Source organism: Seriola dumerili, unplaced genomic scaffold (assembly GCF_002260705.1).
Source record: "Seriola dumerili isolate Sdu_G_001 unplaced genomic scaffold, Sdu_1.0 BDQW01000454.1, whole genome shotgun sequence".
Classification (NCBI taxonomy): Eukaryota; Metazoa; Chordata; class Actinopteri; order Carangiformes; family Carangidae; genus Seriola; species Seriola dumerili.
In genome coordinates, this window is record NW_019174709.1 from 491091 (window position 1) to 635269 (window position 144179).

At 41.8% G+C, this 144179-nt stretch overlaps 5 protein-coding genes across 7 annotated transcripts; 4 read left to right on the top strand and 1 right to left on the bottom strand.

Moving 5' to 3' along the window:
- Positions 1-3838: 3838 nt before the first annotated feature.
- On the top strand, positions 3839-22256 carry pard6b (par-6 family cell polarity regulator beta). The gene is made up of 3 exons (XM_022762929.1): positions 3839-4045; positions 5641-5863; positions 20783-22256. Exons 1-3 carry the CDS (start codon positions 3983-3985, stop codon positions 21712-21714), a joined length of 1218 nt encoding a protein of 405 aa, XP_022618650.1. The 5' UTR covers positions 3839-3982; the 3' UTR covers positions 21715-22256.
- Positions 22257-25481: 3225 nt separating this feature from the next.
- Positions 25482-51193, top strand: arfgef2 (ADP ribosylation factor guanine nucleotide exchange factor 2). Its single transcript, XM_022762912.1, has 39 exons — positions 25482-25868; positions 27774-27804; positions 28324-28445; positions 29839-29987; positions 31703-31882; positions 32614-32923; positions 33045-33197; positions 33321-33448; positions 34913-35046; positions 35658-35892; positions 36053-36152; positions 36848-36987; positions 37172-37280; positions 37373-37562; positions 37716-37827; positions 37922-38127; positions 38225-38309; positions 39483-39657; positions 39755-39903; positions 40001-40129; positions 40259-40417; positions 40750-40897; positions 41029-41125; positions 41252-41292; positions 41391-41560; positions 42253-42404; positions 42583-42755; positions 42940-43100; positions 43252-43382; positions 44135-44264; positions 44430-44565; positions 45138-45276; positions 45502-45559; positions 45745-45853; positions 45965-46104; positions 46207-46384; positions 47145-47283; positions 48423-48540; positions 49421-51193. The coding sequence occupies exons 1-39, from the start codon at positions 25673-25675 to the stop codon at positions 49583-49585; spliced, it is 5577 nt and encodes a 1858-aa protein (XP_022618633.1). The 5' UTR covers positions 25482-25672; the 3' UTR covers positions 49586-51193.
- Positions 51194-52111: 918 nt separating this feature from the next.
- bcl2l1 (BCL2 like 1) lies at positions 52112-82992 on the top strand. Of its 3 annotated transcripts, XM_022762897.1 has the most exons (4): positions 52466-52544; positions 53367-53486; positions 55912-56672; positions 78779-82992. In XM_022762897.1, exons 3-4 carry the CDS (start codon positions 56118-56120, stop codon positions 78920-78922), a joined length of 699 nt encoding a protein of 232 aa, XP_022618618.1. In that variant the 5' UTR covers positions 52466-52544; positions 53367-53486; positions 55912-56117; the 3' UTR covers positions 78923-82992. The 3 variants fall into 3 exon arrangements, with proteins under 3 accessions (XP_022618617.1, XP_022618619.1, XP_022618618.1); XM_022762896.1 differs by lacking the exons at positions 52466-52544; positions 53367-53486 and adding an exon at positions 52112-52193; XM_022762898.1 differs by lacking the exons at positions 52466-52544; positions 53367-53486 and adding an exon at positions 52147-52206.
- Positions 82993-83279: 287 nt separating this feature from the next.
- On the bottom strand, positions 83280-87638 carry LOC111234724. The gene is made up of 5 exons (XM_022762900.1): positions 87477-87638; positions 85565-85664; positions 84520-84684; positions 84059-84190; positions 83280-83726 (listed from the first exon to the last, which is right to left on the bottom strand). Exons 2-5 carry the CDS (start codon positions 85662-85664, stop codon positions 83593-83595), a joined length of 531 nt encoding a protein of 176 aa, XP_022618621.1. The 5' UTR covers positions 87477-87638; the 3' UTR covers positions 83280-83592.
- A 31870-nt stretch (positions 87639-119508) lies between these two features.
- LOC111234722 (protein FAM110A-like) lies at positions 119509-130700 on the top strand. Its single transcript, XM_022762895.1, has 3 exons — positions 119509-119625; positions 128097-128521; positions 128901-130700. Exon 3 carries the CDS (start codon positions 128911-128913, stop codon positions 130324-130326), a length of 1416 nt encoding a protein of 471 aa, XP_022618616.1. The 5' UTR covers positions 119509-119625; positions 128097-128521; positions 128901-128910; the 3' UTR covers positions 130327-130700.
- The last annotated feature ends 13479 nt before the right edge of the window (positions 130701-144179 follow it).

The following is a 144179-nucleotide window of genomic DNA, read 5'->3' on the forward strand; positions in this document are numbered from 1 at the left end:
CAGTTAGCGTATGTTGGCTAATGTTAAGAAACTTTAGATACATGATGCGTAACTCATATTAAAGCAGCTATAATCAGTATTTTCATATTATCAATGACTATTTGTTTGCAAAAGGAGGCGCTCATAATGATGCAATGAGGATTATCATAAAATCTCTGGTTCTGCTCAACCCCTCTGAATTTTAGTGCGTCCTTCAGCTCATTGTTTTGGTTTTACTGTTTCGGTTCAGTCTGATTGTTTTCGGCTGCAGCATTTCAGCTTAGCACCAAAACATAAGAGAAGAAAAGTTGGCAACCAGCTAAGAATATAGGGGAGCATTTAGCAGCAAAAGAGTCAGATCATTTTCTCAGGAGTTGCTTGAAACCAAAACATACAGTGGGGTCCAAAAGTCTGAGGCCACTTTGTTTTGGACCCCACTGTAGCTAAAAAGAGCTAATGTTGCTGCATGTATTTTGAATGTCTAAATGAGTGATTGTTTGCTGATTGTTTGTTCTGTTGTGTTTCCACTGCCCCCAAGAGTCCAGAAAATCAGTTATTGAAGGTTGAATATATATGTCTGCTGACTTTATGACTCTTCTATTCTCGTGGTCCTGTTAAACTACATATTATCATGTCACAGATAAACATGATGATGTCTCTAAAGCAGCTGACTCAAGAAAAGCTTGTGAAATTGAGGCCAAATTCAGCGTATTCAGCAAAAGTTACAGTGACACTCGTTTTGATGGAGATTGAATTTTTCAATATTTCTATGGTAGTGCTAATGCAACATTGTTTTGTGGTAGCACGCTTCATTAGCTTATATTCCTGAAGTCTGGGTTGGATTAAGTTTTTGGAGAATCATATGACCCTGGAAACCACATTCCTCATTCTGCTCTTTCTATGGGAAAACCATAATCCACTCTAATACTCTTCCTGAGTCCTAAATTGATATGATTAAATATGTATTACTTGGTTTTATAATAAGAGTACATGCTTGGCTTGTCATTGCCTTAATAGAAGTCATTACAGTGGCAAGAAAAAAGTAAGTGAACCCTTTGGAATTAGCTGCATTTATGTATAATTTGTCTTAAAATATGGTCAGATCTTCATCTAATTTACAATTATGAACAAACACAAAACTGTTTTAACTAATAACACACAAATCATTGTTTAGTTCTTGCTCATACTGAAAACATCATTCAAAGATTCACATTGTAGGCAGATGGGCGGTATGGCTTAGAGCTGACTCTAACTTTGACAGAAGACTTAGACTTATCAAGAATCGTTGATTTAAATAAAGCTGGAAGGGAAAAGGTTACAGAGTCATGTCAAAGAGTTGAGATATTCATCAGTCTACAGTCAGACAAGCTGTCTATAAATGGAGATGATTTAGTTCTGTGGCTAGTGGGCGTCAGTAAGGTAACAGAGAACCTCAGAGTAACAGCTAAAGGCTAAAAGAAATAAGAAGAAGAATTGGAGCTGGTTAACATCAGCTTCATGAGTCTGCCATACATAGATCACGGTGTATGGAGGAAGTTGCTGCCTGGAGTTTGCAAAAGAGCACCATGACACTCTAGATTGCTTCTGGGAAAATGTTTTGAGGACTGATGAAACTCTGGTTGAATTGTTTGGGAAGGACATGCATGCTAACGGCCTGAATGAAGAATACAATCCAGTCGTGTTTCAGTGATGAAATGATGTTGCATTTGGAAGTATTTTTATGAATGGCTGCATGCCTGGAGTCTACAGTGTACACCTGGATCCATTATTAGATTACATAGGTCCTTCCTGCTATTAAATTCTTATGTACACATGTTCTGTCTCAGCTGTTTAACTGTGGTATCTAATTGTTGGAATCCCACATTTTCCTGTGGTGAACTAGTTTCCACTAGTTTCTTGTACTAATGCTGGATGCACATTGATTGTCATGTATTTGATTGCCTTGCCGGGTGCAATACTAATTATCTTGAGGGAAGTCACTGTGTATTTGTTATTTAAAAGGCAGCTACACTCCACGACTGTGACACTGATGAAAGCCGCACAGCTGATAACATTTTGACTTTGTATATAAAGTGATGTCTTGTCAGTGAGTGCGTCTAAATACATGGAATTCAGTCATTATTAATTTAAGTGTATGATTCACCCTTTGTTCTTTTTTCCTCACATCTTCCATCATAAACTTCAAGGAGTTTATTTATTTACTTTGATATCATGTATGCATGTATAACAGTGGAATATTTTAGAGACCCTACAACATCCTCACAGGTGATTCCAGTTATTCTGGATGGGTGGAGTTTTGCTCAGGTTAAAACATGAGAGAGCCATGCTGGGAAGCTGTTGCCCAAACTCCATGTACTTGATTAAAAAATAATAAAGGTGAAACATTTTTCAGTTTAAGATAAACTGACTAAAGAAAGAAAGTGATGGTTTTTTTTTTTTTTTAGGTTTTTAGGTTATTAATTTGTCACTATTTAATTAAAAGCTTGATGAACTTTGAAGATCTGGCATGTTTGACTGGCTGCCATAAAAGTAATTCATTATAAACTATGAGATAAAACACTGATCTAAAATGTTATTTTCTTCAAGGAGAAATTAACATGAATCACTATCACTATATAATGTGGACGTACTGTACTTATAACTATGCAGCGTATACATATGAAAGTACATGCATACACTGGGTAAGCAGCCTGCAGCAGTAGGCCTATATGCCTTTTGGCCAAAAGATGTCACTATACAGTAAGAAACCAGCTGCAGTCATCCATAACATTTTACATTTATTACCCACATAAATTTTTATGTAGCGCTATATGGGACATTGTAACGACTCCTTTAATATACTTGGTATTTACTATAAATAGTAACCCTATCAAATATGCTGATGATACACACACATTGTAAAATATAATGGCAAATGTATTTCTAGTTAAAATCTAATTGATTCTTCATATCCTTATTACAAAGTAGTATAGTAGCATATATGTATGTGTATATGTATAGATACTTACTGATATTAGTTATTTATAGGTTAGACGGTAATAATTTCAATGGTATAGTAATAGTTCCTAAAGGGGATGTTGAAAGGGCTTTGGATGTTTAATGTTAAAATTCAGACTTACATATTGTTCATCATCTTTGTTTATTCAAATTACAGTTTTGATTGGTGAACATTAGGACATTTATATTTTTTCACTGATTCTTCTACTTCTTCTTTTTTGAAGTAGTCTTTCTGTCACTTGTTGTTTTTGTTTAGTATAATTCTGTTTGTTTTGCCTTGAGTTTCTAGAGGAGGTCTTTGTATAAACTTTTAGCTCCTTGTGTGTGTTTGTGTATACAGCATGAGAGCGTGTGTGTGTGTGTGTGCGCGCGCGTGTGTGTGTGTGTATACATATCATACATTTTTATAGTAATTTTATGTTTTACCCTGCAGACAAACAAACAAACAAACAAACAAATAAATAAATAAATGTCATCACGTCATAATGATTTCAGTTACAGTGACATTATGTGTGAATATTAAGGTGATCACATTCTGTCTAATGGGAGCTGGGAGGTAGAGGGCTTTTATTTTGAAGTCAAGGGTTAGCGAAAGACAGAGGCTGCGTCTTTTACTTTGAAGTCTGTTGTCGCCAGCTCTCTAGGCACAGGGAGAGAGGGAGAGAGGGAGAGAGACACAGACAGAGGTAGAGTCATAGGCAGAGGTAAAACAGAGGCACAGTACGTAGTAGTTGTGTTGTAGCAGCGCTGGCATCAGCAACTATGAGAGGAGATAAGTACACGGGGCTGAGCTAGGCTGGCTGGCTGGCTGGCAGCCGTTGTCACATTCTTGGAGAGACAACACAACACAACACGTCGGACGTCGAGAAGTCGCGGGACACTCCGTGTTACTGAAGAAATAACTGGTTCACACATACGGATTTTGGATACACAGCGGCGGCGGCGGCGGCAGGATCAGGGCGAGTGTGTGAGTGGGTTTTGGCGGCGGTCCCGCTGCTAGCGAAACATGAACAAAAACCACCGAGTGCCGAGCAACCGTTCTCTGAGTGCCGTGGAGGTGAAGAGCAAGGTGCATATGGAGACTTATTTGTCAGTTTACCGTGCTGTATTTGTAAATCTCAACTCTGCTTGCGGTTATTATTCAGGCTAAAATTAGCCTGCTAAGTGGCTTGATAGCAAGTTATGATATCGTACAAATTACATAGATACGAGCTAAAGCTTAACTAGCCAACACCGGTTCTGTTACTCTGACTAGCTCGCTGGTAGCTCGCCATATTTAAAACTTTGATGTAAAGCGTGGCGTAGCTCGATTATAAGTCGATCCGATAAGTTTGGTAGCTAGCTAGTAAGTTTGTAGGTGTAGGTGGAGGTTATTGTCAGCTGACGCCACAGTGAGACACTGTCACCTGTCACAGCCTCCTCCACACCCCCCCCCCACTCCTGCTCTCTTACCAAATACTGACTCAAAGTGTGGATGAAGTTTTCCTCTTGGCATAATCCAGTGGGACATTCACACAATTTTCACTACGTTTGTGTCAAATTAACCTGGTTTGATGTGTTAGAAGCTGCTTGTCATGTCATATTCCTGTGCGTACAGGTGTCATACGGCCTGCGACAGGCTCATGGCTCCTTCCGCCACAGGCTGTCTGCCTCCTGCCTGTGGCACGATTACACACGTATGCTGAGGAATGGGCCCTGAGGCGCTGTTTGCTGCTCAAAACTAGTTTTTAAGAACTAGTTACATGTGTTGACACAAACTCTGGCCTGGTTTTTTTTTTGTGGCTCTACCTCTTAAGTTAGCAGTTGCAATATAGGTTGTAACTGCTAACGTCACATAAAGTAACCATGTACTTATTATTTGCGTCCCAAACTGAGCAGTCCAGGGTCATTTAAAAAGTTTTGTCTTCTCATGCTTTAATGCAAGTACTTACCAGAAACAGCCCTGGGACCATTATTTTCCCTAACCTGTAATTAATATGATCCTGTTTTGCACTAATGCATTAGATGACCAGTGTTCAGGCTGGCAGTGAATTGTAGATCATCATTTGTCAGCGCTGGGCAACAGTAACCACAACACTTGGTACTTGTCATCAACACCACCAATGGGACACTGTGCCCAAAATCAGGCATTTGCAGCCATTGATCCAGCCAGGCTGATTATGATGTTACTCAGAAGCCAGTGACGTGTTTTGTGGGAATACATGTGTGCTGTATTGTCTTTCTTACAACACCTGCATACCAATCGTTCTGTCAGGCAGCTTCATTAGACGGCACTGCTCGGTCTTAAACATGCTACATCTACAAACACAGAAAGATAGAGATGCACACGTCACAAAGTCTACATTAATAATTCACTACATGTGGTGTGTTTGAGCTTGTCCACATGGAGGACAGCTCTCTTACACACAGCCTACAGTGGTTTTGAAATCATGAAAGCTACCAGTGCAGCTTAGTGTGTGCTTATCAGTCACATCCTCAAATCTCAGACTCTTTGAAGAGATGTTCATTAATATTTCGTGCATATATTGTATGTATGCATTAGTGTTTTACTACATCTCAGGCTGTTTTGCTTTGGCTCTTAAATTAGACTCTTTTTCTTCATAACTATGTGTATATTTGTTTGTGCGATTGTGCTCACATGTTTACCTGTGTGTCCCGTCCCAGTTTGGTGCAGAGTTTCGTCGGTTCTCTCTGGATCGGTCAAAGCCGGGCCGATTTGACGAGTTCTATGGCCTCCTGCAGCACGTGCATCGCATCCCCAACGTGGAGTTGTTGGTGGGCTACGCAGACGTGCACGGTGACCTGCTGCCCATCAACAATGATGACAACTACCACAAGGCCATCTCCACTGCCAGCCCTCTCCTCAGGCTGTTCCTACAGAGGAAAGGTAAGCACAGAGGAAGTGTTTGAACAAAGAGTTGAAATGTTTGTTAGGTCAGATCTGCTTTCATAGGAAAATGCAAACTAAGGTCTTTGAACAGAACAGTTTAGAAAGATGGGATAGGCTATGTTAGGCTTTGTGTATTTTGTCTAGATAATTAAAAAAGATAAAATTACAGTCCACATTGAGCTGTCATTGCAAACAAACTACTAAATCCCTTTAGTGTCCTTTTGGTGTCCCACTTCTGAACCACATAGCTAAAGGTCTGCGACCTTACTGAGAAGCTGTGTTTACTTACAGATAAAATTTCACTGCAAAGGCTGAACAAAACTAAAAAAAAAAAAAGCTAATGTAAAGAGCAGCGAAGACTAAATGAATACTTGCAGGGTTTTTTTTTTCCCTTTTAAAATTCTCTCTGATCACCATTTACCAATCTGCCCAGGGGGTACTCATCTAATTAAGAAGTTGTGTAATTTAGCACAGCAGTCACACAGGAGGCATATCTTTACTGTGTGACTGCTGACAGACAGTTTTAGGAAATCAGGGTTTCAAGTTCAACACATACACTTTCTGTATACAACTTATTACCAATGATTACAATACTGATTGTCCTGCTATTATAGTACATGGTATCATAGCAGCATAGCATAATTTACAGCAACCACAACTTCTTCTGCCAGCCTCTGAAAAGATTAATGAATTGCTTACAGTGGGGTCCAAAAGTCAGTCCCATCCAAAAGTGAATGGGAAAGTGGTCTCAGACTCGGGCTGGGCGAAGAAGTTTTGTTTGCTGTAATTTATGGTTTGCTAGTCATTGTTTGCACATGCGTAGGGGTTGCATCAACTTCGACTACAAATCTAAAACTTTACCTTTTTTTCTTTTTTTCTTTTTTTTTTAAAACTTTTTTTTGATTCCTGAAGTGCATCCTAACTAATGAGTTGCTGGGTGCGACCTGTTGAATGCAGGAGGGCTCCAGGGTCTGTCGGCTGTGGCAGGTCGAGCCGCACGCTCTGTTGTGTTTAAGCTGCCTCGCTGTGCCATATGACCCTATACAAGCTAAGCCACTTTGTCAGGAGGAGATTAGTGGGGTCACTGTGTAGCGCTGCATGGGACCATGTTTCAATTACATGCTCCAGACACTAGCCCCATGCTGGGCTCACTGCTGCTCACACGCACACACACACACACACACACACACACACACAATAAAACATGAAAACACAGTCATGCAGGCATCACACATCAGTCATGCACTCACACATACACTGCCTTGTAACAACAAAAAAAAAAAGCTAGAACAAAGCCAGGAGACATACACTAACACTAATGCAGCCACAACCCCCTGCAGACCCCATTCCCCTCAGACCCTGGTTTCCCTCCTTATTTATCCCCCTCTCTCCCCCTGCTTCACCTTACTGCTAAGTAACAGTTGGTCCCAAGCTTAAAAGGCTCTGCAGTGTGCAGATGCAGCAAATTGGCAGCTTATAAATCATTTATTATATATCTGCAGACACCGGTTATTATCTGTAGCGATGGCTCTATTGTGAGTTAATGGCTTGTCTATGTTGGGGCCAAGTGAGGTATGTCAGGCCTACTCAGAACATTTTTAACGCTGAACACGAAGCTCTGTTTGTTTATCAGGAAACTTTTTCCACATCTTTAAATCCTGTTCTCTTGGGGAACATAATGATTTTGTGTTGGAGAACTTGTTTTTGTGATAATTAGCTCTTCAGGCCCATGTTTGTTGTTATAGTGGTATCTGCACAAATGACCACCCAAAACCAAAAGGAGATTGTGTTTAATTAAGCAAGACAACTTCAAACTTGTTCATGTTATCAGCAGCATAGGAGGAATGTCATAGTGAAGGGACATGGGGTCATCGAGGGAGGGTCACACCTATGCAGCCCTCCCACAGTTTTCAGCTCTTGACTGCTGAGTAATCCCACTAAACCAGTTTGTGTTTACTACACCACAGTCCAGAGTTTCAGTCTTACAGTCACAGGCTTGATTATAATGCCATCAGACTACCACTCTGTCCTCCGAGACAGTAAATGATCGATTATGTAAATGTATTAGATGGTCAGTAGTCAGATGTGATGAGTTTGGTCATTATTGCATAAGAGCCGGACTTCAGACAAGGCAGCAGTGTGGGCCAACGTTTGTTCCAACTTGGCCTTCATGGAATAGTACAGAGAAGTCTTATTACACTGATATCTGGGAAATGTGTTTGGAGCTGATAAAAAAACGAGGATTTCAGACAGACTGTCTCAGTTGATATGATGACACTTCGGTCCGTACGTGACTGACTCTAGGTTATGTATATCCCATGATAGGTGCTCTGTGGGTTTTGTTCATTCATTGGTGCGCAGCTGGTTTAATGGATGGATCGAGGGATGGATGTTAGGCTGTGAGTGTCTGTTGTTGTATTGTTGTGGTCTGGTTCTTGAATAATGGCCGCTTTGTTGTTGTTTCTGCATCAACGCTACATCACTGACCAGCCACTACTGTCGTATTGTTTACTGCTGAAAAATGGGCTAAGTGTTTGAGTCCGTGTGGACGAGTCATTTTTTTAAAAATTGCTTCAGCACACACCAGCAGAAGTCAGCAGCGCTGGGTATCCCCTACGCCCCGCCCTCCACCCGTGAACAATATGTTGATGACTACCGAGCTGGCAGCGAGGTGTCCACTGTTTACCGGTTGCCATGGCAAGCAATGAAGAGGCCCGTTCATAGGTGCATTAACAGTGCTGGAGTCTCTGTAAGGCTGATGAGAGATGCAAAGCATGCTGGGAGCAGTATTGCTAGCATTCAAACCTGAAAACACAAATTGTCTGTGGTCTGTCTAAACTTCATCAGTGTGTTTGATGTTCTCGTGCAGCTGTGAGTTGTGTGTGTGTGTGTGTGTGTGTGTGTGTGTGTCAGACACACTCCACCAACTATTTCTGTCCATAAACAGCACAACAATCAATGAGATCTGAATCATTCCAAGCTCAGGCAGCACGTTATGATCCCTGATAGCTGGGAGCTGTTAAGAGCTATTTCCTGGTTCACACTGTTTTTGCTAAGCTCAGTGTAAGTGGAGAACATGGTGGCCATTAGTCAGTGTCTGTCACTGTCGAAGACAAAACTGTCCACTGAGTAGTGTTGATGTTGGTTTCTCTTTGCAATGATGTATATTTTTGTCGTGTGATGTCAGTGACTTCTGTTTTTAAATGCTGACAAAGAGCAGCTTTAGTCAGCTGCTTGGAGACACTGTAGGGTATTATCAATGATGTTGTCTGTTTCGTGTTGTTTTTGCTATTGACTGTTTTAATTCCATTACACATGTAAAACCCCAACTAGCGACAGGAGTCGAGAATTAGCAATAGCTATAAACTCACATTAGATTCATACCCTGCTTTAAAACGATGTTGAATTGCATTGTCCCGGTCTGAATAAATAAATGAATTAAACTAAACAAAACTAAACATGGCTGTTTCACATCTGGCCTTTTGCTACCCAGAGTCAGTCAGTCATTGTGTCAGTTGTTGTTTATCCTAACTCCTTATTTTCCATGCATCTTTGGATTGGAGTATTGTGATAATGTGATACTTAGCTTGAAATTATTATAAATTAGAAATGAAAACCATACACAAAATGATCTTTACAACAAAAATAATCTATCATAACAGCCCAACGGATACTGGATGTTTGAGGCCAGTACTGATGATCAGTATATGGAGGTTTAGAAATTCTGATTGTGATATATCAACATAAAACAACAGTCTTGATATGGCTCCCTTAGATTTGATTTACATTGGAAAAATGAACTTGTCCGTGATCTCTGGTGGAAAAATGATACAACGCCGACACACTATTAGATTACCTCAGGCACAGTTTGGTATTTCTTTACTGCATTGTGAAGAGGATCCTTATTAGCTTCTGCTGACACAGTTGCTTGTCTTCCTGCCGTATAGGAAATATATACGGGACAAGATCTTTATATTAACAGTTATTAAAGAACAAAGGTTACAAGAGGAAATAAAATAAAACATACATTTTAAAATGGATAACACAGTCAGTGTAAAATAAGGCGGAAACTAACACATAAATGTCTTTACATAACACCATAATAACTATATTATATATTTGACTTGTGGTTTGAAACTCTTTGGATTAGAGATTTGTTTAAGGTAGATCGGTAAAAGGTTCCAGTCTGAGGAAACTCTGTGTACATCTTTCAAATAATCTGTTTTAGGTCTTGGAAGACATAACTGACTCTTCTTCTTCAGTGTTCATGTTTTTGATTGGTATATTTAAGCTGAGCTCAAAAGAATTCATGTTTGCCAGAGAAAATTGCGTTCCTGGTTAACAACAGGATACTTGGATGAAGTCTGGTTTTTGACAGGCAGCCAGGATAAAGTAGAATACATTAAGTCAATACTGGTGTGGTATGTACAGTGCAGAGCTGGTCTAGCACCTCTGTTTTAATATCAGTCGATATAGTGGCCTGGCTGATTTTAGCGGTCTAGCTCTTGCTGACGTGTTTTACCGCCCCAAATATCCCAAGATTGATGTGATTGTGTGAGCCATGTGCTTCACATATCCTCTTGTGTATTAGCACATACAGTAGATTGCAAAAAAAAGTTTGAGTAGAATCACATTGTTGCTCGTGAAAATGATGTGATATTGTCATGTAGGCCTGAAATGTTGAGCGTTGCATTTCAGGTAAAGTCTCTGATGGAAACTGTGAGACACACCCAAGTTTATGTTTGACGGGCTGTGAAGAGATTTTCCTGGGTTGACATCGTGTTTGCCTCTGTCTGTCATCCAGAACATCCAACAGCAGAGTTTCCAGACTGTCGTCCATGTGTAGGAATCAGCTTTTCAAGCAGTTTCTCCCAGGGTGTTGGTTTTGTTTGGTGACGTTGCTCATCGCTCTCACAGTTTCAGTCCTGAATGGCTCGCAACTCTTCACCAGTAAGGTAGAGGGGAAAGGTATGGAAAGGAACAGGAATGCTTGTATTTGCATATCCCAGCAGGGACTGCCTTAGTAAATAGTCACCAGTTCATGAGTCATTCAACCACAGAAAAGGAAACGTACAGTGTGAAAGTGCAACGCAGATAAAGTGTACCCAGCCTGCAAATCAAGCAGCAGAGCAGGATACCAGTGTACAATGTACTGAGTCTGTTAAGTAATGAAAGGGAGCATGCTGTAGGTGCACAGTGATGGAGATGGGGGGGGGGGGTCACAGAGAGCCAGATGAATCCAGCAAGAAAAAGATTTGGATGAAAGAGACAAAGCATAAAACAAATCAGAATGAGCAACACAACATGTAAGGAAGGAGAGATTTATACAGCAGGCTTGAGATGAAAGGATTAAAGCATGCGAGACAAAGTGCTGGCAGGTGTAATGGATGACATTTTCCCCACGGAGCACAGGAGAGAAGTTTAGGAGCGTGATCTGTGAAAATAGTAAAAAATCATCCTTCCCTGTTTTGGATCTCAAGTTTCCCACAGAGCACGAATTATCCCCCTAGGATGCTGTATGCAATGAGCGAGGGAACGATGGATTCATAGCACTGGAGGAGGAATGCGTGGAGGAGGAACATGTCTTAGGCCCAGTAAGAGAGATGGAAGGATGAAAAGGGAGAGAGAGTAAACAGTATTAAAGAGGGAGTAATGTATAAGGCATTGTTTAGGCAAGGCATGTAATTAGAGATGTGGGGAAAGGAGAGGGAGTAGTGTAAGTGTGATAGGAATGCACCAAGAGAGAGAGAGAGAGAGAGAGAGAGAGGAGGAGGAAAGTGGGAATAGTATTAGTGAGGGAGGAATGCAGAGTGAGGCCCAAGCTGGGGAGGGTGGGAGAGAGAGAAAGAAAGAAATAAAAAGAGAGATGGAGGAAGAAGGGGGTGGGGGGGCATTTTGGGTGGAATGTGGCCAGGCTCTGATCACGTCTGCTGGCTAGATTAGACAGGACAGCAGGCCGGACTAGACCCTGAGCCGCAGAGCTGGGCTCAAATCTGCAAGGGGGTGTAGATGGACCGAGAAAGACAAGGGTGAACAGTCGAGAACGCGTGAAAGAAAGAGGAGAGCCAGAGAACATTTAAGACCAGAGAGAGCACACAGCCAGGCAAGCTAAAACCTTACGCTCTACCCTTTGAAACATGGCTGAATAAGACTTAACGCAGGCTGCAGCAACATGGAGGGAGGGTGGCGAAGATGGAAGACGGGGGTGTGTGGGGGGGGGACAGTGGTAGTCCAGGCTCTCTGTTATAAAGAGTCAGAATTTCTCAGCTTAGAGCTGGTTAGGGAAGATGAATGGATAGAGGGAGGGAAGGAAATGGACTTTGGAAATGAACTTTGCCTGCTTGGGACGCAAACGCCTGTCATAAATGCTAGCTGATATGTTGCCAGTTGTTGGAGAAAACTTAAGACTGTCTCAATGAGCGGAAACAAAGACCCTGCTGTACAAGCCCAAGGGTGGTAGACTTCTCTCAGCGAGGAGACCGACGTAAAGTCATTTATTTGTATTTAAAAATAAAAATCATGGATGTAAACTGAAAGATGTTTGAAGAAATGAAAAATCACCTAAGATGGCAGTTGGTTTCCACCCAAAAAATATCAAAGAAGAAAATCACTGATGGCAGTAACAGAGTTTTATGATACTTTAGATTGTGATCATGTGTGGTATCTTGTTTATTTTGGCTCATGAGCACTATTTCATGCTGATTTTTAATTAAAAAGCATTCTTTCTGTCCCTTGTGCCGCAGTGATACTGATATGAAGCATGATAAATTATATGCTTATCTGTGAGTTTCTGTCAGCGCTCCATTCCAGCATATTTACCCTGGCTAGCCACGCACCAGTCAGCAGGCTCTGACATGTTACTCCTACTCCAAACACCGTTGCCTAACTACTGCCACTGTTTTTATTTTATTTGCTCCTCATCCATCCTACATACAGAGTTAAAACAACACTCACATGCCCATGTGTACATTGAAAGGGTTATTGGTTGCTGTAATAGCTTCCTGTCCATGTGGGCTGTAATGATTCTAATGGAAGTGATTACCAAGTAAGTAATTATCAAGGACAAATTCTAAGTTATGAATTTGAATCTTTGAACGACACGGCATTACAAGATTTATCTGGCATATTTAAGCTAAGATCAGGATATGTTGACACTTAACGCTGGCCTTTAAAATGTGCACTGATAGGTGCTTTTCTCACTGCAGACAGTTTGACTTGTCATAGTGAGAAAAGGTGATACTTATAACATTAATGGTGGCTGCCTTGTTTTTAAGTGTCCTAAGCCATAACAGTCCGACAGTGCACAATACCAAGACTAAAAAATCTGTCCCACGCATTGAACTTGAATGCAGTGGTGTATTTTCTTAAAGTTTTTCCATCGCTGACACTACTGTGCAGTCACCTTGGCAACGGGAAAACTCGCCTCATTGGCCAGATCTAACCACAGGTGGCTGTGTTGTCTTCCAGGGTCAGATGGTGAAGGCAGGACAGGGCCAGAAGTACAGAGTCCCCCAACTCGCACCCCCGCTCAAGTAAAGTCTCTATTCAGACGCATGAGTGACAGGCTTGTGAGGCTAGACCCGGGCTCCCCCAGCCCACGTGTCTGCTCCTCCCTCCCTTCCTCTCCTCCGTCCTCCCCGACGTCTAGTCATTCCTCCCCCTTCTCCTCATGGAGGCTACATGTAGCAGGGCTGCGTAGAAGGCTCGGTTTTTCAGACCCAGATCTGGCGGCCATACCCAAGACTCCGCCTCCTTCATGTAACCCGATACTGATATCTACACCCCGAAATGACCTGCCCCTGTCCCCTACCTTGCCTTGTCCCAAGCTCAAATCCAGCCTCAGCCCCAGACGCGTCCCTGCTCCTAGCTACCCTGAGTCCAAGCTCCAGCTATAGTCCCTCCATTACCAGTCTGTGTGCCTGATGCTGATTCCTGGCAGCGTGTCCCGGTCATCGAGTCACAAGACAAACCTTTGTTTCCAAACCAGATGCTACAGCTACGGGCCCAGTGCTGGCCTCAGAGGACCACTGAGTCCTGTGCTCGATTGACCAGTGGTAGCAGCTTTAAAAAAAAAACACAGCATCGAGAGGACAGAGAGAGAGAGAGAGAGAGAGAACAGATCAAGGAAAGTGAAGGATAAAGGAGGCAGAAAGAGGAGAATCTGCAAGACCAAGAGGGACAAACAGAGGTGGAGATGCAGAAAAGGCTCCTGCAGAGAGACTGAAGGACAGATTGAGTAAAAGTGGTGGGGGGGGGGGGATTGAAGGGTGAGGTGGAGAGGAGGTATTGCAGGAAGAAGAGAGGTGTCTATGTCAGCACAAAAGAAATTGATGGAATTGCTTCATACCGCAGTGACGAGATGCAAACATGCACCTAGAAAAGTGCTGTATATGGGTGTCGACTGGCAGATAAAATGTGTCCGCTCTGACCTGTAGAAAGCAGTGCTAATTGTTCATTACATACTACTACATTAAAGCTGGGTTTCCCCCTACAGTATAGATTTTAGTTTCAGTGTTTTTTGATAAATGGCTCATGTCAGGACAGAGTAATAAAGCGGGACTGATGAGTATAACAGAGAATTCATGAGTGAGATTATATGAGGAGGCCTAGAGACAGGCTAATGTTCACGCCTGGCCTTTTCAATTATGGATTTAATAAGTAATTCTTCAAATTGGCAGCTCAGCTACATATCAAGGCTTTGTCTTTGCCTTAGCTTGCCTCTGCAGGTCTCTACAGCATCTCCCTTTCCCAGACACCTCACTCCCATCGGCACACTGTATAAGTCTGTTTTCTTGCTGTCCCTATTACGTCCTTTCCTCTCAGCACTCTCCCTTTGACCCAACTCCTTCCAATTCTTTCTCCCTCTCTTATCAGCAGCATTAAGGCACTTTTATCTGGGCTGTGCCAGGGAGTTATGCTCACCACACCAGGAATAGTAACCCTCCGGGAATTTACTCCTTTGAAAGTTTTTTTATCACCTCCTCTCTTTTCCTTTCTTCTCTCTCTCTCTCTCCTCTGTGTGTATTTGCTGTGTATTTCTGTCTCTCCTGCCTCTTTCACATCTTTTGTTTTACTCCACCCCTGGTTTTTCCTCAGCTGCACAAGTTCACACACACACACACACACACACACACACACTCCCCCTCCTCCCCTCTCTTGTATCGTTCTGTGTCAGGAACACCGTGGCACCGGCTGTGCAGTGAACGTCCAGGCTTGTCATCAACAAACCTGACTGTTTCCAGAACACCACAACCTTCAACTAACTGTCTTTGTCTCAGAGTTTTTCTTACTCTGACATTGAGACGTGTTTTATGTTCGGATACTGAAGACTGGTTTCACTGAAGTGGTCTTTTGCTTTTAGCACTTTGTCTCTGTAGATTAATACTATGTTCTGTGACCTTGTTCATAATGTTTCATCTGTCACTGTATATCTATATTATATAAACCTAGTGGTAGCTACATTAGTGGTGAATTGTTGTATCACACAATAAAGATTTTACTTTTGCATCCTATCACTTTTAGAGCAGCCTCATAAAGAGGCAGTAGTATAACTTAAAGTACTAGTGGTAGTGATAGTGGTAGTGCTATGACTGTCACATGGCTCCTTCCTGACTGCGTAGTTTCACCTGGACACAGTATCAGGTTTTCCCTCACACAGCCGCTGGGACAAGTACCAGGAAATAATGGATCGTTGGTGTCATCGTTGTCGTCAGGAGTCATTACATTACAAGGAAGTCCAAAGCCTTGTCATCCTGTACCATCATAATTGTAACACCGTGTAACCAGAGGTGTAGTGGTTACTGGACAAGTGGGTGTAATGAGAGTGTGGGAGCATGTGCAAGCACCAAAAGGCTGCAGCTCTTCAGAAGTACACTCATCTAATACTAGTTGTGTATATATATTTTCAATTTTTAGACCATACAAAAATATGTTTCTGGTCAAGATAAATGGTTAGTGTCCCGGAGAAGATATAATGGTGTCAGTGGCTGTGGCGAGTTATGAATGCCTGCACATTCCACTTATTCTGAGCCATTAACATTGGCTCTTTTAAAGACAGAGTCCAGAGTTGGAGCGTGATGCATCCAGAGTGTGTGGAGAATAGAGCACTGAGGGAGATGATGTGTTCAACCAATCCACGCCAGCTCACACAAGTGGTTTCCTTAGGCACAGTTGTCTTAGTCTCTTCAATGTCACGATGGAGATGCATTAGTTGTTTGCCCCGTGTGTGCTTACGTGTAATGTGTGTGTGTTAGCTACATAGTACAGAGAAGAAACTGAGCAACTCCCTGTGTGTCCTCACTTGTGACGATGTGTTGCTGGGTTGTCATTTTCTCCTCCGCTGCTTCGCTTCCTTTGCTCCTCACTGACTCCATTCACAGTGTGGGAAATCAAAGCAGCCATTGCATAGCTGGAATACCTAACCTGTGCAGAGCCATGGCAAGTGCATGGTTGAAGATTATGTTTTCTATTCAGGGTTTGTGAATAATGCCTGAAGTATGAGCTCTGATTCTGATGCACTGCAGGTGCATCTTGGTTTTTGAAGAGAAGAGCAGCTTTAGCAAAGGCAACCGACAGAGCTAGTTTGCAGGTAAACACTGGATCCTACATTTTCCATAACGCAACCAATAGCATCTTCTCGTTCAACCCTACCTTCCTGGTAAACACTGACTTCCTTCAAATGCACGTTTGTAACATCAGTTTATGGAAAAATCACAACCCCAAGCTGACATTACCCTAATGATATCATTATAACATAATTAGGGGTTAGTTTTTTCTTCATTCTCGATAAAACTCCTCCACAGTCACAGGATACATTAAACAGCTGTTTTTCACAGGCTGTGTCAAACTATCCACGTCTAGTTAATTGACAGTTTGCTAAACCCCTACTGTAGTAAGAGTGTTTGTTAGTCTGTATATAAAGGGCTTTGGGAGGATGCTTTTTTTTCTTCTTCTTTTTTTATCCCTCTCCAAATCCAAAAATAGAGTGTAAAGCTGTCCTCATAAAAAAAAAATGACATGAAAAATTAATGACCTGTATAATCGTTTGGTTGGAGGACTTCTCTCACTAAACATAATGAGTGCTCTCATGTAAGCTACAAACATTAGCATGTCTGGCTAACTATCTTACTACCTTCAGTAGTAACTTAATGCTAACTTTGTGCCGGGGACATGTGGCTTTAGCCTCAGTCTTTCAGCCATTAAGTTTTATTTTATACTTTTTTTTTATAACTTTTACTTTTTTTTGCCATTAAGTTTAAATTTAAGACATTTTTTTTTTTTACAGCTGTGGTGGCAACCCTAGCTACTAGCCAGGAAATTGACAGTTCTTCACCAGAAGCGAGACGCCTTTACATAACAAAGAAATTTTCAGTAGTAAATCTGCTAAAGTGATTATAATCTACATACGTGGCATCCAAGGACAGAAAGCTGGACAGGTGTTAGCAACAGTAACGAGGGTGAGGCTTAGCAAACGGTCACTTGACCTGTGTGTTGGTGGGGTACCCCTTTAACTGGACATGTGTGAGTAATCAGTCAGGTCATTTTAGTGGAAGAATTGCATTCATTTTACTTAGAAGAGGTGGGACTTTGGCGGAGTACACTGACACAAGTTCTCTATTCTTGAGAAAGCAGCCTTGTGATAAATATCCTCTTAAAATCTGGGCATTTTACAACTTTTCTATTTCCTTCTGTCATAGTTGACCTGTGACTGTTTTCATTAATCATTAGCCGAGCCAGCTGCATACCTGTACACTCTGTGGCTGCTGCATACCTTAGTCATGCTTCATGTGTTTACTGAGCACTGAGGGGAGTAAAAGTGGTGTTGTATATGTACTACATGTTCAAACCCACACAACAGCAGAGACAAAACAAAAAAACGGAATAGCTTAAATAAAGTGATGGACAATTTAGACTTATAATAATCATAAGACTCAGTCATCTTGTCGTTTTAGCCACGTAGCTTCTTCAGTGGCTCTTGTTGAGATGTCTCGGTCCTGTTTCCATGCTGAGGTCAGATTGTCTGGTTAGAAGTGTTGTCTTTCCTGACCTAATAGATAGACATTAACAACCAACCCCATTGTTTCAAAGCCTGGTAGCAGGTTGTTGGCCATTCACTATAATGGACCACAAACGGTCTCCATTCTGCTCTAGCCGGTTGTTATTATTGCACTGTTGGTTTAATGGATAGACCACTGATAGTGATATTCCCATAATGCAACAGAGGTCGAACCTTTGGTGTACATGCACATCTGTCAGGTACCTCTATCACACAGTGAGTTATAAGTGGCTCTAACTGACCAGAATAAATTGATAATAGGCAGTCTGATTAAAAACCTGGGCAGATTTTAGAATGACTTAAAATGAAATGTTTGCAACCACTTGACAGGATGAAGGGATTGAGAGGATGGATGTGAATGGGCAGATACATGTATCATAAACATAGTGTTGGTTGTTTTGGGGATTTTTGTCATTAAAAGGGTTGTTTGTGGTGTTTCTATGTAAAGTAACAGCCATTTACAGGCCTTTTAGTTACCTGTTTTAGCTAAAGCACAGAGGAGTGTTGTGAATATTTTATATGTCAGTATCACTGGGACAGTGGGGTGGTATTATTCTCGAGTCTTGTGTTTAAATTAAACAAATGGAAACAAAAGAAGGTCATTTGTACTTTCAAACAAGGAACAGTGTGTGTGTGTGTGTGTGTGTGTGTGTGTGTGTGTTTATGTTGAGAGTTGCCTGTAGGCCTTTGTAGCCAATTAGACTGAGAGCTTTGCTTGTGTGCTCTAATGAGCTATAATGCAGCTATGGTTTTTCGGGGTATTGGGTTTCTCTGCGCTGCTCTTCATTAGAGCTCGGGCATCATCACTAACCACAGATAAACCGTATAGACACCCATGTACTCTCTGTTTGTGTGTGTGTTTAACTGAACTCCTGCGCTTGCATATGTTTGCATATGTTGTGTGTAGAGTTACACATGCTGTAATCAAGATACATGCTTATATCATTTGACACCAGAACAGCATCTCTTCGCTGTGTGTGTGTATGTGTGTGTGTATTTTTGTGAGTGGCCCCGAGGGTCCGTCACGTTCTTTTTTTTTTTTTCCTGAACTATAACTCTATTGTCAGGTCTGACTATTCACATGCTGGAGATGGAGGGATGGTTTAGATAGAAAGAAAAAAAAGGCTAGAAAGAGTGAAATGAGATGTGGAGGGTTGCCTCCTCCTATGCATGATTGCACTGCAAGAGCAACCCTTGTGTCAGTGATGGAGGGAGGCGTGTGTGTGTGTGTGTGTGTGTGTGTGTGTCCTCTCTGCTCCTTTTTATGGCCCTGTTTATGAATGTGGCAAGACAAACTGGTTAAGCATTTCGACCTCACACACTCTTGTGACGATATTGTTGCTATGTGTGGTTGGCCCGTAAGGTCAGGGCTGGCAAAGATATAGCAAATGTTATACACTAGACTCGTGCCTCATGGGAACTGAAATGCGAGACTGCTGCTCTTTCTTGGGACAATTGATCCTTTGTTTTGGTTTTAGGGATGGAGAGGGGAGTGGTGAGGTGCTTACCTGTCAGAACCTGAGAGCTGGAATCTTTATCAGCCACCTGAGTGGATGTTTTCCCAGATTACTCACACACACTCAGAGGGAGAGTCAAACAGGAAGGGGAGAAGTATTCAGTGTAAGATTGCCAGAGCTTTATTTATAGAGCACTTTCATCTAAAAACAGAGATTTCAAAGTGCTGCTAAAAACAGCAAGAAGTGAAAAGTTTAGGCCATTTTCAGATGAAAGATGTTAAAAATAAAACCAGAACGTGACAAAAAAAAAATAGCAAAAAAAGAAATTGAAAGTCAAGTTAATGTTTAGCAACTTATATTATGCTGGTTAACTATTACAGAACCAAGGTCCAGGTTTTCCCTCCCTCACCTGGCCAGCCCTTGGCTAGCGTTAATGTGAACCACCGGGGGTTGAAGTCTATAGTAGCTTGACAGTGTACACACTTCCACCTCAAAATGTACATAACAAAGGACACAGTTCTGTGGTATCCCAGTGACTCATGCAGCTAAAATGCGACCATAATATTCTCGGTTCAAATGTGACCTTTCTGGCCTGTCAGAACTACTCTGTCTCTCATCTGCGAGTGGTGATGCCAAAAAATCTTTAAAGGAGTAGTTCAGCATTTGGGGAAAATAGTCTCATCTCGCTTTTTTTTGCTGAGAGTTAGACGCGAGGATTGATTCCACTCCCATATCTGTGTTAAACATGAAGTTACAGCCAGGAGACGGTTCAGTTTAAAGTAAACTAGGATAAGATATGGGACCTTTTTAATGGACAATTATTATCATCATCTAACTAGTCCTTTTAAAAGTTGTTGCTCGTGACTTTTTGTCCTTTTATTTAGCAGTAATGTCATGTGTATCCAAGAATGAGGGTAGACGACTCACATAGACAATCTATGACACCAACCATATGCTCATTAAATCTATAATACAGCATCCCTGTGCACCATATGTAGGCTGATTTGTGGGTGGCAGCATGTCAAAGAGTGCTGATGAAGGACTGTGAGTGGGACTGGGCGCCCGTTTGGCTGCTATGGCATTTTGCATCAGTTTGACCTGAGGGGAGTTCTGGGGATCGGTTTTCTTGTCTGTGTTCAGCACAGACCACCTGCAGCGATACCTGAGGCTCAGAGCTGCTCTATTACAAAGCATTATTCATTCTTCTGAAACTACATGATGCAACAGACTGTCAGCCTGAATAACCACTTGATGTGTAATGAGCTCACAATGATATTAATGGAAAATTAACCAGCTTTTGTCAACATCCTCTTTGTTTCTCTCTTCCTCTTCTTTCTGCCACCGTTTCCCCTTTTTGTCTTCTTCTTCTCTTTCTCTGCTTCCTCCATCTTTTTTATTTTGCAGAGGAAGCTGATTACACAACGTTTGGCACCGACTCGCTGACCAGGAAGAAAAACACAGTGCTTTCTGCGGTTCTTCTGCGGCCTGACACCAACAGGAAAAAACCTCCGGTCATTATCAGCCTCCCTAAGGACTTTCGCCCCGTCTCCTCCATCATCGATGTGGACATCCTCCCTGAGACGCACCGACGTGTTCGCCTGTACAAGCACGGCCAGGAAAAACCACTGGGCTTCTACATCCGCGATGGCTCCAGCGTGCGGGTCACTCCGCAGGGCCTGGAGAAGGTCCCGGGGATATTCATCTCTCGCATGGTGCCTGGCGGGCTGGCGGAGAGCACCGGCCTGCTAGCAGTCAACGACGAGGTGCTGGAGGTGAATGGCATCGAGGTGGCTGGGAAGTCTCTGGACCAGGTGACGGACATGATGATCGCCAACAGCCACAACCTCATCATCACCGTCAAGCCTGCCAACCAGCGGAACAATGTTGTTCGCAGTGGAGGAGGCGGTGCGGCGTCTGGCAGCTCGGGACGCTCGTCAGACAGCGGTGCCAGCTTCTATGGCTACTCATCACAAGGTGGGGTCGGTGCCGCGGCCTCCATGCCATCGCACATCATCCAGAACTTCCCCGTCGGGGAACTGGAGAGCGACGAGGAAGATGAGGACCTGGTGATCGAGGCAGGAGGCGAGGCCGAGCCGATCAGACGCACCCCTTCCAACTACAGCATGCCCTCGCTGCCTCGGTACGAGCCGCACCTCAACCTCCGCACTACCACCACCTCCGCCTCCGCCCATTCCATCAACGCCAATGGGACGCTCCCAGCCAGCGGCAGCAGTGGATCACTAAGCTACGCCAATGCCACTTCGTCCACGCCATCGCCAGACAGAGCAATGGAGAGGCGGAGTCTGGAGGAAGATGGCACTGTTATAACTCTATAGACTGGGCATTCACGCATTAAACACTGGAAACCAGACAGAAACAGACACTCAAATACTTCCACACACACACTCGGGGAGTCATGGACCGGCTAATCCAACACAGGGACAGTGACGGCACCTGAGAAGCACAATGACGTGTGTACATATTAAATCTTAACATGACGCTGACACCTAAATGTTTGTACATGCTAACATTTCTACATCAAACACTGCACCCCATACCTTGCTCCTCTTCATGCCAATTACCATGCATGTGTGCCATAGTGGTGACCCCTCCCCCCCCTGAGTTCTGCAGGCACTAAATTTCCACTAGAGGGCAGAAATGAGACGCTCTATCCTCCCCCATTCCTTCTCATCAGTCCCATTAATAGATGAAGGTAGACGTCCTGTGAACAAGTCACACCCCATTAGAAACACACAGTGAAGCAGAGTTTTAGCTCAAGCAAGTGTTGACAATCTGTGCTGTTTTTTTGTTTTTTTTTTGCCTTGTCACCCCACAAACCCTCACCCCTGCACCACAGTACGACCACCTGCCTTCCACACTCCCCCCCCCCCCCCCCCCCCCCCCCCCCCCCCCCCCCCCCCCCCCCCCCCCCCCCCCCCCCCCCCCCCAGGTGACCACAGCATGCGATTGGTAACAGTTGCGGTACTTCCCTCAGAATTCAGTACCACAGCGTTCGACCAGATGCTGAGATCTGCAATAAAACTGTAGTTTTTATTCGAGGACAAACCACTTTAAAAACAAGTCTGGGCTCTTTGTGTTGGCTCAGATGCTTTTAACCACTGTTTTTTAGCTGTGTTTCCTCTCTTTACCTGCTGTGTTAATGACTGACTGAAAGGTTGATGATTTTTAATAATTCTTGGGAGCAACTTCTATTTTGAAAATCCCTTTACCATTAGGCCTGATATTATTTTAGTTTCTTTTATATACAATTCTTGTATCTCACAGGTGACTCCACGACCATGTCTGACCAAGTTGCAAGTCACTTCCATAATATTGCTCCTACCTGGGAATGGGACATCTTTTCAAATTAATATCCTTCATATTGCACTCCCTCTCCTTTCCATGACAAGGGCTATTTCCCCTGCTGCATGTGTACAAATGAGAAAATGTGAATGTGATTTAATTTTTGTTGTTTGTTTGTTCCCTCCCTCCCTCTTCGTTCTTCCTGGACCACAACTCAATATATCTAATCACAGTGCTGTACAGTACACTCATCTCTTTTGTTTTCTCGGCCAGGCCGTGAGTTCACTTGGATGTGTCCTGAGACATTCACATATGAAAAGTGTTCTCTCCAGTATTTCTGCACCATTTCCTTTTTTTTTTTCAGTTAATGAAACACTATTAGAAAATGTAACTGAATTCAGAATATGTTCTAACTATTGACTTTGGGCCTAAATGGCACATCAATAGCTGGACTGTAACACTATTAGCAAATACAACCACTGGGATGAGTTGAAATGAGGGGCACATACAGTGACAACAGAGAAACTGCCTGTATCTCAAAATAAACCCCAGTCAGGTTGAGTCATATCGAAACAAACCCACATGCAGGTGCACTGGGTGCAACTGATTCACTCTCTGTATTTGTTAAAGGTGAGGCAGGTCTGCCCTTATGTACAGCATGTCTTGGTGCTGAGCTGCATTTAGCATTTCAATTGGAGCTGTTGCTTACATGAAAAGTTCCTAACAAGACCGTAATGAACTTCCTCTGAAAGATTCAACTAAAGTTTAAAAAATCTTCATAATTCATTGTTGTTTATTTTTCCTTCACAGCTGCAGTTGGAAACAATTTTAAACGCTACCTACCTACCAAGTTAATCTGAACTCACCAACAAATTCTCATTGTGCAGCTTTAAATTGTATTTGTGGGATTTAATTTTTTTTGGCACTTAACTCCAATTGATTTGCTGATGAAATCACTCGGAAATGCGTGTTCCACAGAAGGAAGTAATCCTGGCTCAGTTTTAGTTCCTGTTCTTGAAGTGGACCCATAGATAGCACTTATTGGAAGTAAAATATCCATTACCGTTACATACTGCTGTTAACTGCCTCTCTGAAGTGAGAGCAGATGGTCTATTATTTCTCTTATTGATTTTTAGCATTTGCTTTCCTGTTAAAAGTGATAACATTGACCTAAGCTTGGTTTTTTTTTTCTTGCTCACTAAAACATCATGGACACACACACACACACACACACAGAGACTCACACAGACTCTTTCAATAATGTTTATTGGTTTCATCTGAGCCAATGTGCACTTGTACATTCATACAGATCGGCATCACACTAATATTTATCATGTTTTAGTTCTGTTTGTTGTTGAGTATCTGATGAGCAGCATGATCAGGCAGTGAATATCCATGACTGGAAACCAACACACATCTTGTGTCTATTGTATTTCAAACTAACATGTACAACGTACTGTTTATTTTTGGCCTTTTATATTACAGCAGGTGATGGTGGGCTTCTGTCTTCTTTCATTTCCCAACATTAAACACAATGACGAGTGGTACTCTGAATGGAAGATTTTTTAGAAATCAATGTTAATTTATTTTCTTTATCTCTTAACTTTACTACAGGACACTGGGATTGTAACCACGGCGACATTTTTATTTATTCTCTAATCATATGTCTGTCTTTCTTTGTACACATTTTATGACTTTATTTTTATAACTGATATGTTTTTGTGTATTCATGATTGTTGTTTTGGTCATAAATCTCATGGTACAGTAGATGTTATTGCCCATCAGTAGGTGACAGGAAAATCTGTACAAGACGTGACACTATAATTATTTTTTTCCATACTGTGAATATCATCGTTTCGTGGGAGAAAAACAGTTGTATTAGCACAACCTCAGAACAGGCTACATGTTTTGAGTCCGATTTTCTTTTTTTTTTTTTCCTTTTTAAGTGATTGAGCAATGATTTTTGCTTGCCAGATAAATCCTATGGTATAGATTTGTAATGAAGATTGTCAGTATTTTCATATCGATGCTATATATGATGTACATTTTTATCACATTTAATGAAAAATGTTTTAAGATTCAACTGGAGATGTATGAATAAATAGATGTACACCTGTAATTTCTGATTGAAGGAGCTGGATAAAATAAACTAATATGTAGCAATCCTCACTGTTTTTGGTGTGTGTCAGTGAGTGGAGACAGGTGTGGTATTACTGTACCTGTCCTTAGTTAGCACATGAAGTATATGAACTGTAGAGGGGGTTCCCAGCAAAAAGGGAGATCATTTATTTTCACTATAATATCTTCCATAAATAACACAATGACAGAATGAATGACTATTTCAGTCATGGGTTTCAAACACTTTCTGTAATAAAACAACCGTTTCTGAAGGTTTCATTCACTTTGTGTGTCGTGGCTGTCTTGAAAGGTTTTTATAAATAAAATCTACTATTATTATTATTATTATTATTATTAGTTAAAATCTTATTAGATTGGGGACCCTGGTTCATTCATGGTGATGTTTTGGCGCCACCTGCAGGACATTTCAGAAACAGCGTTCCTGTTTTTTTTTGTTTTTTTTTGTAGGAGCGCTTGTTTTGCTGTAGCGGTGAAACGACGAACTGTTGCTCAACTCGTGTAACGTTGTCACGGTTGAAACGGTCAAAGCTCCTCTCTGGGACATTTAACCGGACAAGTTTTTACAACGTCGGAAGCTACACGATGAACCGGTTACCGTGATTTAACTCTGGTGTCTGTTTAACCCCATTCCGGAGGTTACCTGCTCCTCAAGAGTGCCGTGGTCAAAACCCAGACAGCTGAGAATCACGTGACATGACGTGTAACCAGCATGGCGGCGCTGAGCTGAGATAGCAACTCCACTGGACTGACACCGATAGCCTGGCTTTCGTTAGCTTTTCCTTGTCACCTGCTCGTTCGCAGGGCCAGGCCGAAGATGACGGCCTGAGAGAGGAGCGGTAACAAGACTGAGAGATGCAGCAACAACAACAACAGCGGCCACCGCAGCAGCAGCAGCAGCAGCAGCAGCAGCACTACTCGCAGTCGAAGGCAGAAAACAGTAAAACCAAGAGCATGTTTCTGTCCAGGGCGCTGGAGAAAATCCTCTCGGATAAGGAGGTGAAGAGGAGCCAGCACAGCCAGCTGCGCAAAGCCTGTCAGGTGGCGCTCGGTAAGTGGGTTTGTTTTGAATGCTGGTTTGCGGAGCCCCGTTGTTTTATGCGGCGCTTCACTGACACATTTCGGGTCGTGTCTGGCTTGTTGGAGAGACAGGGGAGAGCTACCCAGTTAGCTAACGATAGCGTTAGCATCTAAATGGCCTCCATCGTCTTTTCAGCTGTCCGTTTTGACGTTCACAGGTAGCGTTAGCGAAATGTGTTTTGGCACCACTCACACCGTTAATGTTTATTACGAAATGCTAACATCCTGCCTCCACAACAACATCATCACTGCCAACGGCGGCAGGTACACAAGCTAATTAAGTAGCTGTCGTTAGCTAGTCAGGTTAGTGCTAGGTTAGCTAGCTAAACAGACCAATCCCTGTGTTGTACGTAGCACTGTCACCCAGCCAGACAGCCCGGTCCTGCTCTGCACCCACACACACACACACACACACACAGGGTATCTAACTCCAGGATACTCTGACGTCCTTGCTTTTCCATTCAACACAGTCCCGGATAGTGTTACACACACCAGGCTCTCCACTTCATTGTGGTATTGCTGTTTATATTTCAGCTCAGACTGCCCTGCCCATTTGTGTGCACCCACCTCCTTGTCATAGTGCTGTGGTGGATGCTATAAGCTATAAGAGTGACAGCTGTCAGTAGCCTGTATTGTTGTTCTGCTGTCTTTTAAAAACACTTGTCAAATAGTGGTCTGATAACCTGTTCAGGTGAATTTAGTAGTTGGTGCTTCGGTGTGATATTTTTGCACAGTGCCTCTCTCTCACTTTTAATGCAGGTGATTGAGAAATTGACAAACAAGAGGTTGTGGCTTGCTAAAGTATTAAGGCACAGTTAAGCTGTTGAACCACAGGACCAACTGCAAAGAAATAACTGTCACTGAGAGGTGGGCAAACAGGTTGGTGTGTTTGATCTGCTCTGTATGCTCTTTGTCCCTGTCTGCCAGTGACACTCTCTCATTATTCATGATACCTCTACAACACAACACTCATTTTCCAATCCTCACACGACTAATGTGGACTACTTTGTGCTTATCTCATTGTCATACTCACTGGCTGTCTGGTATTTTGGTAAAGTCTGTGCAGGCTTCAGGAATATCTAATTTCCCCCACTGCCACTAACTTGTTGTGGTAGATAGTTGGATAGCCGTGGATTGCAGGCCTTTTCACGATTGGTTAGGCATGCAGTAGAAAGAGTTTTTTTCAGTGAATACCTTTCTATATTTAGGTCTGGTGCTGATTTATACACCATGGAGAAAAGAATTAGGTTCACATTTTTATTACATTAAATCTCTGGTCATAAATTTTCTGATGGTTACTTAAAGTCTATCATCACTATAACAGTGATCATGACATTTCTGTGAATATTGCATAAGCTAATTTCCTCTTTGTTGCGTGTGATAGTGGGAGTTTATGAAAGTGGAGTCTAGTAGTTTTCGCTCCCATATTGTGTGTGAATCCGATTGATTTGGTTGGTCACATCTGGCTCAATGCACACCATTACTCACTGTGTAGCCAAGGTGTGTAGCTAGGAAGTGTATGTATAGATCGATGTGAGATGAAAAATTATGGAGAAAGGGGAATTGATTTAGGAGAATAGTTTTAGATGGCATAACAGATGGGAAAGGTAGAGGAGATCTGATCCGAAGGAGGCTGCTCAGTTGAACCAAATTTGATTAGCAATAAAACACAGGGGCATGCTCAGTACACAACAGGATAGTTTGACTAGAGAAACAATTGTCTAACAACTAAAACAACATGTCTAACTGTTGTCAGATTTGTGATTGGCCCATTAACTCCCAGATTTAGAGTCAAATCGTGTTACACTGCTGCGAGCTGCAAGGGTGCAAAGTTCAAACTTCAATAACCTATAATCTCCTGTGTTTCCCTTCATAGATGAAATCAAGGCAGAGCTTGAAAAACAAAAGTAAGTATTGTCATGCGCACACCCTTTGAATGAATGAATGAATGCATAGCATTAGATTCAAGCTTTTTTGTCCCCTCTCTTGTGACGTGCGGCAAGAAGCTGAGGTAAAATTTGCCCTGAAGCAGTCTGCAGTAAACTCCGGCTGCTCTCTGAGATTTGCGAATAAGGTGATTTGCTGCTTTTATAACTGCTACTTTGGAGTATATCAGCAGCTCTTCAAACAGCCTGCAGGTAATATGTCTGCTGCTATAGGCAGGCTGTCATCTTAACAATATGCCATTATGCTTTTCTGAGGTTTCAAAGTAAAACTTCAGTGCTCTGTAAAATTCTACACCATGAAAGTAAAAATGTAAAATGAAATATTTCACACAGCACTTGATTTATTAACATCCTCCATTAGATTTGCCATTAAGTTTCAATAGGAGCTTCTGTGTTTTTTTTTTTCCCCAGTGTTTTATAGAAAGCTGCTCTCATTGTAGTTTTTCCAATTCACTCAGCTGTTTGCTCTCGTCCCTGCAGGGATGGATCAGTGGTCCCACCCAGAGCCAACTACATCGAGGCTGACAAATATGTGCTGCCCTTCGAGTTGGCCTGTCAGTCAAAGTCCCCCCGGATAGTGAGCACCTCTTTGGACTGTCTTCACTACCCCACAAACACACACACACACACACACACACACACACATGCTTTCTGTTAAATACACTCAACAGCTTCTGTTTTCTCTGTGACTATTGCACTTTCTCACAGCAGGTTTATTTTTGGTTGTATTACCCACCTGGAGGTGAAGGGGGGCGGGGTGAGAAATCTTGCTACACCTGCTTCACACGTCAGACATCACCCTAGAACAATGGCTTTACATTCCAAACATACACACACACACACACACACACACACACACACACACACACACCACGTACACAAACGCAAACAGACACCATCCTTTATATGTTTTAATAGCCTATTGTAGCAGCTACACTTGTAAGGTCACATTGGTTACAGGTGCATTCAGTCTGCTATTGATGGAAAGAAAACTGAATCTCGGGGAAACACACACAAACATTAACAAACTGTCTTTTTGTTTTTACATCTCATCTGTTGTTTGTGTTATTTTTTGAACTCTTAATTGCCTCATTTTACTTACTGCTACAATTTGTAGTCTTGNAACTATCTCGGGGGAACACACACACACACACACACACACACACACACACACACACACACACACAAACATTAACAAACTGTCTTTTTGTTTTTACATCTCATCCGTTGTTTGTGTTATTTCATTTTTTGAACTCTTAATTGCCTCATTTTACTTACTGCTACAATTTGTAGTCTTGTAATGTTTTAATCATGATTTAAAATATCTTGTAAATGTGTTAAGAAAGTTGCCGTGTAAATATAGCTTATTATTTTATTATTAGTATATTATTAATAGAGTACTCCACCATCATAGAGTACTACTACGAGCCCATGAAAACAGTATCGTGTGTTTTGTGAGCTTAACCCTGATTTTTGCTCAGGATTGGAGAATGTACTTTATTTATTAGAAAGTCTGTGTTATAAACTGGGGGCAGGGGTTTTACAGTATCAGGTGGGAAGGGTTTAAAATGAATTGTATTATGAGTTTGAGTTGCATCATGGGAAATGTAGGATCCAGTGTTTTGGGGGTTGGATCTATACTTGAGACTAAAAATGAGGATATCCCAGGGTCTGTGTTTTTCGAATTTGACAATTCTTTTTTTGAATCCGTCTCAGTTCCTCTTCTGTGGCATAAAAGTGCAAAACAATGTTTCTGCCTGTTCATACGCTCAGTTTTAATCTAATGAAACCTAAGTAACTCCTGTAGACATATAACAATTAAACATGACTTTCTTCTTTTCTTACATTCTCACGTTTTCAAAGCCGCGGCTCAAACAAACCCTGAACTCACACACACACACACACACACACACACACACACACACACCTCAAAACAGACAGAATCAAACACGCACAGTGAAGTCTGCTCTAACCTGTGCGCTGTTTCTCTACTGTAGAAGCTGATTGCGTACGGCCACATCACAGGCAATGCCCCTGACAGCAGAACCCCGGGAAAAAGGCTGATCGACCGGCTGGTGGAAACCATCTGCAACTGCTTCCAGGGCCCGCAGACTGACGAGGGAGTCCAGCTACAGATCATCAAGGTATGCCCAGTGGCTCTCTGTACATCTGGCAGCCTTCACACCCTCCAGCTGTTAGTGGCGTTGTTTATTTGAGACCCAGTTAGGTCGGACGCCTAATCCAATCCCAACGCCCCCCCCCCTAAAGCCCTGAGCCCTCACAGACTTAATTGACGTCTGGTAAGTAATTGAGTGTGAAGGGCTGCAAGGGCTCAATATGGTATAAAGAGGAATTGGAGAGCATTTTATGACATATTGTGTTACCTTGACGACGCATGTTGCGTACAGTTGTGGGTTTGGGGCTTTAGATTTGACTTTTTTTCCCTCCCGTCGCTCCCTGTTTATAAACAAAAAAATACTGTTCGATCAGATCTGATGAAAGTACATTTGGAATTTATCATCATGCCATCATAGAAGAGATAACTGCACACAGTTCTGGATCATCAGTGACCTATGTATTTATACTGACTTATAAACTTCTTTTTTGTTCCCTTCATGCTTGATTATTAACCGTTCTTCTTTCTTTATTCTTTTTTTCCGTTTCATGGCGGTTCTTTACCATTTTTTTTAAAAACTTTTTTTTTGCACTTCTGGGCATCGCCTGGTAACCGCCTTTACCCTGTGTTAAACATCACAACACTATGAACTGTGGGTAATTCCTTCAGGCAAAGTCTGCAGAAATTGGGACTTATAGAAAGCGTGCATAAAGGGCCCTAAATGTCTGCGAGAGAGCCCTCATGCACTTGTTGATTTCACAGTGGAACAGCCCGCTGAGCCCTCATGCACTTACCGGGAACGTGAGTCTGTCAGGGTGGACATTGGGATTGGGCCCAAGGGGCAGGACTGGGACACTTTAGTCCTCCCTAGTTTCAGTCATGGTTGACCGTCGTGGAGAAAAGCAGTGTCTTAGTTTTATCTGTTCTTAAGTGAGGAGTTTAGATAAATTATAATTTTGAATATGTAAATAAAACTACATACATTTTCGCCTTCGCCCATGACTTTGTGTGTCTTAATCACATTGTCAGCAACTTAAGTTCGTCATTTAATATTTGATTCCTACGATCACATAACATTTATGTCTTTAAATTAAAGTAGATTCTGTGAGGAAGCCATGTTTGCTTCCCAACCAACATTTCTGTGATTGTGTCCAGACTCATGCAACCAGTGAATTTCTTCTTGCTGACATCCTTCACTTAGTGAATCTAGAAAAGCTTCAGGGGGTTAATTTCACACCTCCTCACAGCTGCTGCATATTGAAGTTTCTTCATAGTTAATGAAATACACATCCTGGTTGTGCTGTTAAGGGCAAAGTCTTGCCTGCAGGAAGCACACAGTATTATCACTGTTGACAGAAGATTTATAGGACGGATTATAAACATCAGGTTGGCTTACATTCACCACTGAAGGACGCGTGAATGTCAGTGCAGTTGATTTACACTGACTAATACAAATGAGTTTTGAACACAAAGTGATATTTAAATGAGTCTGCCTTGCAGGTATTATTATAATCACTTTGTTTTCTTTCATTTGAAAATGCTAATTATCTTTTTCACTGACATTAAAATGAGTTTAATTGTGCACCATACATGCGGTAACAGAGTTACAAATATATGTCTGCGGCTTGAACGTGCCCCAGAAGTAGGGAAGTCAAGTGGTGATTCAGCAGGTGCAGCGGCTGCATCTTCTTCACAAGAACATCCTGTGTGATAACTCTTGACTTCCTATTTCTCTGCGTCCAGGCGCTGCTGACTGCAGTGACCTCCCCGCACATAGAGATCCACGAGGGCACGGTGCTGCTCACCGTCAGGACCTGCTACAACATCTACCTGGCCAGCCGCAACCTCATCAACCAGACGACGGCCAAGGCCACACTCACACAGATGCTCAACGTCATCTTCACACGCATGGAGAACCAGGCTGTTAGTTTAGCTTTTTATTCTTTGCTGCAGCAGAATAGGACTAATATAGATTTGAAGTTTTGATGCAAGTGATCACAAAAAATACATTTTCTGTTAAGCAATATAGTTGAAAAGAGATGTTATTTACTGCACAACAACATGAGGAAAAGGCGAAGCTCTGACTATGACTAAATGCTTTATGCTGTGTATGTGAATGTCACTGGCTCTTTAAACCACCTACGATAGTAATGTTTGCCAGGAAAACATTGTAAAGCCAGGACACTTCCAGGATTTGAACCACTTGTACAACGTCTGCATGTAGTTGGTGACACACATATTAAACACTTAGCCTTAGGCAGCAGCCAGTCACAGTCATTAGCCTGTGTTCATCATTTAATATCAGCTGCAGAGACGAAGACTTGCAGCCAAAAACCTTCTGTGACTATGATGCATTTTCAGCCACAACCTCAGCACAACATTATGACTAATGCTATGATACATGAGTGTCATTTTCAACCTACAGTGGAAAACTGACTAACCTTGCTATTTTTAGCAAAATGAATAAAATGCATGCTAACACATTACTCACTAGGTAGCTAGCTATAAACATTAAATAACGTCAAGCTTTAGGTTTACATGGCTGCTAAAGTAAGTTCTACCTGACTGGTCTGAGGAAGAGCCAAACAGTTGATTTCCCTTGTGTAAAACAATCCCTCTTCATGACTCCTCTTCTTCTCCTCCTGCCTCCACAGGCTCTGGAGGCTCAGGAGCAGGAGAAGGACCGGCTGCGACTGCCCCAACAGAACCCGTCTCCAGTCCCAGGTAATCGGAGGTCCGGCTCCCCCTGGTCTGACAGGACGCCCACCCCGGATCCCCAGAGCTCCCCGTCCCCGGCAGCCAGTACTCCAGACCTCACCACCACCAACACCAGCTCCACACCCCCACCGCCAGCTCCTGACGTGGACCAGGACCAACCGCCAGACACAACATCAATCAATGGAGAACCTGAGGGCGGCAACGCTCCGATGAATGGAGGAGAAGAGCCGGTCACACCATCAAGTGGTATGTTCAAGCTTTCAGTTTAAATGTCAGGTTCCGACTCTTTGTATTTGTTTTGTGTGTGGAGGTGTAACTGCGGATTGAGCAGCTTTGATGTTTAATCTTCATCCCTCTTCATATTCAGTTTTTGAAGATGAGGGTGCAGAGACGCCTCCTACAGCGTCACAGCTCGCTGAGGAGGGGAGCAAACCAGAGAGCAATCAAAACCCAGCAGAGTCAGCGACGACTGAAGGAGAGGAGGCAGAGCAGCAGCCGACACAGACACACAGTGCAACAGGTCAGAACTCAGCTGTTTTAGTTAGCTTCTCTTTGTTCTGCTATATGTCAACACACTTGTCAACGACAGTGTTTTTCTTTCGTGGTTGTGACCTGAAAATGTCCGTTCTGGCCTCTGCTGCAGCAGGTGAGCATCCAGCCCACCCTGGCACTGAGCACACAGAGGTGGCTCCCCCCAGAGTGGCAACAGAGGGCCAGCAGATGAACGGCATCATTGAGGACCGCTCCTCTGTTTCCTCCACAGATATGCTGGTGAGCAGTGTTGATAACATTAGCTTTTTAAACAGTAGCGTGCTGAGAAAAAGTATTTATTTACATCTTAGTTTTAAAGACGCAAACTGAGAGTCATGTAGAGAGATTGTTTTATACAAGGGAATTCAAGTGTTTGACTCTTCCTCAGACAAATCAGGTAGAACTTACTTTAACGTATAAACGCATGTGTTGTGCAATAAGTTTAAGCCTGGCATCCACACTACTCCAGAGACTTTTGGTCACTGCACATGACCAGGTTACGTGACTGGTCAGGTGATATTCCTTTTCAGGCATGTTAATGTGGATTATCTCTGATACGGAGCTAAAAGGCTTGCCTGGATGGAGATCGTTTTCATTTTAAAACAGCGTTTTAAATAGTATTAGTGTGAATGTAGCCTTAATGTGGGGAGCTGCTAAACAGGAGTAATAATAATTGGTGGCAAAGTAATAATATAGAGAAGAATATTACATATCCAAAACATCAATTGAAAAATGACCTTCTGTCCGTCCACAGGAACATTAATATAATATTTACACTGGTCTGTGTTCTGTGTGCAGACTGTTCACCTATAAACCCTGGGTTTTGCTTATATTGTTGAAAATAAATCTTGGTGTTGCGACCACAAAATGAAAAATAACTCACTCTCTACATGGGAACAGAAGAGGTGATGAAAACAAATGCTCTGCTTAGAGAAAGCTGCTGATTATATGGGGCAGTCACACGAAACAGGATGGGCATCTGACATTATTTGAAACATAACACATTAATTATGACACGTTGAATAAAGCAACACAGAGTAAGAAGACCCTCGGCTCTTGTCCAGGTTAGATTTCCTGTGTTGTTTAACACTCACCTGAATCATACCGATCATGTCGTTTATCCTTAGCTGCTCTAATCATTTCCGTTGACTAAGTTTCAGATTAAAGTTAAGGGAGTTTCATTGAGGATTTGTTTTATTCTTGTATGTTGTAAACACTTGTGCGTGTTTTGAGCATGAAAGCTGTCAGACGTTTCGCACATGTCTGACATGCCCAGAAAGCTTATTTCTTTGTGTAGAAATGTTTAACCTCTTAGATTTTTATCAAGAAAAAACTGAGAATCGGCGTTCAGTCCCTCCCATCAGTCATACTGAGCAGAGGAGCCAAGGCTCAAGCTGAAGATTTGTAATGGTCAGAGAGAGTGCCAACTCCACTTGTGTGAATATGATGGAAAGGTAGTGAAATGCATTGCTGCTTTAAAGGGAGCATGTTTACCCTGCTGGTGAGATTATTGAGTTACACAGACAGAGAGAGTAACTCTTGACTCTTGCCTCAGGTCGTAAGGACACATCTGGAGCTCTGCCACAAACCTCCATCAGTATGGAGGTGTCCTGACACAGAAACAGTTTTCAGGCTTGACAGTTCAGAGGTCTTGCTCTCAGATGTGTTTCATAGAGTGAGACTGACTTTCTTCATCTGTCTCAGGATGCTGAGGCCCTGCAGGGACCCCACAACGCAGCCCGGTTCTCTCACATCCTGCAGAAAGACGCTTTCCTGGTGTTCCGCTCGCTGTGCAAACTCTCCATGAAGCCGCTCGCTGATGGACCTCCAGACCCGAAGTGAGTGTTTTATTTAATTGCATATGACAATCCCTACCACTGCACAGTAACTTGCATAACCAGCTAATGTCTATGTTATGTCAGGTTGTCACACTTCCTTTTACATCATAGGATGATGTAACACAGAACGTAAATCCTGAATCATCAACACTCCTGCTTTGAAACACCTATGGTCTTTTACTTCTTTTCGTCATGCTACAGTTTGCCAAGATAAATATTGCTGCCTTCAGCTAATGCACACTGCTTCATCTCAGTCTCTACAGGTTCATTTGCCCTTTTCCATCCCAGTGTGCCCCTGTCATCTCTGGTTACTGTAACATTAGACCCTGGGCCAGCCACAGTGAATAGGCCAGAGTAAACTGAGCCAAGGAACGAGCTCACAGAGAAATCAGTCTGGCCTAGATATCACACTGAAACACCATTATACCCAAGTATTGTTTGTTCTCCTCAACTCAGAGTAAACTGTGGAACACTATTTATAGAGAGGACATCACACAGGAATCTCTACTGAGCATGCTGCTATACATGCCTCTTTAACGTCTCTGTGGGTTGATTTGTATTTACACTTGAGGCAGTATAACTGATGCCGATATAATTCCTCTCCTCTGCAGGTCCCATGAGTTGCGGTCCAAGATTGTCTCCCTGCAGCTGCTGCTCTCTGTGCTGCAGGGCGCCGGACCAGTGTTTCGCACTCATGAGATGTTTGTCAACGCCATCAAACAGTATTTGTGCGTGGCGCTCTCCAAAAACGGTGTCTCCTCTGTGCCTGAGGTGTTCGAGCTCTCCCTGGCTATCTTCCTCACCCTGCTCTCACACTTCAAGGTCCACCTGAAGATGCAGATTGAGGTACAGAACCCAGACAGTACAGACCAGCGTCACCCGTGTTGGTCTGGCGAATCTTAGACCGAACAGGATGTTACTTGAACATATAGGTGGTAGAACTCGTTTGGTTGAAATATCCAACTTATCTCCTGACATTTATCTCCTTTTGTTTACCTTGCCTCAGGTGTTTTTTCGGGAGATTTTTCTGACCATCCTGGAGACGTCGACCAGCTCCTTTGAGCACAAGTGGATGGTTATCCAGACGCTAACACGTATCTGTGCAGGTACCAATCCGCTGATACAAGTTTTCCACTTGAACTAAAACAAAAAAGGAGAATCAAACTTACACAATCACAGACATGGAATACATGTGTGTGTTATAGTGATGGCTTATGCCAGTCAGACATCAGTGACTTCAATGTTGATGTTACAGCTTTATTTAGACGTGACAGGATATTTACATAAAGACAGGAGATGATGCGTATTGTGTTCCAGTGATCGTAATAAGGCAGAACAATATAAGTTTTAATCTGTCTGGCTTTTTACGTTAATCTGACTGTATAATTAGATTCAGACTTGTGCTGTGTCAGAAACATTTCCTCTGACTGCGGAAGGTGCAGGTGACAGGAACATAGCCAATAAATAGAAATGTCTGAGAGCATTCATGTATCATCCTGCCTTATTATCTTTTCACCTGGTGCCACCTCAGAGTGATCCTGCTGCTGCTGCTGTTATTATTATTTTTTAACCCAAAAGTCTTGAAATAAGTTTGATTGTTGCATGGTCACGTTTTCGTAAAGGTGGCACACAGTTTGAGCTGCCTTTTAAATTCTTATCAAGAAAACCGTGAGTGCTGCAAGTCCAGTCATTAGTTTTAAATACGGATCACTACAACCAAAAGTGTATTGTCACCCTGTTGTATGTCATTAAAAAATAAATGTAGTTTATTTAATTTTAGTAACACATTCCTCTCCCTCAGATGCTCAGTGCGTGGTCGACATCTATGTGAATTACGACTGTGACTTGAATGCTGCGAACATCTTTGAGCGCCTCGTCAACGACCTGTCCAAGATCGCTCAGGGCAGGAGTGGTCAGGAGCTGGGGATGACTCTTCTGCAGGTACACACTCAGTATCCAGGATTCACTGTGATGCTTATTGTAAGGATCAGACATTCACTAAATACATAATTAAATCATAAGTACGTACTTGTAATGTGGTCAGTGGTGAGGCAAGACCCTTCTGGTTTTGTGTGAGTGTATGTGGCTGTGTAAATTAACTTGTGTGGTTCTATAAAATCCACAGGAGCTGAGTCTGCGTAAAAAGGGTTTAGAGTGTCTGGTTTCCATCCTCAAATGTATGGTGGAGTGGAGCAAAGACATGTACGTCAATCCAAACCTTCAGGCTAACCTGGGTAAGCGTGTAGTGGACAGTGAATATCTGAGCAATGCACCGGAGATTTGAAGATCTAAACATGTAATCGTTGTGTGTTTGCTTCGTTTGCAGGCCAGGAGCATCCGTCTGACAGCGAGGGAGGAGAGCTGAAGCTCCCGGAGCAGCTGATCGGACGTCGGGACAGCATCAGCTCGCTGGACTCCACCGTCTCCTCCAGCATCCCAGTTTCCCAGGCCGACCACCCGGAGCAGTACGAGGTCATCAAGCAGCAGAAGGACATCATTGAGCACGGCATCGAACTGTGAGCCCTTTTGTCTCAGCCTGGTTTGGATTTACATCAGGATTAGTTAGGATCAGCCTTTATTGATGGAATGATCCCAGAGTGTGGAAGATTTGCACTTTTATACTTGTTTAGAGAAGATGAGCATGGATCTGTCTCTCCCTTCTTACTTAGCTTCAACAAGAAGCCCAAACGAGGCATCCAGTACCTACAGGACCAGGGCATGCTGGGTACAACAGCTGAGGACATCGCCCAGTTCCTACACCAGGAGGACAGACTGGACACGGTGAGGGTCAATCCACACAGCACTTTACTCTCAAGCACCAAACAGGTTAAATCAGGTTAGTAATGCTCCAACCACTTTGTGTCTGCGTCCACAGACCCAGGTGGGAGAGTTCCTCGGCGAGAACATCAAGTTCAACAAAGAGGTGATGTACTGCTACGTGGACCAGCTGGACTTCTGTGGGCGGGACTTTGTCTCGGCACTCAGGGCGTTCCTGGAAGGCTTCAGGCTGCCCGGCGAGGCCCAGAAGATCGACAGGCTGATGGAGAAGTTTGCTGCTCGATACCTGGAGTGTAACCAGGGGTAAGGCTTCACCTTTACTGGTAATAATGAATTAATACTTCTCAAACTGACCAGTATGTTTTCTAACTGTTGCCCTGATGTGTGTCTTCTTCTGCAGACAGACTCTGTTCGCCAGTGCAGACACTGCCTACGTGCTGGCGTACTCCATCATTATGCTCACCACAGACCTGCACAGCCCTCAGGTGAGAGCTGTGGATTGTTTTATGTCCCATCACTATCATCACCATATCATCTTATGTGGGCCATTGTATCAAGGAGGAGGCAATTCTGTGGAGAATTTATTAAGCGTTTGCAGACCTTGTTTAGACAGTAAAGATGTTGTTATTTACTATTGATTTTAAGATTCGACTTATGGCTTTTAAAGCACTTCATGGCCCCAGGCTAAATTTCTGAATGAATCGCCCCTTATCAACTTGCATGAAGTCTGAGGTTTGTTGTTCCTATGTCAGGATGTAAGACTAGAGGGGACAGAGCTTCAGGGCACCGCAACTCTGGAACAACCTGTCCAAAATGCAAAGCTACATTAGTAGTGAGAGTGTGTTGTTTCAGGTACCAGGAAGTTTGAGTAACAAATTCACGAGCTTTAAAGCCTGTCAGATGCCAGCAGTTTTTAACACTCTGGGACAGGATTCTACCATTCAAGAAAGTTATCAGCGAAGGTAAAATAAGATAAACAGGAAAAATACACCACAAAATAATCTACCGCGATATTTGTGCTCGCGTGTTTTTGGCCACAGCAGCTCCTTGTCAGAGGAGCAGCTGTGTCATGCAGCTTTTTTGCTGGACAACCTTGTGTTTGTTTTATGGCGCGCTCTGTGTTAGCAGCCCCACTGTGTCAGTAGCTGCTCAGGCCTCTATCTGTCTCCACGCTGCCCTGTACTAATAGCTGCTGCACCTGATTTATCACTGCTGACACACGACTGTGACAGAGGAAACTGCGTCTCAAATTTAAAGTCTGGGAAAAGCAGGTGTGAAATATTTCACCCTGTGTGACACACACACACACACACACACAGACTTTAGACAGGGAAGTACAGCAAGAGAGAGAGATGGGAATACGGCATCAGGCAATGAAACACAGTAGTGTCAGCAGTGAGGGATATCACACAACACTCTCCCTGTTCCCCTCAGTGGCTTCCTGCTTGATTATGTTCTTTTTCCTGACTTTTAATGGCTCAACATGTCCAGTCCGGCACAATATAACACCCAGTAATGCTAGACAAACTTATGCGTGATTGTTAATTCACACATACGCAATGCTCGAATAGCTTGACAAGAAATGTTTTTCCGTTGTGTCCCAATTCCCTCCCTTTCTATAAATCACTCCAACTCTCTCTCAATTTTGTTGAAAATAGGTGAAAAATAAGATGACGAAAGAGCAGTACATCAAGATGAACCGCGGTATTAACGACAGTAAGGATCTGCCCGAAGAGTATCTGTCTTCTATATACGATGAGATCGCAGGGAAGAAGATCGCCATGAAGGAGAGCAAAGAGTTTTCAATCACCCCAAAGTCCACCAAGCAGAGTGAGTACTTTTATTTTGTCAACTAAAACCTTTTTCTGACACTATTTGCTGAAAAACGCATTCATGTCGTGTGTCCAACCCACCCGCCACACAGGTTGTTGGGCCAGCGAGAAGCAGCGGCGCCTGCTGTACAACATGGAGATGGAGCAGATGGCGAAGACCGCTAAAGCTCTAATGGAGGCCGTCAGCCACGCACAGGCGCCCTTCTTCAGCGCGACACACCTGGAGCATGTCAGGCCCATGTTCAAAGTATGTTGTCAGAGAAACTTTTAAGTCTTAGTTCTCAAAGTGTAGAAAAAGCCCTGAAGCAGGACTAAGGCCAGTGGTTCCAATGTCTGTGTTGCAGTTGGCGTGGACCCCCTTGCTGGCAGCGTTCAGTGTGGGGCTGCAGGACTGTGACGACCCAGAGGTGGCATCACTGTGTCTGGAGGGCATTCGATGTGCCATCAGGATCGCCTGCATCTTCAACATGCAGGTCTGCTGACGTTTGACACACAGAATGAGCCTGATTTTTGTAAAACAGCTGCTGCGCTTGAACACGCCTTATGTTACATGCGACATCAGTGTTATCAGACTGTGTTGTATCTGGCCTGTTTGTCTGCAGCTGGAGCGAGATGCGTACGTCCAGGCCTTGGCCAGGTTCACCCTGCTGACAGCCAGTTCCAGCATCACGGAGATGAAGCAGAAGAACATCGACACCATCAAGACCCTGATCACTGTGGCCCACACGGACGGAAACTACCTGGGCAACTCCTGGCACGAGGTGAAAATAAAGTTTTATAGAATCTCAAACATCACTTCCTTTCTAATTCTAATTTCTAATACTCTCGAATACCTTATTTCAAGCAGTGGCCACTCTACTTGGATCTTGTTTATCAAATGTGAGCAGGAAGTCACTCCTAAGTGCCCAAATAATGATCAGAGTGAAGCATTTATTTGGTCTTACTTTTAAGACCAGGAGTAAAATAATTTAATCAACTTTCTTGGGATCGGAAATGGTTGGTGTTTCACAGCTTAAACATTAAAAGTGCTAATTTATGATCACTGCTAAGAGGATATTTGTCATATAAACTGGTTTCTGTCTGTGTGTTGTAGATCCTGAGGTGCATCAGTCAGCTGGAGCTTGCCCAGTTGATCGGCACAGGGGTGAAAACACGCTACATCTCAGGGGTGGTCCGGGACAGGGAGGCCGGCATCAAGGGCTTGCCCTCGGGCACAGAGGAGTTCATGCCCCTGGGGCTGGGTAGGACACATTCACACAATTATTCCCAACACAGTTATACACAACTATTTCCAATTTAGCCCCGGACACAAGATGTCCGGCATTAACTCTAAAGAATGAAACAGCATTAAAGCATGTGTTTGGTGTTGCAGGTAACCTGGTGGGAAGTCAGGACAAGAGGCAGATGGCTCATATCCAGGAGTCAGTGGGAGAGACCAGCTCTCAGAGTGTGGTGGTAGCTGTGGACAGGTCAGAGGAAACACTCATGAGGGTGCCCAGACACAGAACAGTAATAGAATAAATGAGCAATAAATGTCCTTTAATGATGAGTGATATGTTCCCAACAAACACTAAAGCTGCTTCTTATATTCGCAGGATCTTCACTGGCTCCACCAGACTAGATGGAAATGCAATCGGTGAGTGTGTCATTCTTCGCTCTCACACACGGTATCTCTGTGCATCTTAAAGAGCGGGAGAAGTCATTCACGGCGTTGCTGTGTTTCATTGTTTCCAGTGGACTTTGTGCGGTGGTTGTGTGCGGTGTCTATGGACGAGCTGGCCTCAGCACACCAGCCCAGGATGTTCAGCTTGCAAAAGATTGTGGAAATTTCCTATTATAACATGAACCGCATCAGGCTGCAGTGGTCTCGAATCTGGCAGGTCATAGGAGACCACTTCAACAAGGTCAGTGGACCAGAGTTTTAAAAAATGGATCACGTGAAAATCCTTCATGAGCTACATTCCTCATGTGTTTTAATAAGGAGTGGTGTGCCGTTGTGATAAGGTGTTCTTTTAGTAGGTCCCCCTGCTACTCTGTGCACTTTAATTTACCTAAGTAGAACCTTTTCTTGGGCCTGAAGTTGTTATATTTATGTCATAGTCTGCATTTAAGTATCATTCAGCTCTTTGCTTCAGTTTTATCTCCTGCAACCTTGCTGTTTTGCTTCAGTCTCACTTCTTTCATCAGTGTTGTTATCAGCAGCAGCAGCAGGCGGCTGTTTTCAGCGAAAGAGCTCTGATAAACACACTGTACCCTACCTGCCCAGCACCACACAGCAGGCAGGCAAAGTTAGCCACAAGCCAGTGAAAACAGCAGAGCATTTAGTGGCTAAAGAGGCAGATATTTTCCCCAGTAGCTGGCGACAAAAACAAAAGCTAAACGGAGACCGAACATTCGACATACCTTCACCAGGGGGCCAGAAACACGATTCCTTATGCATGCTTATGTTGCTCTATAACCACTAGATGTCTGAATTATGTTGGTGTTATGTTTACAGCTTGTTGTGGTGCCGCTAGGTGGCTAAAAAAAAACAAGGTTTGTAGAGTGAATTGAATTTATAGCTGAGCTCCACCGATGGCTTGTGTGTCTCTTACAGGTCGGCTGTAACCCCAATGAGGATGTAGCCATATTTGCTGTGGACTCTCTGAGACAGCTCTCCATGAAGTTCTTGGAGAAAGGAGAACTGGCCAATTTCCGCTTCCAGAAAGATTTCCTCAGGCCGTTTGAGCACATCATGAAGAAGAACAGGTAGATGATATTGAATTATTGGTGGGTAAGACGAGAGATTTGTTCTTTCTTAGTACATAAGTAATGGATTCTTAGAGAAACACATTAACAGGGTCATCGGAGTAAGAATGGTTGGGACAAACTTGTTCAGTAAAATATTGAATGCTGCGTACGTTAAAGTGGAATTTGATGTTAACAGGTCCCCCACTATCAGAGACATGGTGATCAGGTGTGTGGCTCAGATGGTAAACTCCCAAGCGGCCAACATCCGTTCTGGTTGGAAGAACATCTTCTCAGTGTTTCACCAGGCAGCGTCCGACCATGATGAGACAATAGTGGAGCTGGCCTTCCAGACCACTGGGCACATCGTCAGTGAGTATGACTGCAGCTGTTTCCTAGTGGCAAAAACCAAGTAAATGACGTTATGATGTGTCAAACTGATCAGGGCACAGTGAGACAGTTCCTCGATCCTGGAAAACTCCTGAACCAACCAAACAACATATCGAACCAGCAGTTTTCTTACTTTCTTTCCTTCTTTTCATCGCTCTCTCCTCAGTGAACACTTTCCAGCAGCACTTTGCAGCTGCTATAGATTCGTTTCAAGATGCCGTGAAGTGCTTGTCAGAGTTTGTGTGCAACGCAGCTTTTCCTGACACCAGCATGGAGGCCATCAGACTCATCCGACACTGTGCTAAATACGTCTCAGACAGGCCACAGGTAGGAACAGCAGACCTGCGAGAATGTTCAATACAAAGGCAATTGTGTTAGAAAATAATGGCTTTTATTTATCATTTTCCAAATTGCACCATGTGGTTTCTTGATGATGTAATACACCTTGTGACTTCCTGTCTGGCTGGCTCCTTTCCAGGCTCTGAGGGAATACACCAGTGACGACATGAACGTTGCCCCGGGCGATCGGGTGTGGGTTCGCGGCTGGTTTCCCATTCTGTTTGAGCTTTCTTGTATCATCAACCGCTGCAAGCTGGATGTCCGGACCAGGTAGAAACTCAGCTCAGTGTGGCGTGTATCTCAAACTGTTATTTCACTGTGGTTTCAGTAATTAGCACACTGTTACAGTAGCTACACCTTCGAGCTGCAGTGACGTGTCCTCAAGGACTTCTTGTTTCCCCAAGTGGTTATATGTGCATTTATGTAGAAATGAATCATGACTGGGTAAAACCACTGAAAGTTAACATAACTTATTTCATGATAACATGAGAAATTGCCAAGCCTTGCATTGTGCACTTAAACAGTTGGTGTAGCAGCAGCACCATTGCTCCGTGTGTTTCTACACAGGAGGCGTTCAGGGCACAGTACTCACTGTTGAGCAGGTCACCTGCATCGGGGAAGCACTCCATGCCCAATACACAGTCACTGTAGTAACACTTCAGGCCACATTTACAGGCATGTAGTCTGACTAAAACTCCAGCCGTTACGCAGCCTGTGTGTATTATACCCACACTCATCTCTAATACGCTCAAACATCTGTTAATAGTCTGATGTCTGGCCATTTAGGCATTTATACAGATGACCTGCCAGCAAATACTATTTTCAGTGTTTAACCAAGCATGAAGTGTAATAAAATTAACTAAAATCTAGCATCATATCACTTAAAAAAGAGGAGGCAGGATTAAAGCATCTCACTTGTACTGTCGTCTTAATGATCTCATATCGTGCCTGCTCTCTTCTTGTTGGCAGCAGAGCTGTAATGCAACAAGTCTGATGCCTCTCTCTCTCTTTGCCTCTGACAGAGGTCTCACTGTCATGTTTGAGATCATGAAGAGTTATGGCCGCACCTTCGAGAAGCACTGGTGGCACGACCTCTTCAGAATCGTGTTCCGCATCTTTGACAACATGAAGCTCCCCGAGCAGCAGACAGAGGTCAGGGGTCACTGGTTGTTTGTGTTTTGACAAGCCACTTGAATATTTGAAGGATATCCCCCTCTGTGATTTGGAGAGGCAGGAGATGTGTTTACACATACAGAATGAAAAAGTTGAGGAGTTTTTTTAAAAACCTTGCTCCTTTTTCCTTTGTCTTGCTTCCAGAAAACCGAGTGGATGACGACAACGTGTAACCATGCACTGTACGCCATCTGTGACGTGTTCACCCAGTTTTATGAGCCCCTCAGTGAGATCCTGCTGGTTGACATTTTCACACAGCTACAGTGGTGTGTCAGGCAAGGTGGGTGTTCAGATGCAATGCAAATCATGCTCCTAAAGCAGAGAGGTAACACCTGATATGCTTTATCAGATTTTACAAACCAGATATCTTGGTACTGTAGGGACATGATTAAGGAGTTTATAGTGGTGTGGAGGCGGGCTGAGTCATTGGTTACAGTTACATGGGTCAGCCTGAGGTTTTTTCGTGGGCTGATTCTAGTTGTCCCAGCCCAGATTCTAAATAATAAAGTTAGATGATGTTGCCTGATACGTAGGAGAATAAAGAAAATGAAATATAAATCTGTGACGAGAAAAAGAGAAAAAGTTAGAACTCTCATAAAAAATTCTAAATCATTAAAACTAAACAACAAAAGAAAAAATATATAGCCCCGCCCCCCCCCCCCCAAGAAGAAGATGTTTTCCTCTTGAACTGTGCCCTGAAAAATGAATAGTGAAGTTATGAAAAATAAAGCAGTCCACTTGCATCACAGTGTCTCGTTCTAAACGATCAGTAACTGTAACAGACCTCGTGAACCTCCCTGAAGTTCAGTGTTTGTTTGTAGCAGCTGTGAAGTCATTACCTTTCTCCTACAGACAACGAGCAGCTGGCGAGGTCGGGAACCAACTGTCTGGAGAACCTGGTGATTCTGAACGGGGAGAAGTTCAGCCCCGAGGTCTGGAAAATCACCTGCTCCTGTATGCTGGAGATCTTCCAAAACACCAGCCCTCACACGTGAGTCCCCAACAAGGAACTTCACCGAGCCAGACACCGGGCTCGACCCAGTTTCAGTTAAAGCTGCGTGAAATTCATTCAGTTATTTGATTCATTGTAGGCACATTTAACCGTTTGTAAGACAGAACACGCAGTAGAGTTAATGGGAGTTACGGCTGATGTATTTAAGTTACTGTGTTTTAATGATGATTCCCAATCTGCCATTTTGTTTGCTTTTCACATTAGTTTGTTGACATGGCGACCGGCTGGACAGGATGAAGAAACTGCTGATGGAAAACATTTTGTAAGAAAATAAATGAATTCACTCACAGACTAAACAACAATTATGTACAACAGCAGCTGTGCAGATGCTTCATACTTGGACTGGAACATGATAAACTGCTTCCAGCCATTGAAAGGAATGTTTATATTTATATTTCCACTGTATCAGAAGTGTGATGCTGTGAATGTGGATGGTGTTTCTGTCAGGATGCTGATTTTGACACTCAGTCCCAGAGCAGCTACGACAGAGCTCTGTCCGAGAGAGGACACAGCCAGATGTCCAGCGATGACACCTGGAAGGGCAAGTCCAATGCTAGTGAGTACACAGCATGTACAAGCATACGCACATAAAATCTGAAAAACGGTAATAGAAAAAACAAAACAAAAAAACGTTTTATCACGTATTTGTGCTCATATCTCTACGCAGGAGTTTCAGACCAGAAGTTGTTTGCTGGGTTGCTGATTAAATGTGTGGTACAGCTTGAGCTAATCCAGACCATAGACAACATCGTCTTCTACCCGGCAACCAGCAAGAAGGAGGATGCTGAGAACATGGCTGCTGCACAGGTAGATCACAACAGCTAGTGTCAGGTTTTATTTCAACATCAAAAGGGATTGTAAATGTTGAACCGTTATCGCTAAAGTTGTCTTGAATTTTCCTTCCATCAGCGAGATGCTCTGGAGGAGTCGGAGGCTGAGGGAGGCGAGCTGGGTCCAGATCAGGGTATGTACAGACACATGACTTCTGCACATCTCTTCAAACTACTGGACTGTCTGCTGGAGTCACACACCTTCGCCAAGGACTTCAACTCCAACAACGAACAAAGGACAGCACTCTGGAGGGCAGGTAAATAGAAAGGGAAAGTCCTCTAGTTAGTTATTTCACTACATAAAATTGTATCCAGGTTATGTCATGCCTTGAAAGGTCTTTATGAAGGCATCGTGTGTTCTCCTAGTTCTACGAGGAAATGTAAAATCTGAATTCAGAGTAACTGTATCACAAAAACTCAGCACAATACTGTGTCATTTCCTGGACTGACCTGGAAAACTTTCAATTGTTGGTTGACCTCTCTGCTGAGAGGATGTTTTCTTTATGCTGTTAGTGTTCAGCCCAGTCACAGAGGATAATCTCAGAGGTCTAACGTGTTTAGATTTGCATTATGACACAGAAAAAGTTGTTATTCTTACTAGAAACCATCTTATTGACGACATAATTTGCACAAAAGTGCTTCTGGGGGCATTTTTTTAACAGTAGAGCGATGGCAAGAAATAGGCCAAACCCAAACCAGGGGAGTTGTGCTTCTTGATCGCTGCTTCAAACACCTGCCAACTAGTCCATCAAATGTTGTGGCATTTCTTGCTTTGATTTGATTGATGAGGGGAGATAGAGGGTTATAATATAGGATAAGCTAGTCCTTTATTAGTCTCACAGTGGGAAAATGTGCAGTGTTACAGCAGCAAAGTGAATGATGATGTGTAACAAAGGTCCCTGACCAGAATAAAACCAGGGACATTGCAGCTACACAATATGTGTCTCAACCATTAGGCCCTGTGTTGTTGTTGTTGTTGTTGTTTTTAAACATAATCATATCTCTCTTTGCCATCAGGGTTTAAAGGGAAATCTAAGCCCAACTTGTTGAAGCAGGAAACCAGCAGTCTCGCCTGCAGCCTGAGGATCTTGTTCAGGATGTACTCTGACCCTCAGCTGCAGAACTCGTGGCCTGACATCCAGACACGCCTGCTGCTGTAAGTACAACATACGACGTGGTCACCAAGTCTTTCACACAGTTAAAATGGCCAGCGTTTCATTAAAATTGGTGATGAAAATGTCCCATAAAAATACAAATCCAACAGAAGATGAATCTGACTTTCAGTACTTTGATTTTCAAAGACAACAATCTTCTAAAATGGGTTACAAATTGATATTTTGAATTTTAAAAAAGCCTATACCCTAAAACAACTGGGCACTGTAGTTTTTTATCAAACATTACTCAAACAGGAGAAAATTGTGTATTTTTATTGGGGACAATTACAACAGCAGGACAGTGTATATGAGTCAAAATAAACTACTGTGCCCATGTTTATTGTAACTAATGTGTTTTCAATAGTTTTGGAGAAAAGAAAAGAATAAGATCCAGCTTTGGCTGCACAACACTGAGTATGTAACAGTGTGATCTATTCATTGTTGGTTTTGGAGGTTTGTTAATAGTAAGAAAAATATAGAATACTGCCAGACCTATCCTGTACAAATGCAATTTTTTTAGAAATTTAATAAACAGAAAACACATTGTAAAAAAAAAAAAAAAACAGCTGATGGTCGTGTTATCAGAGTTCATCTCATCTACCTGAGAATATTGCCAACATGTTATTGCTTAGTTAAAAATTAAACCGTAGATAAATAAGCACCAACTGTGTCATTTGCAGAAAGTGCAGCACTGACGTTTGTTCCATGTTGAGTGAGCTGTGTTTTGACACATGGATCCTACTTCATTATGTATTTATGAATTTTACACCGTGTGTGTAGAATATACTGGCATGTTAGAGCTTGGTACAAATCACCTTGCCGTGGTGTTCGCTGAGCAGCTGCACTGGAGCCGCTGACTCATGTATTAGATCACGATTATGTAGAGTGGGGTCCAGAAGTCTGAGACCACTTTCTGAACGGGGAAGTGGTCTCAGACTTTTAGACCCCACTGTATGTGTGGTGTTAATCATTAAGTTGTTGGTGCTTTAGTTCAGGATGTGCGGCCTCAGCCTGCTCTTCAATTTTAATAATAATAGTAGTCGTCATGGAGACCAACTACTTCTGCGTATACAGTGTTTGATATGCATCAGTATTGTGTCGGTCTCCATCCCCTGCCTGTGTGTTGTGTCGTCTCTCTCAGGGTGTGTAGTGAAGCTCTGGCCTACTTCATCAGTCTGACCTCAGAGAGCCACAGAGAGGCTTGGAACAGCCTGCTCATGCTGCTGCTCACCAGGACGCTACGGCTGCCCGATGACAAGGCAGGAACACACACACACACGCAGATGAACACATAGGGGGTTTACTTACAACTACATGTTAATCAGAAGTAGGACAGGACAAGACGGGGATGCTTCAGAACTCAAACCTGTATTCGCAAACATTATGGAGGATCAGAAATTAAAGACAGGATTGGAGCAAACATATCATTATTAGTTAAAAATTAGGAGAATCAAAACTATATGTGCTAGTCAGGTTGGCTCTTTATATTGTTTTGTTTTTGTGATTATTTTGTATTCTGTGAGCTGTCACCCATGAATCATGCACTCTGTGTGAGTCCATGATTCATGGGTGACTCATGGCAGCCTGTGACTCTGGGTTTATTTCCAGGGCATTTCAGGCCAAAGCTATAGCAGTTTTCGGTTAGAAAACAACCCAGCATGCAGCATGAAGTGGTAGGAAATGTTGGTGTCATGCTGCCAGCTTTAGAAGAAAATGCCAAAACACCACACAAACCACTGCATCAACAAAAATTGTAACAGTATTGTTAAAGTGGACTGGCCGGCACCACTCTCTTGTGCAACGCCTGTTGTGAGTTTTGGGAAAGTCTTAGTGCTAGAAATTGTGTTTATTTGCTTGAATGTAATTTCATAATTCAATGAAATTGCCATGAAAAGCAGAAAAATACTGTGAAATCATACATCAGTGAGGACAGAAATGGCCTGTGCACACAGTTAAACTCCCTGCTGTGAACTCTGTGTCCTCCCAGCTGTGCCCGCACGTCCCAGAGCAGCCGCCCTACCTCTTTCTGCATCCTAAATAATTTCAGATACTCTGCTTAACATCTTTTTGGGGTTAAAGCACATACATATGTCACTTTGCTGCTAATTTACCCTTTCTCACCCTCTCCCACTTTTCCAGTTCAAGCCCCACGCTTCCTGCTACTACCCCCATCTGTGTGAAATGATGCAGTTCGACCTGATCCCTGAGCTGCGGGCCGTCCTCAGACGTTTCTTCCTGCGCATCGGCTCCGTCTTCCACATCGCCGCTCCCGAGGGGGCGCCTGCCCGGACTCCTGCATCCTAGATTGGGTGGGTGCAGGAAAAGGTGGAGGGGACGGATGGACAAACGGCGATGATGGTGGATGTAACGCATTAAAAAAGACGTTCGCCCCCTCTCTTAGACTGGAACAGATTACAGAGGGGCTACAATGTGAGGAGGAAGATGACAAAGACTGTAGCTTTTCTCTCAGTTCAGGACTCTGCATTAAAGTGTTCAGCTTTTCTACTACTGCACTCAGCTTGTAGAGAAGTCTTCACCCTGTCCTTCCTCCCTTCTTTTCTCTCGGGGATGAACAGCACTGTGACCAGCGCTCTCTGCTGACTGTTGTCATTCATCATCCCCCCCGACTCATCTCAAAGTGTAATGACTAGAAAAGAACTGTAAACAAATAATTTATTGATATTGTTGCAAACCCTGTACCTGATTTTTTTTTAATACATAACGAAAAAAAAAATATCTACATGCTCAAAGCAATTGAACTATACCATTGAATTTGATGAACCTTATATTTGCCCTATTTGCGAAAATCTCTTTGGCCACCTGTGCCTGTTAGAAAATGATGACACCATCAGTGTCGCCCTTATTGTGAGTTTGGTGATCTAATCAAAATATGTTGTAATATCTGAACCCTTATGTATCAATACCCATCCCAAAGCTTTGTTTGTCACTTTTAATGTTTATGTTATCTCTTATTGTTTGTGTGTTATTCGGAAATGGGCTGCTGCCGTTGTTGGAGAGACTGAAACTCGCAGGTGCATTTGACAACAATCTGCATCTCTTACAACACTATCAAAGATCTAATGCAGCTTTGTTTGGGACGTCTTTGCTCTGTGACACAACCGTCCTGTCATCTTTATCATTCTTGCCTGTCATTGACATTTTACTACTTATTTATTTTGCTCATTTTCTTTAATTTGTTTTATGATTTTTTTTTTTTTTTTTCAGGATAATTGCTGGTTTACAATTTAAGGTTGGTTGAAAGACTGGCTGCTTCCCTCTGTCATGCATTCCTTCATGTGTTGACCCACTAAGCCTTACACTGAAGGACTTACCATGGAGTCAGCTCCTCCTGGCTTTAGAATTACAGCTGGCTCATAAAACCTTCCACTAACCCATCAATTAGCACTATAAGGTGACACAGTGGTTGTTTGTTTCCCCAAACGCTTTTGCACATCTTTTGCAGACATATATTAACATCACCCAGCGGACCAACTTTCTCTGGATGGTTGGAGTGCCCATCAGTGTTGTGTCAGATTCAACAGTAGAGTTCAGCCACAGAAGGATTTAGGACCGGAGCAAAACCAAAGCTCCAATCTGCAGAGACACTGGAATCTCTGCATCCTGGATCCTTTGTAGTTTATTCCATGCCTTTTTTAAAGAAGGATGTATGTAATTATTTAAAGTGCATTTAAATATTTTTTGAGAAGCATTCCTTCCCTCGCAACTATGGATGTCTACTTTTCTTCCCTAAAGCTAGGGAATATATAAATATATATATACAGTGAATGAAAAAAAGCAGACTGTAAAGTTTTCAATGTAAGATACATAGAAATGAAAGTGCTATACGGTTCTATACATAATATTGTGATGTAATCTTCCAAGCATTTGGTGAAGTAATCAATAAACCTGAATTCTGATCCACTCCAGTGACTATTGATTCAGTTTTAAAGTGAACATTTTGACTTGTCAAACACAGGCGCTACAAATAACATTAATAACTGCTGCAGTGAAGGTTTTCCAGTACCAGGCCTGTGGCGATGTACGTGCTTCCTGGTCATTAATGTCACCAGTTACATCTGAACTTCTCCTCAAGTGAAAATGTGAGTTGCTCGAGGGCACTATAGCCAGTTTTTAGCCCTGCATATTTGCTGATGCCAGGTTTCAATCTGGGTTACAGTCTCTTTAACCATATGTCTACCTCACTGACTCTCATATCTGTGTTTAAAATAAGCCATTTAGTTTCAGAGATGGAAATGTGGATGATGGATTTCCAGCGTGTCTACATAAAGATGCCCAGAGAGTGGCACTGTGTGCAAACTGGTAGCCGTCCTGACGCGCGCTAGATTTTGGGGTAACAAAGGTTACCATGGAGACCTCGCACATCCTTTGTTTGGCTAACTAAAGTGGAATGATACCTAACAGCTGCTACATGGACCCCTGTTAAGAAATGCCATGTTATTAATCCACAAAGCAGTGAGTAGACGGACAAACGAGCAAGAATGTGTTGAACTCAGCCACCAAGTTAAATCATTAACGTCGGGGTCATACGCGAGTCTCCAACAACATAAACTAGCTCACTTTTAGCTAGTTAGCGCTAACGGTAGCGGGGACCCTCTTTCCTGCTAACACCGGCTAGTTCTCAGGTCAAGTCAGGGAGCGACTCGCACTCTCTGGTAGGAAGACAGCGTTTTTCTCCCTAGTATATTTGTTGCAGAGTCTTCACGTTGGATGAAACTGCCATCTCTCTGGCTTCTCCGATTGACTAGGTGAAGTTACGTAGGGAGCGTGGCTGTGGGCGGATCTGTGGTAGCCAGTAGCTAGCCAGGCAGGCTAGCAATGACGGATAGGATTGTTCCTGCCGGGGTCTGGATTCCTAGCCAGCAGGCATGATTTTATGGAGACCACCATACAAGTAAGAGCTTCTGGTCAGTCTACGAATGTATTTCCGATGCCTGTGTGTAAATCATTTGCGGGATTGTGAGAGAAGTAATGGTAGAGGGTGGATTTTCCTCTCAGAATCCAGCTAAAGGAAGGCGGTCGACAGATTTGGAAGAATGCGTAACCACAAATTTGTTTCCTGCTAGCTTCATTCCGTCAAATGTCATTCTGCTGGACGCAAAGAGTACTTGTAGACTGCACTAAATGATTTTGCCACTGCAAATAAACATTTTTAGGTGTTCCAGTCTACGAATGTGCGACTACACCAAGATCCAGGAGGTTAATATGATAGTGACAGCCATCTTCAGCAGCAACCTACAGTAACGTTAGTACAAACGGAGCTGTGTGTGTGAGTGTGTCTGTAATGCTTTGCTTAAAGATTAGTTTTTTATTAATGCTGATTCCGACTGTGGTGAAGTGTGTTTAAAGCTGCAACAGAGGGTGGTGTTGCAAACCGCAATTTTTATGCGATATGATTAAAGGTCTTAGCCCAGTGTTTATGACAGGAGAATGGGATGGCTTTGCTGCCTTCAGGGGCTCACGCTAAGCCCGTTCATCCGTAAGTATATTCAATTTGAGAAATGTGCTTTTGATTGGAAATAGCAAACGTGTGGGTTGAATAAAGCAACAACAGCACACACAGTTCACAGTTGGACAGCAGTGACGGGCTGGAAAAGAAAAATGCGACAGTCGTGTCGTCTATATTTCGGTTAATACACTAAACAACATGTATGTGACAGATAAAATGTGAACAAAAGAGTGATTGACGTCCGGCGCTAGTTATATATATATATATATATATACATACACAATATATATACACAATCGAAAAAATAAATATTATTTAAATCGGTTTGTATAACTGTTATTAACACTTTTTGATTACAGTTATAATGTATAAGTAATGTAGGATAGAAAACGCCATCATTTTGTCATGGGTAATGTTACCAGATGGAGTTTTTCTACTGGATTTTAAAGCCAGTACGATGATCGTGATCCAGATATTCAGACATCTCTGAAGGCATCCTGTTACGTAATAGGAGGGCTGGGCATGCAAAGAGTGGAGCGGAGGGGAAGGGAGACGTGGGAGGATATGTACAAACACTCCTTCACGCAAAGTGGCTCTTACATTCTTGGATTTTGACAGCTTTTGTACAGAAACAGCGACAGACTGACTGACAGACTGACAGATTTCGGGACATTTTGCCAGAGGGAGACGGTGAACGAACCGAGGATAACTCCATGTGATTTTCACTCAGTACAGCTGGTAGGACGCTCATGTTACTCTTCATATCTTTTACAGACTTCATATTTGATTAAGATGGAAACGTGGATTGATGTTTAATGTGGAGGTTTAGATCGATAGGCACACGGGGCTGACACAGCTAGCACGTACAGAGGCAGTACAGTCAGATGTGGTAGCCTACAGTGTCGCTAACGCAGCCTTGGCTGGTTTATCTCTAAGCTCCAGTCCAGATTCCACCATAATAAATACGGCCTCGGCCTTTATTTGAGTTAATATTTGAGCGATTGTTATTACAAATGTTGCGTTCAGGTGCTACATTTCGTTGCGACTCGCTGGTATTCCTGTATGAGCTTTGTGGTGTTTACATCAGTGCTGGGCTATTAAAACCCGAGCCACGTGCTGGGAGCTTGGGAGGTTGGCCATGTGGCCATTGTAAACACTGCTGCCTTGCGTGTCTTTATCTGCCATAAGAGGCCGTTTCTGATTTTTTCACTTGAAATACTCTGAACGTAGGTATGTGAGACGCTGAAGTTTTTGGGCTTGATAAGTAGTTCGCTTGCTTGGCCAGGAGCAAGTATCACGCTTCTATTGTACTGTTAGGGAGAGTAGTTATGTATTATGTAATGTCATCAGCACTATTTGCATGGAGCTCCCTTCACTCTGCCTCACATACTAATTATTAAGTCCAACATTATCAGCCTAAATGCCAATATTGTTATAGGAAAGGTCAGGTTCCTACAAGATAACCAGCAGGCTGTTTGGGATCACCAGCAGGTCATGTTCCTCCCACATCTTTTTGTGAGCTTCCATGCACCAGTTAGGAATAGTGACAGGCGGCAGAGGATGAGGGAATGGCTTTGTCAGACAACCGCCTTCTCGCCTCGTCCTTTGTTTCAGGGATGTAGGCCCACTTAAATTCAATGCACTGGCCACGGGATATGGACGTACATCTTTGATGAAGTAAATGTTTACTATAAGTCTTAGTAATGATGTAAAGTTGGTGCCTAAGTTGTGAAAATGTGTTTTTATAGAAAAAAATGGTTGTTTCTCAGGCAGCAAGTTATGATTATTTTATAGCAATTAATCTTGGGATTTTTTTCTGACTAATCAATTAATGACTTGATCTGTAAAATGTCTCACCACAATTTCCTAAAGCCCAAATTGATGTCATCTTATGCCCTGGTTTGCCCAATCAACAGTTCAAACATTCATCTATTATCACCTAAGATGGAGTCAGGCAGCAAATGCTCACAAAGGATCAGAATGAACTTGGTAATGTTTGGGATTTTTGATCAAAAGTGACTTAAATCATTAATTGTTTAATTGTTCATTTGATTTGAATTGATTCATCATTTCAGCTGCAGCTGTTTCCCTTCTTTCTTCTTACCAAAGGTAACACTAATACACCACCAATTCATTAATCGTTATATCATTGGGTTCAACACTACAATATTTTAGAAGGTGTAAGCAGACCTTGATGGATAGAAATTGCATATAACTATTAATTAACCAATCAATCTCTTTCTGTTTTCAGGGCAACTTTCCAACATATTAACCATCATAACTCTTCTGTTTTTTGCTTTAAGAAACTGTGTTGTGCTTTTATTTTTGAACAATGGTAAACTCACAATTATTATTTATACATTATTAATATTATAAACAACGTGCATTTGACCTTTTCATGCCAGAGTGCAATCAAGGGTTAATCCCTATGTGGCAATCTTAACATAACTGCCATTCGCAAGTTTCATACATCAAAGCTAAACCACAGAATTACTCAGGATAGTAAGTGATTTAATACTGACAGTAAGAATAGTAAAAAATAAATAGTAAGTAAAATATGCTTGTTAATAGAGTTTCTGACTTTGAGTTCATTAAGAGTTTACTGCATTATGTACACAGGAACTACATTGTGAGCAAACCAGTTTAACTTTAGAGGGCTTCTTTATTTGCTCATCGAAACAGCTCATTCTACATGAGCATGCTTCGATGTGATTATATCAGATCAGTGTCTGTGTGTGACAGTAACAAAGATAGCGTGGAGCTGATATAAACAAAGTGCGGAGGTCACTGAATAGGAGGGGGCGACTGTCTGCATGGACAATCAAGCCAGACTGTCCTTCTGATCTCTCCTCACCTAAACCTCACCTTCCTCTCACCACCCCTCAGTTTGTCTCTCGTCCTCTCTCTCTCTCTCTAACATACAAACACACATACGCACATACACACGCACACATAAATTCACTCTACGATCGTCTCATTAATATCAATGCCATCTGCTCCATATGTAACAGCCCAATTAGAGAAATGCACTTTGACCCTACCTGTCCAAATTTAATTTGAGAGTCTACAGCCATCCCTGAACCCCCCCTTCCTCACACACATATAATCACAGCATGCGTATAGGCTATCCAGACTTTGACCTTTCATTGTTGTCTCTTTACAGGGCCTGAGCTGATTTGTCAGCCTTGTGTAGGTTTGGTTTTCACCCCCCAAGTGTCCTCTATATATCAGCAGACTATGGTGGTCTGAACAGAGGAAACGCAGGGAGAAAGCCTGGCACAGTGTGTGTTCACTCTAACACAGCAAGGCTCGACCGAGAGAGGAGCAGAGACGGACTGGAGCAAAGAGAAAAAGAAAATTTAACACAAAATGTCTCAAAACAGAGAACTGGTCGTTTTCTACATAAAGCATAAGCTCTCCCAGAGAAACTATCCTCTCACCCACATGGAACTCAATGAGTCTCCCAACAGGACTGATGGCGGGGAGGCAGGGTTGGTTGAGGAACAGCGGATAGCGACGCACGCCAATGGAACTTTTAATGGCACAAGTCCTGGGACCCGTGCAGAGTCCCCGCAGCGGCAGCAACGGCTGCCGTCAACAACGAGCCTGGACGCAGTGAAAGAGGCCCTCCGGGATTCCGCCAACGAGTTTGAGTTGCGATACTCCCGCGCCTTCAGCGATCTGCACAACCAGCTGCATATCACGCCGGCCACAGCTTACCAAAGCTTTGCGAACGTGATGGATGAAGTGTTCCGGGACGGCTTCAACTGGGGCCGCATCATAGGGCTTTTTGTGTTCGGCGGGGCGCTGTGTGTCGAGTGTGTGGAGAAGGAGATGAGTCCTCTGGTGGGCAGGATCGTAGAGTGGATGACCGTCTACCTGGACAACCGCATTCAGCCATGGATCCAGAGTCAAGGAGGATGGGTGAGTCTCACACACACAAACACACACACACACACAGAAGTGTGTTTGAGTGCCTGTAGTATGATGCTATCTGTTTGTATTGCCTCTTTGACACCAGGACCCTTCAACATTACTGGGTTCAGGTATATGGGTAATGCAAGCTGAGGTCAGGGAGACAAGATATTATCCTGTCTTTATGTTTAACTAGTTCTAGAAACGTGTATGGATGCTCATGGCTTTTGTTGATATGGTTGTATCACCGATCATTTGGCTGTATGTGCCATTTCAGATGTAGTTCTCTATCACAGTTACGACCAGATTTGATCAAGTCTGTTGATGTCTTGTATGCATCATGTGCCAGTTGGTCAGCCATGTTTCTGTCTGAGCAGTGACGCTTGATTATCCACATGAACTGACCTCAAGTCACACTGTATGGAAGGGTATGGAGGGTATGAAAATCCAGAGCATAGTTCTTATTTTATCATGCTTGTTGTGATTGGGCTTATGCAGGTGGGCCCAGATAAGATAGTATGACTGCATTTAATTTGTATCAGCCTCCTTGAGATTATGACATGGCACAGAGGTGGGGCTGGATCTGCAACCAGTGGAGGAGAAAAAGCTTCAGATTAGATATAATAGAGCAGAAAAAAGGCACCACACGTTTGAAAAACCATCTGTGCTTTAACAGTAAAAACATCATGTATGTTTGTGTGGTCAGCAGCTGGTTCAGCTGTTCTCTAATTGATCAGCAGCATGGAGCTCAATGAGCTGAATCGAAGTGGGAGCTTAACAGGCTACATCAGGGCTTTTGTAGCTCTTTGCAGCCTGCCTGGGGATCGAAGTTCTCTCATCACAGGGTGGGATGAAGTCCAGGGCTTTTACAGATAGCCCTTTGTTTTACTCCGGTCAGTTGATTGGCTCTGTGCTTTTTTTTTTTTTTCTTCATTCCACTATCAGTCCATTTTTTTCCTCCTCTGCCCTGACCGCTCTTCTGTTATGTTCTTCACCAAGACAGCTGCATGCAGATGAAAGCTCTGTGTTTTTTTTTGGGGGGGTCAGTTTGAAAGTGGGCCGTCCTGGTACTGACAATCCCTGTGTGTGTGTGTGTGTGTGTGTGCGTGCGTGCGTGTGCGCGCTAGTGAACTCCTCCAGGACAGTTAAGGTCAGCTCTTTTCCTTTGTGCCCGCTATTTGATGGTATGAAGGAGAGCGGGAGCGAGGGGAGGGGCTGTTTATATTCACTGCAGTGCTGTATAACGCAAGGTCAAAGGTTGATCCTGTGGAAATTGACATACCATTGGCTGAACAGCATACTTAGAAGAAAATCCAACTGGGCAGACCATGGCATGGTATACATGTATATTCACTGTTTCAAGGTGTCTCCCTACTGCATTGATGTAATTTGGTAACATTGTCCATTGTAATGGCACAGATGGCACAGGTCATAGATGTCCAAGATGTCTTGAATGTATTACTCTACATTCTCTGCAGTGTGGCTTTCCCTAAGCTCTTTTGCTTTGAGTACATTTCCGAATCATCTGAAATGAAGTGGGTTGTTACTGTGATATAGGATGCTGTTGCAAGGGAGGTCCACCCATCTGTGGTAAGAGCCACAACTTTGTCTTTGAGTAATTCCTTTATTTTGTCTGAGGTGCTGTTTTAGATGTCTATGATTCCCATGGTGATTGTTCCAAGGATACGGATACCATACCTTGGTTCCAACTCCTGACAAGTTTCTTCATGTAAGCCTCTTGTGCTGCAGAGAGTGAGCTTGTGGTGGGCAGTGTAAAATATGAGTCAAGACATGACTGTTTGTGTGGTGTTCCGGACATCAGGTCATGCTCATTTGAGTGCATATTTTCAAGATGTGCCCTCAGGTTGCTAGTGCTGGAATGACAGGCTAACTGTTACAGAGCTTTCATACAACTTCATCTCGTGGTTTCATAATTTTGCCAACTACTGTCCAAAATCTGAATATTTTCAAAAGGGTGCCTGGAGTGCGACTCACTCTCTCTGCAGTCGAGTTGGGTTGTGATCTCCCTGCCATCGTTACCCCACGGTTGTTGTTAAGTTATTCGCACATTTCCAATCAATGAAAGCGGCGTTGTGTGGCTCCAGTCCTGTCTGTCATCTATTGCATTCAGCCCAGGCTGAAGCAGACAGCCGCAGTAATGCTCCTTTTTTTTTTTTTTTTTTTTTACAACCGAATATTTTTCGATTTAAACAATCGAAATTAGAATAATCGTTGACAGCCCTTTTGTCTTCACAGTGCAGACAACACAACTTGCGTGTGTAGTTGATGTCACATAGTCAGAATGATCGAGGCACCCACACACACTCCCTCAAACACACAAACACATTTACACACTCATACAAGACAGTTTACTTAGCAACGAGTTGGGTTAATAACATCAGCTAACAACATGATGAAGCTGCTTGTGGTTAGTGGCTTACATGTCAGTGTAACCTAGACTTGGAAAGTGAGTGACTTCATCAGAAAGTTCAATGGATCAGCTTGTACCAGCATCCTCTGTTATGGTTTCACTTCTCCTGCCGATGATTAACATTTTCTTGAGTACGTGATGCCCCTTCATTCCCTATACAGATTTGTGTTTTTCACTTTTATTCTGTTGTTGTGTCAGTCACCTGCTGCAGGAGGGAGAGCACTGGCTTGATATGTGCCCCATGTTAGTTATTCAGAAGCTGACACACTTGCCACAGGGGTAGGAGCTGCAGTGCAAACTACAGAATATATTGAATAATAATATTGTTCAGTAGGTGGATTACCGGTGGAGTCATATCATTTCTATCAGTTGCGCTTCCCCTCTGTCACAATAGCTTCAGTTGATCCTTTTTTGTGGTTTTTCTGTTCAAAGCCAATCTAGACGTTCCCTAGAACGTACCAGAGTCTTTCAGTAAACCCACAAGAGACTTTGTTGTTTTTCTTTCTTTCTATCTTTTATTTCCCTTTCTTCCTTCCTTCCCTCCCCTGACGCCTCCTCACAGGGAAGAAGCACAGAACCGTTGGCAGATGTTGGAACCTGAGTATAGCTGTGAGGCAGGTGTTCCCTTAGTGTTAGCTGATGAAATACTAGTCTGCTCTTAGCGGCAGCAAGGTCACTTTCTCACCTTTTTCTCTCAGCTATCACTCTGTCTCATGATCTTATTGTTTCTTCCAAACTTTTTATTATTTGCTATTTTGCAGGTTTTTGATAAACTAGAGAGGAAAGGAAAGTTTTGTTTGTAGGTGATAGTGTAACAAGAAAAAATATGATGTAACTGGATGATGTAAAATTATGTTTTGAAGCTATTCTCTGAAGTGATTTGCATGATTAGTTGAACTTGTGGGTGTTTCCCATAGGTTGGAATTTACAGTGTTTTTCTGATCTGCATAATGTGATGCTTAAGAATAGACTCCAAAACAGTATTACTTTCACAAGCTCACCGCTTATTAGGGAAGCAGTCATTTCTCCAGTTATGCTGCACATGAATGCACCATTTGGTACAGAGCTGAGGCAATCAGTTGACTAATTGATGATTAGATTGACAAAATATTGACTGGCAACTTTTTTTGATAATCCAAACCCAAAATGCAAACACTGCATGTTTTCTTATCATATATGATTTGGGCTGTTTGTTTGGATAAAACAAGCAATTTTAATATGTCACATTGGACTCTGTCATTTTATAAATGACTTTTTTCACTACATTTTGTGGACAAAATATTTGATCAATTAATCTGCTGATTATTTTCTTGAGTGATCAATCCTGAAAATAATTACTTGCATGCCTAATTATTTTAGACATTTTTTAAAATATTGGTCATTATTGGTTTCAATACATTATTACCAAGAAAAATAGATTTTAATTTATCACACAGTCTCATATTTCAAAATACTCTGTACAAAAGGTCATTTTTTAAATCTAATATAAGAAATGTCCCTGGCTGGTTCTCATCCTCATGAGTAAAAAAAAAAAAAAACATGGTTATTAAAAAATCTAATGTAAATGCAAGTAACAAGAGGAGACCATGCTACTGAAAAGCTATTGTTCTCTTTAACCGCTCACAGAGCACTACGGCCATGTAAACACGACTACACATAAACACACCCAGTGAGACAGGCTTTTGAGCTGGTGAAATAGTCGAGGTGACAGTTGGATATTGAGAAGTGAAAGGTGTTTTGCGCAGCAGAACAAATCTTGCTGATAAAGCCTCAGCCTAAACGATCCCGCTGGAGCTTATTTCGGAGTCTCCGCTGTCCAGGATGCTGAGATATTTGATAGTAGCTCGGGACATGAGGTAAATATCCTCAGCCAGATTCTCCCTCCACAGCCTGTGTTTTTAAAGGAAGCGCAGGAGTGAAGCCATATATTGTCAGATAATAAACCTCCTTGGCAGACAGCAGAGGTAGAGACACTGCCATCGACCTAATAATGCTGTTTCCAGCAGAGCAGGCGATGGCAGTGATTACTCAGTGGAGATTGAGCCGCCTCGGGGTGGGGGTACGGGGTTATTACCAATTATAGATGAATAATATCTCGACCTGCTACTGGGGGAAACAATGTTTTTTTCCCCTCTGACAGACTAATAAAGGCTAAACTCATTTAGAAGAACCACGCTGCCACGGTCTGGGGAAGCTTGGCTGGAGCTGGATGTGAATGGGGGGGTTTCGGTACGGTACAGAAACGGTGAAAAAAGAGACCATTAGCCCAGTTGTTCTGCTTTGTGGTGTTGATGGTCTCGCGAAGGTCACGAAAAAGAAAATGAAACAAAAAATGTCTTTGAGTAGTGAAATTCTGTCTGTATTAGTTTTTCTTGGCTGATTTTTTTTGCCACTTATGGCTGTCTGCTGATATTCTATATTTTTCTTATTGTCTATAAATACCATGAAAAGACCAACACAAATGGTTGATCTGATCCTACTAACAAGTACTATATCTTACTCGTCTGTAGCATTGAGATCCATTGTTGCCCAAAATCATTAAAAACACATCAGTGAACCACACCGCTGCACTGGCTAACATGTTCCTTCTATACCATGAACACAACAAACTGTTTTTATTGACTCAATGCTATAACCATTCTGCTGCTGAATATTGTCACTGATGTTTACTAGAAATTACAGAGCCCAGCTGTTTTAGGTAAATTACTGAGCCTTATTCAGTTGATTTATTCTGTTTGGCCTTTCTCATGGGAGTAGTTGAGAATAAACAAAAATATAGACTATTGTAACATTAACAGTGTGTTTATCTGCTGTATATGTGTGATTATGAACACATGCAGGCTGGCTGTATTGTGAAGTGCGTTAGACACTGCGGCTGTAATTAAAGGCCTATGGAGGGTAAGTCCATTGACTTGTTTTGATGAGGGAAACACCTGAGCTTCCTTTGTGCCATTTTCCTTGGCAGACTTATTTACTCTTTCTCTCTCTCTCCCTCTCCCTCTCCCACTTTCACTTTCTCTCTCTCCCCCTCTTTCACTCTCTCTCTCTGTAATTAACATGCACATAGGATAGGCAGTTAGATCCACAGAGTCGTCTGTCAGACTGCCCTATCGAAGAAGAGAGGGAAATCTCACCCTTGGGACCTATCAAGCCCGCCTCCATCTCTCTCTCTCTCTCTCTCTCTCTCTCTCTTCTTCTCACAACCCCCCCCCCTTCATCTTCTATGTGTTTCTCCCTCTGCTTCTCTCCGTGTCCTTCTATCTCCTCTATGTGCCCGCGTCCCTGTGCTGTCAATCGATTTTTGTCCCTTATCTTTCTATCTGTACCTCCCTTCCTCCTCCTTTCCCTTGCTCTATTTATCATTTATCATCCTTTTTATTTCCCACCTTGCCTGTCCTTCCTCCGCTCTCCTTCCTCATTTTCATCCCTTTCCCTCCATCCTTACATCCATCTATCTCTAGTCTACGCTGCAGATTATAGTGGCTAAACGTATTACAGGTCAGACATGCTACATACGTCGTCAACCTTGCCGTTAACCCTGTGTATCAATGTTCCAGTCCTTTTTCCCATGTTTGTCAGTTTTGTTTATCAAAAACACACACACACATATCTCATAACACAGTCGTCAACGCTGCTCCCTGATCCCTGCTCACTACCCCCCCCCACACACACCCACCCGTGCAGCTGCCGCCATCCCTTCATCTTTGCCTTCATCCCTCTTTTACTCCCCTCTCCTCTCTCACCATTCCATCCTCCTCCTCCTCCTTCCTTTATCGCTAATGGCTCACGTGTGGCTAATTAGGAGAGATGTGTTTTTTGTAGCTGTCTGGGTTTTGTTTTAAGGACAGTGTTTTTGCTCATCAAGCAAAGTTTCCATGAACATGATTGTGTGTTTGTTTGTAAACACACATGGTGTGGGGTGTTGTTGTCTCATACATTTGAGGGTTTTATTGTATGGTGGCACACTGCTGAGGGGAGGGGACGGCGGCAAGTCGGACTGGTCATGTGACTATCTCAAACAAAGGACCTGTGGCCACGTACACACACGCACACACACACACACACACACAGGAATTTGCTTTACTGGCTTTTTAGTTGTGCCTACAGGTGTGTCGAAGCCATCGCTGAAAAGGACGCACTGATCCAGAAGCGACTTTGTCATTGTCTCAATCTTTAACTTGTGACTCACATGAAAGCCACACACAGACAATGCTCCCACACCCCCCCTTTGCATTGGATCAATGGCGAGCACTTTTGTTCGAGCGCTGTCAATGAACGCCTCTGTGCGGTGGGCGGCTCTATGCAGATTGATCTCTGAATGTTCAAATGAATGTAGCTGCTCAACCATGGAAGTGTCTCCATTTTTGTATGCATGCGTTTAAGCTCTCACACTAGTTTTTCAGGACCTGTGACATCAGATTTGTGTATGAACGTGTGTGTGTGTCAGTATTCAGTGGTGTGTGTCAGAGTCACAGTTTGAAAATGGCAGCGAACAGATTGTATGATTCAGTTGCCTCCAGCTCTGTGATAAGAACATCAGGGATGTGTTGGTTGTGTTTACGTGAGTATGAGTGCACGTGTGTCCTACTTGTTTATACACAGACTTTTGTTTGCCTTTAAGGAGAAAGACTCAAACCATTCTTGTGTGGTGACAGACGGCGGCTACATGCCTGGTGCAGTGGGCATGAGAGCACAACCAAACTGCAGATATAGAGAGATTCGACTTAATTATCTGTAAATTTGCAGGCAATTTATTATGGTAGTTGTTGTGTGAACACATGTTGATGCATATTTCTTTTAGCACATGAAATAAGCAACGGTAATTAATCCTGGCATGGCACTGTTTACCTCCCATCATGTGATTTGGGAAAGAGAAAGTGCTTGAGACCAATCTGACACTCGGTAAATTGATAACTCCTCACCTTATGCGCCTGCAGACAACAACTCTCCTTTGTCAGTCTTCTGTCATCAGTTGATCATGTGAAAGGCAAGACCTGTCCTTAAGATCTGGAGCATTACACAACCACACACACACACACACACACACACACACACAAACACACAGAGGGAAACACACAGCAGCGAGACATCAATACAGACTCTAATGACCACATTTGTAGCAGTCGGACTGCATCTGAACCTCTCATTTAGAAACACACACACTCCGGTACCACAGTAGCGAGACATCCGTATATGTTCCATACCCAGACGCTGTTTATGTATACAGCGCGGATATCCAGCTGTGTAATAGATGAGTGTGTGTGTCTATACTGCCAGGACACCACAGAGCGTGGAGCTATTAGAGCGCCTTTGCCAGACTGGTAGACATCAGACTTCCGCTGTAGCGCACCATTATGTGCCACCCCCCCTGGAAGTATCTGGCAAAGCAGAGAAGCCGGGACTGAAGAAGACGAGGGTAGAGAGTCAGATGCAGATGGCGAGAGGGCGGACAGAGAGGAAGACGAGGCTGGTGACTCAGCTAGTTGAGGATGCAGTATGCAGGCCAATAGGTTACTCTGCATGTATGGTGTGGTGTACATTTCTATATGTGCAGCTTACATGCTGCATGAACAGAACAGCTGTATGTTTGTGGAGCAGAGTGAAGACGCTATGTTTGGTTGCGTGTGTGCTGCTCCACTTCTCCAAGGCTTAGTGGTGAAATCAGGTCACGAGCAAGCCCCCCCCCCTTCCATCTTCCTCTTCATTCTTCCCTCTCTTTCTGTCTGCTTGTCCCCTCATTTTTTTACCTCTCTACTCCAGCCCACATCCTTACGCCTCCTCCTGTGACAGATTCTTTTTTATTTTCTCCACCTTCTGTCTTCATGCAGCCGAGCGCAAAGCCAAAGCATCTGTCTGCATCCCTCTCCTCTCTGATTGTGTTTCATTCCTCTCCATCCTTCTCTCTCTACATCCGTCTCTTCCCCGCTCTTTCCTTTCTATTTTTCTCTCTATGCTCATATCTGTGATCAGATTATGAGGCATATCATGGGATTAGTGAGTCTCATGGCATGTATTAAAGTGGGAGAGCTGAGGGATGGGTTGAGAGGCTTGATGAGTATTTCATGGTAATGCGGCACCCAATCTCAAACAGCACAGAGACTAAATGATGATAAAGAGCATCAAGGCTATCATCATTATATACATCATGGGCTTGTTTGAATGGCCAAGGGGGTAAAGCAATAAAGACAAAAAATATCTTCAGTGGCTCTGCAATAAGAGAGAGGGGGTAATACAAAGAGGGCTGGTGCACGGCCTGTAGATAGATACTCATCTCCTGCTCAAGTGATTCTGGGGAATTAATTTTTTTCATGTCATCAAAGTTTGTGAAAATATACAGTAAGTGAAGGGAAGTGCAGTTTCAAGGAAGCCTCCACAAAGACGCATACTTTTCTCCTCATGGGTTTCCCCCTTTTTGGTTTCCAGTCTTTTTCATCAGCTTTTTTTCTACCTCTGAAAAATGTTTTGCCCTTGCTCTTTTGTTCTTATTTCCTCCCATTTTTCTTTTTCATTCTGTCGTACTCCCTGCATGTCTGTGTGTCTTTCGTTCTGTTCCAGTCTGTCTGTTTCTCTCTCTTCCAGACAGATGGCAAATCTCAGGGTCATGGTGAGGTGTCTGGGTGTGGTGATGGCCTACAGGGTGGAGGGTTATACTGCTGAAGACATCGAGTCAGAGAATCCTTGTCTTCTCTGTTTCAGCTTCCTCGCTCTGCTCTCCTACTCTGTCTTCACACTTTCCTAAACATGTGCTCCCTCTGTCAGACGTACACACACAGTCCTGAGTCCTTGGCCTTCCCGCTGTGTGTCAGCGGTGTATACATATGTGTGTACGTGTGTGCGTTTGCTGACAGAATGGGGTTTTGTGGAGAGAAACACCCCCCAGAGTGGGGCAGGGAACAGATTGGAGTCTGAGCCTCCTTGTCCTGACTCATTAATCTCCTCTTTAATTCATGGCCTCACCGCCGGCTCAACACACACACGTAGATACCCACTCTCATATAGCCCGCTCCAAGGTCCAAAAAGAGAAGAAAGAGTACACACTGATACTGGCACAAACACTATCAAGTGTCACCTCTGAGGGGCGGTTTAATGATTAAATTTCCTAATTTTTCGAGCTTACTTTCGGCTGCTTGGAAATCATCCATCACACTTCAAACCAGTTCTGTGGTTTGCCCCCCTTCAATGCCAACATTGATATCATGCTTTGGGTGGCAGTCAGTGTTTTTTTTTTGTTGTTTGTTTTGAGGCGGAGGTGGTGCCATCCTGATCATGTGAAGATGTGTACCATTCCTTCAGTTGGCTCAAGCAAACATTTTTTACAAGCTACGTAATAGGAGTTCTTGTGAATCCTGAGGAGGAAAAAAAGGACAGTAATTATCAAGAACTATTTAGGAGGTGTCACCTTGTGCATTTGCCACAATTTCATAACATTTTAAAACTAAATTAATCAATAATTAAATTAAATAATAAATAGAACATTTAAGAATGAAAATATTTTCTTCAGCTGTACAACAACTTTTGTTGCCTTTGTGTCACATTTACAAATTCACTGTTAGTGTCAAGAATTTTTTAATTTGTACCAGTGGAATATTTTCCAGGTGATAACTGCTCAGATTCAGGTCGGGGTCGATTATGGTTATTATTGGCCAGTGAGCCTGGTCTTGGAACACGCACACTACACGCTCTCATGCACACCCTGACTGACAGGCACACAGAGATGGCTGATAAAGAGACACTGGAATTTCTCCTGGTGCTCTTGATGGCCATTACGACTATGAATGATGACAGCGCTGTGTCAACTGCCCTCATGATTCTCTTCCCTGTGAACTCACCTTATAAAGTAATAGCTTATTCAACTGCCATATCTGCAGTGCTGAACATTACACTGATAGGATGTAACAGACGTGCTTGGATGCAAAAATACAATATCCACCTGTTTAAACAGCGACAAAATATCAGGATGGCGCCGCCTGATGCATTTCTGCTGTAGGGAAAAAAATAGACACTCTTATTCGGAGGAAATTTCTTGAAGAAAATCGAAGCTCTTCTCTTCCTCCTCGGCAGTTTTGTTAGCGTCTTTCTTGGTGCATTGTGCTGATTATGATACAGCAACACCAAATGGACAACTGCAGTTACAAATGACAGAAATCCACAGAGTGCAACGCTTGTTAAGAAATAGTGTTTTCCATGAAAACACTTGTTTGTCGAGAGTTGAAGGCGGAATGAAATATGACTCGTAATTATCTGTGGCAGTGATCAAGCCAAGAATTTGATGTTAACAAGAGTGTGAAATAGCCTAATGACTTATGGATGATGACCTATCATGCAGGTTACTGTTGCACTGTGAAGCTGCTCGTCCTTGTTCCTGGAACTAATTCAAGCTGCTTTCTGGCTGAAGTCCAGTTTTCCATCACAGTCATACAGAAGAAGAGTTGGGAAAGGTTGACAAGTGTTATCACACCACTGTCTCTCAAACTCTCCCTACTTGACCCTACACTTGTTTTAAAGCTGTGACAATTTGGTTCTTTTGTCCGTACAGCTGCTGCCTGTCAACTTGTCATTTAATATGCCATGTTTTCTTACTCCTAGCATTGAATCAGAAAAAGAAGTAGAGAGGAACCACAGCCCCATTTATTTAGAGACTTAAATGTAAAACAGCTTCCTGAGCAATGGAAGAATTATTCCAGCTATATGAAACATGCACATTTTAAGCATCACGATTCAAAAGGGTGCTCTCTTCTTCAGGGCTCAGCAAGTGTTATATGTATATTTCATATTTCCTTTCACAGTGTGTGCATTTCTGCTATTTGACTGTGAGCTTGAGCAGTCTGTCCTTTTGGATTGGATGTGATGCTGATCATTTTTCTTGTATTTTGCCTGGACTTTGCTCCTCTTAGTATTATCCCACATCTGATCTTGTCACTTGCTCAAGTAGAGTCTGTTAACCGTGAGTTTTCCCTACTTGCTACTAAAAGGGCATCAACTAAATGCCCAAGTTATAAGATCTGATTGTGCTGTGGGTTTTTATGCTCAGTGCTCAGCTCTTCAGTAATTCTTTCCTATCCTGGTCATATGGGACCTTTGGCAGTTGGCCTGACTTCCTCTCTCCTGAAAACGCCTTGTCAAATATGATAAGCATGAAAAAGGTTCAGAAGGCCTTGAGGAGGATCAGGAATAGATGGAACTTGTGGAGTGGATGAGGACACTGACAGAGAGGAGGGGGGAACAGACACTCACATTGTTGTTGTTTTTTTCTAACTGGACACAGATTTGATACTATAAAGGTTAAAACTGACATCATGAAACCACCAAGCCTCTAGAAAAACTTCTAGTGGTAATAATCAATACAGTAATTATAATCATATGATGATGATGATGATGACAGTCTTGATAGGAATCAAGGTTATGAAGTTATTCTAAATTTTAACATTGTAATTGTAAATTATTTTATGTAATTATTTTCTGTTATGATATTGAACTAAATTTAGGCTGTGTTGAGACTGTGCTGTGTGAAAGAAAGCAGCTCCCTCATTCATTTCAATTACACCACTGTGTTGAGCCAACACAGCAAAATAAAAAGAAAAAAAAAGTCTATGCTGTTTTTGGTCTGGAAGCCCAGTATCTCTGGTAATTCTACCCATAATGATAAAGCAACATATTTTCAAAGTTTATCAAAAATCATTATTTGCATAAGGACCGTGTAGAAGCTCTTTTGGCAGCAAAGCCACTTGTGCAACTCTGTACAAACTTAGTGCAGGTGGACTTGTGGAACAGCAGGTTCTCCCATTCTTCCTGGAAGAGCCAGTCTGTTTGCGAATTGTGATCTTCAGGTCTCTCCATTAGGGCCTGGCATTATGACTTTAAGTCAATGTCACGATTGTTTCAAATTCTTACCTACCTCAATTGTGATTAATGAACGATTACTTTGGCTACTATCAGTCTCTCTTTTTTGAACCATGCGCTCTGAAATTGTCTTTCTGCAGAGTTTGCTTTTGTCTTCTTTTTTACTCTGTGTTGTCTTGCCCAAATGACAGAGACAATATTCTTTCTATGTAGAATCTGTCAGGTTTCTTCTTCTTCTTTCAGGGCTGGGCCATTCAGAGACTTATCCTATGGTCTCTTCAGCGTTGTTTTGGCTGTACGGCTTGGGTCATTATTATGCTCAAATGTGAACTTGTGTGAGGTTGTATGTACTCTGGAGCAGGTTTCCTTCATGGACTTATTATCCAGCTGATAAGCAGTATCTGATTTTCGCCAGATGTAGCTCTTGGAGTTTAAGGCCAAACATCATCAGAGAACGTTTGTCATCATGATCCCAGACTCCTTTAAATGACCTTTTCCAAACTCCAATTGCACAGTCATACACCTTTTACTCATCAATGGCAATTTGCTTGAGGAAATATTGCTGACAAGCAAACACATGGTTAATGGATTCTACTTGAGCAAATGACAAGAGCAGATGCTGGATAATCCTAAGAGGAGCAAAGTCCAGGAAAAATACAGGTAAAATGATCAGGATCAGGTTCAATCCAAAGAGACAAAACACAAAATTCACAGTGCTCGTTGTGACAGGCACTGTGAATTGTGGGAACCTGTATACACAGGTGTGTGTTTTTCTGGATCATGTCCAGTCACCTGGCTTTTGCCACAGATGGTCTCCCATCAAGTCCTAAAAATAACTCCAGAATAATCAAACAGGATGCAAGTGGGCTCAATATGAAACGCCAGAGAAAGGAGTAGACAAGATCTATATTATTATAACAATATTCTGAGAATATTTATATTTATATACATGAATGTGATTGTTAGTGTTTGACTGCAGTATGTCACTATGTCATTCAGCATGATATTTTAGGAAGTCTGTATTTCCTCAGGTTTAGGTTCAGTTTATCTTGGTCATAGAAGTCAATTTGTTGTTTGTTGTTTCTTTTGCTCACTGACTGTGATCCTGTGATCTGCTGATGGTGATGGTGTGTCACAATGTGAGGCAGAGGTCACAGGACAAATCACATTCACTCACTGTACTTGGAACTTTATACACACTCTCTGTTTGAATGACATCATCTTGTTTCACCAGCCAGGACATCGTGTCACCTCCGTGTGTTGCTCTGTAAACAGTATTTCATCACTCACATGGATTCAACAGTCTCTTTACTCAATTAGCAAAAATACATGAAGAGTTGTGTTCCACGCTGTACTCTGGGCTCAGGAACAATTTATTTTGCACACAAGGCCATGCAGTGTTCGCCTGTACACATCCCAAATGTTGCAACTTACAGGAAATGTTGCTCAGCGACAGCCAGGACGGATGACGTTTTTAAATGAGCTGGCTCCGTCTCCTTGTGACTTTCAGTGACCATCAGGCTTTTGGTCACTGGCCTCTTGTGAACTTGCTCTCCCTTTTCCTTCCTCACCCCATGTTTTTAGGTCCTTTGCCTTCTCATTTTTGGGTTCCTAATCCATCTCTAAATGTTTCCTCTTATTTAGAATCAGTGTAACCAAGCCGTCAAACAAGATAAATTATTCTTTAGAATCACTCTTCTATAATATTGTCTCCATTTCTAGACAGCCCTGTCAAAGATGTGGAAATAGACTTGATGTATTGTCTCAGTATAAACAACATAAACATTAGATTTAGTCTAGAAGAGAAAACTCTCCCTGTCATTTTCTCTCCTGTCTGTACATTGATGACTGTGCAGACGTGACCTTTATTATGACTCAGTACACTCTACTCAACCCTACACTACAGATATACAGATATACCCTTCATAACACATGCATATGGAATTCAAAACATGCTCATTGTGGTTTGGAGTCGTGTTTGTACATCAGATACTGTAACAGTTTTACATGCTGGGGATTCTTTTTAAAAAAAAAAAAAAACTGCCAGAGTTTTAATTTAATTCTGCTCACTACAGTTTATGTACATGTTAAAGCGCCAGACACCAAAAGTAGAATCAAATGGTTTTTAAAAAAGCTTAAAACACCAAACCATAACCTGTGTGTCATCATCAATACCACCATTGATAATTAATTTATTCCCATGATGCCCAGCTCACAACTGAGTATGAACCTCCAACAGTTCCTGTAACTTTCTACTTAACCGTTACCCTTTTCTCTGGATGGGACTGGTTCAAAGCTGGTTGATCTAGATTGTTCTTGTCAAGTCATTGCTATCCAGAGGGAGTGTTGCACACACGCACACACACACACGCATGCACGCACGCACATATGCACACACTCAAAGAGGCTCTTATGTGTTTGTCCAGAGGGAGGAATCTTTGTCAGCTTTCTATCAGAGTACTGTTTGTAGTTGGTGATACTGAATGCCCTGAATTCTTCTCTGCATGCGAATGGCACCTTCCACATCCTTCCTGTTGCCAGCACTTTTTCATCATAGTCAACCGGTTTCCAGCCGCGGCTTGTGGCCAGTGCAACCTGAATGTCACATGCTCAGCAGGTTGCTAGAAAGCGGTCCTTGTCTGTTGAAAGCGAGCTGTCCAGACCAGATGTTTCACACAGTCACAGAGAGACACTCACCTTGTTAAGAGAATATACAGCTGAACTTCAAAATTCACAACAAACTTAATCACAGAAATGAATGAATGATCATTTTGCATGGCAATAAAGATGTTGATTGTTTTTTGATTAAACAATTAATCCTCAGTCAGGCCCCAGGATTTTTGTTTTGATAATTATATTTTTATTGCACCATAACAATGCTCGACACATTCATCACAATACGAGTCACAATTGACTTGAGCTGTAAGTGAGAATATTATGATGTAGAGGGAAATCCAGGTCTAATATGTGTTACATAGAAACAACAGGAACCCACATCCAATAGGCCCTTACCCTTTTCAATTAAGTTTGTTTACAGGCTCTCATAGCTCCATAAAACTGTCATTTCCTTTTATTTTAGCGCTGATCCATTCCATTGGAAAAACCTTTCAAGGAGGGTTTTCATTGATTCAGTTAAGTAGAGAAAAGAGCTTAGATCTATGTCAGTCCAAGGTTCCTTCTTTATGGAGCAGCCTGCAAAACCTGGCCTGGATCTTTACAAATAGTGCCCTTCAAAGATGTATTAATCTCTTTGGCTGCACATGGCAACAGAAACTTAGCTATTTTTGTACAACTCCGCAAGCAGTGCATTTAAGTTTCATCTGTCACTTAATACACAACTGTGGTCAGTTTTTTACTGTGAGGTTGTATCTCTTTGACTTCAAATCTTCCAATCTCCTCTGCAGTTTCCTTTAAGCTATCAGCTGATGTATGACATGTTATGTTGTGATAAGATAATACTGGCCTGTGCATTGGCCAGTTTATAGCTCTGGCTCTAGTCTTATGATTCTTCTGTCCAATTAACAGTCCAAAACCCAAAAAGTATATAAAATGATATGCAAATCCTGACATTTTGGAATCTAGACCAAGCAAATGTTTGTCATTTTTGCTTGATAAATTGTGTAAATCCATGAATTTGTTTACCAATCACTGAAAATTGTTTGCTTGGGATGTGTTAACTTTTAGTCATTTTACATTTTCTGAAGTAATGAAGTAGATAAACAGATTTGTCTGTATCTGCTCACTTGGCCTGATACTATAGGCACTCAGTTTGACATAATGATTGCACACAGGATTGCAAATATTATCTCAATGTACTTTTTCAACATGTCCTCAAGTTATATAATTTCATTCTGTCTTCAGCCCTGTTTTGCCAAAAATTAAGAGGATGTTGGGTGTTAATCGATGTGTGTGTGTGTGTGCGTGCGCGCATGTCGTGTTCAGAGAATTTCAACATCAGGGGATTTTAGTGTTGCAGCTTGTTATGGTGCAACACTGGAGCAACTGACAAGTCAGAGCTGATGAATGGGAAGCTGCTGCTAATGATCCTTAAAACGCTCCTTTCCCCACATGTAGTATTGGGCCATTTATCAGCCACAGAGATGGACCTACAGGCCCAAACACACTCACACACATCACACACACTAATCAGCTGCTTTCCGGTAGCCGTGGCAACCAACTGCAGAATCTCCTTCCCTGTGCCCCTTTACTATTTCTCTCCCTTTCTCTCTCTTACATCCAACCTTATGCTTTCATGAGCTAATCCTTTTTTCCCTGGCTAACAAAGAGAGAGAAAGTTAAAGAGGTAGAAAAGCAGAAAAGAAACAGAGACGAGGCCTGAAAGCTCTCCGCAGGCCGCTGCCTAGCACCTGATTTCCTCTGGGAACGGAGCAGAGATAAAGAAATAAAGGCGTGACCGTGTGAAAGGGAAAGGAAGAGAGCAGATAAAGACCGGGTTTACCTGCCAGGTGGGACTATGGGAGATTGAGCATATCAAACCGACAGTGCTGCCTTGACATGTGCACAGTGAGCTGACTGGTAATGCCGCTAAAGAAATAAAGCAGGGGCCCCACGCGTAATTTCATTTTATTCTGTAAAATCAAGTTTTTTAAAAAAAATATATATTTTCTGATTTCCTGATTCTTGAGTTAAGAAATGGAGATGGTAGGCAGAGAGGTAACAGAGGAGTGATCTCTTTTCATTCATAGTTTGAATCGTGTGTCCATATGCAAAGATGTGAACAGGAACAGTAGTAGATATCTGCAGGCACTGACAGTGATGTGACAGATGATTTATATTTAAATTCAAATAATAGCATGACATCCTGGTACCAATGATGGCACCACTAAAGGAATGGCTAGCTTGCAGTGTTGTGTGATGCGTCCATTTAAATATGTCAAATAAACAACCAATAGTTAAGAAACTGCTTCGATTGTTTGTTTTTTTAAGGATGGTAGGTGACGTGCAATCTCTGAGCAGTTCACTCTATTATTGTGTGATAGAAAACAGGGTTTGAGCAAGTATCCAGGAGTGTCATAGACTGTTAGAGATCGCTTACTGCAGGTTTTATGTCTTTACATTTATTCTGCTGCAATAACGGATCAGAGAGAGCTAACAGACTAGGAGACGTGTGTGTGTGTGTGTGTGTGTGTTTTTTTGCGTGAGTGTGTCCTTGTTTGTGTGCAACATCTCATTTGAATCACTGACGACCTACCTGTCACCAAAACTAAGAGTATGTAAAGGCATGGCTCTGGAAACAAAAGATCAGAGCTAAAGATCATCTATACCAAAGGCTGTAAACTCGTCACCTGTGTGATAAACAAGGCCGACACAGGTAACTCCTGTGTCATCCAAAGATAGATATGACCAGAAAGTAAACAAGAAGTTTCTGATGCTGCTTGTTAACTGTCATTTTAACAGTGCAATTTTTGGCATACAAACTAGTATTTTATTCGGGCATAATACTGTAGCATTGTAGTTCAGAGATATTTAAAAAAAATAGAAAAAGGATGGAAAACTTCTATAAAAACTATGTTTTATACATAAAAGGTTAATGACAATTGCTAACTAATATCCTATACCATATGTAAGATGCTGCAGCCTTTATTTATGCAAGATAATTGTTTTCAAATTTGACTTGTTTTGCTTGGAAGATGATGGATCTCAGGTCTATTTTCAGTTTTCAAAAGCAGTCTCTATTATGCATAAGTCTGGTGATATTCTATATGTTTCCTATGAGCAGCAAATCCTAACTAAAACCAGCAATGACTGTAACCTACTGACCAATAAGTGTATAAAAGCCTGTTATATCTTCACCTGGGCCATAGAGCTTCATTGTTGTTCAAAAACTTTTAATGTGCCTCACTGTTGAACTGGCAGACATGCTCCTTCATTACTATGAACGTGGCCACTGTAGATGGTCAGCTTTTCTAGAACATTATTAAGACTTTTATTATTCTTTTTTTAAAAAGAAAAAAAAAGAATCCATATTTGTGATCTGTTTTTAAAGATTTATATCATTAGCACTGTTGGTTTTTATTTTTTGGTTTTTTGACAATAACAAAAACACAGAATGCCCCCAGCCTTTTCATTCAAGCCATTCTGCCCCCTTTGGTCTATGTGGATTCTTCCAGTCACATAAAATGAGCCAGCACAAACTCTGCTTTAGTCAGTGCAGGTGATTTATGCCCTAACAGGGACATCTGTGGGGATTCTGGTAGAGGTTTTAACCACAGCTTTTTTGGTAACATATCTATGTTTGAATATTGCTAAGAAGAGTCATGGTCTTACTCATACAAGTAAGTGCAGATGTTAGCTGTTGAGCTAAATCTAAGCAAATCTAGACAAGACTTCTGTTAATAAATAAAGCTGCTATACACATTGCATATGGATATAAACAGATACCCAAACAAGTAATGTTGAGCTGTCGAGCATTTGAAGGAGCACTCCTTTACATCACATGACACTACCACATAATCAATAGACACATTGCTTCATGATATCTTTCCTGCCCTCCATAGTAACATGTCTTGACATGTCCATTTTACAGGTGTCAGTCACCATCACAAGGTGCTGTAGTTTTGTTCTCTACACCCTCATTCCTCACATTGTTCGAGGCAGCGGTCACACAGCTCTTAAGAAACACTTAAGGGGCAGCAGTAAAACACTGACTCATATTACATGATGTACAGTACGGTGTAATCACACTACGTCATTATTTACTTTAGTTCCATTTATCAATCCCCTGTGCATAATTCAAGCTGCTTTACTTTATTGCTGCTCAGTAATCAAGACACTTAAAAGCAACTTTCCTCCAGTACTGCTTTCAACCCAGCCTCTTGTTGCACACACTCCTGTGTGTGTGTGTCCATCCATGTTATCATCTGTGTCTTAAGTTGCATCAATAGCCTTTTCTAAAAATGGCCAAAAGGAAGTCGGTAAAACTGAAGACAAATATTTAATCCTCTTGGCAGCTTCCTCACACACAGACAGTAAAGAGTCTCTTTGATTCCTCACAATCATTAACAAGGCCTTGGTAAAGAGAGTCAGTATGTGAGGCCAAACTGTTCTAGCCTTGACTGAACTTTGTATGACAAGAAGCCAGGCCTCCAGTGAAGCCTCCAGACCTGCTTCTGTGTGCACGAAGCTACATATTTACACATTCCTTAGATGCTACTCATTGACCGGGGCTACTGATCTCAACTCAAGTGTAAAAGCTTCTCAAGGATGTTTTGATAAGTGTTTTACAGTAGAAGTATTCATGTGTTTATTTAATAGAGTGAAACCATGAATGAAAGAATCTACTGTGAGACCAGCTTGGCTCTCTGAACCCACAACCTGCCCTGGAGACCCAAAGATTTAGACAGAGGTCTCAACAAATGTTTTGGTTGCATTTATGGGAAAAACCTCGTTATCACCTTCTGAATTTTGAAACAAACCAAAACAGTGTACAGATGGTTCATCATGATGAAGGATGTCAGCAAGTGCTTTTTAATGGGCTTTTAAACCAATAAATAAGATGCACCAGGCTTACACACACACACACACACACACACACATAAATGGCCGTGGAGAAAATCTGACATAAATGTATTTATTCCAATAAATGGTGCTATAAATAGGTTATTGTGATGACACATGCACAGGGCTGCCATCAGTTTATGGTTAAGTCGGAGCATGAATGAGGTCACCACCGCAACATCTCCACCATCTCTAATCTTCCACTAGCACATTCACACTCTGCATGTTCTTAGAAACACTAGCCACAAAGTTAAGATTTGTTTCCTTAGAACCCCTGCGTAGCATCATATTTCTGCAGAAATGCACCAACATCCGTCTCATACTTAAATTACTAACAAGTGATCCTGTTATTATGTGTGTGTCATTGTTGGCCTATTTCCTGAGAGCTCAGGGACCAGTCAGTTTCATTGTTTAAGTCCGGTCTTTAATGGTCCATTTGTGGTGATGATGTCACACATCAAGCAGGAAGAGACGCAGGGGTGTGAAAGAAACTGAACGCCACACCTCTGTTATCAGACAGAAATCAGAATGACCTAAAGCTCCTGGAATGACTTAGGAATGAAAGTCACCACCCCTCTCTGTAAACCACCTCTGATTTATGACTGTCACTTCTTCATATTGTTTCACTCACGTGTCCATTTGGCCCCAACTAGTAACTGCTCACTGGCTGGTTCCCTTCAACACATCCTGGGTTTGTGAGAGCCCCCTCCTCTACAGCTCAGTGTTGGGGCCTTTAGGAGCTATCGGACACGCTCTTTCATTTCCTTATTGATCCAGTTGATATCGAAGCTTATTAATTTGCAGTGAATCACTTCGGGAGAGGGAGATCAAGATCCCGGTCGGGTGTTGGATCATTCTCAGCAACGCTGTGACTCTGTACACATTAAGACAACTGTCAGGTCATCACTGCAGTAATATTTCTTTAAACAAGGAACTGTACATTATGAATCTCCACACATATAGCCACACCACTCAATGAGTAATGATGTCATATTTTTTAATGGTGTGACTGGTTGCACTGGTGTCCATAGATAAATCACACTGGAGAATATTCCTGAACCTTGAACATGCCCAGTGAGTGTGACTGTGGTCTAAACGTAGCTGAATGTGGCATGTAAGGCATTTCTATCTCTGGATGAAAGCTGAGGTTCTGCCCTTTATTTATCCGTTGTCATGGGGAATCCTGTTGTTGGAGCTTTTTTTCACCTACCACGCAGATTGCTAACTCAGTGTTAAGTTAAGTTTGTTAAACTTTCTGGAACAGCCCCCATGTTCCTGTAACTCCTTTTGATACAGCTATGATGATATTCCCTGCTTTGTTTCTCTGTTTCCAGCAATAGCCCCTAACCCAACCCCGCCCCTGCATTCTTTCTGTGTCTCAGTCATTCCTGCTTAGTCCTTTCACTTTCTTGTTCCCGTCCTCTTTCTCAGCAGTAATGACCCACAGTAGACCTCTTGTCCTGCCTGTGTAATGACCGAATCAGACATCTTAATTAGTCATGTGACCTTCATTCAGTATAAGCAGCATGAGTGAGCTGAGTGAAGCTCTGACACTATAGAAGTAGAAACAACATGCACATCATCAGTAGTGACTCAGTGGGCTGTGTCCACCTCAGCTGATCTGCTGTTGTGTTTGTACATGAGATCTGAGCCTGGCTGCCGCCTCCCTGTGGCCGTACATCAGAACTGCAGGCTCTGCAGCTCATTTCCAGGAAATGATTTCAGTGGGCGGCAATGTAGGCTTGGCAGAGTGAAGACAACGGTGGGAGAGAATGTCAGCAACAACAGCGGTTCAGCAGGGATCTGCCGCAGAACTGATAGGATGCGTGCAAGAGGAGGGGAGGTTTGGTGGAACATTTTTAAAGTGAGAGCTGCTGTGACCGGCTCCTGATTAAGGGTTTAATGATGTGGGTTTTTTTTTTCCTTTTTAATCAATGAGATCTTGTTGTTGGTGTGAACAGCTTCAATGCAGGTGGCTTTTGGGGCTTTTTTTTTCTGCTTGTGACGGTGCCTTACCTGTGTGATTGGTGTGCTGCATGGAAATTTCCACACATGAACATGTCTGTTGTGACAGTCATAAGAATACCTAGATGTGGGTGTCTCAGCAGCTGACTGCTTGTTTGAGGCCTGGAGACCTTTACAGAAGGGAATCTACCTGACTCTCTAAACCTGTCTGTGGCTTTCTTTTCTTTTCTTTTTCTTTTTTTCTAAAGGGGTGTTTTTGGAAGTGTATATGTGTGTGGGTTTTTTTTATATTTGAATATATCTCACATAGTCAGCAGGAAATACCCTGGTGTTAACCCTTTCTTTTTTCCATGTCTTCCAGGAGCGCTTTGCTGAAATCTTCGGGCAGGACGCAGCAGCAGAGAGCAGGAGGTCTCAGGAGAGTTTCAAGAAGTGGCTGCTGGCGGGGATGACCCTGGTGACCGGGGTTGTGGTGGGCTCACTGATTGCCCAAAAGCGCCTGTGAGAGGAGATAGACGACAACCCTCTTAACACTCGTCTCCCACGTCCCCTCTCCACCTGCCTCCTTCAACACCCTCAGCTTACACACCGCGGAAGTTAAAATGAAGGTCCTGTTTGTCTCCTCAGAACTGCTGATGATGTTTACTTTACTTTACCCCCCCCCCCCGCGGACTGAGAATCCTCACATTGTTGGACTTTGAGAAAAAGACAGAGAAGAGGAAGAGTTACAGTTATTCATGTTTCCACCTTACTCCCACCCTGGTGAAAAATGCATGGTTATACAGAGACAGGCATATTATTCTTTAATTCATTGAATCACCGTTCTTTCTCTTCCCTTTCTCCACTTGTTCCTGTATGATTTTTTTTTTTTTTTCTTTTTGTATGTGTGTTTTAGTTTTAACAAATTTTTGTTTCCCATTTTCATCCTCAAAAGAGGCTCAAACAGATTCCAGTCCCCACAGTTAACCCAGACCTGTCTGATATACAGAGTCAGCCTGGGCTGCTCTACATGTCTCGTCTTGAAGCTTGTTTTGTTGCACGTCCCCACACACAGCTCGACAATAGCTTTGTATGTGCCATATGGAGAGTAAAAGCAGGGACGGATGTAGCACCTGCCCCTGAGCGGCTTCTGTAGTTCCCATTCCCTGCCAGCCACCCTGATCACCAACACATACAGTGTAACATCATAATCCATGACTGCATACACAGATTGTTTTGTCTTGCTCTGTCCTCATGCTTCTAGGTTTTGTATGAATGATAAATGAAAAGGAGTCAAACAGACTTTAGTTAACAGAACATGGGAGTCTTCAACTAAAAACCTTGTGGGAAACTAAATCCTCTGCTTGTTTGTGTTTGTTGGTGCGTTTGGTTTTTGGATTTGTGAAACATTGAAACCCCACTGCTCCCGCTGATCTGTGCTTCATGGTCACACTTGGCCTTGATCTGATCCTGATTGTGTTTAGTCAGCCTGCTGACTGCCAGATCACCGTGTGTGTGGCAACTCCTCAGAATCAGTGTGACTGCATTTCAGACGAGCAGCGTGCCGTGGCTCAGACCTTCCGTGTTTACTTTCACAGTAGCTAAAGAATGCAGCGAATACTGTAGCAACACACACACACACACACACACACACACACACACACAACAGATGAGAGCGGCACCGGTCACAGCGACACTCAGACGACTCGGAAAGATCTTTCAACAGCATGAAAGACTCTTTCATCTCAACAGGGTTGGATACTTGGATATTTGAATATTTGGATGTTAAGCTGTCATTTTGGTTACACTTTACTTTAACCCCTTCCCCTCCATTTAGTTTTTATAAACAACATGAAAACAAGTAATAAATGGTTTATAATACACTATAATGTAATTGTGAGCAGCTATAAGGTTTTACTAATGTATGTGTTGACAATTACAGCGTCTGTGAAGCATCCGTAACTAGTTCGTTAACAGTTAATGAATGATTGACAATATAACGCAGCTTCAGTTTAATGTTCTCTATGATTGGCTGATTTTTTTAAATTTTTTTTCCTTAATGTGACCAAGATACAAACAAGTGGCGAAATCTGACAAAAAAATATATATAAAAATAAAAAAACCTTGTCAGTGCTCTCTGCTCTCAACCAGTCAGTTTTACATTCCTGCTCCTTGTTGTCACTAACCAGCGGACATACACATTGTCAATCAATTATTTTCTGTTCATACTCCAGTTATGGAAGTTTCACAGGAGCCAACTGATGAAACATGTGGTAATTAACACTTAAAATGTCTGTCTGGTTACAACCACTTGATGGAGGAAATAACTGATAATTAGAAAGCAAAAATGACAACAGTTAGTTAATGATTCTCAAATGTTAAACTTACCCCTTCTGTCTATATACAATAAAAAAAAATAATAATAATGATAAACTGAATTTCTTTGGGTTTTAGATTATTGACAGACATTTTTCAGTTGCATTTTATAGAATAAACAATGAATCAAATCAAGAAAATACCCATTAGTTGCTGCCATAGTTGTTTATATACACTGCTCAGTATGGTGGTGGAGGGTTAAAGTAAAGTATCAGTCATTTGAAGTTTCCTAATCATGTGCTGCACTGATCAAACAGAAAACTATTTTTGCTGTTTTTATTCCACCGTGTGCTAATTCACTAATCATTTCCATTAGTCAGATCCTACAGTCAGAGTGATGTTTCGTTTTAGCATCGGAGTAAACATCAGTTTATGTAGCAAACTGCAGCAGCAGCAGCTGCCTGTGAGGAGACAATGCAGTTCTGCTTCAGAGGTTATTTGGTTTGAATTTGATGACAAATGTGTCAGAATGTGTCTGTTCACCATCTTAAACAAATCAGCAACTGTCTGTGGCGGCAGATGCGTAAAACTAGACACCCGAACCTTCATATCTCATCTCACACACACTCACTCCTAGTTATCCACGCGTTACTTTCACAGTCCAGCCCCTCCACTTCCCCGCCTCGTCCTCCCCAGACACCTCAAATCTGTCAAATCTCCATCCGTCTCTCCTCCTCTCTCCCTCTCCATCCAGCTCCACCTCTTCCTCTGCGGTCCCCCGGCTGTCACTGCACCTAGTCACGTGTGTCAGTCACAGCTGGCCCACCTGCTGCTTCACATAAACACACCTCGGCACGCACAGACACGCTTGTAACACACACACACACACACACACACCCGCCAGTCAGATGTAGTCCACAAGAGACAGGGAAAAGGAGACCTCGTCTTTGTTTCTCAACATCTTTCAATCTTTAATTTAAAGCTGGAGTCGGAGGAGTGTTTGTCGCCAGGCGTTTCACGCATCAACAACTGGCAGCTCGATTAATTTACTGGGAAGGGAGGGAAAAGAGGGGTGGTGGTGGTGGTGGGGGATGTACCCCTCCCCATTCCCAGCATCTTCCAACTGCTTCAAATTTGATCTTATTCCAAATCCAATCTGCAGCTCACAACAATATGTCCCGGTGTGCTAAAGCAGAACAATATAGAGCACAATACAGCTTCAGTGCAGGACTGACAGGCGCCATCTGAAGCTCATCAAACAAGAGTTCAGCGCTAGATTCAACCGTGTGGAGCCACACAGAGAAAACATTAAAGGAGGGGAGTGTAAAAAACATATCTGCAAACATCCATCACTACACTGTCAGTGCAGCTGTGCCTCCATCTTCAAAGCAGGAGTCATCTCTCATCTCTCACGTTCACGTTTGCTCTTTTCCATCTTCACAGAATCATGTACATCTACCAACCGATGTTTCACCAAAATAAAACGACAAAAAAAAACCTGATGAGTATCCCCCTCTAAATGCTTGTGTCCTGAGCATCTTATTAGCCAAGGTCTGCTCTCATACATTCCAGTACAGTATATATATATTTTTCTAGTGTGTGCCCCACCAAGAAGCTGCTCGTAGGCTTTTCTCTGCGGTCCAGGCCCTCACTTAAACAAATCCCCTTCTTACATATTATGTGTGTGTGTTTCTGTGTGTGTCTGTGTGTGTCTGTGTGTGTCTGTGTGTGTGTGTGTGTGTCTGTGTGTGTGTCTGTGTGTGACAGTGTGAGTGTGTGTGTGTGCATGCGTGTGAGTTTTTGTTCCTGAAGGAGGCACAAATGAAGGAAGCGTGACAGCATTGGCACGACCCTATATATATATATATATATATATATATACTTATATATATATATATATGCTAGTTATTTAAACTAATTAGAATAGTACGTTAGCTTAGTAACATATTTAAGAAAAACAGAACTGATGGCTTTTAAACATTATTTATATTTGGTGTAAAAAGCATAATTGGCCTTAAAACTAAAAACCATCTTTCTATTGGTGTGCATTGTCATTCATTGTGCTTTTATTTTGTAGGACTGTTGGACTTCTACTAGACGAGAAAATGCAAAAACAAAGCAGGAGGATATTTTCAAAAGAGGAAAGTTGAGTCTCTGGTGCATTTTTGTTGGTCATAAGAGTCTAGAACAACCATGTCCAATGGTCTGTTTGTATGTCTTAGAATGGCATTGTAAAAATTTTTAAGTACGTTTAAACCTAATAAAGCCAATGTTGGAGGACGTGTTGAGTCTGTCTCGTCTTTTCCAGAGTCCTGAACAATGGGTCAGACGGTCAGAGAAGTTCTTGCAGTTCATCCTGAGGAGGAATTCATTAACATACCAGCTTTAGTGACAATCCAGACGATGTGATGTCGAGACATTTCACTCAAAACCACAAATGTGAAACTCATGGTTGCTCTATAATAAAAGTCAGATGATCCTTAGGACTCTGAGCATCGATGTCTGTACAGATTTCATGACAATCCATCAAACACAACACAAAAACAAAAACACAATAAAAGACTGGCGCAGAGACACAAAGCAAAACTTTATTATCATACGGCTACACCTGGACGGGCACAGTTATCACCATGACAGAAGGTCGCAGCGGCTGGAGGCAGAGGCGGCTGACTGAGGGCCAGAGGTGGCACAGTAAAGTAAAATTACCCCAGAGATGCCGACAGTGGATAAGCTCTGTCTTTCTAGTGGTTTTAACATTTATAATGCAACATTCAGATTCAGTTTTAGCTCAGCAGCAGCTTCGCAGAGCGGAACAAAGCCGTGCTCCGGAGTGACGGGTCCGAACTGTGAGCCACCTCAGCCGCAGTCCAACCTGTCTATTTACTTCCACTGTTTCTTCTCATAGTCCCACTTGGCGGCGAAGCCCTCGACGGGGTTCACCCTCATGTCCAACATCCGCTTTAACTGTTTGGCCTGCCAGTCCTCGTCAAAGGTCCTGGGGGTTTTAGGGTAGACTGGAGACAACAAGGAATACAGAGATACACAGCGCATCATTTAACACTGTAATGGAGTCAATATGAATATAAAAACACGTCTGTACATGAACATGAAGAGCTGCTACTCGTGACACTAATAAAGGGTTTAGATGAGTCAGTTGCAGCCCTGCTCTTGTGCATGCACTATACTTAAAAGGAGCAGAGCCATCATTAATGTTATTAGATACTTCTGTGCTTTTTCTGCACTGACAGGTCAAAAATATCTGCTGTGACACAGGTCTGCAGCACGTAAAAACCCCTGCGGCAACAAGTGTGTGACGTTGAGGCAAACTTGCAGGCAGATTTATTACCGTAGACTTTCTGCCACCAGACCACCAGGCCAGTGAAGCCCAGAAAGATGAAGATGCCCCCCAGGACGGTCTTCCACTCCGCTGATGGCTTCTTTATCTCTGGGAAGGTATGACGGAACGCCAGCCGATACACTGCAGGGGGAGAGGGGCGGGGCAGAGGCAGAGACAGAGGTCAAGGGGACACATTAAATTCATTGTGTGAAACCCTCTCCTCTCTCTGTGACTGTGATTATTATGATCAAAATGTATTTAAAGTATCAAAACTAAAAGTTATTGTTCTGCAGTAAAATCTCTCCAGTGACTGATGTATAATAACATTTGACATAATTAAATTGCTACTGATGCAACAGTGCAAATTTAAATAAATTACTTTTCACTACTAACTTTCCTTTGCTTATAAATGTAAACTTCAAACTGTGGATATCCATTCTCTGTGTATTGTGTGTGTTTGTGTTGCCTACAGGCGAGCTGCTCCTCTTTGGACAGCTGGCCCCAGGGTCCTTTCTCCTTCTGTTTCAGGCTCTTCTCAGCAGCACTGTTCGCGTCTTTGTAGGGTCTGTCAGGCAGAGGAAGGTCCACACGGTCCCAGTACATCGGCTGAGACATGTCCGTAGTCTCTGCCACGTCTGGAGGGACAGAGTCACCTTTTTTTCTTTTTTAAAAATACTGCAACAAAGTCCAGGCAAGAGACGTTTTCTAAACCCAGAATTAGGAAATTCTACTTGAAGAAACACAAAAGCCCAAAAGACAATCTGTATACATGGATGTGATGATGGTACAGCAGCGCCATCTGCTGGTCGGACAGACAGAGGCACATTATCAGACCTCGTGCATAAAACTAAAATACTGAGAACTTTTGTTTCAGTTAAACTAGTGGATTTAAATCTGGTTTCATACAGATTAATTTAGGCTGTTAGTCTTAACCTTTGCTTTCTGAAAAATATGTGCAGGTGTGACACTGAAGTCTTTGACCTATTAACAGTTTTGTCATACTTTTCACAGACTTGATAGTAGCTGTCATCAATAATGGTACTTCCCTGGACTTTAGGCAGGGTCACAAATTTGGATAGTTGTGATTTCAGGGTATCAGTATTTACTCAGGTAATTTAAAGCATAATTTTGAGGTACTTTAGTTGAGCATTTTATTTTTCTGCTACTTTATACTTCACTTTCACCACATTTGAGAAAGAAATATTATTAGTTTCTTGGTGCATTCATTTCTAACTTCAGTTACTTTGTAGTTTCTGATTATTACGGCAAAAATGATAAATAAATAAATAATTAAGCATTATTGGAGATGAACACCTGTTGGTCTACACCTGGACAGCAACCAGCTGCAGTGACCTCTGACCCGGTTATGTAAACAGAGCTAAAAGAAAACTTCCCGCCCCCTGAATCTGCCTCAGTTCATCCAGAAAACAGAGACTTTTCTTCGCGAGGAGCTTCCTCTCTCTTACCTCACAGGCACTAAGTTACATGGCGGATGTGGGAAAACACTAATCATACCGTGACCGTGGCTCGACATCCTCGCGCTGCTGGTGGACAAGGCCGCCGTCGCGCGCTTGACCAGTAGGCTTCCTACGCGCCCTGCAGACAGGTGGAGCATCTGAAAAAGACACAGGTAAACAGTGATACAGGTTTATCACAGATTTGAACACAAACCTTTGTTAATTATTCTCCACATACCCGCGTTAGAATAATCCTCTTACAAGTGGGTAATTATTGAGTTTAATAAACTAAGTTACTTCTTTCAGGTACCTGAGATGGAAGGGACAAAATAACCGCTTACGGTCAAATACTCGAGTAGCGATATAAACAGGTGATCTACTTTTAGATTCAGGTGACTGAATTAGCTTTAGAAGTTTTCAATGCGCATAAAAATAAATATTTTTAGGCAAATGAACCTTTCTGTGAAATGTTTGTATATAAAATGTGTTCAGTAAAACTACATGAGGCAGTGAAACAAAACTAAAGTTCATTTCAAATTAGTTTTAGATTTAGATACCTGTTTTAAAAGCAAATGTCCCAACAGTGCAAATGAACGTGGAAGAGCTGAATTTCAGTATATTTAGTCTATACTGTCACTTTTTTTTTGTTATATAGTTATATATATAGTATAAAGCTAAATGTTGACATCCAATATTATTTTGTTGCAAAGTAAATTGCATTGTTAAACAGGACAAAAGCACCTGAATGCACCACATGACGCACAGAAGAGCATTTAAAGGGCAGCTGTAACTACAACCAGCAGTTCAGTGAAAGGCATGAAAGATATTTAGGTGCTTTAAGAGCTATTGTACACACACAAATATGCACAGACCCATTTATGTAAAATAAACTCTTAATATCCATGATCCATCATGGTTGTGCTTTATAAAGGTGGTTTGGATGAAAGCCAGTTGAGAGTTCACAGTGCTGTTTACCAGGTCATTTTTGCAGTGATGCGGAGAGATTCTCTATCTGATTATATTAGCATTAGCTTTATCATTATATTAAATTAGATTAAATTAAAAACTAATTGCAAAAGCAAAATGTGCGTCCTTGATGTCGGTGCCAGATGAATTTGAGGGTCAGCGATACACAACAGATCACATCATGTGGACAACAGTGCTTTGACCTTTAACTGACTCTTGAAAATTGTTCATGTTCACAGTCTGTGATTTAAGTTTGTCAGTGATGAGGAAAATTGTTTAAATTATGCTTGAAGATTTAAAATCTCTCACATTGGTTGTGTCCTTTCACCTGACTTTCTGTGGATCATTACACACACACACACGCACACACACACACACACACACACACAGAAGCACACAGCGAGTGAAAATGGCGGATATTGGCAGGTAGTCAATTTAAGAGTCCATGCTGACCTTCTGAGAGGGACAGAAGTGAGGGGAAAGATTTGACCTGTTTACTGAAACATAATTAAAGAAAAACAAGTCTCATTTTGTTACATACAGTCTTTTTATCTGAACACTGTTTATTACATGAGAAAAGAAACTGGAGGGAGCAATGGTTGCGTCCAGTAACGGATCATTCAGCCTTCATGTTTACTTTTTCATTCGTGTTTTATTCCTTGCAGACACAAAACATGCACAGAATTCTTACGGAGAAATGTTTTAACCACTAGTTAATGTTTTTAATGTGGTTTAAATACAGCACCATCATGTTTGACATACTTCATTGTGTCTAGAGAACATTTTTCAGCTTCCTGTATCAACACAGCTGCTGCACATTTAAGCGTTTCATGAAATCTTTCAGCTCGATCTGTGTCACAGTTTCTATCTTTTCTGCACGTCCGCCACTCTCCCTAGCTGTGTGGGGTTAGGAAGGAGGGAGGGGGGGTCCGTCCCACTGTCATCTCCTCCAGTGCTACCTATTATAGTCTTGTTTATTTGATTCGGCATAGGCAGATACTCACGGTAGTTGTTAGGGGAGTGCAACTGCAGGATCAGAAACTGCAACAGCAAAAGACCAAATCCTGAGAGAAAAGGGCTGTACAGGCCTTCTTTCCCGTTTTCGTCTCTGCTCTTATCGCCACATAAGAGTAAGCAGGAATCAACTGGTGGGCGGGCAAGAGAGCCTTGATGGGAGGAAGAGAGAGAGAGCAAGGGAGAGGGAGGGAGCTTAGAAAGGAGAGAGACCAAACCAGTGCAAGTAAACAATCTAGGAAAGCATGTGATAGGACTGGCAGAGGCAGAAAGAGAGAGTGGGTTGAGTTTAGTTTGCAGATCACAAACTCAACACAAGGATACTCTCTCTTCTCACTCTCTTCACGGCTCTTATTCGCACAAGACGATGGGGTCGCTTTAGGTGAGGTTGCTTTAGGACACAGACGGGACTATATTTTACAGCAGGCAGGAAGTGGGGCGGTGGGCGTATAGTGAACGAGGTTTGTGGAAGTCGAAGAGTAAAGACAGACAGACGGACACAAGAGATAAGTTGCCACGTTTTACACTAACTAATGCCTCCATGAGTGCAGGTTGGCGCCGGGTCACCATTGTCCCACAGTTGTTTGGCAGTGAGCCCAGCGGCTGGCTGGCTGACTGACTGACTGACTGACTGACTGACTGTGGGTGGGTCTGTGGCGCACAAGGCAGCCAACGGTCACCAGCAGCACAGCAGAGGCAGGAGCAGAAGGGGAGGAGAGTCCCATGGGTCAGATAAGGACAGACTTGTTCACAGTAACCCCACACTGCTTGGCTCTGTGCGCCGCCCAGAGCACTCTAATTTGAATGCAACTTAGGTAGCATTAAAATGTGCAATAAATACTGTTACAGTAATTATATAGAGAGAAAACACACACACACACATATATATATATGTATATAATAGTAATTATTTAGCTTGAAATCTTGTTTAAACTTAATTCAGTAACTCTGTAGCATGACTCAGATTCAAATAAACCTTTAGTAAATGTTCTTTGATGCTTTATTGTGTTGTTTTTGTGAGTTTAATAGTTATTAATAGAACTTTTAATGCTGTATGGGATCCAGCTTTGGATAGATCAGGACAGGATCAGACCAGAGACAGACCTCTGAGGCCCAGAAGTCATGGGCTTGCGACGCAGGACTTGTTAACCTGTGGCGCCAGGTTATGACGCCCGTACTTTTTAGATTTTTCCTTCTTCTCCTTGAGGTAAAAGATCTTTCCTAGAATCCGCAACCTATTTTCCTCCCCCCTTCTTTTTGATGTTTCCTTGCTGCACGTAACTCACTGCAGCCATAGACATCTTTCTCACCGCCTCTCTCAGCAAACTCTTCTCTTGTGCACCTATGTGTTGATCAAGCACAACCCCGCTCTAGACCAAGGTCACCTACTGGCCATGATACCCCATCTATAAGAACCCAGCAGGGGGAGATAATTACCCATCACAAGGAGATAAATGAAACATTCATATCCTTTTAACCTGTTACTCTTAAGAACTTAAAGATGCGGCCCTCGACATGCAGAGAGGGAAGGCGCCTCGATGGCACTGCATTCCCTCAGAGCTCTATTTGACTTTCAGGGACCTTTTGCTTTCTGTGATTCAGTATTCAATAGAGCAGAGTGGATTTTCCAGGGATGTCAACACGGCACTTATGTGTTTACTTCTAAAGAAGGAGACTTCTCGATGTCGATCGTAAAATCTACACCATGGTCCTGGCTCGCCGACTATAACACTGTGTGACATCTCTGGTTCATTGGGACCAAACGGGTTTCATAAGAGGTCGTCTAGCCACTGACAATCCCAGACATTTACTGCACATAATTGCTGCTAGCAAAGATGATAAAACACCAGCAGCTGTCATATCTTTGGATGCCGAGAAGGCTTTTGATAGGCTGGAGTGGTCATATCTTTGGGACTAGTAAAGGACTTCCTCTTTGAGTCCAGGTCTTTTTGCCCTGTCTCTCGAGCCCATATCTATCCGAGGCAAGGCTCATCACTTCCGATATCTTGGCGTCAAAGTATTCCCCACCCTAAAGCAGACTGTTTTAATTATACAAGCACGTAAAACAATGTCCTCCAGGACCTTAATAGATGGTTGACCCTACCCATCTCACTTTAAGATTCAACAATAAAACATAAATGAATTACCAAGTTAATTTTGACAGTTCAATTCTCCCTTCGTCCGCCCTAAAGGTCACTGGCGGAAACTCCACTCAGCAATCTTTATATTTCATTCGAACAATAAGTGGCCCAGACTCAAAATGCTCACTCCTCAACAGAGGAGGCTGGATGGGGGGTAGGCAGTCCCAAATTTTAAATTACACTTCTGAACCTTCTCGCTAACACCTTTTGATTAACTGGATTAACGGGCGCGCTTTAGAAGAGAAGTTATTCTCCCCATGGAGACTCCAGGATATAATTCACACCTACATTTCTATCAAACAGTCAGCTGTGGTTTGGCCGTTTTTCAGACTTGGCACAACGCCCAGAATTTATGCACTGTTCAATGCCCATGGCATTTTGACACCTCAATATTCAACAACAATCAACTAATCATTGGACGGATTAGTTTTTCTTCATCGGGGTAAAAAAGGTGTTCACACCCTAGATGATATTTACTGGTCTTCACTTGTTCCAGGATCTGAAAGGCTGTTAGGATCAGCCATTAAATTAACACCTATTTCACAAACTCATCACAGATAGAGGAACTTCCGGGGGCAGTGTGAGTGTGAGTCCTCTTACAAAGACCTTCCCTTAGATAGACCTCGGAGAAAAGATGTGCCATAATTGAGACCTGATTTTGACTGGGGGTCAGTGTGGGCTGAAGTTCTGCTGGCCTGTTGATCTTGTAATCTGGATCACCAACAAATCCACCTGCACCATACTCACCTGCCCGTTACCTCTTTACTCCTGCATGATTTATCTCAGCTGCCGGCTCCTGGGTGCCAGAAAAGACTTTTATTTATGCTGGATTTACCGCCACCAAGAATTGGTGAACAACAGGATTCTGTGTTGTATTGGTGGTTATTGTACATAAAATTTAAATTAAAAAAAAAGTTAGTAGAAGTTATCAGAACTTTCTTCTGTCATATATAGTTAACATATAATATGTAGGATAAGTCTCAGTGTTGAGCTTGTATTATTTGATATGCAGAGGGGGCTGTAGCAGACCTCAGCTGTGGTGTTATGTGAGGCAGTCAGTCAGTCAGGCGCTTTGCCACCCTTTGTTTGATTGTTCAACACCACCGCTGTGTTACATAACCCTGAGAATATGTGCTATAGCTCAATAACCCTACCTGGTCTCACAGTCTGCATATTCACCTGCTGTCCCTCCACAAACTCAGGCCAAAGTACATTTAGAATGACAATGTCGTTTGGCAGGAATGGGCAAGTGCTCATAAATTATTATCCAGTTTATAAGTCTTTATGCTTTATCTAAGCTCTTGTGTTATACTTGTGCCAAGTGCAGTGGTGTGCTCGTTTCCATTTGATGCTACTTTGCAGTTCAGTTACTGTTGGAGGTAAACATAACTGTCCTCACTGATGTAATAAAGAATATAGACGGAGTAAGTATAAACTATATCGTCTAAAATGGCAATAAAATTGAATCAATGCTGCATTACTGTGTTAGTTTTAGCTAAAAGTGTATCTAATAATCTGACAATTTATATTAAATTTAACAACATAACTGTGTGTAAAGCAGTTAGAATTATAACGACCTTGAGCAACTACAACCTTAAAATGCTGCTGACACATTAATGCATCAGCAGCCGGTATTAAAAACCTAATATAAAATGTAATCTATAAATGACAGGGACCATTCTGCCTCTGTAACGAGCACTTTTACCTATGGTGATTAAGTGTTTGATTATATTGATTTAGGGCCACAAGCTGAAAACACAAGATTTACATTTTATCACCTTATAAAGTTGGTATTGTGAAAGCGTTATCAAACAGTTGCCTATTTACACATCCAGACATGAAGCAACATTATCATTCGTCTGGACTCGTGTTTCTGGCCACCGGATGAATAGAAGTCCAATATTCACTCTTCTTTTGCTCTATTCTCCAAATCCTGAGAAATATCAGGCTCTTTAGCCACTAAATACTCCACTGTGTTCATCAGCTAGCTGCTAGCTTTGTGTGTTGGGCAGGTTCATCGGTGTTTTTCACTACAAACAAGCCGTCTTCATCTGGAAGTGACACTTATGAGCTGCTGTAAGAGTGAACCAACAAGCTAAAGTTGCAGGACAAAAAAAAACAAAACAATTCAATGAGCTAAAACACTGAGAGGAGCTGTAGAATCAGGTGATAATGCTCTGTGCATAAAAATATTCATTAGAGGAGCTTTAATTTAAAACTTTGAATGCAGGACTTTTCTTGTAATACACTATTTTTGGAGAGTGAATAAATGTACTGATTCAACGACACCGTTTCCATCCACTTCTATTGTCTTGCACAAGATGCAGACAATTAAGAGACGGAAATCTCAAAACCTGGACAAATTAAACTACTATTATCTGTATGGCTTCGTGCTATAAAGAGCAAATGAGAAACTATGACATTTGGGTGAATTAACCCTTTAATTTGAGTATGAGGCTTTAATTGGAAATACCACAAATGTCCACTAGATAGCAGCACATCATAAACCTTTGAGGCAGCAGAGGCGAAGGACTGAAAACCTCCTTAAATGCAACACATTTGAAAATGAAAGCATTTCAGAAACAAGACACCAATGAATTTGTAATACTAGTAAATACAATATGGGTCTTTTTGTCCTACAGTATATTTTGGATTGGATGAGTAACCATTTGCACGGTTGAGAGCGAAATTGCTTCAGTTATCATTAAGGTAAGATATCTGAGACTTCATCTGTTACTGTTTGCAAAATTCATGAACTTTAATGATGCACAGAAATACTGTTCAATATCCCCTCAAGGAACATTGCTTGTCCGGCCTTCTTACATTTAATGGTTAACTCAGATGTGTCAGTGAACGCTCCAACTTCTTGTGAGAGTCGTTGTCTGTCAATATCATTTACTAGTCTCATGCTGCCCGACCAGCTGGAGTTTTCAGTTTTCATTTCTGGAAAAGCATCTGAAGCCGAGAAGCAGGAACGTGATTGGTGTGCAGCAGTTTTTCCAGAAATACACGCGAAGTACTCTCACGGATGATTAAATGATCGAAAGTCAAGTCAAGCTTGACGAAGTGCGTTTATCTCTCTCCCGACAGAAATTAATTTGATGAAGCTGCTCCCTTGTCGACATGTAGCGAAGACATCGCGTCTGTCGGGGCAAGACAGCAGCTGCAAGTACAACACAGACACAGTAGGGCACGCGTCCTTGATTCATTTATGGAAATTAGGTGAGGACCGTGACGGTGCAAATAACCCCAAATCAACCCCCTCTCCCCTCCCCTCCACAAACACCCTTGTCCTTTATCCCCTTGCAGGGTTTCACCCCGCTTTGCCCCCCCCCCCCTCAGCCCACCCTCTGCCGTCCCATTAGAATTGGAGATGTTTCTTCATCTCTCTTGAGGAAACGTTTGCCATCCGTCACCTCTCCTCTCCCCTTTGTGCAGCGCTCACCCCTCGTCCGCTCTCATAACAATAAAGCAGCAGAGATGAGGATTGAAAAGAGGGGGTGGGGGTGGGGGGGTTATCAGCTCAGAGTGTCAGTTTGGAGTCAATCCGGCACGTTAACCACACGACACCTCCTCAAAATGGTCCTAACAGCAGATCTCTCAGTAGCCTGCTCGAGCTTGTTTCCTGTCTGACATCCTGACAAAAGACAGATTCAGCCCTCCGCTCGCTGACAGTGACACTGATGGTTCTTGGTGCTGATGGCCGCTGAGAGAGAGGTGTCACCCAGAGTGCTTTGTCATCCTCTATCATCTCCATTTGTCGAGATGAAGCTTCGTCACATCCCTTTTAATGAATTCGATTCAGAGTACCCTGCAGGAAAGTGATTCTGAGGGTGACTCGCTCCTTGTGATTCCACTGTGCTTTGCAACTTTTTTTTGCCTCTCAAGTTTCTCTTTCATCTCTTCATATACAGCACACATAACAGTGCTACAGCTTACTCAGCTGAGGGGAAACCGCGGGGCAGAGAGACAGAAGGAGCGAGGAGTGAGTGTCTGCTTGTCAGGCACGAGAATGCGTCTAAGAGAAAACCTTAATTCTGCTAACATGGTGTATGTAGGTCACAGAAAGCAAAAAAAAAAAACCCCAGTGTGATGGTGTGTGGCCTCACATCGTTCTCTCGCTGCTTGGCCTCCTCCTCCCTGTGTGTGAAAGCCTCAGACTCGTGCCTGGCTCTATTTGTCACCACCTAACCTCAGCATGTCCAGGCTTGTTGCATTTGGCCTCGTCCTTCCTGTAGAACTTGTCTGCACCTTGGCAGAATACGGCCGTGTGGGTGTGTGTGTGTCGGCACGTGAGTTTGCATGACTGTCCGTCCCCTCCACTTCCACCCTTGAGGCATTGTGCGTAACTGGGTCATACTGCCATCGCTTCCATGCTAATGATGTTGCTCCTCCTCCTCCTCCTCTTCTCCTCTCTTCCTCATTATTCCTCTTCCCGATCGCTTCTGCCATATTCTGCTCCGCTGCTTTGTGTTGCATTGGTGGGCCCTCTTCCCTCGCCCCCTTATTGGCATCCCCTCAAAGAGAACACCGATGCATGACTAAGGATGAAAGGGACCGGGAGGTGGCCATGATCGAGTGCTCGCTCTGCATGCATAATCCATGACAGTAGCCAAACATGCAGCCTACATTTCATTATTTGATCATTTACTGCAGTGCGTGCAGAATACTCATCATGTCAGCATGCTTCATTCTGTGTGTCAACCATCCATCCATCGTTTTCAGCTGTTTCACTGGGGTTGGGGTTTGCAGCGGTAGAAGGCGAAGCAAAGCCCTCCATCCTCAGCCACATCCTCCCAGGCCAGATAGGATGTGTAATCCATCCAGTGTGTTCTGGATGTTGGGTATACTCAGAATACCTCCACAGGAAAGTCCTCAAAATGAGATGTCCAGACCGCCTTCTGCACGAGGGAGCAGCAGTTTTACTCCGAGCTTCTTTCAGACATCCGAGCTTCTCTCCCCATCTCTGTGTGTTCAGACAGAAAGTGACACAAAATTCTGCCTGGTGTCGTTCGTACTAATTTGACCAGTGGACCATCTGTACTTAATAGATAAAGCCGGCAGAACCATCCACTAAAAGCTACAGATGCAATCCTGACGTCACCTTTATCTCCACACCTTACCTGTGCTGGGAGATTCTGTTCATGAAAATCACAAAGCCGAGCATTCACAGAGAAAGCACTCGACTTCCTGCTAAACACAGCTCTCTCTCCAGTTATATGAAGACCAAACATCTCATGGTAACAGCCTCGGCACTCTCTACCCCTAACAAGATACCCCACGGGGTTCTGTCATAAACCTTCTCCAAGTACATAAAACACATGTAGACCACGGTTTTATGACCAAGATGGAATCCACATTGCTTCTCCTGAATCTGCGGTTTGCATTAGCAGTGTAGTGATAAAGCAGGAAGTGGATCATTTTGACGTTCTCCTGCTTTGTACTGTATTTGGAGTTTTGGATTGAAAAGGAGAAAGAAACTTTGTTAGACTGTGCAACTTCCCAGATTTGAATTCCAGATTAGAAATCAAGTTTAGCAGTAGCTTGTTCAGTAACACGCTGCGGCACACATCACGATCGAGTCGTCTCCCATATGTCCATCCACCCGATGAAAGACTTTCTTTTTATTTTTTTTTTGATGCAGAACTGGAAAAGGGACTAATCAGCACTGAGGCTTCTCCTCTCTGTTTTCTCCTCATACTTTCTCTCTCCCTCTCACTCCTCCTCTCAGTTCCTCTACTGATAGGGAGTTTTTAAAGTAGAGGTCTGGTGAGGTGTGATTACATTTTCTGTGTTTGCAGACTGTCATGTTTCCACTGGGCAAGATGGCTCAGCCTCAGTTTGCAGTTTTAGAGTTTTCCTTCATCCAGGAAAGCAGGGTTAATTGTTGGGTCTTTCAACAGCGCTGTTCTTCAATCACTGTGTTTATGTACACACACACACACACACACAAGACAATCAGATTATTGGGAGAAATCAGGTTCAGGGAGGAAATTTGAGACTGCACCGAATAACCATAAACCATAAAATTTCTCCTCTATGATCTTCTATATTCTTTCACCAGTATTAGCAACTTGAAGAATGAAACAACGTTTAGACTAAAGACAATAAGCAGACTGTGAGAAAGTTTTAGTCGATAGGGAAGCTGCGTGGTTGAAGTTAACTGTATGTTTTTCATGATGAGAGTTTTAAGAGTTCTTATCTCTGTAAGTCAACCTACAACAACCTGCACAGCTGCGTCAGTGTCATTCACAGATATTTCAGATATTTTTAGTGAGGTATCCTGCTCGTTATGCAGAAAGATGATGTCGTGGCGACACAAACCTCGAGCAGCACCAGGCTCAGGGTGGGCGACCATCTGCCTGGTGGTGAGCGTTGCATCATTTTCAGACTCATCAAACCTCACGTCCTGTATAGAGGCATCTGTCTTGTAGAAATCTAAGGGTTTGAGCGAGTCTGTCTTAAACATTTATGCCAATTAAGGAACCGGGTTTCTCATTCCCATGGAGAGCAAAATCAGGAAAATCTTGTTGCTACCAAAACGATCATTAATTTAATTTGAGCCATTCGATTGTCATACTGTTAGTAAAACAACACCCAGGGGTTAATGGAGTGCGAGGTGCATTGGCAAGCACAACATTTATGTTATATAGTATGATATGGGAAAATTCAATCATGAGTGAAAAAGGTAAGGAAATGGGAAGAAGCACTGTTGTGTTGGTTGGTTACCGTGGCAGCGAGGGGTCGGTTCTGTCTATGCCCTTAAAGCTGTGAGCCTTCCTCTGTGTGTCAGCGAGGGTTTAGTCCTCGTGATGGATCACCTGTGGACACAATGCCAGGGTCCCGACCCACTGGGATTCCCAGCTATGCCCGAATCAACTTAATACCAATTAATCTACAAGACTGCTCTGCTCTGCCACCTTGGTGTCTTTTGTGAAGGGGCCTCGGACAAACGTGACAGGAATGAATCGGCTCCCTGGTTTACGTAATTGGCACTAATGGCTTTTCTTTCATAGACGACAGACAAACAGATTAATGTTGGTTTGTCATTAGCTGATTCAGGCCAGCTCATGACTGGACTCAGGCTACAGATGTTTCTGTGTGTTTCTTTGACTCCAAGAGGTAGAGGAGGTTCGTCATGGCAACACAATGTGCCAAAGAGAATAAAAGAATTTATTCTTTAAAAGTTTTAAAGTTGTACGGCAGAGATGCCTCAAAAGGAACCAACGCAACAGATGCTGTAAACACTAACATTTTATTTATAGTTCGGTATTAATGACACAGTATTATTATTAACGTATCCTAACAACTGGGAGTAGGCTACCGTTGAAGTCTGAGGTTTCATAAATAAGTGAAGAAAACTGCCAATGGAAATTATTTTAATTTCAGTTTTTGTGGAGTGCTACTGCCGACTGATGTGCCTCCATTTTAAAATCTGTGGAAAAAAAGTGTTAGAACGAGTAAAAGAGGTGTGGAAAGATGTTTACCTGAAATTAAAGCTACTGGTGAATGTTGAAAGTAAAACACAGGTGCTCGATGATAGGTGTCGAGCAACAGGTCATCACTGGGACAATGAGGTTGATTCAATGTACGATTATTGTACAGTTGTGTAGAGGAAGCTCTGCTGCAGGGCGGGACCCCAGGGGATTAAATCCCACTAAACTGAGTTCTTGTTGACATAATGCAAAGTATTACATAAATATGTGCATGTTGAGTCGACATTGACGGTTACACATTACATTACACAACAACTCAGTACATGCAGAGACTTCACATTTGATGTGTTACACATTTCCACTGAAGTGTCAAATCACATTAAGAAGGAAGTGCATGAAGCAACATTGAGTCAAATAAAACTCCTAATCCACAGTTGTCAACGCGGCCAAACACGTGTTGGCACACAGCATATACGCACACACATGCACACGGATACACACATTCTCTCTCAAAACCCACTCTGGGAAGAGAACCAGGAATTCTCTAAAGGAATGTGTTCATATCCTGGTTTTCCGAACAGGTGACCTGGAGGGAGCCAAAAGTGAGGGCTGGAGCTGGCTGAGGTCGTCTGAGGCAGTTGGTGCTGTGTTCTAGCCTCATGTCAAACATCCCATGATGAAACATAGCAGGAGGAGCATGGACGCCGTCACTGACACATGTAGGTACTAATCCAGATACATATTTTACTTATGGGGTGGAGCTACCACAGAGCTGTGTGTACTACTGTTTTATTTCTTAATTACCATTTTACAACTTTGTCAGTAAATGAAAAGATTCATGTAAGCTATATAAAATGATGTGGTTCTTTTTTCTGACTACACACGCCCAGTGCTTCTGATGGTGCATCATTTGCTCTGTTTATATTGTAATAATAATCAGAATTAGAGCTGCACAATTAATTGAAACATTATCAAACTCGCAATATGGCCAAGTGCAATATCCAAATCGCAGGAGTTATAATTTTGGATAAAAGTATGAGACCATAAATGAAGCATTGTGGTGCTGCAGAGATGCCCTGACTTACAAATCATGTTCTACAGACGTAAAGCAACATGTTTGTTTGGTACAAGCTCCGGCAAAAATCACATCATTTTTATATATATATATTTTTTATTCAAGCCTAATCAGAATATAAAAGCTGTACCCATACCAAAGCAACACTTTCAGTTTGGGCTCTGTGCAAAGCATCAGCTCACGTGACTTTCTAGATTGTTACTGGTGATTGATGATTATGTTTTGAGAATGATAGAATAATCGCCATAACAGCATTTCTTTCATGATCAGTCTTTGATTCAGTAGACAAACATGTCAGACGTAACAAAAATGGTCATGCAGAGATTTAAATTATTATAATTTCTTTACTGAACGTCATAACTGCCTTTGTTGGCAAACACGTTGACATCAAGAACATTGTGTCAAATCTGACGACTACCTCTCTGGGATGATTCAACTCTTGCCTCTTATTTACAGCTGCACAGCTTCCAGTATCCGTCATGTATATTATCTCCCTTTCATTATTCATTTTCATGGCATCCATAATTCATGTTTTGTTGAAGTGCCTCTATATGCGTACAGCTGAGAGTCTGTGGGGGCCTCCATGCTGCTGCAGTCTGACTGGTGCCACACACTCTGTGTCATGTGTCCCAGATTATCAAGGATGAGGAGATGGGGGCGAGGGGTGGGGGTGGGGGGTGGTGGAGGAAGTAGTAACATGGAGGGAACAGGAAAATGATGGGGTTGGAGTGTGGAGTGGGTAATGTGTGTGCTGATTCAGTGGTGAGAGATGGTCAGTGTGCTACATAAAGAGACGGGATATCCTTGAAAAAACAAGATTAAAGGAACAATTCAACATTTTTGGGAAAAAGTCTTAATCGCTTCCTTGCGAGAAACAAGATTGTCATCATTCTCAAGACTGTATGTGGTTGAGGCTGTTGCCTGGAGACAGTTACCTTAGCATTAAGACTACAAACATGGAGAGACAACTAGCCTGGCTCTACCCAAAGGTGTTAAAAGCACCTCTAAATTCATGAATGAACACATTTTATGTTGTTTGTTTAATCTTAACTCTAATCTCTAACTGGGGTGGGGTGGGGGGCAACTTTGTGGTTGGGAACTGCTCTGGAGTCCTGTCGTCATCGCTTGTTGACCAGCAAAGACTCCAGGAAGTCGCTGCGCCGGGCAAAGAAATAGTCCCACACACGATATCTGTGTTCGAATTCAGGGGCCAAACCGAAACACGACGGTCATCACCAGCTGTGCCTGCCTTTACTGTTGCGTCACAAAGCGCCGCTCGTGTTGCCTAGCAACCTTGACAACACATTTCCTTTTTTTCTTACAGAACATGAAGTTTTAACGCGCTTGGTTTTTTAACAGTTGTACCATTGGCCATGCAGCTAAGCTTGAAACGGGTCGGCCGAGTCGCACCATTGCTACGGACTTGGTCTCCGAGTGCAGCCTCCACAGGAAGCAGCCCTTTGATTTGGGACACAGCTAATGTTTGCATTTATGTGCAGAACAGGAAGACCTCCAGTCAACACTATGCTAAGTTAAGCTAACTGGCTGCTGGCTTTAGCTTTCAGCTCTAGCATGCAGATGTGAGTGGTATCATTCTTATCATCAAATGAACCTATTTCCCAAAATGTTGGAAAATGTCTTGTTATGACAAGAGCAAAAGAAGAAGTCCGGGGGCGTAGTATATGGAGCGACAAACTCCACAGGAGCAGGAGGTTGGGGTCGATGGATGACTCAACAAAGACGCAGGAATATCACACAGCAGAGCGGTGTTCGATTCCCACATGCCACCATAGGGGAATTATTTAAATTAACACTCCTATGGGTCATATCAGGTTTGACTGCTAATACCTGCCCTGCCCTCTTCATTATCATAACAATCATAAATGCTCTGTTACCTTTGCACCAGAAGTTTTTTAGGTCATTTCTTCGGATAATCCAAGTGCAGTGTAAAACTTCTGCTCTGTGTGTTTTACATTATTGCCAGGCTGCTCCGAAGAAACAAAGTGAAGCTGCGTGACCTGATTTTCTTTAATTGCTTAAAATGTGTTTGCAAAAAAAGTTAGAAAAGGCAGCACTTTTCTCAAAAAAAAAAAACACTTTTAAAAGTATAAACGAGGAGGGAGAGATAGGGGGAATATTTCAGGTGGAGGAAGAGAGGATGACAGAATGGAGTGATTATGACTTATATCTTCCCATGGGCCTTTGTGTGCATGTGTGCGTTGAGGGTGGAGGTTGGGGTTGGGAGGTTTTGTCTCCCCTGGGCTCTGACCCTGACTCTGCCGTTAAACTCAAACCCTATATCACACGTCCGTGGTTAAAGCCCATAATGAGTGTGTGGGTGGGGTCTGTTGGACTGGGACCCCCAAAGGCAGTTAGAGGAGTGTGTGTGTGTGTGTGTGTGTGTGTGTGTGTGTGTGTGTGTGGGACCCCAGAGTTCACACCAAGCGATGAGTGTGTGTTATAACAACGGTCTTAGTGGTGATGGAGGGGGGTTCAACACAAAAGATCCCGGCACATGCAGCCCTGACCTGCGACCCGGAGCGTCTAGTCGCACCCATCCGCTCCCTCCCTCCATCCTGCCAGCCCCCCACCCCCCCATTCTCGTCTACCTCCATCCCTTCTTTTCCTCTCTGGGGATCATCCCTCGCTCAGATGGAGGTGTGGAGCAGCAGCTGGTTGTCTGTAAAGAAGGGAAGTGGAGGTGGCAGAGGGGTGGATGAGTGGAAGAGGGAGGGAAGCAGAGAATAAAGGAAAATTGATCTTATTTATGAGTTTTCTGGAACCTTTGGCACAGATTTGCATCGTTGTCAGATGTCTTTGACTTCAACAGTCGATTTGGCAAATTAGTTATAGATTTACTACCGTGCACTGCACCCCACATCTGAAGTGCTACTGTGTGTGTTTTCATATTCAAATGGAAATTGGCATTTCTTAAAAGAGGAATAACAGATTTGTTTATATTTTCTTTTTACTTTAAGGAATAGTTTCACATTTTTGAAATTTGCCTTTTCGCTTTCTTGGTGAGAGTTTGAGATGATCGATACCGTTCAAAAATCACAGTCTGTAAAACATGAAATAACAGCCAGTGTCCAGTTAGCTCGGTGCAAAGACTGGAAACAAGGAGAAACAGCTGGTGTAAAAACACCAAGATGTTTTTTTGTAGAGGGTGATGTACCAAACTATTTCTTGATAAGACTCCAGGAAGTAATTGGCCCGTTAAAGAAAGTGTACCAGTACAAAACTTGGACTCTGGTAGATGCATTTTATGTAACTTGGAATAGAGCCAAGCTGTTTCCCCCTGCTTCCAGTGAATGCTAAGCTGAGCTAACCATGTCCTGGCTGTAGCTTCCTATTTAAACAACAGATATGAGATTAGTACTTCTCATCAACTCTTGGCAAGAAAGCAAATAACCATTTCCCCTCAAAATGTCAAACTACTTCTTTAATGGTGGCACATACTTTCCTAAATGTGACACAATAAAATGCCAGTAGCCTACTGCTGCTGAGATACAGGGTCATAAGAAGTATCCAAGTAACAGTAAAGGCTGATGCTAGCTGGTTAGCATCCGAACTTCAGTAGAAGGAATTAAATGATAGAAATAGAAGCAAAACAAGAGGGTTGCTCTCCAACACTGGAGACAGCTCTTGGTGAGTAAAGGAATGAAGTTTGATGCTGAACTTACAACATTGGACATAGACTGGTAAAGTAAACAGCTATCAATGCTAACGTTGGCTATGTGTTGATAGCAAAACTTATAACTCCTTTAAGGGAGAAGAAATAAAAATAAAAATGAAAACCTTCCTATTTCTCTGACGTGCCACTAGGTTTCCCTGCTGCTATCTCTTCCTCATCTTCACCATTTCATCTCGTCTTTATGCCTGTTGACTTGCAACTGGCCCCCCAAGGGTGTCTGCGATGTCCCCAGGGGAACCTGCTTCCAAATGGTGGTAAATCACCATCTGTCTCAACTCTGTGATCACCTGACCTGAAATTGTCAACCTTGACCTTTACCCCCCCCACACCCCCACCCCCACATGTGCCTGCTGGCCTGTTACCCTGCACACACACACACACACACACAGTTTTTAAATTCAGATTGTGTGGTTCTTTGCGTGTGTGTAAACGTCTTTCTATTATTTTTAAGGACAAATTTGGTTAAAAACGATTATCGTGAGCTCATTTTGCCCCGTCCTGACAACTTCAAAGGGCTTTTTGAAGGTTAAGTTTGGGCAGTTTCTAACACCACGCACACATATACACTGACAAACACATAAACACCGTCTCCACCAAGCAGCAGGCACATTCAAAAAGAGCACTGTACTTTTATAGCTGTGTGATGTTCAATTATAATCATTTTGGGGAGAATATTAACTGGAAATACAGAAGACATGCAGAGGAAGAGGATGTTATTTTAGCCCTGAGTATTGCCTGCAGGTCTTCCTCTCAGGTTGCATATGGCCCTGACAGCCTCTGCTGAGAAGATAAGGCAGCTTGTATTGCATGAGAGACAAAATTCAGAACTTCAGGAGGAAACGTGAAAAACAAACTGATGCTGCTGCTGCAAGTAAAGCTTATTGTGGACGAGGCACAGTGATAACTGAAAGTACATTTTGGCAGCTGGACAGTCAGAGGACACTGTTAACAGAGACTGTAGTGGTCAGTCATCCCCAGTGGAAATTACACCCTTCACTAAGGCACATTTTGTGTTGTTTTCAAATGTAGTTTTTCAATGTTTTGAGCACAAACAACATTCCCTTTACTGCCGTGGTAGAGGCAGATATTTAAGATGTGGTAGACAATCTCAAACTCTAATAAAACCAAAACTATCATGAATGGCAGAAGGAGTTTGAGAGAATCTGTTTTTGTAGTGATTTGGGTGAATTGCCTCTTATAAGAGCTTGTCTGGGAAAGAAAAGGTTGAGGGAAGTCAAAATGGTGTGAGGTTTCTGTCTATAGTTTGCTTTTAGTAAACAGTATATTTAGTTGTAATGATAGCTTGAAATAAAATACGTTTTATACCCAGTAAATAACAGGACCCACGTGAGCATGTCCAGGTCTTAGTGGTTGCTGCCACATGTGAGTAGAAATTTGTTGACTTTGTAATGAGCTCATGGAGGAGCTGAATGCAGTTATTTAGCGACTGGTTTTTTTTTTATATGTGTGTGTCAGTTTTTCCGCTTTTCTCACATTCCAGTGAGTGGAGGTAACACAGCTCTACACTACCATTATAAAACCCAGAGGAACGCTGTGGTCGGTTCCCGCTGGAAGTCTCGTCGGCTGCCCGGGCAATTGCTCCAATCCGCAACTCACGTTTTAACCAGAGCGCCAAGGCAAACCAGACCCAGCCTGCTGCTCGAGACTTTCACCCGGTCGTCTTCCTCTCACTGTTTGTCCCCTCTTGAAGTCAGTTGTGCAACATGGTTTCATAATTTTCTCCACTGTTGGGTTCACTGGTTTAGTTTCTCTTGAGTGTAAATATTTTGTTCATATTAGCTATTATATCAAGGGTTATATCAATATTTAGCTCGAAGTTAAGTTGCAGTCCAAAACAATAGAAATAAATTAATCACTCTTGTCTGTACTTGATTTATTATGTGTCAGGTGAACAACAACAACAGAACAGTATCCAGGAAAAATCCTTAACACAAAAGATGAAAGAGTTATTACATAACTTCCAATAAAAAGTCAACACACGCAATGCTGTGTTATTTTTGATGTCCTGCTTCCTAAAAAGCTCCTTGTGAAGGAGAATGACTAAGTGTTGATTAGGACTGAGACAACAGGTTGAATGAATCGAGCAGAAGACTTGAGAGAGCGGAGCTGTCAGCTGTGATGGACTACCTGTATCCAGGCCAGGCCTTTCTCCAACAGAAGCCGTGCAGCCTCTGAATAGCAGGAAAGCAGCTGTATAAATAGCTCAATAGACTGATGCCTGATGGAGAGCGCTGATAAAAACAACAGAAAACCAACATATATGGTCAAGGCGAGAGGGAAATTATATGAAGCCAGAAAAAAAAAAAAAAAAGCTGACAGGACGTTGTACTGCATGATTATTTTAATTCACATAGAAATCCAAACATACCACACATTGTTCTCTGTGCACGTTGCACGATAAATGATATGAAGAGCTCCGTTTTAAAGGGAGCAGCACAAAATGAAAGAAATGCGTATATCTGCGTATAACAGCACTAATACAAATTAATAACAAGAATATATCCAAGTTAGTCTAATCTGTCATGACTTCCTTATGCATTTGTTTTGGCTTTGTACAAAAGTTAACAAAATATGGAATGAATCCAAGAATGGATGTTGATAACCTGCAAAAGAAAAGTTGAATTCTCACCTGCAGTAATGAGTCTGAAAATCTGCAGGTTTTTGGAATGGGTTTTAGGTTAGAGGACTGAAATAAGGTCTTATCCAAAATGTATCCCTGTGGCACCTTCTTCCTGTCTTGTTTATAATAAGCTAGGGGGAAAAAAAGTAAAAACCCCTACTTTAAATATGTGGGAAGAGGTGAAGATCTATTATTTTACCATAGGAAATACAATGTCTGAAGATAATAAATACGCGCTCTATCAGGTGAGCCACCGAGGCGCCTGAAAAAACAAAGCATTTCAATCAGATAAGAACCCAGAGCTGCGAAAGGTGGATTTTGATTGGGTACACAGGACAGAGAACAAATGGTAAGCGTGTGTGTAAATATATAAGAGGATAGGGGGGTGTGAATTTATTGTGTGCAAGATGACTGACTGTGATTATACTACACGTCTTGAGTCTTGCATTTATCAGTGTTTCATGCCTCATGCATTTATCCTGGATACCAAGAGATTTCTAAACAAAGCCCCATGCTGGAAGGCATGGAATTATTTCTGTGTTCATGATCAAAAGCTCTGATTTGAACTCTTTGGGAGGTACCTGAGTGTTTGTTCTGGATCACCTTCTTGATTAATCAATCGAAAAAAGTTACAAGGAAAGAAAGTTTGCCCACAAAGATTATCTTGGAAACGTTGAGGGAGACGAGTGTAAACACGTTGAGGAAGGATGGCTGCGTCATTTACATGGAAACGTCTGATCTGAGTCAACTTATTTAGAATGCAGATAAAGATAAAATTCATTGTAAAATGTCACCTGACTGAGGACTCAATAGCGCCGTTCCTGCTTGTCACATGTATTGATTTGTTGTAAGGAATCCCAGGTGGACTCATTTAATTAGGGAAACTCTCAGAGGGAAACGCATCTTTACTTTATAGTCTCCCCTTTATTTACACACACTTTTATCAATTTTCCCATTTGAAGTGCATTTTTAAGAAGATATATCCTTAATATATTTATTCTTTAAAGAATAAAAACATGTCTTTGCTGAAAGTGGGATGAAGGTGTGAGGATAAGAACTTAGGAATCAATGTGAATATATATCTTAATCCTCTCTCTGCCTGCACATGGACCTTGGTTTTCTTTTCTGTGTTTAGCGTGCAATTTTAAAGTTGCTCCAATCCATATTACGATCCATATAACGATGGATAAAATGATTATGTGTAATGTGAAAGGTGTCGCTTGTAGAGATGGACCCACAGAGTGTTAACTTTGACCCACTGCTCCATCCTCAGGTTAAAATTTCATTTTGTCCAAAACTAATGATTCCTATCAGCCTATTAACTGTCACGTTCACCGTAACAACTCTATGACAATATGTCGGTGTCATGTTTCCACTGCCCCCAGGTTACCAAAAACTCATTAATGCAGGTTTAATATTTACAGAATCCCACTGGAAGAAAAACATCATTATAAGGAGCCTCTGAAATCCTGCTTAAAGGAAATGCTAAGGCCATTGTGATGTATAATACACAACTCACCTGCATTAATGATGCATCATATACCGTAAGAACCTTCTCATACGCTCCACTACCTCTTTTACTGTATGTTATGCCCTGTGTGAGCGAAAACAACCTCAGCAACTGATGACGTTGTGTCTCCCAGGGGCCCCTGAATGATTTCCTCCCCTCTGATGTCCAGCGGTTCAACTTGGGTTCAGAGTCTGAGCCCTTATGAGCTTCCTCCTCCTTGACTGGAAGTCACTGAAAGGACAATCGACCCGCACAAGTGGGAGCTGCGCTTCAGCCCACTGTTTATTTAATGAATGCAAAGCTGTGGAAAATATCTTACTTGGTGGGGAGATATTAGTTGGCTTTCATAAGGGAAACAGCCATGTTTATTAATCTAATTACAAGCTTTACGGCAAATGCTAAGGAAGCTGAGCAAGCAAAGTGCTCTAAGTCGTTACCATTTATGAATACTTGCACTTTGAGAGTTTGTGTTATTAAGGTGTGGGAGTGTAGGGGTGTGTTTTGATGCCCAGGGCTCAGGTAGCAGATAAAAGAGATAAGACATTTATGTAACCAGAAAAATGAGGCCTTGCCAACTCGCACAGAGCAGCTCCCCGCTCCAGATGTGCTAAATAAAGCCACAGTCACACAGTCAGACACCACAGCTTTTGTTTTGTGACAAGTAGTCAAAAAACAAAAACCCTTTGCCATGTCAGATTTCAAGCTTTCTCTCAGCACTCCTTCTTCTGTTGCTGCTTCAGAGAGATGAAGATTTCATTTCAGAAGCTTCTGTTTCTTTCAGCACAGACAATGTTCAAATGTATAAAACACCAAAGACTGCTTTACCAGCTTTGTTTTATTTCACTTCCCTTTACGCCTGGTATGTGGATTAAATACAGTTTTTGTGTCTCCAGACATCTGACAGTAACTCTAGACTTCAGTGTTGAGAGGTTCTTTTACCAACAACACAGACAAAACAGTGTTGGTTTTTACATCAGTAATTTGTGAGTATTATAATACAGCATTGTCTGTGTGTTATAACCTCAAAACCTGCATGTGTTCGTCTGTGCTGGGTGACAGCAGGGAAAAGGTCAGCTACCTCAGACCCTCATCAGAGGCCTGCGAGGTAAAGGCTGGAGGGCTGAGTGGGGGGTTGACACCTGGACTAAAGGTGCGGTTACATTAGTCTTTCAAACGATCCTGAATTCAAGCTCGACAAAGGTCGTGATGTCACTGTTTCAACGGGGGATCAGAAACAACTACTGAACAGAGTGCAGTGCAGAAACAGAGAACACAGAACATCATTGTTTCTATTGGCCGACTGTGCACATTCAATAAAGTTGAATGAGAGTGAACTTTGGTTTTAGTTAGAGACCCAGAGAGTTTGAAGGCCTTTCAGACACCAGAACACTGAACTGCGTTTTTTTTTTGTGTCGCTGCATTGCACTGAGCCAGGTTCAAGCTTTTTTGGAAGGCAATGTTATGTAGAACCCGCTACGTTTGAACCCCTACTGTGCCAGCGCAGTGGTCTCATTTAGACGAATGAGGGGGCCAAGTTTTTTTTCACGCATCTCTGTTGTGTGTCTCTGAACTCGGCCTGACACCGAAGGGCTGGAGGGGAACAAGCAGTTTGGGAAAGGGGCTGCGTGTTGGGGCATTCAGTAGAGTGAAGGTGGTGGGAGGGCATGTACTTTAAACTTTAAACCCCCCAATCTTCACCAAACACACTGTAGTGGGCTGTAGCAAGATACGCAAAACAACTAAAACCTGCAGTTTGATTGCACTGCTTGGTGGATGGATGTGTACCAAACTCACCAGAACACAGAAGGATAATTTACAAGGTGTTTATGATTTGCTGATAGGCCAGAACACCTTTTGTTTAGAGCTTGGTGCAATGTTCTTTCCATCCTGAAAAGCATACTGGGCTCCAGGAAGGTGATAGTAGACTGCTGATGTGTTGATGTGTTTCTCTCTCTCTCCCTTCTTCCACATTTCATTCCAGACCTGTACGTTGTTTTTTTTTTTTCTGAAGATAAATGGTGCACAGGGTAACAGGTCACATGGTTGCAAGTTTTGTTTTTTATTTCACAAAAAAAGAACAAATTCCTGATTTTCATGAACTCTTTTCTGCTAAATCCATAAGAAACTAAACATCCACCACCAAACGCCTGCAGTTATAATATGATTGAGCTATGATCGCCTCACACGCAGCTCTTAGCAGCTCTTTGATGTGTGGCAAGTATACTCATTGCATCAATCTCACTCTTATCACTCTTATCCAGACATTTAGCCTCTTCTCTTTAATTCTAAGAAGAACATGTAGAGGAATAACACTTGGGATTCTGATGAACAGAAAACAAAAGATTGTCCTCATGGGAACATTAAGTGCAGTGAGTGTTGCATCCTCATATGCACACACATGGAGAAAGAGGGAGAAGAACAAGCTGCTCTCCTTAGAGCTGAGGTCATCCTGAATTAGTTAATTAAAACAGGTTGTTGCCAAAACATTAGATCATCCCCCAGCTTGTTTTGTTATTAGCTGAGCCCAAGCCCCTTCACTGGCCCCTCTGTTAAAGAAGAAGAACATGAAGGGGGCAGATGAAGTATAAAGTTTACCTTACTAACTTTCCTGCTCACCATTCAGCTTTAGATTTTTTTTGTTTTGATTTGTTTTATTATAGGCTGAAAAATGTTGTATTCCTGCATTCCCTAATCTATTCCCCTCATTAGAGGGCCCATAGTAACCCTCTGATAACCCAGGTTGATCCCTTGTTGATATATTGTTAGGATTAAGCATATTATCCAGTATGATGGAAATTATGTAAGATTATAGTAGCAACAAAAAAAGATAGGGTTAGGACTCTTAGGATGAACAGACTTTACACTTGATTAAATTCACTTTATTCAGATTACATGTCTGTCAATACTGTTATAAAACAATACAGTAAACACACACAAGTATAGTGTGATTCCACATAATATTAAAATATTTTTTAAACAAATATTTAGCCTATTTTCACATCTGGCAATGGCATCCAAAAGCAATTTTGTAGTTGTTGTACAGACACTTAGCATTTATAAAAATGTAAATAGTATAATATAATTTCAATGACGTCATACATTTCCATAATTGTGTTATAAATGAACAATTTCGGGCGTCCATCACTTACATTGAACGTTGAACAGAAGTATATTGAACATGCAATGCTTACTCAAGCCAGATTCAGTTCGTATTATGGTTCCACGCGCTTGTTCTCGCGAGAAGAAGTGGTTGCCAAGGTAGCAGGCACGCAGCGTCGTCCAAAACTGTAAATGCCCCAAGTTGACCAATGAGGTGAACCCCGACCGTACCAAAATGGGGATCTTTTTAGGGGTGCGCTAAGTGTCTCTCAAATATAAACTATAATGTAAAAAGAATTCAGCGATTCCCAATGATTGAATCGACGGTACCGGAAACTCATTTATCTGCTCACTTTTTTTTTTTTTTTGTTGAAAGGTTGTAATGCGTTTCGAAGATGCACATTACAAAGCACCGTGTGTGACACTGTGGTTGCACTTTGCGCTTGGTTTCTTCCGCGCCAACGTTGAAAGTTTCTGTGAAAGTGGACACCTCTGCCTGTTGGGAATTTAACGTGGTCAAATACTAACGTTCGCTTGTACCCTGAAAAACAATGCTCCGACATATTTTGTACGAAAATTAAATCCACCGTGCTCGCTTGACACAGGTGAGTAGGTCTTTTTTTTTTTAATGAATGAAAGTTGCCAATAAAATGTGGCGTACCTGTGTAAAAAAACATAACTTTTGTTGTGACCTTAAGCATAAAGGTCGTTAGCTAAACTGCAAAGGTTTGAATTGACTTGCATGGTCCCTTTGCAGTTGGTTCTAACCAATATATCAATTATAATATAGGCACACGTTTCCTTTGACATCGTGGCTTTTAAAGGGAATATTTTCTCTTTTAAGCAGCAGAGGAAATCATCTGCTCATGTCCCATTTTACCTGTGGTGGGTTCAAGACCACCTCAGTTCCTCGGTAATCTGCAGAGATGATTTTACTGGGGAGGTGATGTTGGGTAACCAGGCCTGTTTTAGCTGGAGTCTTTGATGCCCAAAATAGTGTAAAAAGCTGTGAGGTAACATGAAGTCTATTGTATAAAAAGAGGAAGTCCACTTGAGTGTTAGAGGATATGATTCTAGTCTGGCTTAAAGGTCACACAAGGCTTCACACTGCTTGACTGTTGATGTATTTAAACTCAGGTTTTCACAAGCGAGAGGAGAGAGCGGTTCTTATTTCTCCATCAGAGCAGGAAGTGAAGGTCTGAAATGTACAGCTGTTCAATCAGATGTCCTTTCCTGTATTGGCCTGGCTGCTTTTTCTTTGAATCAACAGACTGAGTCCGGAGTCATCTTAAAAATCTGGATTATTTTTTTTAGCAGATGGATGCAGACGTATGTAATATTTCTTGTGGGTGATAAAATAACTGAATGCCATTGTAAACTTCTATTTTAGCTTTCCCTGTTTGCTTGGAGGTCAAAGGTCATCTTCACTTACAGAGACGTAACTTTATAGTCTGTATGAATTGCCGTTTTTGTTTTGCTTTCTGTTGACACCTCCAATATAAACTATAACGTGAGAAAAGCAGACTAGCCAAATTATGTTGGTTTAATAATTGGCTTCTACTCAACAAACACTGCAACTGACTTGCAAAAACTGTTCACCTTGGGCAATAGCAACAAACACACAAGCTTGTAATTTCCATTCTTAATTATTCACAGGCCAGGAATGTGCATCCTGCAGCTTAGGAAAGTCTCGTCTACACAGCACAGAGTTTTTTTTATTTTTTATGGGCCCCTCTGTGAGTGAGTATTCATCTCAGGAAAAACAAGAAAACTGTTTAAATGGAAATAGCATACTACTGTTCAAATGTTTAAAGTTCATGACAGCGTGCATTTAGCAGTGGTGCAGAACTGCCTACTGTTATTCACATCTGTCTTTTGAAGAAACTGCAGAGACTTTGTTTCCTTCATTTAGACAAGGGGAAACATCAAATGGGAGGAAATGCATAGGTTGGTGGTATCTGGAAAGAAGCTTATGAGGGGTTTAAGTTCGGCCCACCGCAAGACAGAGGCTCACCGCAACCCACTAGTGTCCTGTCCAGGGGGGTGTACTTTTACATCAGTGGTATCAAAGCAGGAGATGGGCTCCAGCTTATGTAATGCACTTGGAAGATGTTGGCAGATTATACTCCACTAGTAACAGAGCCTTTTGTCTAATTCAGCAGCTCAAATTGCCTTGATCAGCAGCTTTGGAGAGCTGGTGGGCAAAATACTTCTGATGAATCATAAAAATTAAGCAAGAAGTTTTTAATGAAATGGACAAAATATCTTCATTAAGAATAAATGTAAATTTCTTTTTCGTTGATTGAGCACTTAGAGAAACAGTGCATGTATGAAAGGATGCTTTCTCAGAAACACGATCCATGTTGGGTAATTTTCAAGCAAAAATGCCAAAGTGTTGCTTGCTCCATTGTGAGGATTTGCTGCTTTTCTCTGTTTCTGTCATTGTAAATTGAATACCTTTGGGGTTTGGACTGTTGGTTGGACAAAATGAGACATTTTAAGACATCAACATCGGCTCTTGGAAACTGTGGAGGGCATTTTTCGTTATTTTTATGGTTGATGTAGAAAATGGACAGATGAATCAATAATGAAAAGAACTACTTGTTGCAGCCCTACACCCAGCTTATGTTGTTGACTTTACCATGTGGAACATAATGTTTGACTTCTTAGCAACTACCACAGGCTCTAATGAGGTAATATTTTTTAAATGTTTGGGTTCAGAAAGGAAAATCAGATGAATAATTATGTGGCAAACACAAGCGCATTTTAAGATGAATGCTTGCACTTATGTATGCAGAGTATTGTAGAGTCTGAGTCACCATGTCTGAGGTTTGGTTCATGGGGTTTGCTCTCACAGTGTCTTTTTCTTCTCTGTCTGTCCATGCTGTTGTTTACTTTTCAGTATTTTGGTCTCAGTGGTGGTGATGCCTCGTGGATTTAGCTGGCTTGGGGAAAAAATGAGGGAATCCTCTTCTAATTAAGGACTAAGGTAGATGTCAGCGGTGGTAATATTACAGTTTGTGCTTAAACATAGCTGCCACACAGACAGACACAGTGGAACATTTAATCCCGAGTGTTACATCAGCCTGTTGGGATAGCATGCATAATAGACTAACTAACCACTGTAGCTAATGCTGGTGATGTTCTCTGTTTTCTCTCGGCTCATCCAGCATGTCTATACGACAGCAAGCCTGTGATTAGCTGGAAAATATATTTTTCCTACCAAACCTACATACCATCCATCACAATGAATAGCCAGCAAATAATAGTGTGGCCTGGGCTAGATTATGCTCCACTCGCTGTAGCCTATAATATAATAGCCAACATCATTGTTGCAAAACAACATGGGAAAATGATTTTTGTTTTTCTTTAGAGCAGAGAGCAGACCAGTCACTCTTAGGTTTTACACATCTAAATGCATGTTTTTCTGAAGAGAAGACAATGAGTGCTATTTCAGTTGAGTTTTCCCAGGTTCAACATGAGAGTTTGGTTGAAGTGTCACCACAGGAAAAACCACACTGCCCTTGTGTTGAAGAGACTGACTCAGAAGTAGCATGACTTATGTCACTGTTTCTCTTCCTGACTCTCTCTCTCTGTCTCTCTGTGTCTCTATATGGCTATCGTCAGTTCTGTGGTGTTACCTGTGCTTGGCCTTATTTTGGCGCTGATGCAGCTTTGTGTGTGGTTTATCTGCATCGCCATGAGAGGATGAGGTCATACTATGTCGCCATCATTTTTCAGACCAGGCAAAGTAATCTGCTCCACTTGGCCAGAGTTTACAACACAACCACACACACAGAGCCACAGAGACAGTCTGGCTTTATACAAGGATGTTCCAAGCATATTAGCATTGGTGAATCCAATTCTTCCTGCATTCTTGTCCATAGGTAGGACATGTACTGTTTCACACAATCAGTAAATAAGATGCACAGTCCTTGCTTTGTGCAAAGAAGAATGAGTCTTCAGCAGTTTACAGCCCTACACGTGTCAGCTGCATAACTACTGTTGTAGCCTGAAAGAGTAACTGTGCAGAACGAATGCACAGCAGATACATGTGGGAATTTATTTGTAATAATTATCGAGATTGTTTCATCGCCCAGCCGCCAGTGCATGTACTAGATGAAATTTGGAAGACAAGAGCTAGCATCCATTGCACATCATAACATGCATGAGTACAAATATAGGTACAGCGATACAGACTAGCTGAGCGAAGTGCATTTCCTGCCCCTGAATGACTGAATGAAACTCTGGGACTTGTATTATGAAGATGTTCTACCCATTCAAGTAAATAGAAAAGTGGTCTCAGACTCCACTCCTTTTGGACTCCACTTTATTTTTTAGGTGTAAAATCTCAATCTTTAAAATAACTAGTTACTACAGCTGTCCAATACATGTAGTGGAGTAAACAGTACAGTATTTCTCTCTGTAATGTGGAAGTATGAAATTGAATTACTGAAATAGTACAAACAAGTACAAGTATGAACCACCCATTGTCCATACTCCATACCCAATGAGCACCAACATAGACTAAACTATAGTGGCATGATTAGGTATCAGCTTTCATGGATGATCTCCGGTGTTTTATCCTGCTATCAGTATTATAAACTTATATTGTGATGCCTCACTTTTAAAGAGTGGCCTTTTCATTCGTGCTAGTTCCACAGTCCGGTTAAGCCCTCTCTGGCCCAAATATCCTAGGCAGTACTAGTCATGTGGCTGGAGTTCCCCTCCAGTCATTGGCCCTTGGTGATCCCAGTTTGGGCGACTCTCCCCCCTGAGCAATGAGGTCAGTGTGACTCCTTGTCCTGGCAAGCTGTGTCTCTGGTTCTGCTGGACTGTGGAGGTCAGCAGCTGAGGACTCACATGCAGATTCCTCACATGCAAACACCTCGTGTGAAGTTGTGCGACAGAGACAAATTGACAGCGATTTGCTCCATGAGAGGTAATGTGGAGAGGAGGTCCTTGCATGATGTTAGTGTCCTGCAAACGCCTTTATCGTTTTGTTTTTAATGCAGCTGACAGCTGGCATCCACACGCTTTGTGTAAATTGTAGATGCATCATGTGATTCTGTTTTTTAACGGCTGACTTCTGGATGTTTTGTTGTCTTTCTGCCTGGTGAATTTGTACCTGTTTGCTGCTATTTCCTGTATATGCAGCTTACACACAGATTGAGTCATTTATCATAAATGGGTTGGAGGCTGGGAACCAGACAGTTTAGACTGAATCAACAGTGACTACACAAACACAATATCTGGTTTGATGAGTTTGTATGTGTCTCTGATAGGTCACAAAGTGTGCGCTCATCAGTTTGTCTTCATGAATCCCTACACACCCACGCTGTGTGAGCTGGGAGGAGCATTTTGCATGTGGGTGTGTTTGCTCGTGTATTTTTGGAGGCTCTCCCTTGTCAACCATCTGCCCCATCCCTCCAAGACAAACGACAGCAGTCTGGATGCCAACCTTCGCTTCATCATTCCCAGAGGGCCATGCTTCCTCGCTACACATTTGAGAGACTGCCGTTTGCCTGTTGTCAGCGCCTTGGGCTGTATAGAGGTCACTAACATGCTTCTGGTTAACCATTATTTACCCTGCCCCCCTCCACACTGGACCCACTGACCTATTAACCAGAGAGCTCCAACAAACAGCTTCAAACATGTCTGTGTGTTATAGATCCCTGTTGTTGGGATCACTGTTACAATACTGTCTTTATATAGCTGCAGACTGTCTGTAGAGTTACACGTGAGGGTATCACAGTCCAAATCAACTCAGAGGAAAAGGTCAAGATGCGGTTATCAGTTGTATTGTATTGTACTGTAAATGTAAACTGTAAAAAACACAAGTTGTGTACTTTCAACACAATGAAAATTATAACACATTCCTCTTGAAAGTTTTACAGTGATGCATTTTTAGTGATTTTTACACATGAAGTTCAGTTTAAGCTTCACAGTACTTAGCCGGTGAAAGCAAAGTTAGTTGTGGCTTTTTAGGGAGCTTTCTAAAGTTTGAAAACATGACTGCTTCATTTAGGATTTCAAATATGAGGATTTGCTGGTGTTCTTTGTTTCATATGACACTAAATCAAATATCTTTTGGATATGTAGACCAAATGATTAATTGAGTAATTGATCATGGAAATAATCATTATTGCAGCCCTAATTGTGGGAATTGTCCGATATCAGTGTTTTTGGGGCTTGACCCTAATTAGAGACTATTGCTGTTTCTCAAATCGGATACTTCAGTCAGTACACCCACATGTAGTACGCTGTGTACACGGTGTACTCACTGGTGTAGCGCCTTAAGTCCGACAGGGTAGTGTTTTGCCAAATGAAACACTGCCGTTGTGCACTCTCTGGAAATGACAATCGCAACGCCTGCCTGCCGACCGCTTTGCTCCCTTGACCTTGAAAATGAACATTTTACTTTCCTGTGCGCGCCTTTTGTGTCATGATACATGGAAGTTATGCCGCCATTGGCACCGCAGGAGTTTGAAAACACGTTGGCGGTCCCTCCCCTTGCACAACGAAGCCAAGATATGGCAACTGTTGTAGGTGAGAAGTGTCTGTCGTTTTACCCTCAACTTTTTTGACCATTTTGAGTGAAACATCCAGGTATTTATAGTGCACTGCCTGTTGCCGCACTTGTCACTGTGAATGCATTCATGCGCTCAAAATAGCAAGTGTAAGCATGGAAGTACATGAATTGAGACACGGCATAAAAGTCAGGATACCTTAGCTGACCCTCAGCTTTTATGGAGGTGTTATACCAAATTGTTGGAGTACCGCTATAATACTGAGTAGAAGTGGGCGGTGTGAATAAAATCTTTCAAGGTTAATGTACAAGTTCCTTTTTAATTTAAAATATTGCCTGCAGTGGCCTAGGACAAGCAGAGATGTTATAAGAATAGCTACCTCTGTAACCTTTTGTGGTGGTGAAATCTCTACCAGTTGATCAAGTTCTGCCATCGTTTAACCTAACGCAAATACAAGGTTTGATCCTGTTTCACTGTGTTTGCAAAGACATATAGGTAGAGCCCTTCACTGTGCTAGGAGCATAGTTCAAGGTAAGATGTCCCTTGATGGTTCGAAGAGGATATAAAGTTCATACAGACCAGCAGGGACACGAATGTCACTGCTCTCTTTTAAAAGATTAACACACCTTATTTGCATTGAATACAGAGTTTTCTCTGCTGTGAGTCAGTATGGTTGTTCATTTTTTATATTTATTATTAAAAAAAAGTAGGTCATGGGGTCTGTCACGTGTTGCCCTAAAGAACTCTTAATGTTTAAACAAGCCCAAAATATTTGCTTTGTCTGTTTGCAGCACGACTGAGTATGTGAAAGTCAACATATGTTGAGTGTCAGTCCAACCAGACCTGATATTTGAATTTCAACTGCCGTCTATTATCATTCGTGAAATAATCCCATTTACATGGCCAGTGTCAAGACATGAATTGCAAATTTGAGCAGATAAGTTTTAAGACCATGGACATAACTGCTTGTGCTTGCCACCTGTTATCAAGTCAATGAAGCTTTCTTTGAAGCCTAAATTTTTTTGGGGGCCATTTTCACAATTTTAAAAGTTATTCCAGATGCTTGACTGTTTCTACATGTTGCTAACATTGTGTTTTAACTTGTGAACCTGTCACGTGGTCATGTGACACAGTCCCAGTGTCAGTGCTGGTAACGTTAGAGGAGAGCTGTGACGCACAAAACTATCAGTGAGATTAAATGCTCTTGTCTGACAATAAGTAATTGTAATCAATGCTGATGCATAATGAATAATGTCGGATTACTGTTTCTACTTGACTTGGACGTCGATTCCCATGGCAACGGTCTGCTGCGAAAAGCATTCAGGTCAGCTCTGTTATACATTTCCAGATCTGATTTTCTCAGGAGATTGATTCCAGTTTGGTATCTGCACTAAACTAGGATGCAGGGTGACAGAGACGGGCCCTGCTCGGGCATGTCAGTGTGTAATATGAGCAGTAATGTGAGATGTGAGTCCCTGCACTTGTGGTATGTGTGTGTGTGTGTGTGTGTGTGTGTGTGGGTGCAACAAGTGAGGGAGCTTATGATTTTGGTATGAGAGAAAGGAGCTAGAGCTGCAGTAACTTTACACCCCTCGCCTTCTGTTAGAGGACACTATAAAAAGACATTTTCAGCTGGTGTCAAAAATGAGAATTGTGAATAGAGCTAATGGTGTGTGTGTGTTAGTAAAACATCCAGTGTGGTGTCAATATAGACTCATCATTGTGTGGGGGGAATAAGCATGTGACTGTGCATCATGGATCACAGAGTATTTGGCCAAATGACAAGGCACTAATACTCCTAATCCACCTGTCTCCACTGTGTCTCCGAGCGAAGGTGTGCATTGTCATGGAGGTGCATTACCACTGCCGGAGGGGCCGCTGCGATGCTCACAGGGTATTATGTTGAAAATATTTCCCCAAGGCACAGAGATTGTGTAGCTTTTCTCTAGATGTGAGAGGGACTGAGTGGAGGGGAGGAAGAAAGTTGGAGAGAGGAATGACACAAAAGGTAAAAAAAAAAAAAACATAATTACATAATTGAGAGGAGGAAGAAAAAACAGAAAGGTATGTGATTGTCAACCAGGCCCAGTCTTCGGAGGGATGGATGGAAGGGAGGGGAGGAAGGAAGGGAGGAGAGTGTGATTGATGGTGTTAACGGCGGCAGAAAAGGTGTCGGAATTTGTTGACCTAGCTGAAATATTTATCATCCTATCCCTCTGGCTCCCGCTGTGTGTTTTGGACTTCAGAGCAAACACTTGCTTTTCCTCTACAGTGCGGAGTCCGAGTGGAAGTCCGCTCCCTGCTGCTGCTGCTCAGGAGACTGACTGACCACTGCATGTGTGTGTTTGTCTTTAGACCGTGGGTGTGGGTTCCTGATTCTGTGTGTCAGTTTGTATACATGTGTTTCAGTGTGTGTGTGTGTGTGTGTGTGTGTGTGTGTACACCACAAGTTGGTCTGGTGCACTCCGCCCTGCTGACTCTTTAAATAAGCACTGCTGTGTGTGTTTGGACTGTAAGGAGGAAGGGCAGCTCAGCCACGGTGTGCAGTAAGTGAAATAAACTTCTGATAGGAACGGAGACAAATGCCAACTTATTTAGAGGGTAAACCCCCCCCCCTGAAGTCAGTCAATTACTAGCATTTATCCACTTAATTATGCTGCCATTAATGTTCTCTAAGGTAATAGTGTTATTCATATTCTCAAACTGATTTAAACTGTACAAAGATGGTGTCTTTTAAATTATTTGCTCCTTTCAGACATGCACTGCACATTTTACCTGTCGGTCTCATGCCTCAGTACGTTTCCGCGTTTGTGTAAAAGATATGACAGCAGTCTTTTGAGATCAGATTTTTTAAACATTTTCCTAAAGGTTATTCTACAAAAGAACTGGTTCGTATGACGTGTTGGAAAATCAAATGTGTGTGTATATTTGTTCTGAACGGCCACATTAGAAGGTGGAAGGTGAAAAGCTGTCCGATATCGTTTAAATATGGAGATATATGGAGATTTGTTTCCTTAGGAATGCGATGATATATTCCTGACATCAAATGATTGAGCAGCGTTTCTGTGACATTTTTCTGTCTTGTAGCTTGCTAGCTTAGCAGCAGAAGGACGGCTTGGTGTTGTATTGTAAAGTTAAAGTTTCTGAATATTTGCATCTCTCCATAGATTGAGCGTTTTGATAGTTTTTCACTGTCTACATTATTCCACCATTAATCGATTAATCATTGCAGCTTCAATAATATAATTATAAAAAGTTATACTGTATTCATAGGAAGTTGTGTCTAAGTCATGAACTGCACAGGAAAAGAGAGTTTTTTTTATTGTGCTAGACTTGCTGCTCTCTCTTTTCCAGGAAAAGTCCTCTCGTGAACAGGAAGGATGCATTTGATATTTTCAGCAGCATCTGCTGAAGTTGCAGCGACAGTTTGTTTGGAATAAGGAGAGAAAAACAAAGTAGTTGTCATTCAAAGCTAAATCAATCCTGGCTGTGAAATCACAGAAGTGATAGATAGAACTTTAACAGAACTGATTTGTGTCCATATGTGTTTTAGTCATGATGATCATTGGTGATACTTTACATGTACCACAGTATCAACAGGATTAAAAAAAAATAAATAAACATTGCTCAGTTTCCCGGATTAACGGTGTCACTACCATAGGTAGTGGAAATGGCACTTCTAAAGAAACTCAGGGTAATGAGAGAGTCAGGAAGATCAAGTGATTACAAGCAAAGGCGCTCGCTTCCTGCTCTCCCAACTCTCTTCCTGCTTCTAGACAGAGGGGGTGGAGTCCTCCTCAGCAGTGGGAGGAGAAGGAGGGGATCTTATTAGCCTAAGGAGCGGAGAGACGCTCAGGTTAGTGTTTATTTGGCTCGCTCACACACAGGAGCACAAGGCACACATACCGGCACAGTGGCGCTCTTACCAGACTCCGAGCTCCTTACCTTCTTCTTTCAGAGCGACTCGCAGCTGGTGTATTCCAGAGATCAGGTTGAGGGATTTTACACACCATGTGAGTAAACTTTACCTTCTGTCCTGTTTGAACAGAGCAGTGTGCCTGCAGTGTTTGATCTGTGTAATTAAATCAATTGAGTGATGTTTTTAGCATAATTTTTTTGTCAGTATATCTTTAATGATCTTTTGTTTCCTTCTATTGTCTTTATGTGAAGACATTCATTCATTTGTTGCTGTTAAAATCTAATGATAGCAAGAGGATGTGCATTAAGTCTTCACTGTGACACTTGTCGAAACCATGCAGAGCAACTGAAAACCTCCATTATAATAGAGGCAGCTATTGTCTCTTTCTGTGTCCCTGCCTGCGCTTCCTTGTCCTTGAGATGGTATGCCAAATCTAAAAATACTGGTCTTGATTATAACATTTGGCAGTGCTGCTCCAGGACTATTTTCATTCTCTCAGCCCTCTCAGCTGTAACAGGGTGAGAGGCTGTGTGGCAGGCTGGCAGAGCACATGTATTGTACCTCTAACAAGTTGATGCTGACGTTTTATTTCCAGCAGAAAAAGAAAGTGTTTCAGAGTGTTATCGTGCCTTCAGATTATCTTGCAGACTGAGTTGATAAAGGGCAGAGATCTTTCAGACTTTGATGAATCATGTATGGTTTTACTTGTGTTTTTTAAGCCTGTGTGTGTGTGTGTGTGTGTGTGTGTGTGTGTTTGTGTGTGTATGTATGGGAGAGAAAGATGTGTCACCTGTTCATAATCACTTTGTAAACTTTCAGCTCCTCTCTCTGTCAGTGGAGAGATAATTAGGAATTAAAAAAGGGTTAACAGTTGAGGAATGAGTCCGACGTGCGACTGTTTGTACTTGACTGTGTGTGTGTGTGTGTGTGTGTGTGTGTGTGTGTGTGTGTGTGTGTGGGTGGTGTGTGTGTGAAATCCATCCCTGCATCCAAACCAACAGCGAGGCCTAGCAATTCAGGCGACTCCACGGTGACCACTCTCCCTCCCCACAGTGTGTGTGTGTGTGTGTGTGTGTGTGTGTGTGTGTGGTGGCTGCTCTGTAGCTGAGAGAGGACAGCAGTATGTGATTGCGTCCAAGCCTGCATGTCTCTGGAATGCGTTCATCGCCACGTTGTCGGGGGGGGGGGGGGTCGGTCGGTCATTTTCTATCTCCGTGCATCATTGTTTGCCTTCAGGCATCACTGTTGCAACACACAGCTGTGTGTACATGTGCATTTGAATTTGACTTTGAGGTGTGTGCTTTATGTAGTTGTGTGTCTTTTTGTCTGCAGTTAGCATGTAATTGAATTAGCATGTTTAAGCACACTTCTGTCTGTGTGCCCATATGTCCCCAGGTGTGTGTGTGTGTGTGTGTGTGTTACCTAACAGATTAGCTGCAACTGAGTGAGATGAGAGGAGTTGCTTCTAACTATTGATCCAAACATTTAAACACACACAGATTTTTCCACAAATCCAGATCTGCACATCAGTTTCGGGAATATCACAACAGTTTCCATCATCAGCAGAAATTCTTTGCTGGATCAGTTATTTCACCCTCCAGAGGCTCAGCCATGCCAGAATCTCTACGGGCATTGTAAATCCTGCATGCTAGTTGTTCGGCACAGGGAGGAAAACAGTCACCCAACATTTTATGATGACTATATCTGAAATAAAACAGGCTGTTTTCCACTAGGTTTTGCAAGAGAAACACACTAAAGTTGGAAGGCGAGTTGGAAGTTCTCTGTCTATCAAAGACTTATCTAGTGACGGTGAGATGCTACAGTCACTTTTTGAATGGTAACTATCTCACAACATTTTTAATTTTAAATAGAGATGAATGGATGGAAATATGAAACTATTTTTGTATTTTGTTCTTGTTTATGTTGCAAATGCATTTAATCCGTTTATTTCTACCGGCTGACACAGGCAAATGGCAGATGTTACAGTATGTTTGTCTTCGATGCTGGGTTTAGTTTTCCTGAGGGAGGACTCGGCCACCTGCTCTCCACTGATTACCTACTCAGTCAAAACTCTCTTCGTCACATAAACACACAGAGAAAATGAGGATTCTGACATTCATGGATGCACAGCTACGCATAAGCTATGCATAAGACTTCATTGGGCCCCCTCCTCGTCCCACCCTTGGGTGTAATTATGCATGGATGTGTGTGTTTCCTGGGGCCACAGACGCAGACAGTGATGGGCAGAGGTGGAGGAGGGGGTTTAAGGGGGGGAGAGCAATAGATGGAGAGAGTGGGGGAGTGGCATACAAAGATGGAGCTGGATGCTATAATAACTGTCTGCTTATGGTTCAGTGGTTGTTTTTGCAGTCGACTAGACCCTGGTGCATATCACGGTTTCATAACCCTCTAGTCCAGACACTTCAGTCATGCATGTCAGTCGAGTTCTCCACCCGGCCAAGAGCTATTTTGTGTAAGAAATGAGCAGCGTGGCCCGAGCTGATAACTGCACAGCGCTGTGTGATGAAGCCAAGGCATTAAGGGTTGAATCCTGTGAAGTCTGATGCTGTGGCGCTCACCTCTCTGTCTTCATTAGCTGTCTTTGGAGCTCCCTAAATCAGCCCTGGGGGGGGGGGCTGATAAACTTTTGAACCCTTCTTTCAAGCTTTTTATTGACTTAAAAACTGAAGCCGGGGTGTTTCAGTGGGGTGACTGGCCGGGGTTTGTGTTGCACACACATAACCTGATCAGCCACAACCTGGGTATGAACCTACTCACCATGAGGTTAGACTATTATTCAACCAGAAGACACTAGGAAGATGCTTAACTGAGTCAATTAAGCCAGATGTTCAAGCGGCAGCCAGGACAAGAGCTGATTTGGACTGTGGATATGTTATGGAAAGGTCCTTCAGTACTTTCTTCCTTACTGCCTGTCCTGTGTTGTTTAATATCCACTGTTCCTCACTCCAGGAATATTGCAAAGATGACATGATTACATCGCGGTCTCTGGGCACTTGACATCATTTCGTAACTGATGTTTTTTTCCGTCTAGGTAAAGTGACAAAAAAAAATGGGACAGTTTTAGTTTAGTTTTAGGACATAGTGCTGCATCGCTCTATGGTCTGGTGGTTGAACAGATGTTCATGGTGCCTAGAGGATGAATTGTACTGAGTAGGGATGCCACAGTAGTAGAGTAGCAGAGTTTTATCATGTGAGCTGAGAGTTGACTAGACGAGACAGTGGCTAAGGACTTGGTGTCAAAGCGAAAAGCAAAACCTCCTGTTTGGCAATATGTTAGATTTAAATGCCAAAAGGGAACCTGATAACATTAATGAGGCAATATGAAAAGTATGTCTGATGAATACGGCAGCATCTGGAAGTAATACCAATATTGAGCCGACACGCCGGAGTTTATTACATGGTTGTAAAGTTTCCACACCGTAACATCCTTAGTACTAACTTTGGTGATCCCCTGATATCAGCCAAACTGCGCTTGAGCAAGACACACAATCTCTGCCTGACCCTGATCTCTTTTAAAAAAGAAGCTAGATATAAACGGTATATCTGTGTGTATCAGATATTTCCATGATAAGGCTAGTAAATTAACTTTAACACTTGATGCTGAACTTTGGAGGTTGAACAGATAAAAATATAATTGCGTTATATAAATAAAAAAACATTTACTTTTACAATTATTCTCAAAAGACTTAGGTGTGTAGTCCCAGCTGTTATCAGAGCCATGTTTCTGCCCCTTCACAGAAGGTTGATATGACAGAGGCTTTACTGAAGTCTGTACTTAGGAGTCTTGTTGTCTTTTTCTTTCTTTTTTTTTTCTAGTGTTGTCATCTCTGTTAAGCAGTGGTTCGATCAGACAGTCAGCGCCACGGTTTACCTCGCTGTGTGATTTCTCTGCAGCAGCTGGTCGGGCATTGTGTACCGATGCTGCGGTCACTGTAAAACAGGGTTAACCTGCTGGTCACACACACACCCGCAGTCAGAAACAAACGCTCCAACCGAGCACGTTTGGTTTATTTTGCTCTTTTTCTCACACGTTTCCTGTTGTGAAATGCGTCATTGCTTCCTGCTCGTCCCTCCAGTGGGGGAACAACCTGAGAAATCACCACTGACTAACTTGCCACAAACTACCACCTCCCCTCTGCTTGGGGTGAAGGTGACTCTTCCAAAGAGTATGTATGATACAGAGAGTTTTTCCTCAAAGATTGAAGGATGTGAATATTGTTTCCAGCATCTATCTGCACAAAGGGAAATCTTATTATCTTATCTACATTTTTTTCTTCTTCTTTTTCTGAGTTTCCCTCTGGACAGGAGGGGTTTCTGGTGACATCTCTTTAAGGTGGGGTCTCTCCTGTTTTTTATACAGTCTGGGGTCAATGTCCGCTGGGACAAGGCCGCTGCGATATGACGATCCAGCTGGCGTCACAGAACACACACAAACACACACACACACACACACACACACACACACACATTAACGCACTTTATTCCTGTCGCACAACCTTTGCTGCATCTTCCTGTTTTTGGTATTTGTCACGTTTCAGGACATTTTCTAGAAAGAAAAGTATAAAACCTTTTAGATATGACCCGTGTTTTTCTTTCCTCTTCCTCACGTGCTGATGTTTGCTGTTTATTCAATCACTCAGTTACTAAGTGCTAGAAAAACTTGGGCTCTCCCTGTAATTAGTGTTGTGCAGGCTGGTTGGTGGAGGACTGTAGTCAGTTGTGGTAAAGTGCTAGTCATCTCTTCCTTTCAGCTGGAGCATCCCCTTCCACCCGTTCCAACAAATCTGGATTAAAAACATACACACCTCCTATTCTTTCTGTGTCTTGCTAATATATTACTCACCCACTCAGTCACTATGAAACATAATCTCTCTCACTCTCACACACACACACACACACACACACACAGCAAACATCGTTACCCTCTAATACAGTGGTTGGAAAGCTGAATGCAAAAGCAGTCAGATTCATAACAACGCAGCGGCCTGCATAGTTTTGTGATAATCGACCCGAGCAAGTTTCCATGGTGGAATAGAAATCTCACTCCTGGGTCTGACGCTGCGGTCGGTGCCTGTGGCGTGCTCGTCGCTTCTGGAGACATCAGCTGTTTGTGTAACTGCAGTACAGAACATGAATGGAAAAATGAAAGATGGAAAGTTAGAAAAACCGAGTCCAACAGACTGAGGGATGTTTTTGTTTCCCTGAGGAAGTTATTGCTAACTCATTCTCACACACAGACTCATGGACCCATGCTTGATCAATTCGCACCTTGTTCTGTGGCAGCGAGAGGTTTAACAGCGCCGTTAGCACACACGTTAGCACACACGTTAGCACCACAGCAGCCGTCGCTTTAGGCCCTGACCCTGTACAATGTGGAAATAAATGACAATAGCTGCTGTTTTTAGGATTCGGGAATATCCAGGCCAACAATATACAATATTATAACTAGATGGCTCTCCTCAATGCCGAGCTTTAAGGAAGGTAACCAGGTTTTCATTTACATACTGATCTCCATGCAGTGTGAATTCATTTACCAGCTTTTATTTGACCTTTTCTTCAAGTCCCTGCACTGACAATAGTTATTGTTAGCAGTTCAAACTGTCTCTCCATTTCCCCATCTCCCGTAGTTTCCATGTATCGTGTATCAAGGCTGAAGTGTCGGGATCAGTAAGGCAACAAAGAGACAGAATAATGAGTGGATCATGGGATTCTAGTTATCAGCTGAAATGGGTTTACATGGGTGTGTGTGAGTGTGTGTTTGCATGCACACAGCTCTTGTACTGTTGTTAACACCTGTATGTTAAAGAGTTGAGCTGCGGAGATAACCCATGATAACACAGTATCTTCCTCTTTTGTGTTTATGTGATTTATACATAATAATTATATATAGTAAAGTGTGTGTGTCATAGCAGCAGAGATGGAGCCTTTAAATGACATCATTGTATTTTATTGAAAAGGCATGAAAGGGGGCAGGTTAGTATGTGTACACTGTTTAGGCCATTACACATTGAACTGGGACCTCTGTCAAAGTATTTGTCATTTTCTTAGAACCAGCCATCGGCCATTATTAAAGACATTGGTCTTTGTGGACATGAAAAGGCTCTAAATCTGGACTCAAAGGATGTGTTTTTTCCAGGAGAGGCCTGTGTGAGGGTAATGACAAGGCCTCAGCATACTAAACGTGAGGGAGCTGAGGTTTCTACCACCAGACGTTTGTCTTCAACATTTCTGGTAAAGTCTTTAGGATGAGTTTCTATGAATGGACACATATACAACCATTTCTATAATTACCTATAGCTGTTGCAGTGAAGCTGGTGTTTTTCAGTGTGGTGGCTGGGCTGAAGGCCTTTTCTTCCCTGGTGTACCAGGGTGTTACTGAAGGATTTTCTTTCTGTTTCCTGAGTAGTTCCTCTTGTCAGGAGATTTTTTTTAAGAAAAGCATTTGAGCATCTGTAACGAGAAAGTTTACCAAAACGTACTTTATCATAAAAAAAGTGAATACAAATTAAAGTAAGATTCTAAGAGAAGACTCAATATAATTAAGTAATAATAGCTTAGCATGTGCTGGGCTCATGGACACCTCACACACACACATTAATGCGTGTGCTAAAGGAGAACTCTTTAGCACACAAACTGCATCATGGGTAATTTAGGAGCCAGGTTGTGATACGGAAAGGAAAAAAAATGATATCTCTGGGTCTGTGCATTGATTTTTGAGACTTTTTAGACGTGCAATGACAAATCAGTGGAAAACGAATTAAAGCTTGAGGGTTCAAAGACAGGCGTGTTTCTCTCCCTCGTCATCATCACAACATTGAGCCCTTTTGAATGGCTCACAAGTCCGAACTGTGATGATGCCGTCCTCATCTCCTGTATGTTTCATCCAGAGAGTTTCTGTTTTCCTCTGACTGAAACTAATTAAACACTCCCTCCTTTCTTTGCCTATAAGATGGGAAATTTTCTTCTCACTCAGAGCGTTCTCTTTTCTCCAGTGTTTCCTTTCCATAATAGTATTTTATTTTTTGCTCTCCCACCTATATGTATTCCCTCAGGATTTGCCTGAAGGCTTTTGGTCGCACAAGGTTTGTGAATAATTATTTTCTGTGATGCAAATGTGTTTTTAATTTAAGCTGGACTATTTTAGACTCTTCTTTGGTCTGTCACATGGTTGAGATGAAAGTAAAGTGTGCGGCGGCTGTGCGCGCACATCTCTGAGTTTTCAAGCTCTTGAAGTACCTGAAAGTAAGGAAGTGTGTGTGTGTGTGTGTGTGTGTGTGTCCAAGTGTAAGCTGTCATGGTTGCTTTTTCTCTCTGTCTGCTGCTGGTCTGCTGTTCAGAGATGAGAGAGAGAGAGAGAAAGAGAGAGGGGAGATGTGGGGGAAACAGGATCACATGTTGAGGGAGACAGGAAAGGAAGACTGCTATAAAAAGACTAATTAAAAATGTGTGGAGAGATATCTTAGAGGTGGAGGTGAGGAGGGGGAGGGGGGGGAGAAACGGGCAGGCTGACTGGGTGTGATGTAACCCTGGAGTGTAATGTTGTAAACGATAAGGAGTGGAGGGATGAGCAGTGCTGAGGAGTGGAGGAGTGTTGGGGGTGGTGGTGGAGAGAATTGTTTTTCTGGGAAATTGGAGCTTGGAGAAAGAGGAAAATAGATGAACATTGTTTGTGTGTGTGTGTGTGTGTGTGTGTGTGTGTGTCAGCAGCGCTTTGAACTCCTTAAAACTCAGAGAGTAAATGGGGGGGATAAGTTGTAGAAACAGGAAAAAAAAAAAACTTTCACTGTCTTTGTTGTTGTTTCTCGTCTCTAAAGAAGCGTGGCATTTCTGTGGTCAGTTTTTAGACACTGTAATCATTGCACTACAAGCACCAGCTAAAAGGTTAAACTACAAATTAAAGCGGAATTAGACTGAGGAATAAGATAATCCTCTATTGTTTACTGTGTCCCTGCTGTCCACACGTTGTCTCCACTGAGATGAAAACAAAGAGCTATAGAGGAGGAACAGTTGTGCAGCTCTCTGTGTTTGTCAGTGTTTTCATAGCACCCCACTGAGCTTGATGCAATTCAATGTAAAAAATTGCAGCTGTTTTGCCCGTTGTCCTCCTCTCCCTTATCTCCCCCCCCCCCCACCCTTTCTCCCTTTCAAAGAATTTTCATTTGAATGAAAACCCTGCCTCAGTGTTTTGTTGTGCTCCAAGGGGGGAGGGGTCCAATTGGTCAGAATCCCTTTCGAGGTGGACCAATGTGAGCATGCCTCCCGCCCACTGCCCCGCCCCCCCTCCCCGTGCCCCGCTGAGGCTCCCGGCCTGACATGCGATTGGCCGGCTGGGAGGAGCCAGACGTGGTATTAAAGCCTGTCCCGTCTGCTCCACTTCAGTGTTGAAGAGAGTGCCTGTCTGTTAGCCGGAGCAGCGTGTGTGTGTGTGAATGTGTGTGTGTATCAGTGTGTGTGGATGTTTTTGTTAATCGACAGACCGACAGAAAACACAGAGTTCTACCGTTATCTGACTTGGACTTGCATCTGTTTTTTAACCCTCTCCAGGACTGTGGGACTCTCCAGCTGAGTTGCCGGCCGGCTTTTTGTGTGTGATCACAGCTGGACAGGCGGACGGGGGGGCTGAACAGACCAGTTGGACAGAGACCGTGAAGAGGGGGATCATAAAGGCTGTCGTGTTGCCGGTATCATTGCTGGCTGATCTACCAGACCTGCATTTTTTGGATAAAGAGCTCCCATCAGCTGCACTGTGGCTGACCGGTGACCCCGATCCGCAGCCTAACCCCCTTCTGGGCCACTGCTGTGCCAATAGAGGTGGTCCGGCCGGGCCTGATGTGGAATTTGACCTCGACTGACCCTGTCCCACAAGTAGCCTTTCACTGATCCCGGACTGGGGAAAAAGGAAGGATAAAAGAGCAAGAGGGGCGACGGAGAAGAAAAGGAGAGAAGTGAGAGCAGCAGCACAGCAACCGGTAAGGAAGTTAAAGGGGGTTCTGGGAGCGAGGGTGCAAGGCTGGGAGGTGGGGGAGGAGAGTGGGAAGAAAAGAGAGAGTACAAAAGAGCTATTTTCTTAAGCTTAGAGAGGACATGTGGGAGCTCTAAAAGGATGTGCGTTGACCATTAAAGCCCCACTTGCACCCAGCTCTCCGTCTGTCAGGTCACATTACCTTACACCTCCTCATGCGCACAACATAAAGCTATAAAACACTTATTTACACTTAGCACAATAAATACAGTGAAGAAATCAGTCACTTAGTCTTTCCGTCAGCTCTTGCTCATTCACTCTTTGTCTCTTTGCACATAATTCTGTTTGAAAAACCATTTGACTGAAAATCTTTTTCTCTCCTTCAGCTCCTCCAGAATGCCGGTGGAGACCCTGCGGCCGTCAGATGGCCGTCTGGCCGGAGTTCCCTTCACCTCTGCCATGCCCTTCAGGATACTTAACAAGGGCCCAGATTACTTCCGCCGCCAGGCTGAGCCCGGGGCCCGTAAACTGAGCGCGGTGGAGCGTCTGGAGGCTGACAAGGCCAAGTACGTTAAGAGCCAGCAGGTGGCCCTCACTCGTCAGGCTCCCATCAAACCACCAATCATCCGCAAGCCCCTGGTTCCTCCGGGAATGATGCTCCAGTGCCAGATCAGCACTCCTCCAGCCCGCAAAGTTCCCCGCTGCCCGGCGGACGTGGAGAATGGAGGAGGGAGAGAGGGTCCAGTAGGGAGGAGAGGACCTGCTCTTAACTTGGATATTCTGAATAATCTAATCAATGATGTATGTGATGGACCATTGCCCTCTTCCCAGTCCTCTTCCTCCACCTCCCCCTCCTCATCGTCTCCTTCATCGGGAGCTAAGAGCATCGGGAGTAGCCTGTCAGCAGAACAGGAGAGGAGCAACCGACTCCTCAACAACCTCAAACCTTTGAATCATGGCACCACCAACTCGTCATCCACCTCTTCCTCAACTTCCTCTCCGCTCAATAACAACCTCCGGACCCCTGCAGCAGAACTCACCCGACGTCCACCCCCTATCCCGGCACGAGCACCTCGCATCGGGGTTCCAGCCCCCTATAGCTCCCCTAACTCGGTGACGGTGCGCAGGGTGGATGTCCGGCCTCAAGCGGAGATAAGGAAGCCCCAGAGGGCCCAGCTGCAGCCCCAGCTCAGGCCCAGACAGACTCCCCAAGGCCAAGTTGCACACCCCCAGGTTCCCCCTCCTCCACCGCCTGCACCCTCTCACAGCCAACCCCAACCTCATCCTCAGCTCAACACCCCCTCCCAAACCCTGCCCTGCCCTCCGGTCTACCTGCCGCCCAGTCCCATGCTGGTCCGAGCGGGCATGATCCCACCGGCCTCCCCCGCTTTCACCCGTATATCAAACGCCAGCTCCAAGGGGTCCGCCCGCAAGCACCCATCCTTGCACCGCTCCAAATCGGACCTGAGCGACCGCTACTCCCGCGCAACAGCCGACCTGGAGCGGTTCTTCAACTACTGCGGGCTGGACCCAGAGGAGGTGGAGGGGATGGGCGGAGTGGAGCGCTTCACGAGAGCCAACTCAGACATTGTGTCCGTCTCCAAGCTCCGCAGCGTCAGCACGCCTAGCTCAGAGTGCGGAGACGAGGCTGACCGGGCGAGGGAGGACGAGGACGACGAGGACGGGCCTGCCAGAGCCAACGACCGGGTCCCCTACGGCATCTCCGTCATCGAGAGGAACGCTCGAGTCATCAAATGGCTGTACGGCATCCGTCAGGCGCGAGATGCTAACAACGCTGTCTCTAACGTATAGACTAATGAGGACTTGAAAAGACTTCACAGAAAAAAACAGGGACGCAGTACTTTTTGTACGTACACACACGTAGAAGAAGGGATACCCGTCTGTTGATCTTCTGCTGCCTTACATCAAGTTTATGGATAATCCAGTAGCTGTTTTTTTTCTGTTTCCTGTGAAGACTTTTGTTTTTGGAAAATTCTTATCTGGGCTGCAAGTCAGGACTGCCTCCCTGCAAGACTAGATGGACGATACATTTCCCCTTGTTCTTCACTTGATCTTGTGTAACAACATTGGTATACGAAAGCAATAATAGACTGGTATAAATGATGATGGTGGGGATGAAGCCAGATGATGTTTGCGATTGTGGTTCCTCATGTAAAGGTACTTAATGTATGTATGTATGTATGCGTGTGTGTTTGTTTGTGTGTGTGTGTGTGTGTGTGTGTGTGTGTGTGTGTGTGTGTGTGTGTACACACTGCTACAGTGTGGTGACTGTTGAGCAAGCCAGGAAGAGAACCACGTTGATACTGTGAAACTTCACAAAAAAAGCTTCCATAAACGCATTTGTATTTTCAAAAAAACATTTTGGCTGTAAGACTGTTATTATACAAGTTTTTGTCAGCATGTGAGTGAACCATTTGTATACATCTACTTAAGGGTATGTCATCTCAACAAAGCACACGTATTACTCTCACACAAGTAATCACTTCACAGCACAGGTGTACATTCAGGTCAGTAAATACGGTAGCAGCTGCAGTCAGTGGTGTCTGTATGTCTGACTGTAACAATGTCTCGCTGTGCGTTTGCATGTGAAACAAGGTTTCACGTCTTGGATTACGCTGCGCTGGTGCAGCCAGAGAAATCTGTTTACTATGTATGTCTTGGCACGGATGAGAGAGCAAGTCATATGATAAGGGATGATCTCAAGTTGATGGTTGAAGTAAGTGTAGCATGAAGAGTTATTTTGCCTCCAGAGAGATGGAGAGAAAATCAAAGGATGGGTAAAAGGAAGACTGATAAGAGTATAGATCATGGATTTAAAAAAAGATATATCTATGGTGTATAAATATGTTTGTAGCTACGAAAGTGTCTCAGGAAGATGTACTTGGCATACTAATGAAAATGGACCAATATTTATTTGGAAAATGTAATTTAATGTATTTTTAATATTGGACGAGTGTGTACAGAATTCAATCTTTTTGCTTTTTAAGTGCAATCTGATCGCATCTACAACTACAGTATATGTAGGATCACATTTAAACACATGCAAACACAGGCACCAGTCACAAGTGTGGATGTTGTAAACAGAGGAATGCTACATGTGCCCTGCTGCCCTGCGGGGAGGCGGCGGCGGGGGGGGGGGCGCTACAGAACGTGAGACTTGTGTATTTATTTGACTTCCTGTTTGTCGCTGTGGGAACAAGCTCTCCACCCTCTGCATCGAGCTCTTTTTAACTTTTCAGGATATTCAGTTACAGCACCAGCCAGGGTTTTTTTTTTTTTTTTTTTTTCCTCTTCGTACCTGTACCTGTCACAGGTAGATGGAGAGCAGCAAAGATCAGAGGGCTGGAGAACACGACAGCAGCGACAGTGAACAAAGTGTGCTGTTGAATCTGGCACTGGATGCCCAAAGAGTCTACAAGTGAAGATCCAAAATGCTTTACCATGGTGTATTCTAAACAGTTAATAAAAAATGTTAAACTTATGTTCCTGTTTACTGTTTGTCTTATTTTTCTAGCCTTTGAAGTCGACTGTAAACATGATGACAGACCCTCCTGGTTCCAGCATTTGGCTGCAAACTGCCACTCCTCCCTTTCTCTAGTGTTTTGGGAGTTTATGAAGTGCCACCGCCAAGTCCTGGTCTTGATGATGTGAAATCTGGTGCTGGTCCAGTTCAGCACAGGCAGGTGTTTGGCTCGTCAAATCTTATTTCAGCATCAATAATTGACACGCAGCACTTTCACAGAGCTCCCCTGGATGGTTTTTGTTTACTTTGATCGTGTTCGACTGCTGCATTATTTACACGGCAAAATGCGGACATGCAGACAAACTCTCACTCCAGTCTCGGACTCGCAGTCTTTCATTAAGGCTCTGTCATGAAACTACACAAGTTGTGTTACTGTGAGCCGCAGAGTGCAGTCTGGTGGGCTGTTGTGATGACGCCACCCTCCACCTTCTCCTCAATACCACACCCTGTTTCCCAGCTCTGGACCCTCTTTAAGAGAGCGACTGCTCAATAAAACACACTGTTGTAGGGCACGGAGGGTAAAATGACTGAGTGTGAAAGGGGCACTTTGGCTACTGAAGCTGTAGCCGTTCATAGCACATGTAAGTTTAGGCAGAAACATGGAAATGAGAAAGGACCAGGAGGATTACAGTAACACTCCTGTTGGTTTGAAAGCTGAATGAGTTTGTAGCTTCTAAATACAGATTAAAAGATGCAGCCAGCATAGGTTTGAGAAGTGGACATTATTCTGGAATTGAATCTTAACTTCTCAAAGCCACTTCTTTCAAACATACAAGGAAAAACAAGTGATCGAAATCAAAGCAACAAAGTCAGAGACATCCAAAAATACTGGATCCTACATTTCCCATAATACAACTTGTTTGATTCAAGAGTCCTAAACGACCTTAGGTGTCTGAACAGTTTGAGATCAGATTCAGTTTTCCTTCTCAGCACAGACCCACTGCCAGGATTAACTGCTACCTCTGATGAGCACTTCTGATATTTGGTGGTTTCTATCCGAGTCGTACAGTCACTGAGCTGGACTTTGGCTCGTGCCTCCTTCAGGCCTGCGACCACTTGTCAGAAATCAGAGCCCCTTTACATCATGACATCACCACATGCATGATCCCCTCCAGAACGTGGCCTTCATTTGCTGGTTTTGAGGACGTGGGTGGCCAGAGGATTGGAGAAGTGTGGTGGAGTGGAGAACGCTGTTGAAAATGATAAATATTGCTGCCTGGAGCCTGGGGCTGGGCATCATGACAGCAGCCGCCTGATGTCCCAGGCAGCTCTGATTAACAGCCAGCAACACAGAGGGGAGAGAGAGATGCTGAGATCTGAAAGCCCGACAGATCGCAGCAGTTTAAAAGCTCAGAAATGGAAGAGGACGAGAGGAAGAGAGAGGAAGTTGCTGGAGGGAGGTAGAAATGGGAAGAAGAGAGAGATACTGGGGAAAATGACAGCTGCTGCAAGACTGACAGTGATTTTATGCATATGGAAACGTTAAATGTCCAGTAAGTGAAATCAGTACCTCTGCACTCAGCTCTTCTGTTGCTGCTTCTTGTCTAATTCCCAGTGGGACTGAGGATGTATTTAGTCTATAAATCTGTCACTTACTGTGCTACTGTTAGTGGTAATGTTAGCTAACAGTACTGGCACTAAAGCAGCTAAATAAACCTCAGAAGAAGAGATATTTGTTGGGAGCTGGAGGACACAGTTTTATGAATCAGGGGCTGTATTATTTTCAAACTTGCAGATCCTTTCATAACTGTTTGGTTACCATGGTGATTAGGGTTAGGACCTGATTTAGGAAAAAAGCCATTACAGATAAACAGTTCTTAAGTTAATGTTTTTATCCTGACTGAAGATAGGAAAAGTGTATTACACAAATTTGCCATCTTCCCCAAATGTTAAATAAACTCTGGCAACTTTAACTTTTCCACCACTTAACTGCCTTGTTTCATCCATATCGCTGCTCTTTTATTGCATCTACACGACCAAAGAGATAAGAGAGGATGAAGTAAGATAAGATGGATTCCTAAAGTTAGCTTGGATTTGCTTCTGTCATACTAGTGCAGGAAAACTCCTCTCTTATACTCTTCCTATATTAACTTAAAACTTCAGATGGGAAGTTTCTGTAACATGACTACAATTTGTAGTTCAACAGGTAAATGAGGGTCAGTGAATAAAACTCATAAACGTAAAAGCCTACATATTACACCCATTTGTTTTTGTGTTATAATAAAAAATGTAGTATATTTTGTCATGGTTCTCGTCTTCAAAAGTGACCTCTTATTTATAGTTTTTGTCTCATTTTTGTTTTGCAAAAAGATAATTAACCAACATCCTGTCTCACAGTTTTAGCTTTATGCAATTTATTCTTTTTGGGTAGTGTGTATTGTAAGTGTAGTTACAGACATGAGGACAACAATGTCAGAACTGAAGCAGGGATGGTACAGCTATAGCTGTGTCCCAGTTCAGAGGCTGCATCCTTCAGAGGCTGCATTTGAAGACCGATTGTGTCACAGCAGTGGACCAGGCTGTCCCATTTCAAATGTGGCTGAGAGATGTGGCCTTCTTTTCCTTCTAATGGGTGTATCCTTCATGGTCCAACCTATCCCAAGATTCATTGCGCGCCTGTAATGAAACTAATATGGCAGCAAACAACACCAACAGACAGAGGATTACACTTTTAAGTGTAAGTATTGGGTTTCAGCTCAGTTCAACAGCTAACGATACAACTCAAGTTTTTGTGAAAAAAAGTTACTTGTTGTTAAGGTTGCTAAGCAACAGCAGCAGCGCTTTGTGACGCAACGGTAAGGGCCGGCACAGCTGGTTCTGAAAAGCAGAAATCAGAGTCAGGCCGTCTCATTTCGGTTCGGCCTTTGTGGTCTACGACGGCTGCAAAGGCAACACCTTCATGAACCATGTCCTGCGAAGGATGTGGCCCATGAATTGGGGCACAGCTTATATGTGTCAACATTTTAGCCGACTGGATTCTCTATAGTGCTGATTGAAAAATAAAATTCAGCAAGGACAGGAGGGCAAAACTCCTGGGTTTGGGCGCTGATATAAAAAAAAAAACACAGATCAAAGATGACTATAGCTGCAAGAGTTTGTTCCAACATTCACAGTTCTTGTTTTGACCACCTCATCACATGATGCCCACAATTCGCATCAGTTCGTCAACCAGCTCTGTGAAACTTACATAACTAACTACTCAGTCTGACAACAACAATTCCCTTGTTTTCATCCTGTAATAATCTGATCGTTATGCAACCAAGAGTGGACAACTCTGACCTGCCCCCCGCGGAGAAGTGAAAAGTCAAAAAGGCTAAACGCTTCAGCTCTGGGAAAGGAACACATGTCCTGGGTGGATAAGATGTCTCCGCCTGCTGCGGTCTCCCTGCGGACAGATAAGGGAAATGTGCCAAGAACCATCTCCGTGTCATCCTCGGATGCTCTGTCTCTATCTGCCTCTCCCTACAGAGGCTGACCATATGTCCATATTTACTGAGAGATCAGCTGGGCTTTGGCATCCTGTCAGAATACAAACACACACAGACACAGACACAGACATACACACACACACACACACACACAAACACACAGACACAAACACAGTTTGGATTTTCCTGTGCATGCTCTGCTCAGTGTCTTGGGCTTGTTCGTGTTGTTTTCAGAGCAGACAGTCCTCTACTCTGAGTGCGTGTGTGCATGTTTAATGATTTTCATGGTGCTTACATGCAGAGGATGTTTGCAATCGTTTTGGGATGAGTGTTTTTCTCTGCATGCAGCTTAAGTCCGAATGAGTGCATGTGTGGAACAGTGTTAGCTCCAGTATGTTGGTAAAATGTAGTAAGGCATGGAAAGTCAAAGCATTGAAAGGCATAAAAAGTCATAGTACAGTAATGCATAAAATGTCACAGTATAGTAAGGCAAAAAATAATAAAAAAAAACGTCATCATATAATAAGAATAAAAATGTCAAAAAAAAAAGTCATAGTATGGAAAGGCATAAAAACGTCAAATTTAATATTAAATTAAGGAATAAATTGTCAAAAAACTCAAAAAAATGTCATTATAATTTGGCATAAAATATCATAGTAAAGTAAGGCATGAAAACATTAAAAAACATCAAGGTATAGTTAGGCATAAAACCGTCAAAAAAAGTCATACGATAGTTAGGTATAAAACATCACCAACATAGGATAGTAAGGCATAAAAACGTCAAAAAGCGTTATAGTGTAGTAAGGCATAAAAATGTAAAAAAAGTCATAGTATAATAAGGCATAAAACAACATAGTATAGTATGGGAAAAAAAGAGAAAAAAACATGTAGTATTATAAAGCAAAAAAACATCAAAAAACTCTTGCGAGATCTGTCAACTGCCGACATCGTTTGGCAACTGATGATGAGATGTTTAGATGGAGTTATTTTTGGATTGACTAACCTATATGTGAAACCATGGATTAAACTTTAAAACTTAAATAAAACTTGTTACATTGCTTAACAATTGATAAAACAAATTATTAGCCTGTTAAATTGATATGACTTTGTACTGGGCTGATCAGATGTCGTTTACTTTCCCAAAGGATGCAGAGAGGTAAGTCTAGAAAGGGATAGATTTCAATATTAGCTACTGTAACATTTCATGCCAGTTGCCTTGGCTTGAGGGTGGGGATGAGGGACAACGCCCACTTATGAGACCGGAACTATGTCCCATATCATACCACTGGTGGTGCCTGTAATGCGGTATCTTCTGTATAGAGGATCTTTGGTAAGGCATAAACACATTATGGTTTAGTATACCAAAATAAGTGAAAAAATGATATTGTATAGTATGGCCTAAAAGGTGAATGAAATGAAAGATTATAGTATGGCAAAAAAGTGAAAAAAAAACTAGGCCTTAAAAGGGGAAAAATGACATAGTATAGTATGGTGAAAAAAGTGAAAAAACAACATAGTATAATATGGCAAAATTAAAAAAAAAAAAAAAAAAATGACAGTATAATAAGGAATAAAAACATAAAAAAAACGACATGGAATAATAAGGTATAAACACATCATGATATAGCAAGGCCTTAAAAGTTAAAAAACGACATAGTATAGTATGGCAAAAAAGTGAAAAAAACGATATAATATAATGAAGCATAAAAAATCAAAAAGAGTCATAGTATAGTAAGGTATAAATACGTCATGGTATAGGAAGACCTTAAAAGTAAAAAACAAAGACATAGTATAGTTAGGCCTAAAAAGTGAAAAAAACGACATAGTAGTATAGTATGGCAAAAAAAGTGAAAAAATGATATAGTGTAATAAGGCATAAAAACATCAAAAAACGTCATAGTATAAAAAGGTATAAATATGTCATGGTATAGGAAGACCTTAAAAGTAAAAAAAACGTCATAGTATAGTTAGGCCTAAAAAGTGAAAAAAACGACATAGTATAGTATGGCAAAAAAAGTGAAAAAATGACATAGTGTAATAAGGCATAAAAACATCAAAAAACGTCATAGTATAAAAAGGTATAAATATGTCATGGTATAGGAAGACCTTAAAAGTAAAAAAAAATACATAGTATAGTTAGGCCTAAAAAGTGAAAAAAACAACATAGTATAGTATGGCAAAAAAAGCTAAAAAATGACATAGTGTAATAAGGCATAAAAACATCAAAAAACGTCATATTATACTAAGGTATGAAGACGTCATAGTATAGTAAGGTATAAAAACATCAAAAAACCTCATACTATGGTAATGTATAAAGATGTCATAATATAGCAAGGTCTTAAAAGTGAAAAAAAACCCGTCATAGTATACAATGGCAAAAAAAGTGAAAAAAACGATATAATATAATAAAGCATAAAAAATCAAAAAGCGTCATAGTATAGTAAAGTATCAATACGTCATGGTATAGGAAGACCTTAAAAGTAAAAAAAAAGACATAGTATAGTTAGGCCTAAAAAGTGAAAAAAACAACATAGTATAGTATGGCAAAAAAAGCGAAAAAATGACATAGTGTAATAAGGCATAAAAACATCAAAAAAACGTCATAGTATATTAAGGTATAAATATGTCATGGTTTAGTAAGGTATAAAAACGTCATAGTATAGTATGGTGAAAAAAAGTGAAAAAATTACATAGTATAATAAGGCATGAAAACATCAAAAAAACGTCATAGTATAAAAAGGTATAAATATGTCATGGTATAGGAAGACCTTAAAAGTAAAAGAAAGTCATAGTATAGTTAGGCCTAAAAAGTGAAAAAAACGACATAGTATAGTATGGCAAAAAAAGCGAAAAAATGACATAGTGTAATAAGGCATAAAAACATCAAAAAACGTCATATTATACTAAGGAATGAAGACGTCATAGTATAGTAAGGTATAAAAATGTCATAGTATAGTATGGTGAAAAAAAGTGAAAAAATTACATAGTATAATAAGGCATGAAAACATCAAAAAAACGTCATAGTATAAAAAGGTATAAATATGTCATGGTATAGGAAGACCTTAAAAGTAAAAGAAAGTCATAGTATAGTTAGGCCTAAAAAGTGAAAAAAACGACATAGTATAGTATGGCAAAAAAAGCGAAAAAATGACATAGTGTAATAAGGCATAAAAACATCAAAAAACGTCATATTATACTAAGGAATGAAGACGTCATAGTATAGTAAGGTATAAAAATGTCATAGTATAGTATGGTGAAAAAAAGTGAAAAAATTACATAGTATAATAAGGCATGAAAACATCAAAAAAACGTCATAGTATAAAAAGGTATAAATATGTCATGGTATAGGAAGACCTTAAAAGTAAAAGAAAGTCATAGTATAGTTAGGCCTAAAAAGTGAAAAAAACGACATAGTATAGTATGGCAAAAAAAGCGAAAAAATGACATAGTGTAATAAGGCATAAAAACATCAAAAAACGTCATATTATACTAAGGAATGAAGACGTCATAGTATAGTAAGGTATAAAAATGTCATAGTATAGTATGGTGAAAAAAAGTGAAAAAATTACATAGTATAATAAGGCATGAAAACATCAAAAAAACGTCATAGTATAAAAAGGTATAAATATGTCATGGTATAGGAAGACCTTAAAAGTAAAAGAAAGTCATAGTATAGTTAGGCCTAAAAAGTGAAAAAAACGACATAGTATAGTATGGCAAAAAAAGCGAAAAAATGACATAGTGTAATAAGGCATAAAAACATCAAAAAACGTCATATTATACTAAGGAATGAAGACGTCATAGTATAGTAAGGTATAAAAATGTCATAGTATAGTATGGTGAAAAAAAGTGAAAAAATTACATAGTATAATAAGGCATGAAAACATCAAAAAAACGTCATAGTATAAAAAGGTATAAATATGTCATGGTATAGGAAGACCTTAAAAGTAAAAGAAAGTCATAGTATAGTTAGGCCTAAAAAGTGAAAAAAACGACATAGTATAGTATGGCAAAAAAAGCGAAAAAATGACATAGTGTAATAAGGCATAAAAACATCAAAAAACGTCATATTATACTAAGGAATGAAGACGTCATAGTATAGTAAGGTATAAAAATGTCATAGTATAGTATGGTGAAAAAAAGTGAAAAAATTACATAGTATAATAAGGCATGAAAACATCAAAAAAACGTCATAGTATAAAAAGGTATAAATATGTCATGGTATAGGAAGACCTTAAAAGTAAAAGAAAGTCATAGTATAGTTAGGCCTAAAAAGTGAAAAAAACGACATAGTATAGTATGGCAAAAAAAGCGAAAAAATGACATAGTGTAATAAGGCATAAAAACATCAAAAAACGTCATATTATACTAAGGAATGAAGACGTCATAGTATAGTAAGGTATAAAAATGTCATAGTATAGTATGGTGAAAAAAAGTGAAAAAATTACATAGTATAATAAGGCATGAAAACATCAAAAAAACGTCATAGTATAAAAAGGTATAAATATGTCATGGTATAGGAAGACCTTAAAAGTAAAAGAAAGTCATAGTATAGTTAGGCCTAAAAAGTGAAAAAAACGACATAGTATAGTATGGCAAAAAAAGCGAAAAAATGACATAGTGTAATAAGGCATAAAAACATCAAAAAACGTCATATTATACTAAGGAATGAAGACGTCATAGTATAGTAAGGTATAAAAATGTCATAGTATAGTATGGTGAAAAAAAGTGAAAAAATTACATAGTATAATAAGGCATGAAAACATCAAAAAAACGTCATAGTATAAAAAGGTATAAATATGTCATGGTATAGGAAGACCTTAAAAGTAAAAGAAAGTCATAGTATAGTTAGGCCTAAAAAGTGAAAAAAACGACATAGTATAGTATGGCAAAAAAAGCGAAAAAATGACATAGTGTAATAAGGCATAAAAACATCAAAAAACGTCATATTATACTAAGGAATGAAGACGTCATAGTATAGTAAGGTATAAAAATGTCATAGTATAGTATGGTGAAAAAAAGTGAAAAAATTACATAGTATAATAAGGCATGAAAACATCAAAAAAACGTCATAGTATAAAAAGGTATAAATATGTCATGGTATAGGAAGACCTTAAAAGTAAAAGAAAGTCATAGTATAGTTAGGCCTAAAAAGTGAAAAAAACGACATAGTATAGTATGGCAAAAAAAGCGAAAAAATGACATAGTGTAATAAGGCATAAAAACATCAAAAAACGTCATATTATACTAAGGAATGAAGACGTCATAGTATAGTAAGGTATAAAAATGTCATAGTATAGTATGGTGAAAAAAAGTGAAAAAATTACATAGTATAATAAGGCATGAAAACATCAAAAAAACGTCATAGTATAAAAAGGTATAAATATGTCATGGTATAGGAAGACCTTAAAAGTAAAAGAAAGTCATAGTATAGTTAGGCCTAAAAAGTGAAAAAAACGACATAGTATAGTATGGCAAAAAAAGCGAAAAAATGACATAGTGTAATAAGGCATAAAAACATCAAAAAACGTCATATTATACTAAGGAATGAAGACGTCATAGTATAGTAAGGTATAAAAATGTCATAGTATAGTATGGTGAAAAAAAGTGAAAAAATTACATAGTATAATAAGGCATGAAAACATCAAAAAAACGTCATAGTATAAAAAGGTATAAATATGTCATGGTATAGGAAGACCTTAAAAGTAAAAGAAAGTCATAGTATAGTTAGGCCTAAAAAGTGAAAAAAACGACATAGTATAGTATGGCAAAAAAAGCGAAAAAATGACATAGTGTAATAAGGCATAAAAACATCAAAAAACGTCATATTATACTAAGGAATGAAGACGTCATAGTATAGTAAGGTATAAAAATGTCATAGTATAGTATGGTGAAAAAAAGTGAAAAAATTACATAGTATAATAAGGCATGAAAACATCAAAAAAACGTCATAGTATAAAAAGGTATAAATATGTCATGGTATAGGAAGACCTTAAAAGTAAAAGAAAGTCATAGTATAGTTAGGCCTAAAAAGTGAAAAAAACGACATAGTATAGTATGGCAAAAAAAGCGAAAAAATGACATAGTGTAATAAGGCATAAAAACATCAAAAAACGTCATATTATACTAAGGAATGAAGACGTCATAGTATAGTAAGGTATAAAAATGTCATAGTATAGTATGGTGAAAAAAAGTGAAAAAATTACATAGTATAATAAGGCATGAAAACATCAAAAAAACGTCATAGTATAAAAAGGTATAAATATGTCATGGTATAGGAAGACCTTAAAAGTAAAAGAAAGTCATAGTATAGTTAGGCCTAAAAAGTGAAAAAAACGACATAGTATAGTATGGCAAAAAAAGCGAAAAAATGACATAGTGTAATAAGGCATAAAAACATCAAAAAACGTCATATTATACTAAGGAATGAAGACGTCATAGTATAGTAAGGTATAAAAATGTCATAGTATAGTATGGTGAAAAAAAGTGAAAAAATTACATAGTATAATAAGGCATGAAAACATCAAAAAAACGTCATAGTATAAAAAGGTATAAATATGTCATGGTATAGGAAGACCTTAAAAGTAAAAGAAAGTCATAGTATAGTTAGGCCTAAAAAGTGAAAAAAACGACATAGTATAGTATGGCAAAAAAAGCGAAAAAATGACATAGTGTAATAAGGCATAAAAACATCAAAAAACGTCATATTATACTAAGGAATGAAGACGTCATAGTATAGTAAGGTATAAAAATGTCATAGTATAGTATGGTGAAAAAAAGTGAAAAAATTACATAGTATAATAAGGCATGAAAACATCAAAAAAACGTCATAGTATAAAAAGGTATAAATATGTCATGGTATAGGAAGACCTTAAAAGTAAAAGAAAGTCATAGTATAGTTAGGCCTAAAAAGTGAAAAAAACGACATAGTATAGTATGGCAAAAAAAGCGAAAAAATGACATAGTGTAATAAGGCATAAAAACATCAAAAAACGTCATATTATACTAAGGAATGAAGACGTCATAGTATAGTAAGGTATAAAAATGTCATAGTATAGTATGGTGAAAAAAAGTGAAAAAATTACATAGTATAATAAGGCATGAAAACATCAAAAAAACGTCATAGTATAAAAAGGTATAAATATGTCATGGTATAGGAAGACCTTAAAAGTAAAAGAAAGTCATAGTATAGTTAGGCCTAAAAAGTGAAAAAAACGACATAGTATAGTATGGCAAAAAAAGCGAAAAAATGACATAGTGTAATAAGGCATAAAAACATCAAAAAACGTCATATTATACTAAGGAATGAAGACGTCATAGTATAGTAAGGTATAAAAATGTCATAGTATAGTATGGTGAAAAAAAGTGAAAAAATTACATAGTATAATAAGGCATGAAAACATCAAAAAAACGTCATAGTATAAAAAGGTATAAATATGTCATGGTATAGGAAGACCTTAAAAGTAAAAGAAAGTCATAGTATAGTTAGGCCTAAAAAGTGAAAAAAACGACATAGTATAGTATGGCAAAAAAAGCGAAAAAATGACATAGTGTAATAAGGCATAAAAACATCAAAAAACGTCATATTATACTAAGGAATGAAGACGTCATAGTATAGTAAGGTATAAAAATGTCATAGTATAGTATGGTGAAAAAAAGTGAAAAAATTACATAGTATAATAAGGCATGAAAACATCAAAAAAACGTCATAGTATAAAAAGGTATAAATATGTCATGGTATAGGAAGACCTTAAAAGTAAAAGAAAGTCATAGTATAGTTAGGCCTAAAAAGTGAAAAAAACGACATAGTATAGTATGGCAAAAAAAGCGAAAAAATGACATAGTGTAATAAGGCATAAAAACATCAAAAAACGTCATATTATACTAAGGAATGAAGACGTCATAGTATAGTAAGGTATAAAAATGTCATAGTATAGTATGGTGAAAAAAAGTGAAAAAATTACATAGTATAATAAGGCATGAAAACATCAAAAAAACGTCATAGTATAAAAAGGTATAAATATGTCATGGTATAGGAAGACCTTAAAAGTAAAAGAAAGTCATAGTATAGTTAGGCCTAAAAAGTGAAAAAAACGACATAGTATAGTATGGCAAAAAAAGCGAAAAAATGACATAGTGTAATAAGGCATAAAAACATCAAAAAACGTCATATTATACTAAGGAATGAAGACGTCATAGTATAGTAAGGTATAAAAATGTCATAGTATAGTATGGTGAAAAAAAGTGAAAAAATTACATAGTATAATAAGGCATGAAAACATCAAAAAAACGTCATAGTATAAAAAGGTATAAATATGTCATGGTATAGGAAGACCTTAAAAGAAAAAAAAAGTCATAGTATAGTTAGGCCTAAAAAGTGAAAAAAACGACATAGTATAGTATGGCAAAAAAAGCAAAAAAACGACATAGTGTAATAAGGCATAAAAACATCAAAAAACATCATACTATAAAAAGGTATAAATATGTCATGGTATAGGAAGACCTTAAAAGTAAAAAAAAACGTCATAGTATAGTTAGGCCTAAAAAGTGAAAAAAACGTCATAGTATAGTATGGCAAAAAAAGCGAAAAAATGACATAGTGTAATAAGGCATAAAAACATCAAAAAACGTCATAGTATACTAAGGAATGAAGACGTCATAGTATAGTAAGGTATAAAAATGTCATAGTATAG

What these genes read in the sequence shown, in the direction of transcription:
- pard6b (XM_022762929.1), top strand. Translation starts at nt 3,983, where the DNA reads ATGAACAAAAACCACCGAGTGCCGAGCAACCGTTCTCTGAGTGCCGTG. An exon ending in CCGTGGAGGTGAAGAGCAAG is followed by an intron (nt 4,046 to 5,640) that starts GTGCATATGGAG and finishes GTCCCGTCCCAG; the next exon opens with TTTGGTGCAGAGTTTCGTCG. An exon ending in GCTGTTCCTACAGAGGAAAG is followed by an intron (nt 5,864 to 20,782) that starts GTAAGCACAGAG and finishes TTTATTTTGCAG; the next exon opens with AGGAAGCTGATTACACAACG.
- arfgef2 (XM_022762912.1), top strand. Translation starts at nt 25,673, where the DNA reads ATGCAGCAACAACAACAACAGCGGCCACCGCAGCAGCAGCAGCAGCAG. An exon ending in ACGTCTCAGACAGGCCACAG is followed by an intron (nt 43,101 to 43,251) that starts GTAGGAACAGCA and finishes GCTCCTTTCCAG; the next exon opens with GCTCTGAGGGAATACACCAG. An exon ending in GACAGCACTCTGGAGGGCAG is followed by an intron (nt 46,385 to 47,144) that starts GTAAATAGAAAG and finishes CTTTGCCATCAG; the next exon opens with GGTTTAAAGGGAAATCTAAG.
- bcl2l1 (XM_022762896.1), top strand. Translation starts at nt 56,118, where the DNA reads ATGTCTCAAAACAGAGAACTGGTCGTTTTCTACATAAAGCATAAGCTC. An exon ending in TCCAGAGTCAAGGAGGATGG is followed by an intron (nt 56,673 to 78,778) that starts GTGAGTCTCACA and finishes CATGTCTTCCAG; the next exon opens with GAGCGCTTTGCTGAAATCTT.
- LOC111234724 (XM_022762900.1), bottom strand. Translation starts at nt 85,664, where the DNA reads ATGCTCCACCTGTCTGCAGGGCGCGTAGGAAGCCTACTGGTCAAGCGC. An exon ending in GATGTCGAGCCACGGTCACG is followed by an intron (nt 84,685 to 85,564) that starts GTATGATTAGTG and finishes CTGTCCCTCCAG; the next exon opens with ACGTGGCAGAGACTACGGAC. An exon ending in CAAAGAGGAGCAGCTCGCCT is followed by an intron (nt 84,191 to 84,519) that starts GTAGGCAACACA and finishes CTCCCCCTGCAG; the next exon opens with TGTATCGGCTGGCGTTCCGT.
- LOC111234722 (XM_022762895.1), top strand. Translation starts at nt 128,911, where the DNA reads ATGCCGGTGGAGACCCTGCGGCCGTCAGATGGCCGTCTGGCCGGAGTT.